This window comes from Macaca nemestrina, chromosome 14 (assembly GCF_043159975.1).
Source record: "Macaca nemestrina isolate mMacNem1 chromosome 14, mMacNem.hap1, whole genome shotgun sequence".
Classification (NCBI taxonomy): domain Eukaryota; kingdom Metazoa; phylum Chordata; class Mammalia; order Primates; family Cercopithecidae; genus Macaca; species Macaca nemestrina.
Window position 1 is genome coordinate 26,203,425 of NC_092138.1, and position 144,179 is coordinate 26,347,603.

Consider the following 144,179-nt stretch of genomic DNA (forward strand, 5'->3'; position numbering starts at 1 on the left):
GGTGAAACCCCGTCTCTACTAAAAATACAAAAAAATAGCTGGGCATGGTGGCAGGTGCCTGTAATCCCAGCTTATTTGGGAGGCTGAGGCATGAGAATCACTTGAACCCGGGAGGCAGAGGTTGCAGTGAGCTGAGGGCATGCCATTGAACTCCAGCCTGGGCAACAAGAGTGAAATTCTGTCTCAAAAAAAAAAAAAAAAAAAAAAATTAGCCAGGTGTGGTGGTGCACACCTGTTGCCCCAGCTACTTGGGAGGCTGAGGTAGGAGGATCAAGCCATAGTCCCAACTACTAGGGAGACTAGGGTGGGAGGATCACTTGAGCCTGGGAGGTTGAAGCTGCAGTGAGCTGTGATTGTGCCACTGCACTCTAGCCTGGGTGACAGAGCAAGATCCTGTCTCAAAAACAAAACAAAACAAAACAATACAAAACGCTATCTGTTCAGACCCTCATAGAATGAAACACAGTTTGAAGGAATTAATTTCTAATAGCCTGGGGGAAAACAGAAAGGGGAAGAATGGGGATGGTGAAGTGAGGTTCTGTCTTAGTTTGGAGCTGGAGAGTGCAAAGCAAGCAGAGACCTGGAGGTGTGGAACACAGAGGTGCACAGACTCTTTCCATATCACGGTGTTTGGTCCCCTCCTCTCTCCTAAATCCTCCGCTGACTCTTTTGTTGCCTGCTCGGGGCAGTCGCTCATCAAACACTGTGCTAGGCCCCGAGGATTTGAAGTTGAATAAGACTGTATCTTCAATCTCTAAATCTTCAGGTGCCCAGTCTACCGGCTGCAGGGAAGTAGGCAGGATGGGAAGGGCTGCAGTTAAAACCCACTAAATAACTGCAATGCAGTGTGGTCAGGGTTGTGGCAGGTGTGTGTATGGAGCCATCAGAGCTGAGGGGAGGCCATGACGACTGGCCTTGGAATGTTTCACAGAGAAGGTGAATGTGTGTGTGTGTGTGTATATATATATACACACACATATATACACGTTAGGGACATTGACCCCCCCCCCACACCCAGCCAGCTTCCATGGATGGATGCGGGGGGCCAGTGCCCTTAGCCCTCATGTTGTCTAAGCATCCACAGACATTCAATATAGGGAGATGCAATGACATGTGGGGTGAGGGCCACCAGGGTACAGAAAGGAGAGACCTGGCATTTGTTTGGAGTGTGGCTGCTGTTTTTCACCATTAAAAAGAAAGTTCCAGGTTCTTTTAGGTCGTGCTTATTGTATTTATCTCATGGCCTTCACCTATGACCTGGACCCCAAGAGCTCTCCGTTTCTTATCTCCACCTAAAGTCATTGCAAGTGTAACCTAATAGAACATTCCAATTTGCCCTTGCTACTTAGGAGGCTGAGGTGGGAGTATCACTTGAACTGAGGAGTTTGAGCCCACCTTGGGCAACATAGTGAGACCCTATCTCCCCTTGTCCCCCCAAATTTACAATTTAGCCAATCAAGGAGGGTAAAGAAGAGATGACAGGAGGCATCAATAACATAATGCGCTGAGCATTTATGAGAAGTGCAGTGAAGCCCCTTACAGCATTGCCATATTTAATTCTTATAATAACTGCATGGGCTAGGTACTACTATTATTCCCTTTTGAAATGAAAAATGGAGGCACCTCAGAGAGGCTGAGCATTTGGTTGTACTAGTGAGCTAAGGCACGTGATCCGACTAAAGAGTCTCAAGTCTTAGCCAGTGTATTATCCTGTGTGAATGCACAGTTACAACCAGGAAAAAATGCAAAACGTGGGCATCCCACTCACTCTGGGGCTTTCTTTCCTTATTTGGAAGGAGTAGCACAATGGTGAGGATGTCACGTACATGTAAGTGGGTGTGTTAGTCTGTTCTCGCATTGACAAAAGAGGTTTAATTGACCTCGGTTCTGCAGGCTTACAGAAAGTATGACGCTGGCATCTGCTCAGCTTCTGAGGAGGCCTCAGGAAACTTATAATCATGCAGGGGAGGGAGGGTGGGGGCAAAGCGGGAGCAAGAGAGTGAGCAGGGAGGTGCCACACTTTTAAACAACCAGAACTCTCGAGAACTCACTCACTATCCCATGGACAGTACCAAGAGGATGATACTAAACCATACATGAGCAATCTGCCTCCATGATCCAGTCACCTCCTGTTGGTGAGGTCAGACCCCACCTCCAACACTGGGGATTACAATTCAGCATGAAATTTGGGTGGGGACACAGATCCACACAAGGTCCATGAGTGACATGGAGATGCACTGCCCAGATTTGCTTGCAAAGAAGGACTTGCTGCCCAGCTCTGGGTGCTGTCAGCAGCTGGCCCTTTTGGAGACTACCTCAGCTGCAGGGTCGCCTTGACCAAGGTCATGTCACTTCCCAGGATGGATGACATCCAATGACTGATTCAGGAGGGTATCTAATGGTCTAGTCATTTAGGCTCAATAATTCCAATGGGCCATGTGTCAGATCCCCCAGTGGGATCAATGAAGATTGTTGGGTGTACACTGCAGCCCAGCTTCTCCCTTTGCCCATGCTGCTTCCTGTCCATTCCCCACAGGTGAAAACATCCTGTCACTGTCTCAGAGCCTGTTTCCCTGAGAACTCAATCTGTGACATCAGTCCCATTGATCAGAGAAGTCTGTGTCTTACTTTGTTGGTTTCCTTCATAGCTTCCGTTCACATCAGTTTCCTTTGATTTTTTTTTTTTTTCGAGATGGAGTCTCGCTCTGTCACCCAGGCTGGAGTACAATGGTGAGGTCTCGGCTCACTTCAACCTCCACCTCCCAGGTTCAAGCAATTCTCCTGCCTCAGCCTCCCAAGTAGCTGGGACTACAGGTGTGTGCCACCCCGCTCGGCTAATTTTTGTATTTTTAGTAGAGGTGGGGTTTCACCACACTGGCCAGGCTGGTCTTGGACTCCTGACCTCAGGTGATCTGCCTGCCTCGGCCTCCCAAAATGCTGGGATTACAGGCTTGAGCCACCGCGCCCAGCCTGTCCTTTGATTTTTTATGTTCCAGATAAATATCTAATTTATACAATTCTCAAAGATAGGCCACACAGAGCTTCAATCCCCCTACCCTTTTTTCTAGTTAATAGACTATTTTTTAGAGCAGTTTTAGGTTCACAACAAAATTGAGCAACATGTATAAAGAGATCCCCTATACCCCTGCTCCCCACTAGCCCGCCTCACTATCAATCAACATCCATTTCCCTTGGTTTGGGCAATAAATATAGATTGTGGAAAAAATAGGCCCTTTTTAAAACCAAAAATTTTATTAGACTAATGTACATAAATTTTTAATTGCTTTTTTCGGTTTGTTTGTTTGAGACGGAGTCTTGCTCTGTCGCCCAGGCTGGAGTGCAGTGGAGCGATCTCGGCTCACTGCAAGCTTCGCCTCCCGGGTTCAAGCCATTCTCCTGCCTCAGCCTCCTGAGTAGCTGGGTTACAGGCGTGTGCCACAACGTCCAGCTAATTTTTTGTATTTTTTAGTAGAGACGGGGTTTCACCGTGTTAGCCAGGATGGTCTCAATGGCCTTGTAATCTGCCTACCTCAGCCTCCCAAAGTGCTGGGATTACAGGTGTGAGCCACCGCACCTGGTCTAATTGCTATTTTTAACATTTGAGTGGTATGCAGACTTGATTCCAAAAAGTTCTTATTGTGTGGTCTTGGGCAGACCCTTTAAATTTTCAAGTCCTACTGTCCCATCTTTAAAACGGAAATAATAATTATTGGGAGGATTTAATTAGACAACATATCCCATAACATATCCTAACTCCAAACAAAGTGCCTAGCACTTGATAAGGATTCAAAACATTGATATTTGTAATATAAAGTTGGCCTAGCACAGGCCTCCTATGCTGCAACATATCACCCAAAGTCGGTGTGACTTACAACTGAAGTTTATTCTTTCACACTTCTGGAAGCAGAAGACGGAGCTCAGTTTCACTGGGCCAAAATCAAGGTGTCAGCAGGACCTTGCTCCCTTCAGAGGTTCTAGGGGAGAATCCTTGCCTCTGTGCTGGTATTCTTCGACTTGGGGAGGCATCACTTCAATCTCTGCCTCCACAGTTGCCAGCCCTCCTCTGTGTGTGCTAACCACCCCCCTTCCCCATATAAGAGTACATGTGACTGCAGTTAGGACCTGTCTTGATCATCCAGAATAATCTCCACAACTCAAGAAGACCCTTAATTGAATCACATATGCGAAGGCCCTGTTTCTGTTTATATAAGGGAATATGCACAAGTTCCAGGATTTAGAATCTGTTATCTTTGGGGAGGGAACATTTTTCAGCCTAGCACATGGGGTGACACAGTTTCTGTCTTTATTAAGCACAGTCCTCAACATTTCAACTTTGGACCATGAAAACAGTCTTTTGTCCCTTCCAGCTTGTCATTCAAAACCATCTTCCTTATTTTAAAAACCTTTCCTCCCTCTCTCTCCCAGAAGGGACAGTGGCTCCCAAAGGCAGCTGAGTGAAGTTTCCGTAAGATCTCAGCCCTAGCCGGTGTTGCTGTTTTGGAGGCATCTTTCCAAGGCTTTAATTAATTAGAGGATGCACTCTAGCCCTGTTTCCCAAACTTACATATTCTAGATACCTCTGATTCAGTCGATTGGGCGATGTCTGGCAATCCAATGTTTTCTCAGTGCCCCAGGGGATTCTTGTCATTAGCCAAGATTTGGAAACGGTAATTCCTTATACGAAGTCCTGAACTAATACCCTTGAAATAGGGGATTTCCCATTCACTGCCGGGTGTGTTACAGTTACACGACTGAGTTTGTCGAGGGAGAAGGAATGAACAACCCTGAAAACTAAACTATCCTACCTGTACAGTATTCACTGAAAGAGTTTCCTGGAGGGAAAACTTCCAATTCCCAATTAAATCGAGGATGACCACGGCCCGGATTTGGCAGTCCTGCCGCTGTCACCAGCTCGGGACCTCGTGGGTCTGAGTGATCCAGCCCGGGCCGCGCCCTCACTCAGAGCCAAGGCTGTGAGAGCAGCTCCAGCGAGGGGGCGGGGTGGCGGCAGCAGGGCTGCTTCAGGGCCGGTGCCGGTGTCCTCAGAGCGGCGTTTTGGCACTGGGGTGGGCCGGGGCGTGGCTTTCGGCGCCACCTCTGCAAGCGGCCACCCCTCCAGAGTGGCGCGGGCAGGGGGCGTGGGAAGACCTAAGTATATTTATTCCGGCCTGCGAGCGGGATGCTGGGGCTGCTCCAAGGGACCAGAAGAGCTGCCCTGTGTCCCAGAGCAGGCTGGTTCTTCTGACAGCTCTGAGAACCTGGTGCTCGCGTCTGGCCAGGTGGGGGCTGTGACTGGACTCTCAGAACACTTGTGGGAATGTGGAAATCTCTTTACCGGTGATAGGGCTCAGAGTCTGACTCAGCCGAGGATCGATGGGGTGCAGTCACGCTCAGCCGGGGACTTTGGGGGCGCAGTGTCAGGCTCAACCAGGGAGTGACAGGCGCAGTACCAGCTTCATCTGGGGGTGCTGGAGGCACTGTCTCCTGTTCCGCCAGGCGGGTATGCCCGCCCAGGAAGGGAAGGAGCCTGCCGCCTCAGCGGGGTGCGCTGGCTGGGGCCCTCTCCCGCCGGCAGTGCGTTCGGGCGCTGTTCCAGCGCGCGGCAGCGAGTGGCGCTGAGCCTCTGCTTTAGCAGCTCGCGGGGAGCGGGGCCGGCGGGAGGGGCCCGGAGGGGTCACCGCCTCCTCTGACGGCAGGCTCCTCCTCTCCCTCCGCCTCCCTCGCTCTCCACTGCCCGCCCGCCCGACCAATCCACAGTTCCCGGCCCAGCCGAGCCGGGCTGCTTGTCTGGCCGGCGGAGGCTGAGCGCGACCCTAGGGAGCCGCAGCGCCCGGCGACCAGGGACAAGAGCGACTCCTGGGACCCCACTCCGTCCCGCGCCGCCGCCTCCTCCCCTGTTGTCGCGTGGACTCTCAGGCCCGCGCCGCCCGGGCCACGATTCTCCTCCTCTTCCTCCCGGAGGGGAAGGAGCAGAGAAAGCCGAGCGGCGGCTCCGGGAGAGAGCGAGCCGAGGCCCCAGCCTCCGAGGCTCGGGGCAGGCGGAGGAGGAGGCGGAGGCGGAGGGAAGTGCGCGTCACTCTCGGGAGGAGAGTATTTCACCTCCAGGCAGAGGCTGCGGCTGCCAGTTGCGTACGAGCGGCAGCTGTGGGCTCCGGCAATCGAGTGGCTTCCTGGCCATGGAGAGGAGATCTGGACCCGAGGACGCCAGGGGCTCCTCTCCGTCTCCTTGGACCGCTGTGTAGGCACCTGAGTTAACGGACGCTAAGCGGGGTAGGGGAAGGTAAGAAGCGACTCGCTCACCCGCTCCCTGCTCCGCCTCGTTTGCTGCCCTAGGGGGCCACTGCGGGAGCGCGGACCCGGGTCTCGCCCACCTTTTCTGCTCCCGGCGGCCTGGCCGGCTTCGGCGTTGGGCATTTCTACCCAAAAGGGAAACGTCCTCCCGCCCTTCCCCCGTGCGCCTCGTTTCCCGGTTTCATCTCTGGATTAGGATTGACCCGACTCCCCAGGAGTCAGTCCTCTCTTTAAGAAAGGGTCCTCGGGAACGGTGTCTCGATTTCTTTCCCTCCCCTCTCTCTTTTCATTACATTTACGGGGAAGGGAACAATGGACCTTTCAAAGTCGGTGCGAACAGCATTAAACTTTCTGGAGAGGGATGGGGTGAGGGGATAAACCCCACAGGAAGCCGACTACAGTGAAAGGTTGGTGGAATGTGCTTTGCAGTCCGGGTTCAGTGCGCGCGCGCTTGTGCGTTTGGGGTGATCTTTGTCTCCTTACAATTCCCCTGGGTTGGTGGGTCCTCCGCCCACCGCCCCCTGCCTCTCTTTCTGTTAGCTGAGGTAAGGTGAGGCTTTAAAATCGTTTACAGCTTCCTTTAAATCTGGGGAATAGCCTTAGCCCTGGACCCTATTCTCAGCTTTTCTCTGCAGAGTTGGGAGATTCTGGTAAAGGAGGGGGGCCCACTCTGAGGACCTAGAGTGCTGCCGTTAATAGCACTAGTGGCTACACCCTTAGCGATAAAACCAAGGTCCTGAATTCCCTGGATGCTCTCTGCTGAGGGTTGATGAGTGTCACTAGACCTCGCCCTGGAGCGGAAACAGCTCACTTACATTCTCCGCAGAAGGTTAGGAAAACAGACTTTGATATATATCTCCTTTTATCAGCAGTTGGGGTTAAGGATAGACTGCCTAATAATTTTTAAAACTTCCATTGTGCACATGAGCTACTCACTGCCTTGAGTTCCCTCCCCTTGATTCAGTGTGACAGAGTGATGCGCTGCTGCACAGTTGCGTGTGTTCAGATGTGCTGCTCTTCCCGGTAAAAAGTGGGAAGAATTTAGAGAGAGGGGAAAGCGTAGAGGCTTCACCTGAACTCAGCGAGGCCTGACTCCCCAGAGCAGCCAGGCAAATCTGTTGGAAATGGCTCAGTGTTAAAAAACACATTTAAAATGGTTAGCCTTATCTTTTTTTGGTTGGCTAGAATGGAGCTACTGTTTATTTGACCCTTGAAGGACGCTTGTTCTTTTCAGAATTGGTCTGGGTATCATACTGTGGTTGTGTGTCTTTGATTACCTGTACAAAAGGTTCTTTTTAGTTTGCATTTCTGGGCAAAACAGAAGAATGTGCAGTAGGCACGTCCTCTGCTTAGTAAACATTGGGTAGCACTTGAGAGTGCTTTCTTCTTCACACTGAAATGACTCCCCCCAGCTTCTGTGTACCTGCATTAGAGGATCGGTTTGGGTGGAACTGGAAATATATCTTCTGGCTTTCTGTTCAGTCCTCCTGACTCTGTTTTGTCTGATGTATGTGTGCTTAAAGGCTCAGAAAACTAAGATTAGAAGTGAATTCTGAGTCATCACCTGTTCTTTTAAACCTGTGAATGAGATAGTGAGCCGAGGACTGGCCTGTGTGTGGACAGGGAAATAGAATCTGTAAATTCTTACATGGTGCTTATCTGGGTATTCTGTGTCACAGTTAATTATTTGAGTAGTCACCTTCCTTGATCTAGTCTGTAACCAGTGACTTTCTAGAAGTGTCAGATTCGTAACAGGAAACCAGAATGGGGCAACACTTCAGCCATGGTCTAATAGGCTTAATCAATGCTGTCCTCAAACTGCTATCAAGAAAAGACAAACTGGAGGGTAATGTAGTCTTGTGGGCCATTATCTTGAAGTTGACAGGGTACTACTTACAGCTACATGCTTTGGGCGAGTTTCTGAAATTGAGAAAGACAAACCACATTTTAGAAAGAGGAAACTTAGGCCGGGCACGGTGGCTCACGCCTGTAATCCCAGCACTTTGGGAGGCCGAGGCAGGTGGATCACCTGAGGTCAGGAGTTCTAGACCAGCCTGACCAACATGGTGAAACCCTGTCTCTACTAAAAATACAAAAAAATTAGCCAGGCGGGGTGGCGCACGCCTGTAATCCCAGATACTTGGGAGGCTGAGGAAGGAGAATCGCTTGAACCCGGAGGTGGAGGTTGCAGTGAGTCGAGATGGTGCCACTGCACTCCAACCTGGGGCGACAGGACTGAGACTCCATCTAAAAAAAAAAAAAAAGAAAAAGGAAAGAAAGCAAAGAAGAAACTTAATAATCACTACCAAATTCATGGTCTTAGACTCACATGGAGTGCTGTATGTAAATGTGTGTATTGTAATGTGTGCTCTAAAATACGTATGAGCATTGCATCATTCACCTACCCACCATTCGTTCAGCTAGCACTTATTAATCACCCATTGTGGTCCAGACCCTCTGGAAGCAATAGCAACACCTGCTTTGTGGAGCATTCATGTTGGCAAAGAGAAGGAGTTAAAGTGGTTGCAACCAGGGAGGCCACAGGGATTGAAGATACCTATGTCGTTTGAAACTAGAGAGATGACAGTCTCTGCTATTGAAGAAATGAGCCTAGTCAGGGACATAAGGAAATGAACAATCAGAAGATCCAATAAGTGCACGTCTGGGAGAATTATGCATAGCATGCTCTAAGAAGCCAGAGAAGGAACAGATTGGGGGTGGGGGAGCAATTTTGTGAGAAATACAATTTATTAAATCAGACAGAATAGTAGGGACTGAAAACTAGTGTCAGAAGTGTTATCTTAAAATAGTGAAGATTGGAGGACTTGAAGTCAGACTTGGATTTAAAACAAGGCTCTGACAGTTGCTAAACATTTGCTGTTGGGCAAATCCCCTGATCCTTCCACGTTGTTTCTTCACCTGAAAAAGGAGTTTTAAAATGCTTTATGGGAATGTTTTAGGGATTACATTTGAGTAAGTTTGCTATGTATTAATATATGATAAAGTACTATACAAGCTAATGCTGTCTGGTATCAAAAGGTACTTTCAAAAGTTTTTTAACGCTCTGCATAGATATAAATCTTAGCTTAATCAATCAGGTCTCAGCTACAGATTTTCATTATATTGGCCCTTTCCAGAATGATCTGAATCCCATCTTGAAAGCAAGTCTTTACACTTTTAAGCTAGCTACTGTCATATGGTATTGCTCTCTTGTCCAGACTTCTTCCCATCCCAGCCACAGGAAATCTTTTCATTTCGTTTGGATTGTGAGCATTAGTTAGAAGAATGGGCTGTCTAGTACAGTACATCAATTGAAAGGGTCTTGTCTGGTTTTGTACGGTGACATCCATTCTCCTCTCTGCCTCCCAAGCCACGCTAGCCCTTCTGCTTTCCTCTCTCTCAACATGATGAATATGGAAAAGGAAAAAAAAAAAAAAAAAAAGAAAAGCTATGCATCTGCCTTTTTGAGAGTATGAAAATCCCCGTTACTAGTTTTCTCCATTTGTAAAGAGGTATAATTTTCAGCTAGATTGTTAAAGTCTATTCTCTCAATGGCAGCAGCTGCTGTCTAGGCGAAACTTGAATCTGTAAGCAATACTCGCTTTAGTTCTCCACTTGAAATGAACTTAAGCCCATCTGACATTTTAATAAATTGCCTTTGATAGAAATCCAAACTCAGATATTTAAAACTATCAAGTGAACTGTGCCCTTTTGCCAGGGGAGGGGTGCGGAGGGGGATAATGAATGTAAATCAGTTTTCTGGACACTGCTACATATGTTGAATCTTAGCATGTAGCTTGAAGGGACCTTAAAGATAATATTAAAACAAGGAAGTTGGGACCCAGAGAGGCTAAATAATTAGGTAAGGTCATATAGTAAATTAACAGCCAAGCAGGGACAGCAACTCCTTTGTCCCTGTTTCCAGTCAGTACTTTTTTTTTTTTTCTTTCTCAGATATATTATTTTATTCCTGTTTGGCTTTGTTAGCAATTTAATTAGTTTAATGGTCAGATATTTTGCATTTGGGCTTTGAAACTCATTGCACTCAGGTTTAAGGCAGACACTATGTGTGTTTTTTCATTTCCTACTACTTACACACGATGGTGGGGTGATGTTACTTGTAACAAATTTCTGTGAAATAAGGAACTAAGTGTAAAAATAACATTAGTTTTACTTGTATTTTCTATAAACAGGATGAAGATTTAAAGTACTGTAGATGTGCACATAAGAAGCAAGTTTCTGGAAACCCTGTTCAGATTTGAGTTGTGAATCAGAATAAAAGCATACTAGAATATGTTTGCATGTTCTTTTTTTTCTTCTTCAAAACTTATGGCTGTAGGTCCTGTTTGCTTGTTCTTTTGTTTTCCTGGTACTTGCTTTGGGAAGACTTTAATGTTGGTTGTCAGGAACTATGTTCAGCAACTATTTTATTGCATTCCTAGGATGTGCAAGGCACTGTACTGGTTGCTGTGAGCAATACAAAGATAAATGAAGCATAGGGTTTTTATTAAAATGTCTTTAAAAATAAGTGAAACAGACTCATAAACTATGTATGTCTTAAAACACAGAATTGCTGTCTCCCAACAAATCAGTCCTTTGATCTATCAGGCAAATCCGCTTTGAAACTGTTATTATTAGGCCAACCTAGTAACCAGATTTGTAACAAGGCATTTATTTTCATTACATGGTGATGAGTGATAAACCATTTTACCTTTGTCATATCAAGGGTCCATTGTAGTTTGAACAAGAAGTTCCACAATATTTGATAAGAATTTTATGTTATGGAAAGTTTGCTCGGTAGAGAATGTGGCACTCTTAACCCTAATATTTTTTAATAAGGCTTTACCACTGGTTAGAAGTGTCATTAGGATGTTGTTCCCTGAAAAAGTTGAAATTTAAGACAATCCATATTGACCCCATGAGAAAAGAATTGACCTCTGACTGAGTTTCATGTAAGTGTCTTAAAACGTATGAATATCTGCCACAAATTTAATGTCGTGGTCAGGTCAGATTAAGTCCCCCTCCAGTGTGAAATTGTTATCGATTTAGGGGCTCTTACTTAATTATTGGTGTGCTCTTTGGAGACTGCAAGCCTTCTGTTGTCCTAATGGTCTGCGTAGTGGTGATTCACTTCCCTGAAGAATGAGTCATTTTTTCGCATACAATAAAGTTTGGAAAGTTAATTATTAACATTTTAGGAATGGGAAAGATTTAGTTTAACACAGGAACATATGCCTGATTCCCGTTTCGGGAGGAATTAGAAAAATGAGTTCTTGAGTTTTTCTCTTTTTTTAAGTTATGGTTTGAAAAAACATATAACATTAAAAAATTATATTTTTTTGAGACAGGGGTCTCACTCAGGGGTCACCCAGGATGGAGTGCATTGGTGTGATCACAGCTCACTGCAGCCTCTATCTCCCGGGCTCAAGCTATCTTTCCACGTCTCAGCCTTCTGAGTAGCTGGGACTACAGGCATGCACCACCATGCCCAGCTAATCTTTATATATATATATATTTTTTTGTAGAGACAGGATTTCACCATGTTGCCCAGGGTGGTCTTGAACTCCTGGCCTCAGTCTCCCAAAGGGATTACAGGTGTGAGCGACTGCACCCGTACTAACATTGCTTTTTAATGCCACCAGTGCTACCACTATAAAATCAACTTTATATGGGGATTTGAAAAATATGATACTTGAGCTGGGCTTGGCCGACTCTGAGGTTGGCTTTAACCTTCAAGTGTTTCTTCTTGCCTCCTGTTAGTGCTTGCGGCACTTGGGCTTGTCATATAGCCCCTGTTTGCCTGTTGTGCTGCTGCTAACCAGTTTTTTGTTTGTTTGTTTGTTTGTTTGGCGATGGGGCTGGTGTGGGGTCTTAGGTTACCTAGGCTGGAGTGCAGTGGCTCTATAGTAGTCCTAGCACACTATAGCCTTGAACTCCTGGGCTCAAGCCATCCAACTGCCTCAGCCTCTAAGTAGATGGGACTACAGGTGCACATCATTGTGCCCCTCTTCCTAGCCACAGTGTATCCCTATTCGGCTAAGTGAAGTCCAGCCGCCACTCTAGTGCTGAGTAATTACTTGTTCATTAGAAATTCTGCCTTTTGACTCTGTAGCACCCTTGAGTCTTGAGGAACGTAGAGGAAACTGTTGAGAATGGGTAATATGGTCCTTTTGTGTGGCCTAGGTTTCACATGCCCTAGGACGAGAGGGACTATGACTGTTTTGTATTCTGGCCTGGAACTCACCTGCAGGTGACACCCTTTCAAAGAATATGAAAGACTTCTGTAGTCTGTCACCCTCCCCCACCCCCATACTTTTTAGTCACTATGGGGCAATGTGTTGTCATTTTAATGGCGGAGTTCAGTGGTAGACTTTAGCTTACACATGCAGAATAAGAAAGAGATTAGTAATTGTCTGATGGTGCACATTTGGGTGAGTAAATTTGCCGGGGTTTTAGAAAATTAAACTCTATTCCATTCATAGGGATTTGATAAACTCAAGCAATCACCTCCTCAGCCCACTTTCTTTGCCTCAACGTTCAGTTTAATTACCTGTTTACTTGTGTTGTCTCCCTACTCTTTCTCCCCCCAAATGCTGGGCTGTGAGCTTCTTGAAAGTATGAACCATGTTTATTATTATTATTTTTTTGTACTATTGGCTCTCCAGTGTCTGGCAGAGTCGTTTTCTCATAAGAGATGCTCAAAACTGAACTTGTTCCCTGTTTGAAAAGGCTTTATTCCAAGTGGTTAAAGTTATATTAAAAATAGGCTATGTGTTACAGTTGAAAGAAATAGTACACTTGGGTTCTGGTCCTGGCCCTGCCATTGACAGAAACTTTGCTATGACGCTGGATTGAACAGCCCTGGATTATTTCAGTCTGGGCATCTCATTATTCATCTGAAATATTTCTAGTGTGAAAGGCACATCAAAACATACTTCTGTTTCCTATTGTCATTGCATTTTGGTATCTGTATGTCACTAGATCATGAACTTCGGCGGGTCTTTGCTTGTTTTTCAAACACATCCCTCTTGTCTTTTCATTTTTCCCACCTTTCAGCATTTTACAAACATAACTTTCTTGGCTTTTTCTTCTTGAGGGGTGTTTTAATGCATTGTCTATGGCCCTCTGCAGATCATGCAGCCCACAGGCAGTTCTGCCCTTTGCTATAACCTTAATTAAACCAGCCTCCCTCAGGACAGACTTCGGCTTTGGTTCTTTCTTTGGAAGGCCAGCTGCAAGGCTGGTGACGCGCCTGCACTCGCTATTGTGTGCCTCTGCACTGCCATCCGTCACTGCCAGCAGGTTGGAAGCCTCTCTTGAATCTTCTCAGCCAGTTGAGAACAAGGGCGAAGGGGGGATGGTCTAGGATCACTGGGAAGGAAGGGAGAAAAGAGAACAGCTTTTCAATAAAAAGAATTAAGGAGAGAAAGAAATCTGAGAAATAATAATCGGAAAAAAGGAAACCGAGGGGAATAGAGAATGACTGGTAGGTACAATGACTTTTTACCCTTGTTTTCTAATTTTCCGGATTGAAAAACAATCTATCTTTCTGCAGTTTATCTCCTAGGTCTTTACTTCCACCTAGAGGCCTATGTACTTTGCTCTCTTTTTAGTTTTATTTTTGGTTGCTCAAAGAGTGTTAGCTATTCTTAATTGTTACCCTTCCTCCCCGCTTGATGTGTAGTAGGTCTGCAGTTTTTCCCTTGCATGCTTTTCTTTTTTTGGCCACGATAATGCATTTTAACCTTTTGGCCATATTAGCCATATTGGCTTTAGGGTGTAGCATTACTTCTCAGAGACTTGTTTGACATCGTTGGATCGAGATAGGATTAATTAGTGTATCTGGGATCAGAAAAATTGGACAGCTGCCTCCTTTACCTTGCATAAATGACAGAAACATAAGAATGAAATTTGAATATTTCTTTCAAGTCATTTATTTCACTTTAAAATTAAGAAGTTTTAGTTGGTTCACTTTTGGCATTAAACATTATACAGAGAGGCTCTTTGTTTTGAGGGGTTCATATTTTAACAGGAGAGTCCAGTGTGGTTTGCCAAGGATATGTCCACTTTAGTGAAACTGTAGCTAAGTTGCTAATCTGAATTCCTTAAATACAGACCATAGGCATTTATTATTTTGTTATTATTAGGGTAAGCAGACTCAGTATTTATAGTTAATTTTTGTTTTTCCAGAGATGTATTTCCTAACTATAGTTTTTTTTAATAGTAGTTTTCTAGCAAAAACACTATAGCTTAATACAAAAGTAAATTTTTTTTTTTTTTTTTTTTTTTTTTTAGACGGAGTTTCACTCTTGTTGCCCAGGCTGGAGTGTAATGGCGTGATCTTGGCTCACCGCAACCTCCGCCTCCTGGGTTCAAGCAATTATCCTGCCTCAACCTCCCGAGTAGCTAGGATTACAGGCATGCGCCACCACACCCAGCTAATTTTTTTTGTGTTTTTAGTAGAGATGGCGGTTTCTCCATGTTGGTCAGGCTAGTCTCGAACTCCCGACCTCAGGTGATCCACCCGCCTTGGCGTCCCAAAGTGCTGGGATTACAGGCATGAGCCACTGAGTCCGGCCTATAAAATTAAATTTTTAAGCAGGGAAAATAAATCTTTCAACTTTAAATAATACTTATTCTAATTCAAAAGCCTAGTATCATTTTTTTTTTTCAGTAAATTTAGTCTTTTTAGGACTATAGGTTTGAAATATTCTGAAGAAAATAAAAATACTTCACCCCAATATATGGCTCCCTGGTAAAATGAGTATTTTAAATTAAAAGGCTTTAGAGATCAAAAAGTTCCTGGAGAGACTTTTCCCCTATCTACAGAGATAGGACTGACACCCCCCATCCCCCAACAAAGAGAACAATTATCCCTGCTTCTTTCCCTGTTATTTCATTATCCATTGCAGAAAGGACCAAAAATCTCTCCATACCTGAACAGACCCTATTCAAGATAAAGACTACCTCCACAGATCATTTAAATTCCAAAAAGAACTATTGAGAAGTTAATTTCTGTTTCCCCATCCAATCATTCTCTCTGGTTATCATTTATTCCCTCAATAGAATTCCTCCTCTTCTCCTTCCCGTAACCTGTTTTACCAGGATCCAAGCTCTCATTCTCCCTGTAACCTCAGGATGTCGTATAAACTTCTGTGCCTCTTTGGGAAGTTGGGTTTTCCTTCTGAAGGCTCCCATGCTCACACATTAAATATACCTTTTCTCCTGTGAATCAAACTGTCTTATGTCAGTGATTTTAGTGAACTTTTAGGGAGCCAGAAGCCTATGACCCCCACAGTTTCTTATGCTTTCGCTGTATTGTATTTTAATAGGTTTTTGGGGCAGGCAAGAGTTTTGTTGTTGTTGTTGTTGTTGTTGTTTTTTCTTTGAGGAAGGTCATAATCTGAGCGGTGCATAGTGTGAATCTAGCAGTCTGGTGTATACAGATGTTTATTGTAACAACAGCTTAACTTGGGAATATCGCTCATATGTGTCTAAACTGATCCAATAGATAAAGCAGGTAGGGATATATATAAACAATTAGGGGTTCTCAGTCCCTTGTCCTTTCCCTTCATAGGGAGAGGTTTATAATTAAGAGTTGGTGCATTTCCCTTCTACATCTGAACATTGACCTGGCTACAATCTGCTTAATAAAAGTAAATAAGGATCTGTGTAAGTAAACTAACTGTGCAGAGGATCTTATTTCTTGGAAACATGCCAAACAGTTGCAGGTGATTGTGACTCATACTGATTTTTGAGAGTTGAAGGAAAAAGACAAAAGGGCTGTGACAAGGGCAAAGTAATAATGGAGAATGCGCCTTGTGGGACAGTGTGAAGGCATGTCCTGTGGAAGATGTTCTATTTTAGGAAATCAAAATATTTTACCTCCAAATATATTTTTTTGATATATTTTGAGATGGCTGTTGGAGGATCAGCAAACAGAAGTCGCCCTGCAAAGCGGTCTTTAGTGGGGAAAATTTGCATCTGTAGAAAATATGCATTAATGCAGCCAGGCTTTCTCTTGTCCGGATCTAGGAAGGATTAAGTCTGACATCTTACAGATCTGAAAGAGACATTTGCCGTCTCTGCTTTCTGAGGGGTGCTACCTGTGAGGTTCATCTACATAACAAGACCACTTTTGCCAGCCAAGCCTCCTCGCATAACCTGTCTTGCAGCTAAAACCTGATTTACTACTGTAACCTGGTTTTGGCCGTGCTCTGAGCCTGCATTCTTTCTCCAATTTCTAGAAGGTATATACACACTTCTGTACCCCACCAGGGGGTTGGGTTTTCATTCTGAAGGCTCTCCTGTATAACACGTTAAATAAAGTTGTGTGTCTTTTCCCCTATTGATCTGGCTTTTGTGAGTTGACTTTTCAGTGAACCTTCAAGATGGCCAAGGTCCCTGGCCCCACGCCTGTTTAGAGGTCTAAGGGTTTTCAATTCTTTGAGAGTATGCTGATACACAATCGAGCAGATCTCTGAGTGAAAATTGACTTAATTGTTTCAACCATCTGTCCGTTTTCTCCTAAATAGCTGTATGTATAAACCTAGCATTTATGTTGAATTCTTTGCAGTGGTTGTTTTTTTTTTAAAAAAATGTATATTATCTTGTGTGCTCTGGGAATAGAATATGTAATATATTATATTCTGCTAAACTACATATAAAAAGCAAACTCTGTGTTTCAACCTTTGTATTTGAAAACCTTTATAATAGCTATTTAAGTACACAATCTTCTTGAGAACATTGGTCACACTTAAATATTTATTTGAAACTTGGGGAATGAGAGGACCTAAAAAGTCTACTTTGCTAAGGTTATTTTCTTATTGAACACTTTTTAATGTACAAGGTATTTATTGAGCTCACTGTTTGTCAATGGACATAATCTGAATCTAAAACAAAACTAAATGAAACAGCCTAATCCTGCTTCCCCTCAAACCAAACCAAACCAAACCAGAAGATCTAAATGGTGATCCCTTATAGTTATTCTTTGTTGTGTTCTTCTCCTGAAAGTAGGAGATTGTGCAATTATTAATTGAAAATTCAAGGCAGTTAGAATCTGGTTAAATATTTTATTAGGTCAGAAGTACAAATAATTATAGTAGCATCTGTTTTCATGATAATTCATGCTCATTCCTCTTTTTACTTTTTGCTGCATGTTTTTACTTTTTGGATATACTAGTGAATATGTTAGAAAGAGCTTCCAAGATCTTAGTAAAAGAAAAACTGTTCTTAGCCAAATTTTGGCCAGTTGTACTGAAACTCTCGGAAAGCAAAAATTGTGACTTGACCCTTAGGTTGAATATTGTTTAAAAAATTACGTCCTTGATCAAAAAAGAACCGACTTGATTAGATCGCGCCAACTTCTTGGCTATTCCCACAAGCCTGAATCTTCCATTCAAAAATTAGTTCTCTTAAAAAGCCTTGGCGTGATTTGAAAGAGCTTAAATGAATCAAAAGTATTGTATTTTCATTAGTTGTTCAATATGAGGGGTTGATGGGACCAATATGCATTTCTTGGACTGTGTGGCTGTGGGACCTTCTCTGCACTGGGTTGGAAGGGCTAGATTATTTGGGGGACTGATGAACTAGCCTAGGGGGCAAGTGTCCTCAACCACCATGTAAGTGATAAGTACCTTTGTCTTGCATTATTAACATCTCAGCAGCTGAAAGAACATTAAAAGCCCTTTTAAAGAGCTCCTACTAGTTTTGAACTGCTGCCGCTTTCTCTGTATTGAGAAGCCTTTCTCTTTGATCACAGCATTTAATGGCTGTCAACATAATATAAAGTGAAGTGGAATGTTTCTTTTTTTCTGTGTGCCTACTGCATTTCATAATGTGTAGTTAAATCTATTACAAAATATTGTGAAAGGTTGAATTTATCTAGGTAGTTTGCTGCTCTTTATCTTTAGAATTGCTTCCTGCAGTTGTTAATAATACCTTTTAGTCCCCTATTAGTTTTCATACTAGAATTGCATTTTATAAAAATTAACACATAGACTTTTTTTGCTTTAAGTAGTATTGTTCTCAATTTTCTCCTGAATCAGAGAAACTGATATAGAAATTAGTCAAATTTCCCAGAGCCTCAAGGATGTCAAACAAGGATTAAATAGGAAATTTCTTTGCGTGTGTGTGTGTGTGTGTGTGTGTGTGTGTGTGAGAGAGAGAGAGAGAGAGAGAGGAGAGAGAGAGGAATCTGTAGTTCAAGAGATTCTTTGGGAGTATGCTTACACAAAACCAAATTGATTTCTGAATGAAAGTGGACTTAATGTTTCCAACCATTTGTTTGTCTCCTCCCCAATAAGTATATATGTGTGTGTATATGTATGTATATATACGTGTGTGTGTGTGTGTGTGTGTGTGTGTGTGTGTATGTAGCATTTTCGCCTAATTCCTTGGCAGGAATTTGTGATCTAAATTCAACAATCATCTGTTGAGTATCTACTATATGTAAACTTTTGCAAGAATACCAATCACTCCTGGTCTCAAGAGGCTTATGGTCTGCTGCAGATGGACAAGTACATACATTAACTGAAACATAAGGCAAAAAGTAAGATGATCCTGTAAGAGGTTTGTTTTTTTTTTTTTTTTGAGATAGTCTTGGTGTGTTGCCCAGGTTGGAGTACAGTGCTATAGTCAAAGTTTGTTGTAGCTTTCGCCTCCCAGGCTCAAGTAGTGATCCTCATGCCCCAGTCTCGTGAGTAGCTAGGACTAAAGGCACATGCCACCGTGCCCAGTTAATTTTTTTGTTTTTTAGTAGAGATGATAGTCTCACTATGTGCCCAGGATAGCCTTGAACTCCTGCGCTCAAGCGATCCTCCTGCCTCAGCCTCTCAAAGTATGGGGATTACAAGTGTGAGTCGTGCCCTGCTAATTTATGGAAACTTGAGAAGGGTTCATGGATGAAATAGTGCAGTGTTTGAAAGCATTAAATGAGAATAGCTCAATTGTATTAAAATTATGCCTCTCCTTTTTTGTTTTTGTTTTTGTTTTTGTTTTAAGAGAGTCTTGCTCTGTCGCCCAGGCTGGGCTGCAGTGGTTCATTCATGGCTCGCTGAAGCCTTGAACTACTGGGCTCACGCAATCCTCCTGCCTCAGCCTCTTGAGTAGCTAGGGCTACAGGCATTGAACCACCACACCCAGCTAGTTTAATTTTTTATTTTAATTTTTAATTTTTTTTACGTAGAGACAGGGTGCCTCACTGGGTTCCCAGGATGGTCTTGAATTCCTGGCCTCAAGCAGTCCTCCCACATTGACCACCCAAAGCACTGAGATTACAGGTGTGAGCCACTTTGCTTGGCCAAAATCATGCCTCTTTTTATAGGTTAAAAAAAAAAGTGTGATTTCCTTTAATGTTACTGAAATCTCAAAATAATTGCTTTCTGTGTTTAGTTACTGTAATTTATTACCAAATAGAGTGTATACTCTTACCAAATATACAAGTCTCTCCCACTTTGAACTGCTTTTGAGGTAATATACCAGTTTTTTTTTTCCAAGAGAAGAATTTAATTTAAAATAACAGTGAGTTTTAAGGTATCTTTTTGTGGGGGCAACTGAGAATTAGACAACAGCACTAGGTACTTTTTGGAATGCTTATGTTTTTCCAGGATTTGTATTTTTTTCTTTTGCAGCATTTGTATATTTTAAGTTGATGTATTTTCATAGTCTTAGTAATTTCTTTATTATCTAATTTAATATTTGCCTAAATGGCCTGTGCAGTTTTTGGGCTACTCCTTTTGTAATCCAGTAAATAAATACTCGCAAAATGACTCTCTCAAGGAATATCTAAATACCAAAAATTATGCTTTAAAAGCTTTGTGGAGTACATTTCCAATTTTAATATGAATGACTTAGATTATCCCCATTTTGGATTATCTGTCTTATTTTAGGTGTTGTCACAGTCTGTAGTTGGTCTAAAAATGTGTCATAAAATACTCATGTGCTCCTTCTTCAGAGCATGTGTTTTCTACTAGAAATACGACCATTTAAAAAAATAACATGTGATACAAACTGAGTATTAAAGTGAAATACTGGCCTGCAGTGAAATTATTAAAATGGCACCTAAGTTTGCCTTGAAAGCCAGAGAAAACTCCTCATTGTCTTTCTCCTGGTAGACCCCTTTTTTGTTCTCAGGACCCCAATCAAGTACTAACAGTTTTACAGATTGAACAGCCATTGTTGAGATAGCCTGGGAAACTTGTTCAATTTCACTTGCCTTCCAAACAAGTGATTTATTTCTTAAAAAAAATTTTTTTTATTATTATACTTTAAGTCCTAGGGTACATGTGCCATGTTGGTGTGCTGCACCCATCAACTCGTCATTTACATTAGGTATTTCTCCTAATGCTATCCCTGCCGCCTCCCGCTACCCCACGACAGGCCCCGGTGTGTGATGTTCCCCGCCCTGTGTCCAAGTGTTCTCATTGTTCAATTCCCACCTATGAGTAAGAACATGTGGTCCAAACAAGTGACTTAAAATTGAATTTAGGAAGTGCATTTCTTAGGGATGCTGTAAATCTTTTTTCTGTATACCCCATAGTTCCTACCATAATCCTCTAATGATAGCAAGAGCTCACAATTAGCATACTGAATGAATGAAATGCCAGTTTTTTTCCATGAATAATTTAGATCTATAATTATCAATCAATATATCTTAAAGTAATTAATACATAATATTATGCCTGAAGTAAATCCACAAATATAAAGTGAAATCCTAAAGCAATGTATTTGTAACTTATATTTTTAAAAATCTGAATAAATTGAGGGAGCTATCTGTTTAACATACGATTTTTTTGGTTATTTTTTTCTAATATATGGCACAACACTATATTACCTCTTAGGAAAAGAATCTTGCATTTGCTGCTTATACATTTACATGTTTTTCAATAAAATAGAGGTAGTGGATTCAGAACATGTATATATACACACACATACATGTGGTGCAGGAGCTTTATAGGAAAAACACAACCATGCTTATTTTTGATTTATTGGCCACTTTAGTTTGTGACAGATGCCGTCTGAATTTTCATGTTGGGATCCATTTTTTGACCATGAAGTCACAAATTATTCCCAGTAGGCTGGTGACTTCATTTAGCCTTTCATGACTTTTGTTTTATTGTGGGTACATCTGGAGACCCATTATCTCTCACCAAAGACCCCAGCCCCCACCAGCCTGTTAAGTAATAACAACCTTTCTCACCCTGAAACAATAAGGTATCAGATGAGCGCAGCCTCAGAAACAAAAGATTCCTACTCCCTTTCAGAGCAGATTAGGGCTGTGATTCCCCTCCCACCCTGGCGAGCTGACACTCAAGAATACCTACTACAGCCCTTTCTTTGTTCAGAGAGGATCATAACGGGGTCTTTATTGTACTCTTTCATTTGTTCCAGCAGGATGTCTCCATTATTTTGGTCTGCTGCTTGGCACATGCAGCAGTTCTTCAATAGCACCTTGAATGATGGTGTTTTTCTTTTGTCATGAAGCTTGAGCTTCATCTAAATAATTACTTTTGTTCAGAAATCAAACCCCACAAACCAAGTGTTCTTGACAGACGCACAGACTCTAAGAATGTTCTTTGCCCCGTGTAAAATCAGCATCAGTTTCTGATGAGATTCTCTTTTTGCCCCCATTAATTTCCAGGTCGTTTGGGTCCTGGGAATTGCTTGCTGGTGGCTTCTCTAATGACCATTTTGTGTTTAGTGGGTTTGCTGATAGTTTAGAGCAATTTGGAAGTACCTTTATGACTAGAATATTACTCACTGTTTGGCAGAAGATGAAGGGGATTAATTGTAAGGGTATTGAATGAAGTCAGGTGACTCCGAGATGCTCTAGTTGTTAAGGAAGGGATGTAAGAGGTTAAACACCATATTTCTGAAGCCATAGGGCACACCATATGTTTATCCACAGTCATTGCAATACAAATCCTTTCCTTCCTTCCTTCCTTCCTTCCTTCCTTCCTTCCTTCCTTCCTTCCTTCCTTCCTTCCTTCCTTCCATCCTTCCATCCTTCCTTCCCTCCCTTCCCTTCCTTCCCTTCCTTCCCTTCCTTCCCTTCCTTCCCTTCCCTTCCTTCCCTTCCTTCCTTCCTTCCTCTTGGCAAAATAGCAGAGTAAGGTCTCATTCAAAACTTATTCTTTCATTCAAAAACTTATAATTACTCTTTATAGAGAACGTAAAAAATTAAAAAGGATTTCCTTGTTTTTATGTGTAAGTTTCTGTTAAAAATGAAGCATGTATAGTTTAAACTTCTGTATGACGAATTCCTGAGAAGATTAATATGCCTTTCAGACTCTGCACCCTGAGTTCAAGTGACACCCTTGCAAAGCTCATTCTTTGCCTTTCGATTGTTTGGAAAGACACAGTGGTGTAAATTAATAGCCTGAACTTGAGAGTAAAAATACCTAGGTTTAAGTCCTGGTTCTCCTCTATATTAAGTGTGTGATCTTTGAGGAAGTTAATTAACCTTTCTGGGCCTCAGTTTCTCTCATGTGTGAAACGGGGGTAATGGCATCTACCTTATAGATTTGTTGTATTAAATATGTTAAATGAATTAATACACATAAGGCATTAATTGTGTTAGGTATTTTTATCATCTTAACCATAATATTTAAATGTCTGTTTTTTCAAACAAAATTCGAGGATTTAAAGAGATAAGATAGACTTTAGACTTTCTCACTAAATAAATTCACAGTCTATATAGTTAAGTGATAACACAGATAGTAATACTTAACTTACTTAGTCACCAGATAAGTCTAGGGGGAAATTAAAATACCCAAACACGAGTGCCTATCTATTGGAACTTTTTAGGGCCACTTTGGGTCCTCATGACACACGGACTTTTAGCTTCAATGTGAAGAGCTTAGAATAATGATACTCAAAGTGTGACCTGCTTCAGGGTCACCAAGATATATTTTTTAAAAATGTAAAATCCAGGGCCCTCTTTGCACCAGCTGAGCCAGAATTACAGGGCAAAGAGGCCTGGGATCTAGATTTTTAGCAAGCTTCTCTGATGATTCTTATCCACACTGAAAATTGAGAACAGTTGGCATTGAACAGCGGCTCTTACCTAGATGAGAATCACTTGGAGAGCCTTTAAAAGCTGCAGATTCTTAGATCCCAGGGACAGCAATCCTGATTTAATTGTTTAGGGGTGGCGCACTGAACATTCACCTTAGCAGGTGATTATAGCATGCAGCCAGGGTTGAGGAGGAGTGACATTAGAACCCAAGTAACGCAGGTGATTGTCAACATGGTTTATGAGATCAGCGATGTAAGCTGACTTGATCTTTTCAAGAAATCATTATGATAGTTACCAGAGGCTGGGAACAATGGAGAGTTACTTAATGAATATAGAGTTTCTGTTTGGGATGATGAAAAAGTTCTGGAAATGGATAGTGGTGATGGTCACACAACTTTGTGAATGTACTTAATGCCATTGAATTATACACTTAAAATAGTTGAAATGTAAGTTTATGGTATATTTAACACAATTAAAAGAGTACTTTAAAAAAAAAAACCATTTACGATTCATACATTCTAGCTGGATAGTGGGGCTCACACCTATAATCCCAGCACTTTGCGAGGCTGAGGTGGAAGAATCACTTGAGCTCAGGAGTTTGAGACCAGCCTAGGCAATATAGCAGGATCCCATCTCTACAAATAATTTAAAAATTAGCCAGTCATCGTGGCATGCACCTGTAGTCCTGGCTACCCGGGAGACTCAGGCAGGAGGATTGCTTAAGCCCAGGAGTGCGAGACTGTAGTGATCTATGATCATGCCACTGCACTTCAGTCTGGGCAACATAGTGAGACCCAGTCTCTAAAAAATAGAAATTAAAGGCAGGTCATGGTCCTGTAATCCCAGCACTTTGGGAGGCTGAGGTGGGCAGATCACCTGAGGTCAGGAGTTCGAGACCAGCCTGATCAACATGGAGAAACCCCATCTCCACTAAACAAAAAACAAAAAACAAAAAACAAAAAACAAAATTAGCTGGGCATCGTGGTGTATGCCTGTAATCCCAGCTACTTGGGAGGCTGAGGCAGGAGAATCGCTTGAACCTGGGAGGCAGAGGTTGCAGTGAGCTGAGATCGTGCCATTGCACTCCAGCCTGGGCAACAAGAGCAAAATCCGTCTCATAAATAAATAAATAAATGAAATTTAAAAAGAATTTACACATACTGAAGTTTAATTTGTTTTCTTTTCACAGTAACATTATATCATGTATGCCACTGATTCCAGGGGACACTCCCCTGCTTTCCTCCAACCTCAGAATGGAAACAGTCGTCACTCATCTGGCTATGTTCCAGGGAAGGTTGTCCCATTGCGTCCCCCTCCTCCTCCAAAGAGTCAAGCTTCAGCCAAATTTACCTCCGTCAGACGAGAAGACCAGGCAACCTTCGCATTCTCACCTGAAGAACAGCAAGCCCAGAGAGAAAGTCAAAAGCAAAAGAGACACAAAAATACTTTCATTTGTTTTGCTATTACTAGTTTCTCATTTTTTATTGCACTTGCAATCATTTTAGGAATATCCTCAAAATATGCTCCAGATGGTAAGTGTGTGTGTATATGCACATAGAACATATTCTAGAAGACAAAAGAGAAGGAAATAGTAGAATACTTAAAAAAAAAAAATTAAGTTGACCCTAGCTTACTAATATGCACGTAGGTAATATGAGGTGTCACTTCTTATGAATGAGAACAATTGTTCAGTAATCTGTTGGAAATGATTAAATGGTTGCTCTTCCTGTCCATTGTGCCACTTTGTTCCAGTGCTCAAGGAGGTCTTGGAGCATCTGTTTTGGAAATGCTTTGAGAACCTTTGCTAAATTCTTATGGTAGGTATGATTTTTGTACTGTTGCAAGTTTTTTTTTTTTTAAGGCAGAGTCTTGCTCTGTTGTCCTGGCTGGAGTGCAGTGGTGTGATCTTGGCTCACTGCAACCTCCGCCCCCCGGGTTCAAATGATTCTCATGCCTCAGCCTCCTGAGTAGCTGGGACTATAACCAAGTGCCACCACATCTGGCTAATTTTTGTATTTTTAGTAGAGACAGGGTTTCACCATGTTGGTCAGGCTGGTCTCGAACTCCTGACCTCAGGTGATCTGCCCACCTTGGCCTCTCAAAGTGCTGGGATTACAGGTGTGAGCCACCGCACCCGGCCGCAAGTTTTTTTTTGGTCATAAATATAGTGAACTATATTAGATTTTTTTTTTTTTAAGTAAGTGACCAAAAATAATAAGATTTGTGTTTGTGGCTTGAAATGGGCTTGGGAAGCAGTTCCAAAGGAAAAACTTCAAATTTTTTGAGTAACAATATGTATCCCGGAAGGGAAGTATCCTTTAGGATGTGTAAGTTCTGACACCTTTATCTAAAAATCAATCATTACTTCATAGTTAAATATTATGCAGGGAGATTTTAATTTTTTAAATGGTATTTTCTTTTCAAGTTAATGATATATCAATATTTTGAAAAGTTTTGAAGAAGTTGGTTGCCAGTCAGCCTTAATAGAATACCAACAAAGAATTACTCATAAAAGAATACCATCCATCTGTCTAAAATCAAAGGGCTCAGGGCTATGAAGAGAGAAGCAGACTCTTAATAGCCTGGACTGGGTACCATATTTGTCTGCATTTTTAAACAAAGTCTACAACAGATTTTTGTCAAGTTAAATTCTTCCTTAAGTGGCTATAACTGTTCAGAGGGATTTTACTACTTAAAGACTTACAAATATTTTATTATTTAGTTTTCCTGGGTGCTTTTAAGGGATTTTAAACATTTTAAGGTTCTGGGAGAGGTAGTGCTAGTACTTCTAAGAAAATAAACCTCAAATGAGAGAGACATGCACATTAATATCCTTATGGACCAAACTAGTAGACCACATTATGAACTTATAACATTGATTTCCATCACATGCAATATGACTTCCTCTCTCCTTTTCCCAGCAGAATAACCAAGTTCTCTATGCTGATTCATAATAACCAAGTTCACTGTGCTGATTCATACTTCCCAACTATTCTGCAGTAAAGGGATGCTAGACTAGTGGGAAATCAGAGCTGAAGTCTATGGCTTTGATTGGTGTTTTCATAGTCCATCTAAAACAGGGCATTGCTAATATGGTTCCTTGAATCAACATTCTTTAGTTTCACATTTTGGCAGTATAAGTGCAGATCATCAGTGGAAAGATCTGGTATGCTAAAATATTTCAGGGTCAGCTTGACTGTGGTTATTGCTGTTACATAACTTTGATAATACGCTTACTGCTCTACAAGTGGGTAGCTGGGAAGGTGGGGCTGGCTGAGCTATTTTTCAGTGCTTTGTACAGACCACACATTTTCTCATTAAGTGCATTTTACTGGAAGGAAATAGACTGGAATTTTTGGTGATGGTTCTAATGAAGCATGCTCTCCTGGGGAATAATTAAAAACAATTAAGAGAAATTATATAACCATTGAAATAGGCTCCAGATCTCAAAAGACTGGATTTCCTTCTTTGTAGCTGGGTCCAGTGCTTGTTATAACACTATGGAGAATTTCAGCTAGATGTTTTATGGGAAAAGGGAGGTAGAAGAAAAGTTTAAGGAATCCTCATTATTAAGCCAAAACAAATTTAAGAGTTTTTTTGTTTCTTTGATGGGAAGAAAAGCTTAAAGATTGTTTTTAGCATAATAGTAATACTCATTGACTTATCAGAAGCATTAAATATCAACAGTTATGATACTGCTGTGAGAAAAACTAATTCCATGAAATAATTGCCAAGGATATAACTGGAGAGACTAATTTTAGCTGTGGTTAATAAGAGAAACCTAAGAGCTCAGAAACAGGAAGATGTTTGCCTTAGTGTTATGTAAGTTCAAAATGAGGAATCATATTTTTCTGTATAGAATAATATCTGCAGCACCCTACCTCTCTACTTTTTCTCATGTTATTCCTAAACATGTACCTTCCACCTTAACGAAAGGAATTTCTTCATATGGTTTTCAAGCATATCTTGCTTATTCCTACCTTTGCTCAGTTTAAATACAGGCACCTTGGAATTCTGAGCAACCAAATGGACTACTTGGATCTCAAGGGATACTTGTCTTACTAGCGTTCTCATGATCCTTTTATTTAAATACTGCCTATCCTTTGGTGTCCAGGTCTCGTGTCATGAAGCTGCCTCAGTTACTCCAGCCCCATGCCTCCTTTGCCTGAGGTCTTTTGAACCTCGACTGACTACCATATTGTTCAGCATTTCATTATTTCATACTTGGTGTTTTTCCCCTCCAAAGCTTGAATATAAACTCTGAGGAAATGTGAGCTGATTCTATGCCTTATAAATTTTAAAATATCTGGTACAGAGTAGATAAATTGATGCTCCACAAATACTTGGCCATTAGTTGACCAAAATTGAAGGCGTGATTTTTTTTCTCCCCTCTTCAAAATTATGGCAGACCTTAAAGGTTTCATGCATTAAATAGCTATGACTATTTTAATTAAATACATTTATATTTTTGTTATTATAATACCTATTCAAGAGGCAAGTTCTAATTCCAGTAAAGGAACACTACAAGTAAATAATCTCATTTTCTAAAAGGGGAAACTTGCATATCACTGAGCTTGCTAAGTAACCTTTGGTTTCTCTAACCTGTAATTTCCTCATCTCTGAAAATGAGAAGTTATGTCTTTAGCCACTTGCCTCTTTCATTTTGGTGGGAGGGTGCACATGGCTGAAGATAGCGATGTTTCTCAGTCTTGGAGAGAGGTGCTATTAGCACCTACTCCATTGTTCACCATGTACAGGAAAGAAATTGTGAAGACCTGATCAATGTATTTAGCAATTTTCGTTTTTGATTTACCAGGATGTTGTGAACATATTTTCTTTTCTAAAACAGCTTTCTAGTGTGAATCCTAGGAGAATGTATAATTTTGCCTCTTACTATTGGTTTATTTCCAGAGTAGATGATTCAGGGGAACTTTTTTTTTTTTTTTTTTTTTTTTGGTGAAGTTTGTCCTGAACTAGATGCTAGCAATTTAGTTTTGTGGTAATACTTTAAAATGGAAATGTGATGAGAAATTAAAGGGTAAGATGGTTCTCTGCTGGTGGGAAGGCGTGGGATTTCCATTCTAATGGCAGGAAATCAACATATGTTAGCACATTTCTTGCAGATCTGCAGTAAATAGTGGTCGAGCTTAGAGTTGGTTATATTATTCTTGCATTTTAATGGGTTGGATGGAATATCAATGTGTTTATAGAAAATTGCCCAGATCAAAATCCTCGTCTCAGGAACTGGGATCCAGGACAAGATTCTGCAAAGCAAGTTGTTATCAAGGAGGGAGATATGCTCCGTCTGACCTCAGACGCCACCGTGCATTCTATAGTCATTGAGGATGGAGGTAGGTAATGGTTCCTGCCTATGGGAACTGCAAGGTTGCTCTTTAATGTGGGGGATATTTGATGTTCCTTATGTAGAAAACTATTTTTAGGCTGAATAGCCTTTAGTTTGTGGTTGTCACTCCAACCAGGGATATTTGGAAAGTTCCTGAGATAAAACCAGAGAATTTATCCAGAGATAACCATAGAATTGAAGAGCTTAGACCTTAGGTATCACTCAAATCAAGACCCCTGATTTATAGCCAAGGAAACAGTTCCAGAGAGGTGATCGCTCAGAGCTAAATTTTTGTCACAATTCTGAGAGTGATGAGAGAGTTAACATGAGTAAACATATACAAAAATAAGATTCAGATTTGTAGGCTCTTAGGTAATTTTAAGAGAAATGATTTAACCTGTAAAGTGAATGGGTTGAAATTTACAGTCATAGGCATTGAGAGTATATTAAGATATGAACTCTTCGTTTTTTCCTTTAGTTTTCTAAGCAGATCCTTAGTGAATTCTTTTTTCTGACTTACTTGCGGAAGTGTACTTTACCTTAAGGTGAAATCTATTTCCTTGCATCTCAGAAAGATGATTTTAGAAGTTGGTTTACAGGTTGGTATTCCCTGCAGGACTGCTTGTATTTGGGGACAATAAAGATGGATCCAGAAATATTACTCTGAGGACTCATTACATCCTGATCCAGGATGGTGGGGCGCTTCATATTGGAGCGGAAAAATGCCTCTATAAATCCAAAGCGACAATTACCTTGTATGGCAAGTCAGATGAAGGTGAAAGTATGCCAATATTTGGCAAAAAGTTTATTGGTGTGGAAGCTGGCGGGACACTGGAGTTACACGGGGCACGGAAGACATCGTGGACGTTGCTGGCAAGGACCCTGAATTCCTCAGGCTTGCCCTTTGGGTCCTACACCTTTGAAAAGGACTTTTCCCGGGGCCTCAATGTGAGGGTCATTGACCAAGACACGGCCAAAATTTTGGAAAGTGAGAGGTTTGATACCCACGAATACCACAATGAGAGCAGGCGGCTTCAGGAGTTTCTGAGATTCCAGGATCCAGGTCGGATTGTTGCCATAGCTGTCGGGGATTCAGCCGCTAAAAGCCTCTTACAAGGAACCATCCAGATGATCCAGGAACGGTTGGGAAGTGAACTGATCCGAGGACTGGGCTACAGGTAGGCATACCTTCTTCCCCGGGTCTGTGTGAGAGGAGAGTGAGGGTGGGGAAAGAAGCCACAGCCACAGCATGACTCAGGCATCAGAAGGGCCACTGTACCATCTGCATGTCTGGTAGCTTTGAGACATGGGGCTGGAGGATAGGACACCGCATACAAAAGCTGTTTTTCTTGGCTTTGGTTTACGAAGCCCTTTGTGAACTGGAGTGCCAGGCTTGTGAAAAGTTGAGAGCAGAAGCGTGGTACTGAAAAACAGTCAGGCAGTTTAAGGATAATTTGCCTCTGAAGATACTTCCTCCTTTCATTACCTTCTGAAGATCATATGAAACTCAGGCTAATTGAGGCAACTTATGAGTTTAAAGGTTAGGGCAGAATTTCATGCTAAGTTCTAAACCTGTCTTAAAAGCCTGAGGGGGTAGAATATGCTGTTTTTCTTTTTCTTTCTTTTTTCTGACTCCTTTGCAGGCTGATTGGAATCTGCATGTTTGACTGGCACAGGTCTGTGGACCCCTGGCATATATGAGGAAAGAAAAAGTTAAAGGGCTAGGAAATTCATCCAGATAGTGGAATTCATTTCTGCTATTTATGGTTCTCGTACCCTATTCCTTTTATTTTTATTTTGAGAGACAGGGTCTTGCTCTGTTGCCTGAGCTGGAGCGTAGCGGTGCAGTCGCAGCTCACTGCAGCCGCAACCTCCCGGGCTCCAGTGATACTTCCATCTCAGCCTCCCAAGTAGCTGAGACTACAAACAGTTGCTGCCACACCTGTCTCATTTTTAAACTTTTTGTAGGTGGGGGGTGTCACTTTGTTGCCCAGGCTGGTCTCAAATTCCTTTGCTCAAGTGACCCTCCCGCCTCAGCCTCCCAAAACATTGACTTTAGAGGCGTGAACCACCGCGCCCAGCCTTCTTGTGTCATATTCTAATTAACCATGATTTCCTAATGCAGTTCTGAGTCTAGGGGAAGTAGCCGGCCTAACATTTCATTTAAAAAATAGAAGCTTTTAATTCTGCTGAATGCTCTTAGTAAAGTCAGGGAATATCTGTGGTGGAAAAAGTAAGAGGACCTCAAAACCCACATGCCATAATAATCTAGTTACTGTTTTTTTCCTTTGATGGTAGATTGTTGGAATGGGGTATTACCTATAGCAATTCTAGAGCAGGCTAGAAAGACAAAAATTAGTGAAGAAAAACAGTGTGTAACATTTTAGAAATACCTTTTATTCATGTAGGGGATATTTAGGAGATGCTAAGTGCTGGATACCCATGGATGCTTAGATGAAAGGACACTGTCTCAGAGCCCTTGGTTAATCTAGTGGATAAACAGAGACCTAAATAGATGATGATCCTACAGTGAGATATGCTGCAGTTACAGGGTGTAATGGGAGTGTCAGTATTAATAGAAGCAGACTCTGAATTGGCCTAGTGAATCAGTACAGGCTCCCCAAAGGCAAGAGACCTGAAGGAAGTTCAGGAGTGTGCTGTGTAGACAGTGGAGAAGGAAGCTTTTTCAGACCTAGGGAATTCCATGTGCAAAACCTCAAAGGGTTTCTTGTTTTTTTTTTTTTTTCTTTTTGTTTTTGAAATATGACACACAAACAAAAAAGTAAGAATGTAGAGCTTAATGAGTTGCCGCAATGTGATGCCTGTGTAGCCACTACCCAGGTCAAGAAATAGGACATTGCCAGCAGCCCAGAAGTTCCCTTCCTCCCCTCTGCTATGCATTCATCACTCTCTTCCCCACCAAAGGAAGCCATGCTTCTGAATTTTGAGATACTAAAGTTTAGGTTTGCCTGTTTTTCAACTTTATATAAATGGAAGCTGACAATATATTATATTTTGTGTCCGGCTTCTTTGCACAGTGTTACATCATTGAATGCTATTCATATTGTTGCATGTAGTGCTGCCTCATTTTCTTTTCTTTCTTTTTTTTTTTTTTTTTGAATTAAATAGAGATGGGGTCTCACTCTATTAACCAGGCTGATCTAAAACTCCTGGCCTCAAGTGATCCTCCCATCTCAGCCTCCCAAATTTCTGCGATTACAGGCATAAGCCGTGTGCCCGGCCGAGGCTCATTTTCTTTGCTGTTTATTTTCTGTTGTTTGAATATACCACAGTTTATTTATTGGTGGCCATCTGAGTGGCTTTCCAGTTTGGACCTGTTATAAAATTGCTTCCCTAAATGTTCCTTGATCCATCCCTTAATGTACATGTGCATATATTTCTATAATATATAAACCTAGGAGTGGAAGCATGATCTTTTCAAAGTTACAGACCTACTTTGTTTCATTATCCAGTAAAACCAGGATTACAACTTCTATTTCTTCATGCTATTGTTGTTTCTAGGTTTGCATGATCGTTAGCTGTGACCATTTTGACTTTCTGAGGTTCCTCTCCCTACTGGTTTCTAAATTCCTTTTAAAATATTGCTCTTGATTTCATAGAGGAATTAGAGTTGTGATCTTTTGCCAGCGTTCCATTGCATTGACGTTATCTCCAATGTACATAAACACATAGGCCTTTGAAGATAACGTTCTGGTGCGTTGAAATTTTCCCTCAAGTGGAGGAGGGAAGTAGGAGTGTTTTGGAGATAATGTCAATAGGAGAGAAAGAACATTGTTTGATAGATGCTGAGGCAGTCCTGGCAAAGAAAGGAAGCCTGTGATATTCTTCCTCTCTTTTCTTCTCTCAAATAGGAGATAATATATTGAGACATTCTTTATTTGATTCTTTCTGCTATATCAAGCGGATAAATAAAGCTACAAAGCATTGTTGTCCAAAGAGTAGCTAATCCATACAGGGGCGGCTGTGGAATTTGTAAGGGTGTAGGCATGCTTTGGTTAACTTTTATCTGTGAATATCCAGCCATCTGTCAGACACAGATTACATTTGTTATTTTTTTTCTAGAGTAGGAAGTTGACATTTTTCTTTTCATGTTTTAAACCAGGAGTCTTAAAGCAGATTTTCTGGTTTTTGAAAATTGTCCCTCTGTGTTGATTGCTTTTGGTCACAAGTTTGAGCATGTCTCTCAGATATTTAGTATCAGAAATAATGGTGTTTTTAGGCCAGGTGCGGTGGCTCATGCTTGTAATCCAAGCACTTTAGGAGGCTGAGAAGGTCAGATCACCTGAGGTCAGGAGTGCGAGACCAGCCCGGCCAATGTGGTGAAACCCTGTCTCTACTAAAAATTAAAAATACAAAAATTAGCTTTGTGTGGTGGTGGGCACCTGTAATCCCAGCTACTTGGGAGGCTGAGGCAGGAGAATTGCTTGAACCCCAGAGGTGGAGGTTGCAGTGAGCTGAGATCTCACCATTGCACTGTAGCCTGGGCAACAAGAGCGAGACTCTGTCTCAAAAAAAAAAAAAAAAAGAAAAAAAAAGAAATAATGGTGTTTTCAAACACGTTGCTTTCAACAAATAGACATATAGTATATAAAATTTAACATCTGTTGGATAGTGATTCTACAGCTTTGATTTAATTTAGGAATGTTAAGAAATCTCTGCTGGCTGCTATGGCTCACGCCTTTAATATCAGCACTTCGGGAGGCCGAGGCAGGCTGATCACCTGAGGTGGGGAGTTTGAGACCAGCCTGACCAACATGGAGAAACCCCGTCTCTACTAAAAGTACAAAATTAGCCGGGCACGGTGGCGCATGCCTGTAATCCCAGCTACTGGGGAGGCTGAGGTGGGAGAATCGCTTGAACCCGGAAGGCAGGAGGTTGCGGTGAGCCAAGACTGCGCCATTGTTCTCCAGCCTGGGCAACAAGAGCGAAACTCCATCTCAAAAAAAAAAGTCTAACTCAGTTCTCAACCTTGCCTGCATAACTGGAGACTTTAAAAAATCTTGACACGAAGGATGCTCCTTAGATCAATTATGTCAGGAAGAAGGATAAGACTCCCAGGCTATTGAAGGTTGATGATTACTACTCTAACCTCTGGTGTCTAATTTAGGGGTTTTCAAAGTATGGTGCCCTGACCAGCAGTATTAACATAATTTGGTAACCTGTTAGAAATACAAATTCTCTGGTTCCACCTCAGAAACTGAGAGAGTGGGACCAGCAATCTAATTCAGCACGCCCTTCCTTTCTCCTGTTGATCCTGATGCATACTGAAGTTTGAGAACCACTGCCCAAACTCAGTGGTTTTCAAGCCTTAACTGCACGATCAAGTCACCTGGGAACTTTAAAAACAGTGAGACCCTGTCTCCAAAAAATAAAAATAAATTATTACAAACATACAAATGCTGGACCCAACCTTTTGCAATTAACATGATTCCCTTTATCTGGGATGGGGTCTGTGCATTGATATATTTTCAAACTCCCTAGGTAATTCTATTATGCAATTAGATTTTTGAGAACGTTGTATTAATAGAATGGATAGTTTAAAAGAGAGCAGGTGATAATCGTTTTAAAAGAAGGTAAATGGATTTTGGCCAGAATGTTATGTGTGATATGGATGGGTATTGAGGAAGTAAGTCAATGATTAATTGAAATTGTAGTCATCGGTCTTTCACCTATTACAGAGCTGGACAAACAAGTATTTAAAAACTAGGTGCATTTCCTTCTAGGAAAACTAGGTGCAGTCAAGGTTTGGAATTACAACCTCATATAGAAAAACCATTAGGGATTGACAAAAACAAAATATGAGAATTACACGGCACTCTGTAATAACATCTTTGTCAGGGATTTTGTGAATACCATGACAAGTAATCAAATGCACATGCTCTTTTTCCTTCTAGGCAAGCTTGGGCTTTAGTTGGTGTCATTGATGGTGGAAGCACTTCTTGCAATGAATCTGTGAGAAACTATGAAAATCATAGCAGTGGCGGGAAGGCTCTTGCCCAAAGAGAATTTTATACCGTGGATGGCCAGAAGTTCTCTGTGACAGCTTATAGTGAATGGATCGAAGGTAGGCAAGTAGAGTTTATATTCTTGTAAGACACTGATAAGTATTATGACAGATTTTTTTTTAGAATAGTATTATGTTCAAATGACAATCAACCTGGTTAGATTTCTCAACTAGTTGAAACTTACAGTTTTCCTACTGCGCTTAAATCTTTCAGAACAAAATCCAGTAATCTTTTAGAACAGAGGTCTCCAACCTTTTGGCTTCCCTGGACCACATTGGAAGAAAAAGAATTGTCTTGGGCCACACATAAAATACAGTAACACTAATGATGGCTGATGGACTAAAAACAAAATATCATAATGTTTTAAGAAAGTTTATGAATTTGTGTTGGGCTTCATTCAAAGCTGTCCTGGGCCACATGTGGCTCGCGGGCTGTGAGTTGGACAAGCTTGTTTTAGAACAAAGCTGAGTTGGGTGTGCTGTAACTAGAATAGACCATTCTCTAGTCTAGAAACAATCTTCTGGGCTTGGAGTGAAGAGATTATCTATTAGGGATGAGGACAGAAAGCTGGAATCAAGCCCCAGCTTTCTGTCTCCAAGATGACTGCTGTTTCTTTGCCTCTGCCAAAAAGCATAGGTGGTGGGTAAGAAGTGTTTCTTAGCAGGAATTTTGTCCTGTAAGTGGAGTTTAGTGGTACCGCCTCCAGTATCACTAAAAAAAAAAGCAGTCATCTTTTTTTTCCTCTTTTTTTTTGAGACAGGGTCTAACTCTGTCACCCAAGCTGGAGTTCAGTGGCGTGATCTTGGCTCACTGCAACCTCTGCCTCCCAGGTTCAAGCAATTCTCTGCCTCAGCCTCCCAAATAGCTGGTATTCTAGACAGAGGATAATTACTGACAGACTTCTAGTCAACGTTTCCTTTGTAGGAAATGTTATTTACGTTTCCACATTAGTGATAACTAGTCATTTCTGAAAGATGGTATGTTCTAGCTATCTATTGTAAGATACTGTTCATGTCTCATGTTCTCAGTGACTCTTACTTTCTGGAAGAGGTGGACAATTTTCTTCAGGAATCAGAGAATGAACTTTTTTTTATGTTTCCCATTCAGTAGTGCTAATAGGAGATAATCTGAAACAGGATTTTCTTTTAAAGCCAAGAAAAAATGTGTTAGTGAGTAATACAAATCTTCCCCATCTAACCTTCTGGCTTTAAAAAGAAACTAACAGAAAGTAACAAATTTTAGTGATCTTTCAAGTCAAAATTTATTTGTCTAGTAGTCATCTGTTTTTTTTTTTTTTTTGGAGACGGAGTCTCACTCTGTCGTCCAGTCTAAAGTGCAGTGGCGTGATCTTGGCTCACTGCAAGCTCCGCCTCCCAGGTTCAAGCAGTTCTCTGCCTCAGCCTCCTAAATAGTTGGTATTACAGGTGCCCACCACCACGCCTGGCTAATTTTTGTATTTTTAGTAGAGACAGGGTTTCACCATCTTGGCCAGGCTGGTCTTGAACTCCTGACCTAGTGATCCATCCGCCTCGGCTTTCCAAAGTACTGGGATTACAGGTGTGAGCAACCACACCCGGTTAGTCATCTGTTTTTAAAGCATTCCTGAATTTTTTTTTTTTTTTTTTTTTTGAGATGGAGTCTTGTTCTATCACCCAGGCTGGAGTGCAGTGGTGGGATCTCTACTCACTGCAGACTCTACCTCCCGGTTTCAAGCAATTCTCCTGCCTCAGGCTCCCAAGTAGCTGGGATTACACGTGCGTGCCACCACATCTGGCTCATTTTTTTGTATTTCTACTAGAGACAGAATTTCACCATGTTGGCCCGGCTGGCAACTCCTGACCTCAAGCGATCTGTCGATCTCAGCCTCCCAAAGTGCTGGGATTACAGGCGTGGGTGCATTACTGAAATTTTATATGAAAAAATATTTCTTAATTGCTCTTAGGGGAATTTATTTTGTTGGCAAAAATGTGAAATTTGGGGTAGGAATTGTTTTTGCCTCCATGAGGTTTTTAAAAATTTGTTCTTAACCTGCTTGTTTTGATTCTTGGAAAGTATAATATGGAGACTTTGGAAGAAATTGGGCTCTGGAATTAGATTAGCTTTAAATTTGGGGCTCTACCATATTTAGCTGTTATTCAAACTCCCTGATCTTTGGTTTCTTCATCTCTAATAAATGTAATAGCTCCTGTCTCTCACAGTTGTGTTGATGAAAGGTTATTATGCATGTGGGATCTCAACAACTATTAGCTATCATTATTGTTTTTAGAATTACTATTATTAATATTATTATTTGTATGAAATCCTACAGGCTTTAGTATCTGGATGCGAGAAACATATTCAGAAAACATTTTAGATTTGTTAGGTACTTTATTTCTGTGCTTTATAGCTATAGAAAAGCAGGGTAGATCAAGAGTACCAAAACAGAATCCAAGACTTGCCCAGGTTAAGTTTTATCTGGGTAGTTGGCAGAGCCGGGTGGCTCATGCTTATAATCTTAGAGCTTTGGGAGCTTGAAGTGGGAGGATCGCTGAAGGTTAGGACTGGGCAACATAGTGGGACCATGTCTCTGTAATTTTTTTTTTTTAAAGACTGTAAGAATATACAAATTATTTGTTGTTCCTTGCTTGAATTTCCCCACTTTTGATTCTCCAATGGGAATGTGTTCTTTCACTCATATCATCAGCCCTTAGAGTTAGCATCTTTTTTTTTTCTTTTCTTTTCTTTTTTTTTTTGAGACGGAGTCTTGCTCTGTCACCCACGCTGGGGTTCAAGCTATTCTCCTGCCTCAGCCTCCTGAGTAGCTGGGACTACAGGCATGTGCCACCACACCTGGCTAATTTTGTATTTTTAGTAGAGATGGGGTTTCACCATGTTGGCCAGGCTGGTCTTGAATTCCTGACCTCAGGTGATCTGCCTGCCTCAGCTTCCCAGAGTGGGATTACAGGCTTTTCTTTCTTTCCTTTCCTTTCTTTTCTTTTTCCCCCTTCCCTTCCCTTCCCTTCCCTTCCCTTCCCTTCCCTTCCCTTCCCTTCCCTCCCCTCCCCTCCCCTCCCCTCCCCTCCCCTCCCCTCCCACTCTTGTCTCCTAGGCTGGAGTGCAGTAGTCCAATCACCATTCACTGTAGCCTTGACCTCCTGGCCTTAAGCAGCCTTCTCACCTCAGCCTGGGAGTACACGCATGCACCACCACACCTGACTCATTTTTAAATTTTTTTTTGTAGAGATGAAGTCTCACTGTGTTGTCCAGGCTGGTCTCCTGGACTCAGTGATCCTCCTGCCCTAGCCTCCTAAAGTGTTGGGATTACAGGAATAAGCCACCATGCCCATCCTAGAGTCAGCATCTTAAAGTAGCCACAGAGTAGTATGCTGTTAATTAGAAAGACGACAGAGAAGTACAGATATTTATTAAACAGCTATCTTTTGAAATGTCATGTTTTCCTTTTTTATCAATGTTATGAAGTAGTTCCCATCCATTTCATAGACATTTCCCATCCATTTCATAGACATTTCCATTAAATCAGCTTTTGATTTATGACAGATTATATCATGAATGTTAAGAAGCAGAAAACGTTTCTATACTGGATAGCATGTAAAAGAAGCCAAGTTGTGAAACTGGATCAGATTTTCAATTCTTGTCTGTTTAATTGGGAACTAACTTTGACTTTCAAAGAAGATATTAGGAAAGATCAGTAATTAGTAGTCATTAGATTACATAATTTACATCATCCCAGGAAAGGAGCTGAGCTGGACAGGGGCACCATCATGTGACCTCAGGTCACATTGCAGATCGTACTGGTCATACTCATCCATTCAGTAGACATCTGTGGATACGTACCACAAACAAGACAGAGTCGTGCATACGTAAATAACGTACTCTGCAACCTTCACTGACGCAGCTTCCAAGGAGGTGGGCGGTTCTCCCAATAGGAAGGTATGAACAATTCCAGGCAGTACACCGAGAGAATACTGGAGACAGAGAGGTTGCTTCCAACAAGGATGTTTGGGAAGTCCTTAAAGAATCGCCTGAACTTCATAAAAAGGACAGTATGTTGGTTGGTCAAGAAGAATGGAAAGACATTTTAGGGGAAGAATAAAGCATGAGCAAAGGCACAGACATGAAGGGTTTTCTGAGACAGATTTTTATGTTATTTTTTTGAGAGAGTATCTTGCTCTGTTGCCTAGGCTGGAGTGCAATGGCACAGTCATGTCTCACTGCAGCCTCAAACTCCTGTGCTCAAGTGATCCTCCCACCTCAGACTCCCAAGTAGCTGAGACTACAAGCGTGTGCCACCACGCCCTGCTACTTCTAAAAATATTTTGTAGAGATGGGGCTTCGCTCTGTTGCTCGGGCTAGTCTTGAATTCCTGGGCTCAAGTGATCCTCTGCCCTCGGCCTCCCAAAGTGTTGAGATTATAGGCATGAGCCACTGTGCCCATCCACAAATTGTTATTTTATGTATTTACTTATTTTTGAGACAGGGTCTTGCTGTGTCTCGTAGGCTGGAATGCCCACGAATGGCCCGATCATAGCTCACTGCAGCCTTAACCTTCCTGGCTCAAGCAGTCCTCCCACCTCAGCTGCCGAAGTAGCTGGGGATATAGGCACACATCACCATGCCCGGCCAATGTGTTTTGCAGGGACAGGGGTCTCACATGTTGCCCAGGCTGGTCTCGAACTGCTGAGCTCAAGTGATCCTCCTGCCTTGGCCTCCTGAAGTGCTGGCCCACAAAATCTTATCCTTAAGATTGTTAGTGTGCTAATGTCAGTGCGCTAATGTCCTATCCATTTTTCTGTGCTTGGATCAACTTGAAGCACTGGGTATTTATCCTCTACTTGAAAACTTCTGCTGGAATATGGGTACTTGTCACATATTGGGATGATTTGGGGTCAGTATAACAGTTGTTGCACTGAGTTGAAATATAGCAAGAGATTTGGGGATCTAGAGCCTTCTTCAAAATTATAAAGTAATAGTTTACTAAGGTGACATCTTGTGTTCCTTCATGACTAGAGGTACATGGGGTACTCTGCCCTTGAGGGCAGAGATCTCTCCATTTTCATATTTTTATTATTTATATCTGTAGAGTGACTGACACATGGTAGCATGCATAAAAATTTGCTGAATCATGGTTATGTTAACTTTTGATTTGTGAATCAGTGTGAAGGTTGATTTTAGAGAGAAAAAAAATACTGTTAATGTATCACTTTCTTTTTCTTTTTGGTTTAGGTGTTTCTCTTTCAGGTTTCCGGGTAGAGGTTGTAGATGGAGTGAAGCTAAATTTGCTAGATGACGTTAGTAGTTGGAAACCTGGAGACCAGATTGTGGTCGCAAGCACAGACTATTCCATGTACCAAGCAGAGGAGTTCACTCTTCTTCCCTGTTCCGAATGCAGCCATTTTCAGGTCAAAGTCAAAGGTATTAAATTGCTCAGAGTACTTCTTGGGAAACACACTATTTTCTTGAGATTTGATTCCTGGAATCCTTTTTCCTCTCAATCACTACTGTCACCACCACCACCACCATCACCATCATCAGTATTGAAGGTCATAGCAGTGGAATGCATTGAACACTAGATTCCAGGGAAAATTAGATAAAAATAGCTATTGAGCAATATTCTTGCTACTAATGATACATATTGCTTCAGTTTCTTTGTATAAAAAAAAAGAGATGTCAACTACAGAAATTGATTTTCCAAGGTCTTTTCCATTATTTTAAGTTCTGGGGTACATACGCAGAATGTGTAGGTTCATTACATAGGTAAATGTGTACCATGGTGGTTTGCTGCACCTACCAACCCATCACCTAAGTATTCAGCCCAGCATGTATCAGCTATTTTTCCTGGTGCTCTCCCTCCCGCTGCCTCCCCTCCATTTTCTTCTGTATTAATTTTCTACTGTCAGATAATTGTAAACCCAACGATGAATTAGATCCATTTATAAATAGAAGTCTTTCTTAATTAAAAGAAATCCTGTGGTTTTCAAGTGCCTATTTGATTAGCCAAAAAAAAAAAAAAAAAAAAAAAAAAAAAAAAAACTCACTAATACTTACAATGGAATCAAATAGGTATTTTCGTAAGACTACATTTCCTGGCTGGGAGCAGTGGCTCCCGCCTATAATCCCAGCACTTTGGGAGGCCGAGGCGGGTGGTTCACTTGTGGTTATGCATTTGAGACTAGCCTGGACAATATGGTGAAACCCTGTCTCTATTAAAAATACAAAAAACATTAGCTGGGCATGGTGGCACAAGGCTTGTAATCCCACCTGCTAGGGAGGCTGAGGCAGGAGAACTGCTTGAACCCAGGAGGTTCACGCAGTGCAGTGACGTGATCTCAGTTCACTGCAACCTGGGCGACGGAGCAACCTGCGTCAAAAAAAACTACATGAAGAAATTCTTACTGTAAGTTGCATATTGAAAGAATGCCTGACACTTACCGGGCACTCATTTTGAGCCTGGTACTAGGCACAGCCCCTTTGTACATGGCTTCATTTATAGGATTCATGGTGCATTTCACTCATTCTATTGCTTTTCTTTTGAACTGAAGTATACATTTATGGTATAAAACAAAAGAGTTTACAGTAACTGTTCAGTAAGTGCTTCTTTAGTTTTTCAGTAATTTAGAGTAATAGGTAGAGCTTCAACAATTAAGGAAAAATTTTCTGCTTTGGAAAAAAATAGTGATTGGCTCACTTGGCCCTTTTTCCCTGTGCTTCATTCGACATTGTACTTTTCCTTCTTGATAATACAGGGCATAAACAAAACAAGAACACCACCAACAACAAAAAGCCCCCAAAACTATGATACCATCTGGCATTAATTTTTTTTGGAAATTCCAACTCTTGTTAACAAGTCTGCATGATGAGTCTTCATGAGCTGTCCTCCCATGATTTATGTGTATTTTTCCTTCCTGAGTTTATATAATAAGATCATCAGTGAAAAGCTCATTATTAAAGTGCTTCTACACTTCCAGTAAATGTGAGAATTTAAAAGAATGCATACTAATATTAAAATAAGAAATGAGAAAGAAAAGATGGTAATTTATCTATTGTTAATGTCCAGTTGCAGATTAGCTTCCAAGTAAAAGCATAAGCAATTTGACACCCTGATATTAATATCTACACACCATGTGTTTTATGGACTCACCATGCATTTGGTGGTTCTTACACCCTAGGGGAGAAGTCCAAGAGCGTATGGACAGAAACTGGAGAGAAAGATTAGGGATCATTAGGCAGATTCCAGATTATTAGTGCTGTTGAAGGGAGGATTGAGCTGCTTCAGGAAGGAACCAGCTTTCTGTCAGTATGTGGGTTTGAGAATTGGCGGAACAGTTAGTAGTGAGGGTTCAGGCAGTGGGTGGGGGCTGGACTAAATTCCCCGTGTGCTGAATCTTTAAATTCCCCGTGTGCTGGGATTCTGATTCTGAGGTGTCAGAGAATGGGAGCAGATGAGAAGTTCTCAGGATCATCTTGGGGTTATGGAATGAAGAGAATGTCTTTTCGAGGTGAGTTTCATGTTTTCTTTGTTCTAACATTCTTTTTTTTCCTTGCCCATATCAACCAGAAACCCCTCAGTTCCTGCACATGGGTGAGATCATAGACGGTGTAGACATGAGAGCTGAGGTTGGAATTCTTACCCGGAATATTGTGATCCAAGGAGAAGTGGAGGAATCGTGCTATGCAGAAAATCAGTGCCAATTTTTTGATTATGATACCTTTGGGGGACACGTTATGGTAGGCAAAAGGATTTGATTATTTCTTTGAAATCCTGGTTGCTAAATACATGTTTGAAGAAACTGTCCAGTTTTGGAATGAGAAATAAATGGATATTAAAAGCAAATCATGTTTTGTTTCTCAATGACAATGAGGAGGTTTTAGATGATTAAAATAGAATGTAATGACTTCATTTAGTTGGCCTGGACCTCTAGTTAAACCATTTAAGAATTGTTCCATAAGGAGTCAGATCAATATATTGGGAAGAACCAATTACAGAGACAAAAAAAAAAAAAAAAAAAAAGGCTCTTTGGTATCCATGCATGTGATTTCTGAAAGAATCAATTAGTTTTTTAAAAAACATAGTTTTACCAAAGGGTTAGCAATACTAGCAAGCACATGCAAAATATGTTTCTGTAAAAATATTTTTTGTATACAAATGTTTGTTCTGAAAAAATGTTGAGCACTTACTGTATGCTAGGCAGTATTCTATTAATATATACTAATCTGTTGGACTTCTGGGCTGCATTTTGGCTACATGTGTTTTTAAATCACTTTTTGTGCATTCAGTAGGCTGTGGTTGTAAGTAGTAGCATTTCTGTTACGAGAATTTTTTTTTGTTTGTTTTTTTGAGATAGAGTCTCATTCTGTTACCCAGCATAGAGTGCAGTGGCATGATCACAACTGACTGTGGCCTCAATATCCTGGGATCAAGTGATCCTCCCACCTCAGCCCCGCCAAATAGCTGGGACTACAGGTGTACACCACTGCGCCTGGCTACTTTTTGGAATTTTTTTTTTTTTTTTTTGAGACAAGGTTTTGCCATGTTGCCCAGTCTGGTATGGTATTGAACTCCTGGGCTCAAGCAATTTGCCCACCTTGGCCCCCCAAAGTGCTAGGTGTGAGCCACCGTACCCCGCCTGTTACAAGGATTTCTGAAATGTTGATCAGTACTATTCGCTTGTTTTTAGTAATATGATTGAAAATCTAGTGTTTAAAAATATTGAGAGTGCTCAAACTTTGGATCACAGAAGAACTTTTAAAAATAACTTAAGTCAACCATCTTATGCGCTAACTAAAACACTGGGGAGAATCTAGAAATAAATAACTATTTATCAGACTCCAATGGAGGTTATAGAAGTGAAAGAACAAGATGAGACTGGGAATGCCCAAAATATTTGAACAAATCAAAACACTTAGCAGAGATCATTATTGCATCTTTCCTGATTACATTTGCCTTTATTCCTAATTGGAGGCTATTTTTATGGCTCTTTAAAGCATTTGCTTATGTAAACAAGCATTTGCTAAATTATTAACTGGCAATCTGGGAAAACAGGATGCAAAAGAAAATCAAATGTTTTAATAAGTATTCTCCTTTGGATGTTTTCTGCTAAAACAACATTTTTTGCTAGTTCCCCATTCTGAAAAGTATGAGTTTGATTTTAGTACCTTGACTTACAGATAATGAAAAATTTTACTTCAGTCCATCTTTCTTATGTGGAATTGAAACGCATGGGTCAGCAGCAGATGGGGCGATATCCTGTTCATTTTCACCTGTGTGGAGACGTGGATTATAAAGGAGGATACAGACACGCAACATTTGTGGACGGCCTGTCTATTCACCACAGCTTCTCAAGGTGCATCACTGTGCATGGAACAAATGGCTTGCTAGTAAGTAGCCTCACATTAGGTCAACCTGTATTATTGAAATAGCTAACTCTCTTTAATTCTTATGTCTTCTCAATTTTATATAAGTAAACTGTTTAGCCCCATGCCTTGCTCTATTCTGCCTTTTCTGAGCATTCCACGATTTTTCCGTCTGAAGGAAGTATACCTTTCCAACCACCCAGAGTATCCTCTTTTACATTTAATTCAATTTTATATTTTGTATTTTATTATTTATTTATTTATTTATTTGCAATTTATTTTTATTTTTTTTCCCCTGTAGGACCCAAGTAGATTATCCCCTTCAGAGATAAATTAAGCCTGACATTTCACTTTGCCCATTCTGCTAAGGTTCAAACCTCTTTTTCCATTTGTAGTGAACATGCTACACTGGATAGCGCTTGTCACTTAAATCACAATCAGTCTTGTTACCAATGACATTAATATACTTTTATTTCTGCAGATAAAAGACACCATTGGATTTGACACACTAGGTCACTGTTTCTTTTTGGAAGATGGTATTGAACAGAGGAATACTTTGTTCCACAATCTGGGACTCCTCACCAAGCCGGGCACTCTCCTGCCCACTGATAGGAACAACTCCATGTGTACCACCATGCGAGATAAAGTGTTTGGAAATTACATCCCTGTGCCTGCTACTGACTGTATGTGAGTAACTGGCAGAGAGAAAAACCCATGCGTCAAGGCCTTTGACTTTCGGGGAAGAGGTTTTGGGGGAAGTTTTGAGTGGGCAGGAGTTTTTGTGAAGAATGTTTAAATCACCTTGGAAAATTCCTTGCAGGGCTGTTTCGACTTTCTGGATTGCTCATCCCAACAATAATCTGATTAATAATGCAGCTGCAGGCTCACAGGTAAATAATGTTAAAGTGACCTCAGATGTTTTAATGTTTTTCTTGTTTATAAATAGTCTGGCTTATTTGGATTTAATGTCATGTGTGCTAGTGTAACCCAAGCATGACATTGTTTTCTGGTACTACTTGTTTAGCTGAGAGCGGGATATGGCTGAGATGGTTATTCTATTTCTCGTAAATTATTTGTGCCCATTAATATAATATCTTTTTTGTAATTTTTTTTTTTTTTGACATGCAGTCTCGGTCTGTTGCCCAGGCTGGAGTGCAGTGGCGTGATCTCGGCTCACTGCAAGCTCTGCCTCCCGGGTTCATGTCATTCTCCTGCCTCAGCCTTCCGAGTAGCTAGGACCACGGGTGCCCACTACTACACCTGGCTAATTTTCTGTATTTTTGGTAGAGACAGGGTTTCACCTTGTTAGCCAGGATGGTCTCGATCTCCTGACCTTGTGATCCACCTGCCTCAGCCTCCCAAAGTGCTGGGATTACAGGCGTTAAGCCACTGCGCCTGGCCTGTGCCTGTTATTATCTATGAGTTTAATAAGAGAGATGCCAAAGTGGGAAAAGAAGTGGACTAATCACTAGCGTTATGTTATTTCCAGAGTGTATTTTTGGTGTATTAGGTACAACCTTTCTGGCTTCTCATATTTAAGTCATATGTGGCCAAGTAACTGATAATTTCAATTTCAGGGTGTTGATAAAAATAGGCTTAGGTCAGGCGCAGTGGCTCACACCTGTAATCCCAGCACTTTGGGAGGCCGAGGTGGTTGGATTGCTTGATCTCAGGAGTTCGAGACCAGCCTGGGCAACATGGCGATACACCCCCGATACAAAGCCAGGTAAAGTGGTGCGTACCTATTGTCCCAGCCACTTGGGAGGCTGGGGTGGGAGGATACTTGAGCCCAAGAGGTGGAGGCTGCTGTGAATCAAGATTGCACCACTGTACTCCAGCCCAGGTAACAGTGAGACCCCGTGTCAACAAAAACGCACACGCAAAAAAAAAAAAAAAAAAACACAACAAAGCCCACAAAAAACCTTAGCTTTTCTTTATGAGAATGGATTATTTTGGAGAATACCATGACAATTGTCACTCTGGTTGGGGGCACACCCTTTTGTTGAATGTAAGGCTTTATATACACATGGGAATTTCATTTCCTTGGGAAAGCAGCAAAACTCATTATGATGAATTAAGACACACATGAGAATAAATTTTAAGAGACTAAATGATATTTTTGGGTAGTAGAAATGTCCCCTGGATAAGTTTGGAGAAATTTGTATTTATTATTGAGAGTTTTAGTGTTATTGTTGTTGTTGTTGTTGTTTTTTTTTTTTGAGACGGAGTCTCGCTCTGTGGCCCAGGCTGGAGTGCAGTGGCCAGATCTCAGCTCACTGCAAGCTCCGCCTCCCGGGTTTACACCATTCTCCTGCCTCAGCCTCCTGAGTAGCTGGGACTACAGGTGCCCGCCACCTCGCCCGGCTAGTTTTTTGTATTTTTTAGTAGAGACGGGGTTTCACCGTGTTAGCCAGGATGGTCTCGATCGCCTGACCTCGTGATCCTCCCGTCTCGGCCTCCCAAAGTGCTGGGATTACAGGCTTGAGCCACCACACCCGGCCTAGAGTTTTAGTGTTATTAAAACTGCTAATTTTTAAAACCTAAATGAATCTTTTTTTCCCCCTGAGACAGGGTCTCGCTGTCTCTCAGGTTGAAGTGTAGTGGTGAGACCTTGGCTTACTGCACCCTCTGCCTCCTGGGCTCAAGCCATCCTCCTACCTCAGCCTCTGAGTAGCTGATACTACAGGCGCATGCCATCACACCTGCTGATTTTATATATATATATATATATATATATCTCATATATATAAACCATATATATATGGTGGGGGGGAGAGAGAGAGAGAGTAAGAGAGTGAGAGGAGGTTTCACTCTGTTGCCCAGACTGGTCTCGGACTCCTGGGCTCAAACCATCCACCTGCCTTAGCCTCCCAAAGCGTTAGGATTACAGTCATGAGCCACCATACTCAGGCTAAATGAATCTTTTCTTTCTTTTTTTTTGAGACGAAGTCTCGCTCTGTCCCCCAGGCTGGAGTGCAGTGGCAAGATCTCGGCTCACTGCAATCTCCTCCTCCTGGGTTCAAGCGATTCTCCTGCCTCAGCCTCCCTAGTAGCTGGGATTACAGGTGCCTGCCACCATGCCTGGCTAATTCTTGTATTTTTAGTAGAGACAGGTTTTCACCACGTCGGTTAGGCTGGTCTCGAACTCCTGACCTCAGGTGATCCGCCCGCCTTGGCCTCCCAAAGTGCTGGGATTACAGGCGTGAGCCACCGCGCCCAGCCGCTAAATGAATCTTTTAAGATAGTATGCTATCGAGATTGTAACTGTATTGAAAACTGCAATAAAAAAATATGAAATTTGCAGTGATGCCTAAATATTCATATTTATACTGCATGGCTACTTAAGTTTTTAAACTGAAATAAATACCTAGCATTGTTTGCCAAGATGAAGCAAAAGATTAGCTGAAGGGAGTATTTATTTGAGATAACAAAAAAGGCATCAGTGGATGATGGTTTGAATATCATGTCTGTTATTTTATTTAAAAACATAAAACATAATCTGAAAGTCTCTGTCAATTGAAGATTCTTATTTGACAGGGCAGAAACCCAGATATTTGATCATTTTAGGTTTTCATTCATTCATTTTTCATCAAATATTTGTTGAGCCTGTATGAGGTTTGTGCTAGAGTTTCTAACTGGAAAGTGAGTTTTTGAGTAAAGATGACCAAGAAGTTGATGCACAGCCATCTTCTGATCTATGTGACATTACACGTCAACAGCCAGAACAAAGATTTCTTTTAGCTCTTTTTAGAAGTCAGGGCTTGAAGATTAAAGCAAATTGCTGAGAGTTCATGAAAAATAGAAGGTGAGGCTGCCAGATACCCTTACTGTGGCTCCTGTGAGAAAAGAAGAAAGCATTGCATGTATGTTCTTCCTTTTTATTCTGTGAGCTGTTTATTTTCTCTCTAGAAAAACTGTTCCAGTAAAAGCTAATTTGGGCAGGGTTTTTCCTCCCAAAGTAAATCAAACCATTTTTTCATTGTACCTTTCCACTGCCTTTTACAAAGCTCCTTTTACCTGTGTTGACACCACTGTGTTTTAACAGGAAACAGTGCTACCCCCTTATCCCCGTCCCACTCCCATCTCCATCTCCATCTCCATTGCATCCTAGGATGGTCCCCTCTGCCCTCAGTTTACAGGTTATAGTATGGAGTTTTCTTCTGACTCTCCAGGTCTTATCCTGTCGACTTGTCTGTTTCGTGCCCAGAAGAGTTGAGGTAGCAAACATTTTTCAGAGTAGTTTGTTTTATTAAGACCCATTGGTAAACTTTTATCATGGAAAATGTTACACATGGCATTCATTTTGGTGTGTGGGTATATATATATGTTTTCCATAATTCCTCTCTCATCTCTCCTCCCAATGGACTCCATTTGTTACAGCTAGTAAGTACTTATTAGGTATATTATATTTTAATTATCTCTATATTTCTTATTAGACTATGAATTATTTGAGAATAGTCTTACTATATACCTGGCACATAGTTGGCACTAAATAAATGTGTGCTAAATTTGAATTAATGCTGTCCATTTACACTGTATGGTTAAGTTTTAACAAATTATTTAATCAAAATTCCATCAAGTGAAGTCGTCCTTCACGTTGGGCTGATTTTTAATTGAGTTGTAAAATAAAGAACTGTCATGGGAATTAACATTTTTTCCATTTTTATGTCGCATTTTGAGTGTCAAAAAATTTGAAACTGTTCTGTTCCTATTAAGGTCAGTAATAGTGAAATTGAACAGACAGGGCCCAGCCTGAGACAGCATCCTGATTCATACGTGTGGTGTTTTTTTTTTTCTTTGGCAAAAATTTCCCTCAGGACAGGAAGGGCATTAGACTTGTTTGAAAGAAGTCAGTGATCTCTGCGTGCTGGTGGACAGTTGTTTAATAGGCATGACTCATCTATTGAACAGGTTTAGAGGTAAACAGATAAAAACCATATTGCTTAATGGCTGTGCTGTCCTGGTCACATGGAAAGCTGATTTGGTTTTAATTCTGCATAACTTTTAATGTAGATAATGATGGAAAAGTTTTGAAAGTGAATTTTTATACCAACCAATTATTTCTCTTTTGTCCAATCCTGCAAGCAAAATTAAATTTGCTTTTTTAAAAAAATACGTGATATAACCACTTTGAGATGTGTGTATAACTTTTTATTGTCAATTCTGAACCTGCAATAATGAAAGATTTGGGTGAAAAAGATTAAACTTGCTGATGAAGCAGTTAGTTTATGAGAGTGTTTCATAGATATCTGTATAAATCAGGCTTTTAATGAGCTTGTCCTTTCATTTGTAGGATGCTGGGATATGGTATTTATTCCACAAGGAACCTACTGGGGAATCCACTGGATTGCAGCTCTTGGCAAAACCAGAACTCACTCCATTGGGTATATTTTATAACAACAGGGTCCATTCAAATTTTAAGGTAGGCTTCTAAGTTTTAACAATTAGTACATGTGCTAGACAGTGTAAAAGATGAACTATTGTGATTATATTTTAATCCACTTTGTGCTGCTGTAGTAGAATATCACAGAGTAGTTAACTTATAATGAACAGAAATATATTCGGCTCACAGTTCTGAAGGCTGGGAAGTCCAAGATCAAGGGGACAGCATCTGGTAAGGGTCTTCTTGCTGTGTCATCCATGGTAGAAGGGCAAGGAGAAGTCGAGAGAGCAATAGAACAAATTTGCTGCCTCAACCTTTTTTATAATCAGCATTAATCTATTCAAGAGGGTGAATCCCTTATGACCTAAACACCTTAGGCTCTACCTCCCAATACTTTTGCACTTTCTAACACATGCTTTTTGGGGGATATATTCAAACCATAGTAGATTATAGCTGAGAAATGTCAGTTTTTGGTAGAACTTGTCATCAGAAAAAGTAATTTGTAATTAAAAACAGACACCTAACCCCTCCCTGTTCAGGATATATATAGAGCATTCCATTTATACATACCTATTGCGCATACGGGTATGTGCAACACATACATGCACGTGTAACCTGAATAATTACATAATGGATTTGATTCATGTGTCCTCATCCTCTCTCTTGTTTCTTCCCTTGCTTCATCTCTTCCTCCCTCTCAGCTTCTTTCCAATCTTTAATGTTATTACCTGTTTCTAGGGAAGTACACATTAAATAATATGCTTCTGGGGGTTGATAAACATAATTCATCTCTTCTTTTGATTCACAGTGGCTGGTAGAGTGTCCTATTAGGCATTATACTAATTATATAAATAGTGAAATACTGCTTAAGAATAGTTGACCTAATTTAAAATGATACAGATCAAGTAACCTAAAGGCCATTAGGAGTTTCAATTTTTTCACGAAATCTGGCTCTAACCCTTCACCCCTGGTGATAAATACATGTGATTTATTTTGTGCTCACAAGGAACTTCAATGTTTTTGTTACACATGTAATGCCCAGATCCTTTACCCTGATGTGACCCACACCACAGTTCAAGGAATACTTTGCATTTATGATACTCAGAGGATCCTTTAAAAACCCAAGTGTGTTACAGTTTGAAGAGCTTGGAATCACTTGATGAAGACTTGAGGAAAAAACTATACAAAACTGACTTTCATGAGCTGAATAGTTGGTTAATGTTTATTGAAAGTAGCATTTCATAGTAGAAATCCTCAAATTTTCTTAATTGTAAATGGTATAAAAAGCACCTCATTCTAATTGATTTTTTTTTTTTTTTTTTTGAGACCGAGTCTTGCTCTGTCGCCCAGGCTAGAGTGCAGTGGTGCGATCTCAGCTCACTGCAACCTCTGCCTCCTGGGTTCAAGCAATTCTCTGCCTCAGCCTCCTGAGTAGCTGGGATTACAGGTGTCCACCACCATGGCTGGCTAATTTTTGTATTTTTAGTAGAGATGGGGTTTCACCATTCTGACTAGGCTGGTATTGAACTACTGACGTTGTGAACTGACTGCCTCGGCCTCCCGAAGTGTTGGGATTAGAGGTGTGAGCCACTACGCCTGGCCCCATTCTAATTGATTTTTAACATGCAGTAATTTACTCGATTAATAAGAATATTACATTTAAATGACAGGAGTGGATGATTAGGTGTTCATTTGTTAAATTTGGAAATGACTGTCCAGGATAATACTTTATAGCCAAAGGAGATTGAATTCTTGGAGTACTCAAAAAGAAACATGTCATTTTGGAATAACTATACACATACAGGCACACACCCACATGTATGCACACACACACACTGGTCCTTATGGCTTCAACTGCTGATGCCTCCTGGGTCTGTACTAGTCCAGGTTGGTCAGGCTTATCCTACTGCCTACTGAGTACCCTTTGAATGTCTTATGGACATAAATAAAACATGTTGCAAACTAAAATTCTTGTTTTTAGGCCCAGACCTATTCCCGTATGTCTGTTTTAGTGAATGAAACTACTACTCAACTGTGGCCTGAACTAAAAATATATGAGCTTTTATTGCTTTCGTTCCCTCACCCACAGAATTTTATCAATTACAAAATGTTATCAGTTCTACCTAGTAAATAATTCTCACTTTATCTGTTTTCCACTGCTAGTATGGCCACAAGTCTAGATCATCTTTATTTCTCTTCTGGATTACTGGAATCATCTTCTACCTTATATGCCTCCTCTTTTTTTTTTTTTTTTTAATCCTCTTTCAATCCATTATCCATGTTACAGCTACAGTGTTTTTTCCTTAACTCACAGTTGGTTACGATGCATTTATTAAATTCCTATTGTCCTGACTTCTGTAGCACATCAATTCCATGTGATCTGATGTTTGCTCCTCTTTAGTCTTCTCCATTATATTTCCTTCCTTCATACATTCTTGTTTGTCCATCAAAGTTTTTTTTTTTTTTTTTTTCCTGGCTATTCCATGCTCTCTCGTCATCTCCAGACTTTTGTACAAACTATTCCCTTGAGTTATTTTCTTTGGCTCTTCAGCTCCTTCCTCCCACCTCCTCCCCTGCACCGCCAATCCATTCTTTTGCTTGATTAATTTCTCTCCATCCTTCAGGTTTCAACTTTAAGAGGTCACTTCTTTTAGGGGACATTCCCTGAATCCTCTCACCTCCACCCACAAAAAAGGCCTCCTCCAGATGCCCTTCTCTTCTGCCCAAGCCTCATCTGCTTCCTTTATCATATGCTTATCGTTTTGGATTATAATTATTTATTTAATTGTATGTCTTTCTGCTAGTTTTTGTGTTAGCAACAACAAGGATCACATTTTTCTTGTTAACTAATGTATAACACTGGGTGCCTACCAGTAAGTATTTGTTGAATGACTAAATGAGTGAAATGAGTTAAATGAGTAGAAAATATCCAGGAAAGTAGCTGTTTTTTACAGTACCTTTGCTGTTGATTCCCTGCCCCACTTTTTTTGGTAGAAGTGATAAGCTAAAATCTATTTTCATGAATCATTGTATATGTTGTTGTAAGTTGGGATTCATATTCATTCCAGTCCGTTATTTATATTTTTCAGGCTGGCTTATTTATTGACAAAGGTGTCAAAACAACAAACTCTAGTGCTGCTGACCCAAGGGAATACCTCTGTTTGGACAACAGTGCAAGGTAAAGCTGGCTCTATTAAGTCACACCCAAGCTATACCTTGTCAAAGCAAAACTTTCCAACTGGAGCTTATTGTGCTGTTACTCTGGTAACACATTTAAAATGAAGTTTTAAAAGTTCATAAAAGGGTTTTTTGAAAACTACTTATTCTGTTGTTCCAGGTCCTGTGACTGGGCTTTTATCTTATTGAAATATCAAAGAGGCTGATGTTTTTCTCCTTTTTCATGGCTATAAATAGATGCTAGAGAGAGTTGCAGAAAGAGAAAGGAAAAAGAGGAGATATGTTGAGAAAGTTTCCAAATTTGGTGTGGAGTATGATTCATTGAAAAATAAGTTAAACTAAGATGTTTAGTCTAATCCTTGAAAAACCAAACCATATAGAATTTGTTCTTCGTGGTCAAAATGAACACTGCATTTAATATTTCAAAAGGAATGATCCTGAATTTGATAAGCAACCTGGTTCTGGTTCAGTCCTTTGTAGCCTCAGATTACATCATAGCCAGGCTCTAGTTTACTTCCTTTTGTAATCACAAAATGCATTAGATATGGATCTGCATTTCAGTAGAGTTCTCTTACATGCTATATGTGAGCCAAAATAAAGAAAATGTCCCAGATGAAAATAAAATTTTCTGGAAAAGATGGCGACTTAAAGTCATATTCAGTAGAAACTGTACATATTATTATTTTCCATACTTCAAGTTGATTGACCAGTTTATGGAGTTAATAGGGCGCTAGATTTAATAGGCTTTGTTGACAGACACTTAGGAAAAGAATACCAGGGCTGATTGTTCTTCAGAGAATCAAGGAGGAAGCACACCATAGGTTGGTGAGCCTGACTTCAGGGTGAGGCAGATTCTTGCGACACTTTAATAAGACATGAGATCAGAAGAAAACTGGGGAAAGTCTAGTGGGTATATTACTCATCAGGATTCCTCAAACATCAACTTGATCCTGAAATATTTTGATGCAATGATCAGATAGTATTTGAGAAACCCAGAAACTGTGGGCATTTAAAAAAATAAACACAAAGTACTGGATACCTAAAAGCTGATCAACAAATGAAGTGAAAAAATAGAGGAGATAAACTTAAGAAGAACAAAGAAAAAAGAGTATATAGAGGACAACAAATTATGAACTAAGAGGAGACTAGTAGCTGGCAAATAAAGAATTCTATCTAGAAAGTTACTGCTGCTTTTTCAGTTTTAAAGAGTTTATTATAATTGGTAGAACTAATGTAGTTTATTATAATTGGTAGAAAGTAATGTCTTCTTTGCTTAGAGTTGCCAGAAAAATCCATAAACACAATTGATTCTCTTCCCTGCCTTAAAAAATTACTTATCTATGTATATATATTTATGTATAAGTATAGTAATGTGTATGTGTATATATGTACATGTATTTATATATATGAATAAAGGAGTAAATATATTTGAGTTCATTGATATTTTAATTAGACTTGACAATAAAACAATTTACTCATAATGGCTTAAGTAGTTCCTTACTAGGTGTGTGTATGTGATATTATGAAAATGGTTATCTTTCTTCTCTCCATTATTTATTTCCCTTACTAGTTTATAATTACATATATATTGATAAGGAATTGGACTCCATTTGGAAATTGCTATTGAAAAGAACTGATTATAGCAGAAAAGTAACAAGAGCTTGTGCATATACTGAACTAGTGTTTTGAATATGCTCATATATATATATTAATGCAATTTAGACATGGCAAAAATGATAAAAACTAGCATAAATGAGTAATAAACCAGCTCATGTATTAAACACCAGGCTTAGAGGATCCAGAAGATATTTAATCTGTTCCTCAAAGAGGAAGTTGACTCAGCAGTTAATCAGGGCCAGGCATGGTGGCTTACACTTGTAATCCCAGCACTTTGGGAGGCCAAGGCGGGTGGATTACCTGAAATCAGGAGTTGAAGACCAGCCTGGCCAACACGGTGAAACTAAAAATACAACAAATTAGCCGGGCATGAGGGCAGATTCCTGTAATGCGAGCTTCTCAGGAGGCTGAGGCAGGAGAATCACTTGAACCTGGGAGGTGGAGGTTGCAGTGAGCTGAGACTGTGCCACTGCGCTCTAGCCTGGGCAACAAGGTGAGACTCTGTCTCCAAAAAAACAAACAAACAAACAAAAAAAACACCTGTGAATCATATAAGCCTTTCCTTGTGTCTTCAAGATGTGAAAATATAGGAATCCAGAGATGGAATATTTTAACTCAAGAAAGCTCTTGGTTTGAAATTAAGGAAATTTCATCTAAAAGAGTGAAAGGGCATTAGAACCAACTAGTACATTTAAAGCAGAGGACAATTAAGAGACGGTTGAGCAGTGTGCTGAAAACTCAACGATGATTAAAAAAAATCAGGAAAATTAACTATTTTCTATATGCCAAATGGGAAAGAAGATGGAAATAAAGGGTATCAAAGCAAATGGTCAGTTACTGATTATTTTTTTCCCCTCCCTGTACAAGCACCTGGGTGCTGTGGGGGTGTCGTGATTGATTTGTATTGATAGGAAGTTCAGAAAAGTTGAGATGGTTACAGCAGAGAATCAGATGCTGCCTTATAGTACTCTTTTTTTTTTTTTTTTTTTTTGGCTTTTCTTTTAGAACAATGTGTCTCCTTTCCAGAACTCTTCCATCTGCTTGGTATTATGTAATGACTACAAAGCTGTTTGGCAGAAACTACAATGCCAGAGAATAGATGTTGGCTTAGAGTCAAACTTTTTACCTCTTAAGTCAGAGCTAGTTAGGGTAAGGGGACTTGAGCCATATAATCTAAAGACGGATATGATACTCTTTACCTTTGCTGCTACTGCCCCAGTTTATACCACAAGTGCATCTATCTGAAACACATGAAGATCCTTCTGACTGGTCTCCTTAGAGTCCATTCTCTATAATCCATTCTTCAAATAAAAGTCAGTGATCTGTTAAAAGAACAAAAAAGAAATTTGATCGCATCCCTTCCTTGATTCCATGCTTCCATTTACTTCCCATTGCATTTCCAATGGAGACCCAGATCTTTACCTAACCCTTGCCCTCCTCTTTATTCTGTGTCCCTTGCTTCTTTCTCTCCAGCAGACTTCCTTGCTATTCCTGAACATGCTAAGCTCTCTCATGCCTAAGGACATTTGCACTTGCTATTCTCTCTCCATAACTGCTTCTGCCATCATATCCATTTAGTGAGCACCTACTGTGTGCCAACAGCTGTGGTGTTAGCATTAAGCAAATGGTATTTCCTCACTGGTTGAAAATCTCTACCTGCTGAATTGGTTTTTGAAAAGCTGTGATTTTTTTTTCTTCCATTTGTTTTGTAAGATTAAGATAAAAATGATTTTTTTTTTTTAAATAGGTGGCCTTATGGGGCCATTTGAGTATTTGATTATCATGTATTTGGGTATTTGAGCATGATGGGGCTGTTTGAATATTTGAGTTGTTGTAGTGGACAGTTTTTGACACCAAGTGTTTTGACCTTTTCACTAAGGTCCTTTTAACTGTTTTAGAGAGAAGAAAAAGAAAAGGTGAAGTTCAGTCTTTATAATAAATATGTTAATTAAATGCAGTCTGGCCGAGTGCGGTGGCTCACACCTGTAATCTCAGCACTTTGGGAAGCTGAAGTGGGTGGATCACCTGAGGTCAGGAGTTCAAGACCAGCCTGGCCAACATGGGGAAATCTCATCTCTACTAAAAATACAAAACTTAGCTGGGCATGGTAGCATCTGCCTGTAGTCCCAGTTACTTGGAAGGCTGAGGCAGGAGAAATGTTTGAACCTGGGAAGCAGAGGTTGCAGTGAACCAAGATTGTGCCACTGCACTCCAGCCTGGGTGACAGAGTGAGACTCTGTCTCAAAAAAAATAAAATGTAAAATATAAAAAAATACAGTCTATTTTAAATTTAGGCATTTTAATGATCTTAAACTCAGTTTTGTCTATATGTAAACACTTAACCAGCATACAACTCAAATTATACTCTAGTTCACATATATGTATGTTGAAATATATTATTAATTTATTAAATAAGTTTATATTAGTAACATGTACCTTAAGGATTTGTAAAGACATGCCAGACTTCTTGATCTGGGTGTTTTTGGAAATGATTTTTATGCAATAATATTCTGCAGTGTCCATTTTAATTGATTTTTCAAAAACGAACTAAGAAGATATAAAAGCAGTTGGTTCTCTGGAAACTTGTGTGTAAATAAATGTAATTTCTTCTTTGAATCTTTAAAATGTAAGTTAGTTGTATCTTAAGAATTTTTCATTTGTTTTGGTCAAATTTAAATTCTGCTTCTTGACAGCTAATTCCTATGGCTTTTGTATTACATTTTTTAAAATTCTTTTTTTATCCCCTAGATTTCGACCTCATCAGGATGCAAACCCTGAAAAACCACGTGTTGCTGCTCTAATCGACAGGCTCATTGCTTTTAAAAATAATGATAATGGAGCTTGGGTCAGAGGAGGAGATATTATCGTTCAAAATTCAGCGTGGGTATTCTTAACCAAGTTATTATATGATGACACTGATGTATTTTCAGATTTTTTTTTAAAGCCGGTAGCATGAAAGCACAGTGATGATTCTTGGAATCATATTATTATTATTATTATGAATAGACAGGACAAGCTCTAAGGAAGTACGCTAGAGTTAAAAGACTACAAATGTTTGAAGTAGTCTCATTCTGGTGCCTTTTTTTTTTTTTTTTTTTGAGACAGAGTCTCGCTCTGTCGCCCAGGCTGGAGTGCAGTGGCCGGATCTCAGCTCAATGCAAGCTCCGCCTCCCGGGTTTACGCCATTCTCCTGCCTCAGCCTCCCGAGTAGCTGGGACTACAGGCACCCGCCACCTCACCCGGCTAGTTTTTTAAATATGTTTAGTAGAGACGGGGTTTCACCGTGTTAGCCAGGATGGTCTCGATCTCCTGACCTCGTGATCCGCCCGTCTCGGCCTCCCAAAGTGCTGGGATTACAGGCTTGAGCCACCGCGCCCGTCCTTTGGTGTTTTTATTGGAACAGAACTTGTCCAGTGACATGAGAGTTTTTGATGAAATTGAACAGAAACCGGGAATTTAACTTGATATAACAAGTATGGTCTTTGTCAGAGAGCTAAATAAAACTACCTGGATCTTTTCCCTTCATCTTGAAAACTCCTTAGTTTTTCTGATGCTCTTCTATTGCCATTCAAAATAAAAGCTTTATAATTCCACCTAAGTAATTATGTCTTAACTACCTGGATCTTTTCCCTTCCTCTTGAAAACTCCTTAGTTTTTCTGATGCTCTTCTATTGCCATTCAAAATAAAAGCTTTATAATTCCACCTCAGTTGACTTATGCCTTAACATGACTTGAGGCAGTAAGTATCTCACTTTTTTTCCCATTTGTATAATTTTAGGAGTGGTCTCATGCATGTTAAGCTAAGATTTAGTGTTCAACAGTCTAGAAAAATGTGTGTGTGTATTTTTTTTTCTGGCACTGAAATTAGCTTCTTGGCATTTCACGTCATTTCTGCCTTTTTTCATTCAAAAACCTGATATTGTGTTGAAGCTGTAGAAATGGCTTCAGAATCATATACCACAGTCTAATTGTTTTAAAAACATAGTTATGGAAATAATAATTATAGCTAATACTTTGATACACTGCTTACTGTTTGCCAGGCACTGTTCCAAACATTAGAAATTATTATTTTTTGAGACAGGTTCTTGCTCTGTCACCCAGGCTAGAGTGCAGTGGTGCAGTCATAGCTCCCTGCAGCCTCAACTTTCTATGCTCCAGCAATCCTCTCACCTTAGCCTCCCGAGTAGCTGGGACCACAGGCATGTGCCACAACTCCCTGCTAATTTTTAAATTTTTTGTGGAGACAGGGTGTCCCTGTGTTGCCCATGCTTGTCTTGACTTCCTGAGATGAAGCGATTTTCCTGCCTCAGCTTCCCAAAGTGTTGGGATTACAGGCATGAGCCACTGCACCTCACCAACACTAGAAATTATTTAGTATGTTTAATACTCTCAAGAATCCTATGAGGAAGGTTATATTTTCATTTCAACTTATAAATGGGAAAAGTGAGAGATAGAGGTTGAGTAGCTTGCCGAAAGTCACACAGCTATAATTGGCAAAGCCAGGATTTGAACTGGGTGCCGTCACTGCATATTCTGTGCTCCTAGTTATTGTGAAATCAGATTTTTGTGTGGTAGTGTAGAGAGTAAATATTGGGACCTCCTGGATTTCATGATAATTAAATATTGAGAGAATTACCTCTTTTTACATAATATGGTGAATTAAAATATTCTTCACTTTCTTTTCTTTTACAGATTTGCAGATAATGGAATAGGACTGACCTTTGCCAGGTTTGTAATTGCTTAAAAATACTTATTTTAAAGCTTTAAGTTAAATAACCCTTGATTTTTTTTTTTCTGATAATACACAGGAATGTTTTATCATTTTTTAACATAAAAAAATTAGCACCCTCTTCCTGATACCACTAGAGGGCCAAAAATACATTTTTTCTTGATTAATTGAATTCATACCTAAGTACTAGGTTAATATAGCTGGAATTTCACAGAAGGATAATTTTTGCTTGGAAGAAAACACTTTTGATTTAGACTAAAGTTCTTAAAAAGTAGGGGAAAAAAGGAAGGGAGTAAAAGTAGGGAGAAAATTAAAAAACTAATATTTTCTTTCTTATAAGCTGCTCTAATTTAGCAACAGTCTTTAAGAACTAAACTTTTTGTTCTATATGTTTTTCTACAGATAATAGTCATTCTAGTTGTCATGCTAAACACACTTGTCATTTAATTATTATAGTCAGGACAAGTTTGTTCTCCTCATTTTCAGTGTTGTTGCCTGAGACTAGAGCAATCAATTATTGCTGCTAAATTAAAGTTTGTTTATATGTAGTTTGTAAATCATGTATTAATTCATATGAGGGCTGGGCATGGTGGATCAGAGGTCAGGAGATCAAGACCATCCTGGCTAACATGGGGAAACCCCGTCTCTACTAAAAATACAAAAAAATTAGCCGGGTGTGGTGGCAGGCACCTGTAGTCCCAGCTACTCGGGAGGCTGAGGCAGGAGAATGAGGCGTGAATCCGGGAGGCAGAGCTTGCAGTGAGCTGGGATGGTGCCACTGCACTCCATGCTGGGTGACAGAGCAAGACTCCATCTCAAAAAAAAAAAAAAAAAAAAAAAAAATTAACCAGGCATAGTGGCATGCCTGTAATCTTAGCTACTCTGGAGGCTGAGATGGGAGTATCTTGTGAGCACAAGAGTTCAAGGTTGCTGTTCCAGCCTGACCAACAGAATGAGACCCTGTCTCTTAAAAAAAAAAAATTATATATATATATATATATATGTGTATATATATATATAGTAAGAGGGGGATATGTATGTATATATATTAAACTATAAGTAGGTACAGGTATTTTTATAGTTTAAAAGCAATTTCAAGGCTGAGTGTGAGGGCTCATGTCTATAATCCCAGTATTTTGGGAGGCTAAGGCAGGAGGATCACTTGAGGCCAAGAGTTCAAGACCAGCATGGGCCACATAGCAAGACCCCATCTCTACAAAAATTTTAAAAAATTAGCTAGGTGTAGTGGCAGGCATGTGTGGTCCCAGCTACTTGGAAGGCTGAGGTGAGAGGATTGTTTGAGCCCAGCAGGTCAAGCTGCAGTGAACCATGTTTTTGCCATTGTACTCCAGCTTGGGCGACAGAGCAAGAACCTGTCTCAAAAAAAAAAAAAAAAAAAGCAGTTTCCGAAGACTTGTGAATATGTATGAGAAAAAGCTATTGACTTCTTTTAAAACTTTTAGCTTTTCAGTTATAGCATGCCTACATTTGGGAATACATTTAAACTTTCTAGAGAAATGTAGCTAATGATTGTTCCCATGTTAACAGTGATGGAAGCTTTCCAAGTGATGAAGGTTCCAGCCAAGAGGTATCTGAATCTCTCTTTGTTGGGGAGAGCAGGAATTACGGCTTTCAGGGTGGTCAGAACAAGTATGTAGGCACTGGAGGAATAGACCAGAAGCCTCGGACATTACCCAGGAACAGGTAAGCATTGCTTTAGCTGTAAAGTGTCAAATGTAAGCAATAAAGGAAAACCTAATCCTCAGGGGAGTTTCTGTAATAATCCTGGATGGCTTGGTTCCTACTGTGAAACTCTTCCTATTTTATTATTTATTACTACTACTACTACTGCTACTACTACTACTATTATAATTATTATGTGTATTATCCTCCTGAAATTTTGGAGCATTAGTTATTAAACATTTCATAGATTTAATTATCAATTTTATAACAAAGAAACCTGTCTTGTTTCTCATTCCTTATATAAGACCTTATATAAACTGTTTTCTTCTTCCTTCTTGAGCCATAGAAAGTTGCCAAACCCTAAACTATGACGTTAGGTCAGTTTTTCCTCAATGTGTGTTGTTGGTTTTCAGAAATAGCTACTGGAAAAAGGAAATTACCTACTGAAAAGAGTCCTAGGAAATGAGAGTTGATCGATGCCAAAGTTACCTCAAACCCCCTCCACGGCTGTCTAATTAATGGCGGTTTAGATGTTGAAGGGAACAGCTAGGCTCTTGGCATGTTTTCTGTCGTCATCATCATCACAGAGTCATTAAAATTGTACTTAGCACGTCTTCAAAGCTTTAAGGAAACTATTAACTAATAATTCATATCTCAGTTCTGAGGCACAGTTTGGACTTCTCATTTTACTTGTGAGAAAACCAGGTAGAAAAATATTCAACAGTGTTTTTAGGCCTCACATCTGAGCCCATGTCATAATTCTTCAACAATCAACTCCCCTAGAGGAGTACTATTGCTGGATGTTGGGCTGGAACAGGGCAGAGGAATGGGGCAAACAGACTGCTAGCTTTGGGGAGTAGTGGTGCAGAGTGAGGACTCGGAGGAGAGCTGTACTCTTTTCTGGAGAAAGGTCACTAGGCTTGGCTGCTCACCTCTTGTGCTTGTCGTTGTGGAATATTGAGCACTGCTATGTGCTACACTCTGTGTGGAGCTCCTGTTAGCCCTTAGAAGCCACTGGGAAAAGAACCTCTTGGATGTTTTCATTGCTAACGTGTATTAAATGCTTATGATATGTCAGGCCCTGTTGTAAATATATTTACTTAATCCTCACAAAGCTCAATGAGATAGGCACTGCCAGCATCCTGTTTTACAAATGAGTATCTTACTAAAGGTAGAGGAGGTGGAATTCAAACCCAGTTAGGTTGTCTTCAGTGCTGTGCTCTTCACAATTAGGCTCTCGTTGCTGCTTCTAACGTGTAGATTTTTTAAAAAGCTGTATTGGTTGGCATATGGGCTGCAATGTGATGGTGGCCAAATCAGTTCCACTCTGTGTTTTATATCGACCTCCAGTTTTGTTTCAAAATGCTTTTTGCTGTTTGGTAAGGAGGATTTTCCAAAATCAAAATTTCTCATTGATTAATGGAATCTGCTTTAATCTTATTATATCTTTACAACCTGTGTTAGTCCATTTTCACACTGCTGATAAAGACATACCTGAGACTGGGCAATTTAAAATCAAAAGAAAGAGGTTTATTGGACTTACAGATCCACACGCCTGGGGAGGCCTCACAATCATAGCAGAAGTCAACGAGAGCAAGTCACATCTTATGTGAATGGCAGCAGGCAAAAAGAGAGAGCTTGTGCAGGGAGACTCCTGTTTTTAAAACCATAAGATCTCGTGAGACCCATTCGCTGTCATGAGAACAGCACGGAGAAGACCCGCCCCCATGATTCAATCATCTCTTAATGGGTCCCTCCCACAACACGTGGGAATTATGGGAGCTACAAGATGAGATTTGGGTGGGGACACAGAGCCAAACCATATCACAACCTTTTCTACAGGGGAGAACCATGTTGAGACGTACGCTTAGAAATATTAAATACATCATGATGTGAAGGTTTTTAACTAGGCTATTTGGTTTTCTTGCTAGCATATATGCTTTTGCTGTAAAACATTGCCTAGTTGTAGAATAATTAGTTGCTGTAGAGATCCTCTGCCATGCAGTTAAAGAATTAATAGGAGAGGAACTTAAGGAATTCAGAATATTACCAGTTCCTATACATTAAGTATGGTTATTGATTTATGATTAGTAGGCTAAGGAGTTTGTGTTTGAACAGAAAGGGGAAAATGAATAAAACAAAATTCTCAGTCTAGCTAAACCTGTTGTCATGGTAAGCCTTGAGGGCTCATGCTTTCACACTTTTAAGTGTATCATTTTACCTTTGTACTGTCATTTAGTGGCTTAAGAGTCAGTTCCCTGCCTAAGCAAAGGCTTGTCTTTTGTTCTCATGGCTGGAGATTTGGAAACAAAGACCAAAGTACCTGAGGTTCCAAATAAAAGATCTTAACTGAGTTGATTCTAGGAAAGCAAAGTCACCTCTTCAGAGAGGCCTCCATTCTGTCTAAAATAGCATCTTTCTCCCCACCCAATCCATCATAATGTCGTGTTTTATGGTCTCTATAGCACTTATTTTCTGAAATGATCCTTTGTTTTTCTGTTTGTCTTTCCCACTACAGCGTATGTTTCATTTGATCAGGGATCTTGTTTTGGTTCCCATTGTATCCTAGAATTTTGCATAGTGCATACAGGATATTTAGCTGTATTCATAAAACAAGTAAATGAAGTGCTGCTAAGGGGACAGCCCATGTGCATTAAACAAAATCTCGTATTTCCACAGGACATTCCCAATTAGAGGCTTTCAGATTTATGATGGGCCCATTCACCTCACCAGGAGCACTTTCAAAAAGTATGTGCCAACTCCAGATAGGTACAGCAGTGCAATTGGCTTCCTCATGAAGAATTCCTGGCAGATAACCCCCAGGAATAATATCTCCCTCGTGAAGTTTGGTCCACATGTAAGTATGTTCTGTCGTTCCTATGTAGTGACTATGGTGAGAAAAGGAGGGATAGACAAGAATGCAAAGGATTTGCACTGAGTCTGTATAAGTGGGAGGAAAAACACACACAGAGGCAGCTCCTAATTCCATGCACACCCTCCCATTGAGTTCAAGGTGAGAACAGAAGTCCCGTGTGACTTGGGGTATGTTTGACATTCAAGTCGTACCTTGATAGGGAAAATGACTTCAAGAGATGATACAGAAATTGTAGAGTTTCATAGGAACAAGAGCATATACAATTTTGGAAAATTCAGTGAAATATGCTGGTTGGGTAGTCCATTTCCACTAAGAGATTTGGGTCCTTCCTGCTATTCTACTTGTCTGAGGGCTATTCTTCTGGGGAACTAGAGGATAAGAGGTTGGGAATAAAGCAGAATACTGTGACAGTGTGATACCAATTAGGTTATTTCTTTTTTCTTTTCTGTTTTTTTTCCTTTGAGGCAGGGTCTCACCCTGTCACTCAGGCTGCCGTGCAGTGATGTGAATGGTGGCACAATCATGGCTCACTGCAGCCTCAACCTCCTGGGCTCAAGCCATCCCCCACCTCAGCTCCCTAAGTAACTGGGTCTACAAGCATATGCCACCACATCTGGCTACTTAATTTTTTTTTTTTTTTTTTTTAAATAGAGAAAGGACCTCATTAACCTGGGCTGGTCTTTAACTCCTGGCCTCAAATGATCCTCTCAACTTGGCCTCCCAAAGTGTTGGGAATATAGGTGTGCGCCACTGCACCTGGCTGAAATTGGGTTACTTCTGATATAAACTGTTGGAAGGTTTTTATGAAGATGGCTGATAGACTGTAAAAATTACCATTTACAGTAGAGTAGCCCACAGGAATCGTTTTCTTACCAATTTCACCAGTATCACCTGTACTTGTAACACACGGGACGATCTGATTACATGCCCCCAGGCTTTCACCATCTTGCCAGTTCCATGATGGCAGTGGCATGAGAAAGAGAAGTCTCAGGACATCTAGCTCCCTGCTCCCACAGGCAGCCACACCTGGGAAATAAATCATCATTCTCTCATTCACATCCACCCACAAACTTTATAGTTGCCCAGTTTAAAATAGAGCTTGATAGGTTTATCAAAGTCTATGTCCGGTTTTCTGCAACAGCTTGGGCGTGGATCAGAGGCACAGGTACAAATTGGAGTGTCAGCTTGGTTGGCTGGTTCTTTCTTAGGCCATGTGACTCCAGGGGAGGGGTAGGACTAGGCTGGTAGAGGGCATGCACATAAATCAGCAGGATGAGTCTTGGATCACCTGTCTGGTGTGGAGACTTGCTGTTTCCTTACTGCCCACGTGGACCTCCCCGTAGTTCTCCATGTAGCGCCATCACTGCCATAGGCATACTGAAAAGCGGTTTGTTAGACACTGTATTTGTTGTCCTAAAGTTATAACAGCAGAAGACAATCCATAGTGTTTAAGTCCAGCAGTTCATCCAGTCTGGAGTTTTCTATGGTGGGGGTGCTCTGAAGCTTATAAACGGAGCAGTTTGCAAAATTTGCTTTACTTAAAAGGGTGGAAAATATGCTCGAAACTTTTATCAGATTTAACCATGTAGGAAAAGAGAAAAAGTATGGAACCAAGAACTTGCAGCTACTTATCCTAGATGTCACAGTTTTCCATTGAGTTGCTTATCATTTAGATGTTCTGTTGATTTAAAAACACCCCGGGGCAAAAAGTGCATAAAAGCATTTAAGAGATATATCTGCGTGACTTGAATAGCATTAGTATTATATAATTTACTGTTAATGAGAAGCAGCTAAAGGCTGTAAAACATGTCACCGGCAGCCCATTTTGCAGCTGTGCATTATGTGTTTGATAAAGGCTTTAAGTAAACTCCACTGGATGTGAAAATTATTGAGCTGAGTTTGGTCTGTATTGAGGAGTAAGATAGTAGTATGGGCTTTTTAGCAGATTCAAGTGAGTTTATCAGTAACTCAGCCATACTAAGCCAACACTTAAACTGTGTTTCTGTTTTGACCTGTACTTCTCTGTTTATTTTTTTGGTGGGGGGGAGTCATATGAACAAGTAACTAAAGCATTTGGAGATAAAATGATTAACTAGCTCTGAAGATAACTTGTCATAGATTTTTATTTCATTGAGGTATAATTTACATATAGGGGAATGCACAGATCTTACATGTACGGTTTATAATTTTTAACAAATGTATATGACTACATAGTCTCCCTTGAGTTTTGTCTGGGGAACAGGTACTAGTTTTTAAGTGGGGAAAAGAGGAATACAAATAAAGATGACGTTTAACATTTGCCCATTAAATACCATAAGGTTTTGGGAAATTCCCCCCAACCCCAGTATGTCATTAATTGAGTAGAAAGCTCAGGTTGACTTGAGTGCCATAGCTGACAACTATGAACTGTAACTCAGAACTGCTCTAACCTTAAAGCAATCACAATGGATCTGCAGTCGGGTCACGGCAGGGGATGCTGCGATGGCGGGAGCCCTCACTTTGTGATGTCTTTCTTTTTCACTGTGGTCAGGTCTCTCTGAATGTCTTTTTCGGAAAGCCTGGTCCCTGGTTTGAAGATTGTGAGCTGGATGGTGATAAGAACTCCATATTCCACGACATTGATGGCTCTGTGACAGGATACAAGGATGCTTATGTGGGAAGAATGGACAACTACCTGATCCGCCATCCAAGCTGTGTAAATGTTACTAAGTGGAATGCAGCGATCTGCAGCGGGACCTATGCACAGGTAGGCTTAGCAAACGTATAATGCCCAAGTTCCTACCAGCTCCTGCCAGCACTGCTTCTGTGAGAAGTACTCTTCAGCTTTTCAGCGTGATTGACATTTTCCAAAGTGTGATCTATCTTCCTGTCCTGTCCTGTCCTTTCTTTTCTTTCTTTTGATTCATTAGGAGTCATGGACTCCTGGAATTTTTCTTAAAACTCCCCAACTCCAGATCTGTTTAAGAGGTGAAAAAGTGAGTCCCAGAGAGAACAGCTGATTTACCCTGGGTTAAAGTGGTTGGAACATAGTTGGGGCAAGAACCTATGTTTCTTGACACTTAGGTTTTCTTGCCACACTACAGCTGTGCCCTCTAAGAGCTATTTTTATCCTTTGCTTTTGGGGTCATTAATCTCTACTTAAAGAATCTGACTTTTGAGCAAAATATCAGTAGGTCACATGAAAAGTGAGATGTTCCGGGGACAGAGCTGGAGATTAGGAGTGAGTGGATAAGAAAGGAATCTAAGGAAAATTTCCTAATTATATTATGATATAATGTCTATGAAAATATGGAGATGATATCCATTGAGAAGCATCTCTTTGAAGACATTAAGCATTAATGTGTATTGATGCCTAGTATAAGAAGATGAACTAATTTGCAAGGTAATAATATATAGTTAAGAGCACAGACTCTAGAGCTAGACTGCCTGGGTTTGAATTCTGGGTTTGAATTTGTTATTTTCTAAAGTATGCATTGGGCAAGTTGATTAACTACTCTATGTCAGTGCACAATGGGGATAATAGTAATTACTCTCATAGGAGGCTGTTGTGAAGATAGAGTACATGCGTATATGTAAAGCATTTAGCATAAGGCCTGCCACATAGTTCAGTGCTTTGCTGCTCTTAGTATTATTTAAGGAGAAGAGCAGTAAGTTGCAAAGGTGATTTTAATAGTCAAATTTTAGTGGGTGGAAGAGATTGCAGAATGGAGGTACCAGTTGCCCAGGATTTTGAAAGGAGAAGATCCTCCCCTCGTGCTCTGCCCCATGCAGACAATTAAAGGGTAGGAAGTTTTTTTTGTTTTTTTTTTTTTTTGAGACGGAGTCTTACTCTATCACCCAGGCTGGAGGGCAGTGGCACAATCTCAGCTCACTTCTAGCGCCGCCTCCCGGGTTCACACCATTCTCCTGCCTCAGCCTCCCAGGCAGCTGGGACTACAGGCACCCATCACCGTACCCGGCTCATTTTTTTGTATTTTTAATATAGACAGGGTTTCACCGTGTTAGCCAGGATGGTCTTGATCTCCTGACCTCATGATCCACCCGCCTCGGCCTCCCAAAGTGCTGGGATTACAGGCATGAGCCTCTACACCCAGCCAGGATTAAATAATAGACTGTAATCCCAGCACTTTGGGAGGTTGAGGCAAGTGGATCACCTGAGGTCTGGAGATCACCTGAGGTCACCAGCCTGGCCAACATGGTGAAACTCCATCTCTACTAAATAGAAAAAATTAGCCAGGCATGGTGGTGGGCACCTGTAATCCCAGCTACTTTAGGGGCTAAGGCAGGAGAATCGCTTGAACCTGGGGTCGGAGGTTGCAGTGAGCTGAGATCGCACCATTGCACTCCAGCCTGGGCAACAAGAGCGAAACTCTGTCTCAATGATGATGATGATGATAATAATAATAAATAATAAAAAGCTTTTAGTCTTTTTGAAGCTACAGTTTTGGCTAAAGTTCTTGCCAGCCATGCGTTTTCATGCTTGTGTGCATGTGTGCATACATCTGTCTGTCTGTCTTAAAGTGGCAGGTACGCACTAATGAAAATGTTATATTTTTTAAGTGATCATAAATGTTTCTATAAAATATGTGGTTATGGTAGCTCTTTTATAAATTACCATTGCGACTATCAATATGACATATTTTTCATTTATTCAACATTCACTCAGTAAAGCATTCAGTCCTTTGAATATCTAATGTATTTGAGAATATTAACCTGATCTATATTACAAATCAGAGTAGTAATTCTGTTTTTATTTATAGATGAAGAAAGAAAGAAGTCATCTAATACTCCTCAGGGGGCACTGGGAATGGTAGGACCATAGACCAGAAATTTACTCCTGAGAATTTGAAATTTGGGCCAGAAGCCCAGATCTGCTGCCATTTGTTGTTACTTAGAAATGATGTAGTATGCCAAAAATGGGAGCAATTGGATCTCGAGATAGAATGATCATTATTTAACAATTTGTAACTATTTTTTAGCGGAATATGTGCTTTTTTTTTTTTTTTTTTTTTTTTTGAGATGGAGTTTTGCTTTTGTCGCCCAGGCTGGAGTGCAATAGTGCTGTTTTGGCTCACTGCAACCTCCACCTCCCAGGTTCAAGCAATTCTTCTGCCTCAGCCTCCCAAGTAGCTGGGATTATTATGGGCATGCGCCACCATGCTTGGCTAATTTTTGTATATTTAGTAGAGACGGGGTTTCACCATATTGGTCAGGCTGGTATCAAACTCCTGACTGCCAGTGATCCGCCTGCCTTGGTCTCCCAAAGTGCTGGGATTACAGGCGTGAGCCACTGTGCCTGGCCAAATATGTGCCTTTTGATAACCTGAGGGATAAAGGTGCTCAGGGAGAAAGATGGTGATATAGGGAGAGTTAAGGTTACTAAGGCAGGGGCCAGATATGCAGTGTATGTATAGCCTCATATATATATACACACACACACATATATATAAATGTACATATAAATATACATATACATAAATATATATAATTAAATATATGTTAAACATAAATATATGTTAAAATTAATATATATTATATATTGAATATGTATTTAAATGAAGACAGTCAATAGTCTTAAAAATGTTTCCTATTTTAAATCTTTAAGTGGTGTCAGAAGAGTATTAAATAATTGACGTAGTTAAAAAGGACATAAAATTGAGGAGTCAATATCGATAAGATTATAGAAATAACAGGGAAAAATACAGCAGTATTGTAGATTACATGTCAATACTCTGCAGCTGCTTTAATATTCTGGAGAATTTGGTTACAGATACTGATTTGTTTTAGGAGATTTGTTCTAAGAATTTTCCTTTGTAGGATACATTTGGGGATGGCTTTGTTTTGGCATGGCAAGTAGCTCTAATGCCACTGGAGTACATTCAGGACTTTCAAATTTGTCTCAGTTTAGTATGTTTTTTCAGTTGTTGCACAGTACTTTATAACTTTTTTTTTTGAATGGGTGAAAAATGGCTTTGTGGCCTGATGTAGGTCATGGAAAATTGAAAGCCAAAACTCTAAGATATATAAATTTTTCATCTCTTGGTTTAGAGGAAAATCTCTTAGATTTGAGTAGAGGATATCAGTTTTCACATTAGTTTACTAATTTTTTTTGTATGTGTGTTCTTTAGACTGAGAGATTTCTTTGACAAGCTATATAAGCCACAGAAGTTTTATATTCTGATGAATAAGCTGGCCTGTAGTAGTGGAAGCGATGATGAAGATCTTGGCTAGCAGAGCACATGGTCTGTTTTTACCATTTCTGGTTTAAGTCGGCAGCACTATACGTGGCTTAGGATGTAGTTGGCCGCTGCTCACTTAGTCTGGCACAGATCACAGAATCTCCCTTTTCAAAGTCGAGACACTTGACTTTGTGCTGAAAATGTCTGTTTAGCTATTTAAATTTTCATTCTCTTCCCTTCTTGATTATTTTTTCAAGGTCTATGTACAGACATGGAGCACTCAGAATCTTTCTATGACCATTACACGAGATGAGTATCCGTCCCACCCTATGGTGCTCCGAGGTATTAATCAGAAGGCTGCCTTTCCACAGTACCAGCCTGTGGTCATGCTGGAGAAGGGATATACCATCCACTGGAATGGGCCAGCACCGCGGACTACATTTCTATACCTCGTCAACTTCAACAAGTATGTTTCTGTTACTGTTATTTCAAATAGTTAAGCAAGTGGTAATTAAGTGGAGAAAAAAAATAACTTACATCTCCTTTGCAGCAAACAAAGAAAGCCAATTTTATGTACTTTGCTTCCCTTGTGGGGAGGCTGTATATTTTGTGTTTATGGAATTAAGAGATTATACAAATTGAATCCTGTCATTTCAAAAGCATTTTTTTTCCTCTGTGGTCAAGTTATTATGCACATTAAGCCATTCAACAATAGGTTTTAATACAGTCTGCGGAATGCTTTAATTCCCTGTAGTTGGGATGGGAAGTAGTTTTCTATGTAGTTCCAGCAGAACATTTGCTTACCTGAAAAATTAAAAGATTTTTGAGGCTGAGTTTAGACTTGTCAGAAGAAAGTGGTGGGACGGATTAGTAATGCCTGTAGGGGCAGGAAGTGAAAGAGTTGGGACATGAAGGCCAGGTATTTGCTAGCCCTGCCTGAAGGCACTATTTTATCCCTTCCTGATTTCTCAGTTGTCTGTTCTAATATCACATGCAATCCAAGGTGCTATTTTTATAATTGATTTATTCAAGTGTTTATTGTCTGTGAGTTGACATAAAGATGAATGAGAGACGTACTTGCCTTCTAGGAGTTCACAGTAGACAGGTAGAAAAAACTCAAACACCAAAGCTATTTTTTAGTGGACAAATGATAGAGCAACTATTAAATAATTCTGCCTAAAGGAGTTGAGCCAGGCTGAGGTGAGGAATGATTCTGATGAAGCAATCCATCTTGTTCTATTAATAAAAGCACAGTGTTGGGAAAGGGCCAGTTCTCCTGGGGGAAATGATGGATTCAGTGTGATGGGGACATAGGGTGTATCAGAGGAAGTGACAGAAGGTGAAACTAGGAATGTGGGATGGGACTATTTAGAAAGGGAGGGGTAAACCACATGTATCTTATCAATCTAGATACATGTGGATATTAACCCATGCGACTCCATGAAACTGCTGAGATATGTACCTGAAAAATTGAAATGGCTTGTTCACCTGAGTTGTCATCAAGCCTTGACTTGTCAGAACACTCTTAAAACATCCAGTTGAAATGAACGGAGTAGGACTAGAGCATATAGGAATTCAGCTTTAAGCAAGTCACCTCCAAGGATGATGAACATTGTGGCAGATGCCCTTGTTCTGAGATTGTTAGGGTTCTGGCATGTGCTCTGAGCTGAACCATTACCATTACTGTTACTGTTTTCCTGTAATCCTTGCTGCTGCCCTCTGTGCCCCACCCACACAGTCAACCAAGCCCAAAGGCCAGTACTGATTCCTGCCTCTTCTTTTTCCCTCATCACTCCATCTTATCAGTAACGGCACCCTGTTGGTTCCAGCTCCTAAAGTCATCTACATCTGTCCACTTCTTTCTACCCACAGTGTTTGTGGCTAAGTCAAGCCATCATCTCTTGCCTGGCTCCATGGAGCAGTCCCCACCTCAGTCTCCCCACCTTCAATCCTTAGTCCATATTGTGGCCAGAGTGAGATTTCTGAAAGCCCAATCTGATATCATCAGTGAGTTGCAGAGAAGTCAATGAAAGAAACAAACCATTGTCAGAGAGGATGGAGAAATGTCAAAGGGTGATCAGTACTCTATAAGTTATATTGGGCAGAATTATGAATTGGAGGTGAAGTATGACAATAAAATGATATGCAGTGTTCTTTAAAGTACTGTGCGTACCTTTCCATCAAATACTGAGCAAGTAAAAACATTTTAAAGTAAAAACAAAAAAAAAAAGCTGAGCCTAGAAGTTTCAAAAATCCACATGGGCATGAAATTCAGTCATACTTGTTTAATTAGCTGAAACTTTATAAAAATTACATGATGGTCAGAGGCAAAAGGAAGAGATGGACAATTTTTTCCCCCCTCAATTTGAGATAATTATAGGGAAGTCATAGATTTTGTCATAATGCCATTTCTGAAAAATAACGCTTTTAGAAGTTATGAAAGCAGTACTTATTCATTCAACAAAATAAGGAAAATGGAGAAAAACATAAAGAAAATGGAAATAATCTATAGTCCTCCTAACCAAAGGGGGGTAAACATATATAAACATATATAGTATACATATATAGTATATTGTAAACATATATAGTATATTCCCCTCTTTCTAACCTCAAGTTGCTTTGTGCCTATGAATGTGCCATAATTTTTTTAACTTACTCCATGAACATTTAGGTCATTTCTCCTGCCCACCCCCTACTCCCCCTCCCCCCGCATTTTGCTGCTATAGACAATAATTCATAGAACATGTATTCTTTTATATCTTTTGTCTGCATTTTCTTTTTTTTTTTGAGACGGAGTCTCGCTCTGTCGCCCAGGCTGGAGTGCAGTGGCCGGATCTCAGCTCACTGCTAGCTCCGCCTCCCGGGTTTACGCCATTCTCCTGCCTCAGCCTCCCGAGTAGCTGGGACTACAGGCGCCCGCCACCTCGCCCGGCTAGTTTTGTGTATTTTTTTAGTAGAGACGGGGTTTCACCGTGTTAGCCAGGATGGTCTCAATCTCCTGACCTCGTGATCCGCCCGTCTCGGCCTTCCAAAGTGCTGGGATTACAGGCTTGAGCCACCGCGCCCGGCCTTGTCTGCATTTTCTAATTATTCTTTAGTGGGATTATTTTTTTCACTTTAAAACCTAGGTAAGCAACATTTTTTTTTTTTTTTCTTGGGACAACATCTTGCTCCATTGCCCAGGCTAGAATGCGGTGGTGCAATCTTGGCTTACTGCAGCCTCTGCCTCCTAGGTTAAATTAATTCTCCTACCTAAGCCTCCCAGGTAGCTGGGACTACAGGTGTATGCCACCACACCCAGCTAATTTTTGTACTTTTTGTACAGATGGGGTTTTGCCATGTTGCCCAGGCTGGTCTCAAATTCATGCACTCAAGTAATCTACCTACCTCAGCCTCCCAAAGTGCTAGGATTATAGGCATGAGCCACTCTGCCTGGCTATATGAAGAATTTTAAGGCCTTGTTACATATTGTTTAAACATTTTTTAGAATGACAAAAAAGTTCGGGAAATAGTGATGATGATTGAACAACATTGAGAATGTACTTACTGCCACTGAACCATATGGCTAAAAATTATTAAAATGGTAAATTTTATGGTATGTATATTTACTATAATAAAAGGGTCAAAAAGAAAATGATAAAAAGTGGAAATGCTTTTAACGATTTTTAAAAAGGATTAATTTTATATTTAAGGATACTAAGAAAATCCTATGGCAATTTAGTGATATGCATCAAAAGCTTTAAAAAGGCATATACCTTTATATCCAGCAATTTTCCCACTAGGAACTCATCTGAATACATTTATAAAAGGTAAAATTATATTTATAAACAAAAAAATTCTTTAGAATGCTTTTGCCAGTGTACAGTTCCACTCTTCATATATTAGTGTTTCTATCTTGTACACCTATACCCAACCATCTCACTTAATTTCCTTATCTTTTTAGAGTGTCTAAGTATATTTTATCCAACTTTTTAAAATGTTCTTTGAAATCCTGTTAAAACTAAGAATTTTTAGGGCTGGGCATGGTGGCTCATGCCTATAATCCTAGCATTTGGGAGGCTGAGGTGGCGGATCACTTGAGGTCAGGAGTTCGAGACCAGCCTGACCAGCATGGTGAATCCCCGTCTCTACTAGAAGTACAAAAATTAGCCGTGCATGGTGGTGTGCCCCTGTAATCCCAGCTACTCGAGAGGTTGAGGCAGGAGAATTGCTTGAACCTGGGAGGTGGAGGTCGCAGTGAGCTGAGATCGCGCCACTGCACTCCAGCTCAAGCAAAAGAGCGAGACTCCATCTCAAAAACAACAACAACAACAACAACAAACAAAATAAAAAAAAAAAATTTAAAGGCTCGTATTTTTGCTATATATCTATTGATATGAGAAATTTGAGCAACAAATGAAGGTGGGTGATTTGTTACTATGTCATGGTTCAGAACTTCCACTGTCAGTGGCCCAGCATGCCAAAGAAATTTAAGGAGGAGAAAACCATGGGCAGGAAGTGGAAGAAGTGGGGCATGAAGGGCAGTTATTTGCATATGCTATACTGCTTAACAGATAATGGCTCAAGTGTAAACTAATTTTTTTATATTTCTCCTTTAAAGGAATGACTGGATTCGAGTTGGCCTTTGCTATCCGTCAAACACAAGTTTTCAAGTTACCTTTGGCTATTTGCAGCGGCAGAATGGCTCATTATCCAAAATCGAAGAATATGAGCCTGTGCATTCATTGGAAGAACTGCAAAGAAAGCAATCTGAGAGGAAATTCTATTTTGACTCCAGCACGGGGTAATTCAGTGAAACCAGGCAATGAGAATTATTCCTATTTTTCTTTAATGGTGAAATTGCTAGTTCTTCAGCATCGCGGCTGTTTAGTAAAGCAGCTGATGTGGGTAATTCTCTGCACATCTCTATTAGAGGTTTAGAGGGGAACTAGAATGACTCGTAATTATAGTTGGCAGTAGGGATCGAGTGAAGATGTTTGCTGTGTACGTATTAAGGCAATTTAGAGAGAGAAATTATGCCTTGTCAATGAAGAACCAGTAGGCCCAGTTGGAAATTACAATAATTTTTTCCCATAATAGTTCTTCATATGATTATTTACATGTGATCTAGTTCATATTTCAGTGAAAGCTCATTTTTCTCTTCCTGACTTAAGGCTATCTTTCAAGTTGACCTTGAGTTTTTGAAAATCACTGTATAACTGTGGAATATTTGCTTTCAACTTTCTCTAGGCTGCATCTTTCCACTTTTTAATTCCAATCCTGTTCTCCTGGGGTCCTGTTGGTTTTGACTGCTTTTACCCAGTTACAGGCTCTCAGCCTGTGGGCTATGGTAGGCTCCATCTCCTGTACTCTTCCAGCAGGTAGCATGTACCTTCAGCCTCTTCCCTCATGCAGACATTCCTCCTGTATGCCATTGTCTATGCACTATAAAGATACCAATGGAAAGAAGACACATCTCTTCTGCAAACTCACAGTCCATTGAGGAATGTGGGCATGTAAAGCAAGACATTAGAGAGGGAAACGTTGAATGCTCCTGGTCCTATATTCAATGTGCCTTTTGGGCTGCCTCAAGTTCAGCCTAGAACAACCAGTGACATCCTGAGAGGGTGACCCTGGAGCTAATTCTTGAGAAACACTTAGGAGGAGATGGAAAAAGAAATGGGTGAGATGTCTTACACTGAAGAGACAGTGTGCACAAATGCATGGGGGCATGGCAGAACATGGCATTGCATGTTTGGGGAAAGGCAAGAAGTTCAGAGTGGGGAGAAGGGTGGGGAGAAGGGTGACGAGATTGACTTGGGGAATGAAGTTGGGGCTCAGTTGTTAAGTGCCTGGTTAGCCTTTAAATAAGATGCAACTCATTTGCCCTCCCAGTCCCCCACCAGCCAGTGTTACCAGCTTAAAAGTTTTATTGTCATAATTGTCTCCAATTTTTAATTTTTTTTCTTTTTCTTTTTTTTTTTTTTTAAAGAGACGGGGTGTCCCTATGTTGCCCAGGCTAGAGTGCAGTTCACAGGCACAGTTGTGGCACATTATAGCCTTGATCTCCTGGGCTCAAGTGATCCTCCCACCTCAGCCTCCCAAGTAGCTGCTGCCACCACACCCAGCATTGATTTTCGAGTTGTGATTAGACTTAACTACCTGGACTTTCATTCTGTAGATGATAGAACTTCCAGATTCCCACTTGATTTTCCAGAAGAATAAAAAAAAATCCACATTTGTAAGGATAGTCTGGTGACAAGTTAATGATTAAAAGTGTAAAAAGATGGGAAATACTTTCTGATCTGGGTATTTCAAGAATCCTGAGGTCCTAATTCTTTTTATTAGGTTGGTGCAAAAGTAATTGCGGGTTGTGCCATTTTTTTTTTTTTTTTTTTTTTTTCATGCTCTCAGTCCGAGAGATATTCGATGTGCCATTTGGGCTGATTTATATCTCATATTCTCAACTTTGTACTGTTTATTGACCTCATATTAAAATGTGAATTCTTCGTCTCTAGTAATCAATCACACTTGATCATGTTTTTTTAGAATCTTGACTTCCTTTGGTTTGGAAGGACTGGGCTTGCTGACAGAGATTGAACTCTCACCTGGAACTTAGACTTTTTCATTCATCTTGGCAGTGGGAAGATAATTCAGAATGGGTGGGATGGTCTGTTCATTTTGCCTGATTTGGTCCCTTAATATAGACTGAAGGAACCCAGGTCCATCTGCTCTTCGTAAATATCACAGGAATTGATTTGCGACTTTATCTTGCCTTAGCCAAACAAGTCACAGTTCCTGTTTTTATTATTTCAGTTTTGTGCCTTAACCAAAATGATTTATGAACGAGAACAACCAAAAGAATGAACCACACTAATTTACCAAATCCTAAACTCAACACATTATGTATAAAGTGTTCCAAGGAATTTTTGAGCCAAACCAAATTTCATCCCCCCAAATTACCTATCGAACTAATTCAAACCAGAAATCAGCTTTGATATGTTCCAGAACAATGGAAGCAGGGTATGAAAGTATTTCCTAAAGTGTTACTGCATTTGACTTAGGACCCTTGAAGGATAGAAAGAAAACATAAATAACTTTATTCATTTTGTAATTTATGTTTTAAGGAAAAGTTACTATGGTGGAGGAATATCCCTTTTGGCCATGAACTGATTTGAGGAATTTTACACGTTTTTGAGAGTAAGTCTAACTACATGGATTGGTTTCTATTTCGTGCAGGTTACTGTTTTTGTATCTCAAAGCCAAAAGCCACAGGCATGGCCACAGTTACTGTTCATCTCAGGGATGTGAAAGAGTCAAGATCCAGGCAGCCACAGACTCAAAGGACATCAGTAACTGCATGGCCAAAGCGTACCCACAGTACTACAGGAAGCCATCAGTGGTCAAGCGGATGCCGGCCATGCTCACTGGACTCTGTCAAGGCTGTGGCACTCGGCAGGTAAACAAGGATGAAAAGTGGTCTGTGGCCAGGGAGAAAAAGTCGGAGGGTTTCTTTGCAATAGGAGCACTTTTCTTTGAAACATCTATGTTGCCCATTTATGGACACTGCATGGTATCACCTGAGTTTTGGCCCATGCTAAAATGTGAAGCGCATAAGAAGCAAACTAGTTCAAATTTATAATGGAGATACGTTCCCCTGTGGTACGTCAGTTTATCCTGAACAACTGCAGATTTTCCACAGTTTTAAATTAGAGGTTACTATGTTGGTCCTCATTTTTTTTCTTTCTCAGATGTTTGATTCTGTTTTGGTATTACTGTTGGATTTACATGCCAGTGATATAAAAAAGATACTTTGTTTTGTTGGCACAGTGTGAAATTTCTTTTCAAAAATACAGCTAATATGAAAATTGTTTCCTTTTTATAAGGTGGAAATCCACTCATATGTTTGAAGCATATGCTATTATATCTATCTGTAATTGAAGTATAGACTATCACATCACTCTGTCATTTTTATTTTTAAAAAAAGAAAGTACAGACTGACTTTGGTTAGAAATGAAAATGCTTCTTCTAACATTCTTGATTAGATGACCTCTAATCAAGAATGACTTGATGACTGGATCTCAAGAAAGCAGTGCAATGAAAGTGAACCCAAAATACGAACTAAAATTGGGCATACAGAAGGGGTTTCAAAGGAAATCAGATCAGTTCCAAGTGAAAAAACAAAGGATGGAGCTGCCCTGATTTATATTTCACACAAACAAATATGGGCTAAGGGAAATTGTTCTCAAAGTGTGACCCCCCAGACCAGCAGCATCAGGATCCCTTGGAAATTTGTGGAAAATGGGAATTCTTGGGCCTAACCCTCATCCTACTGAATCAGCAGCTGGGGGACTGGGGCCCGGCAATCTGTTTTAACCAGCCCTGCAGCTGATTCTGATACATGTTCACATTTGAGTTCCACCGAGATTTTTTTTAAAAAGCAATAATTACCACAAATATGCATACTGACTCTTAGTATGGAGAAAACTAAATCTTTCTTTTCATTTATTACTATCCTAAGTGATTTAAGAAAACAAAATTACTTCCACAAATAAGTTCCATATTTCTCTCTTTTTTTTTTCATTATTTATATCCATTAGTGGCAGTAAGAGCAGAAAAAAAGAGGTGGATTTATGCTTCCCACTAGGATGTATGAGTTTGTTTGTTTGTTTTGCTTTTTGTTGATGTTGTTGAGATGGAGTCTCTCTCAGTTGCCCAGGCTAGAGTGCAGTGGCACAATCTCGACTCTCTGCAACTTTGCCTCCCGGGTTCAAGGGATTCTCCTCCCTCAGCCTCCTGAGTAGCTGGGACTACAGGTGCATGAGACCACACCTGGCTAATTTTTGTAATTTTACTAGAGACGAGGTTTTGCCATGTTGCCCAGGCTGGTCTCGAACTCCTGACATCAGGTGATCTGTCTGCCTTAGTTTACCAAAGTGCTGGGATTACAGATGTGAGCCACCGCACCTGGCAATTTTTTTTTTTGAATGGCAACTTTACTGTCACAATCTTAGTCTCATATTTCTGAGCCACCTCTATTCTCTCATACAAGTAAAACCAAAAATAAACCAACCAGACGAAACACCACCAACAAAAACAACCCTGTATATGAAGGTTATATGATTCCTTGCCAGGCCAGTTTAATAATAAAATGTTAAAGTGACATTTTGAGATAATGTTTGTGGGGAAGTATATTTTCTAGCCTAATTTTCAAGCTGGATTTGTTAAGACCCCTCAATATTGAAGAGACTTTATATAATTTATAATAAACATTACAACTTATAAAAATAATTTAAGTATCATTGGAAATATTCTAGGCCTATGTTGTCAAATGATTCCATGCACTAATACTTAGCATTCTTTATCTTTTGTGCATGAAGCATTGATCAGAATTCATTTTTTAAAAATGTTTTGATTATTGACTTTGCACAGTTGCAAAGTAGTTGAAGTATCTGGGAATATCACTTCTACTTGAAAATTTGTGGGTTTTTTTTTTTTTTTTTTTTTTTAAATATAGAGGCGGGGTCTCACTATGTTGCCTAGGCTGGTCTCGAAGTCCTGGGCTCAAGCGATCCTCCCACTTTGGCCTCCCAAATTGTTGGGATTACAGGTGTGAACCACCACACCCGGCCTAATTTTTGTTCTGACTGTCAAAACCAAACACATGTATATTAGGAGTAAATAGGAAAATTCACAAGGGTTTTTGACCCCAAACTTGGAGACTTCAAAGAACTATCCAGCTTCCAAATGCTACTTGAGATCATTTTGACTGTTTGTTTTTTGTTTTTTGTTTTTTTGAGATGGAGTCGCACTCTGTCACCCAGGCTAGAGTGCAGTGGTACGATCTCAGCTCGCTGCAACCTTCATCTCCCAGGCTCAAGCGATTCTCCTGCCTCAGCTTTCCAAGTAGCTGGGACTACAGATGTGTGCCACCTGCCTGGCTGATTTTTGTATTTTTAATAGAGACAGGAGTTTGCCATGTTGACCAGGGCTGGTCTTGAACTCCTGACCTCAGGTGATCCGCCCACCTCAGCCCCACAAAGCACTGGGATTACAGGCGTGAACTGCCGTGCCTGGCTGATTGTTTATTCTTGCAGGGAAGTTGTTAACATTGGCTTATATGGACAGTGTACCTCTAAGTGTTAAACTGTGTGAGAGTTAAGTGTTTCTAAATGAGAAGAGAGCCTTTAGGGTGGAGATAGGCTTTGGAGACTGGGAATGATTTGGAGGAGTACAGGGAAAAGGGAAGGGCATTCTTGGGAAGGGAACAGCATCAGCAAAGGCAGAGTGGCAAGAAAGAGGGTGGAGTGTTTGTGGGAAAGCGAGGCCCTGCCTGAGTGTAACAGAACAGAGAGAAATAGGGGCCTATCTGTAAGGCCCGGCTCTGTTTATGGAACGCTTTGCAGGTCACAAAGAGGAGTTGAGACCTGTGCATGTACAAAGTTAGTAAATGTTTCTTAACAGGGTAGTCCTTGTTATCTACACTTTCCTCAGTCCTAGAGTGACTGAGGGACCATGGTCTGAAAAAAACTTTAAAAAATATTTGTGCCTGTTTTTCCATAAAATGTTTACAAAGATTTAAATATAAAGCACATTTATGTAATCACTTATGGAACTGAAGTGAACAAGAATAATATTTATTTGAAACTGGTGTTGCTCCAGAAAATGAAGAACAAATATATACTTACTGTGTTAACAATATCAAGATGGAATTCTAGGTCATGAAATACGTACAAAAAGTTCAGAATAAGAAATACAACCACTGGCTTTAATTATAATTAAGTTCATATTGAGGGAACCTTTTGGAGGAAGGTAAGAGTTGCCATAAATATGGAACATCTTCTCTGTCTAGGTGGTGTTTACTAGTGATCCTCATAAAAGTTACCTCCCTGTGCAATTCCAGTCACCTGATAAAGCAGAAACGCAACGTGGAGACCCGTCTGTTATTTCTGTAAGTACCGTCTGGTGTTGTCTTAGTCTGTTCGAGGTGGTATAACAAAATGCCATGAACTAGGTAACTTATAAACAACAGAAGTTTATTTCTCACAGTTCTGGAGGCTGGAAAGTCCAAAAGCAAGGCATCAGCAAATTGAGCGTCTGGTGGCCTGGTTCATAGATGGCGCCTTCTTATCGCGTCCTCACAGGGTAGAACGGTCCAGGGGTCTCTCTCAGGCTTCCTTTATAACAGCACTGATCCCATTCATGGGGGTTACACGGTCTTTTTGTTTTGTTTTTGTTTTTGTTGAGACAGAGTCTTGCTTTGTCGCCCAGCCTGGAGTGCAGTGGCCGGATCTCAGCTCACTGCAAGCTCCGCCTCCCGGGTTCACACCATTCTCCTGCCTCAGCCTCCCGAGTAGCTGGGACTACAGGCGCCCGCCACCTCGCCCGGCTAGGTTTTTGTATTTTTTTAGTAGAGACGGGGTTTCACTGTGTTAGCCAGGATGGTCTCGATCTCCTGACCTTGTGATCCGCCCGTCTCGGCCTCCCAAAGTGCTGGGATTACAGGCTTGAGCCACCGCGCCCGGCCTACACTGTCATGTCCTGATCACTTCCCAAAGATTCTGCCTGCTAATACTGTTACCTTGGAGATTAGGATTTCAACATAGAAATATTTGGCAGGACACAGACATTCAGACCAAGGCAGATGTGTACACTGTCACAGCTTCTTGCTTTTTTTTATCTTCTGTCTTGGTGACAGGAATTACTTCTGGCTATAGTCACTGGTTTGTAATCACATTCTCTATTATTGGTAGCAAGCAATACAATAGAGGTATAAATACCTCCTAAACATTTGTGTTTTTAAATAAATTTAAGAAATGTTTTTTCCTGAGTAGATTGTGTTTACCCATTAACCTTATTCTTTGAAACTTACAATAAGCTTCAAGGTTGTTTAAGATATGGGAAATGAAAGTTTTAACATCTCTTCAGCCTTTTATTTTAAGGTTGTCTCTTCTCTATTTTTTCAGTTGAGGAAAATGAAGATGCAAAATGTTAGTTGTCTTTTCTAAGTGACTTGATGGAAGTTTAGACATGAGTTTCAGTGTCAACACTAGCATTTGTGCATAGCGCAAGGTTAGCCACTGAGAACCAGGTCTCAGCATGTGGCCTGTCCAAAATCAGGTTGACCTAGGTGCCACCATACAAAGAACTCTTTGGGTGGCAGGTATCCAGCCTTTCAACTAATACTCAGCCAAGGCCTGTGCCATCTCATGTGGTCTCTTTAGGGGCTTGGTTTTTTTAGTGGTGGGCAGCATAATCACAAATCCATATATATGTGGAGAAAATTAAATTTTACTTTTTTTCTTAATTTTTTGTATTGTGGTAAAGTACACATAAACTTTACTATCTTAACCATTCTCAAGTGGTCAGTTCAGTGGTATGAAGTCCATTCATATAGTTGTACAACCATCACTGCCATCCAGCTCCAGAACTTCAGTTCTGCTTCACAACTCTGAATTAAGACTATCCCTATGTAAATGTAGCTCAATGATTCTTTTTTATTTTTTTATTGCTATTGTTGCTGCTGTTGTTTTGTTTGTTTCTGAGACAGGGCCTCCCTGTGTCACCCAGGCCAGAGTGCAGTGGAGCAATCTCGGCTCATTGCAACCTCCACCTCCCGGGCTAAATTGATCCTCCCGCGTAGCCGGGACTAAAGGAACATGCTACAGCACTTGGTTAATTTTAAAATATTTTTTATAGCGACGAAGTCCCACTGTGTTGCTCAGGCTAGTCTTGAACTCCTGGGCTAAAGTGATCTTCCAGCCTTGGCCTTCCAAACTGCTGGGATTATAGGTGTGAGCCACCACACCAGGTTAAAGATTCTTCAAGTCTGTGTGTATGCCCGTTCCCCTCCTTTAGCAGTCCTGCATTTTGTAATACACTCATGATGTAATTTTATTGGCATGAAATTTGCTAGCTCAGCATCTGAATGCAGTCAGCTGCATAAGGAACCTGATCCCAGCCTGTTAGCATGGTATCTACTGGGAGTTGCATAAGGGAAGCAGGTGGGTGCTGAATCTCACTGTTCTAGTAGTTTACTAGGTAACAGAGAGAGAGAGAGAGAGAGAGAGAGAGAGAGAGAGAAAGAGAGAGAGAGATGGGGAGAGCGTTTTGCCAAAAAAAAAAAAAAAAAAAAAATTGCAGGCAGGCTATGTCCTAGAGTCTGAAAACATTGTTTGACTCTGTTGTTACACACTGGGTGCCTGGGACTGTAGAAAAGCCATATTTATCAACAATACTTTTTACATTCATTATCTGAAAACCCTTCCTTAAGATCTGGGATTGCATTAGGGTTTTTTGTTTGGTTGTTCTTTTTTTGTTTTTTTGTTTTTTTTTTTTTTAGACAGAGTCTTGCTCTGTCATCTAAGCTCAGTGGCACTTGGCTCACTGCAACCTCTGCCTCCCGGGTTCAAGAGATTCTCCAGCCTCAGCCTCCCGAGTAGCTGGGATTACAGGCACCAGCCACCACACCCAGCTAATTTTTTAATTTTTAGTAGAGATGGGGTTTCACCATGTTGGCCAGGCTGGTCTTGAACTCCTAGACCACCGTCCTCGTCCTCCCAGAGTGTTGGGATTACAGGCATGAGCCACCGCACCCAGCTGTTTTTTGTTTTTGTTTTTTTTTTTTAAGACAAGGTCTTGCTACGTTGCCTGGGTTGACCTTGAACTCCTAGACTAAGGTGACCCTCCTACCTCAGCCTCCCAAGTAGCTAATATCACAGGCATGGGCCATGGTACCTTGCTTTGCTTTAGTTTTCATTGAAAGTTTTGTGTTTTTTTTAAGCAACAGGTTTTGGGGATACTTTTCATGGGGACAGTCTGAATATGTTGAGGACTGTTACGTATTTTTTTCTTAAATGTACCTCAATTTTAAGTATTGAGATTTAAAAAAATAAGGAAATCATGTCTAGTCTTTCCACATGTAAAATTTACTTCAAATGTTTTCAGAACTATTTTCACTGGATTGGTGCAATTTAAACTTAGCTAAAGGACTTTTTTTTTTTTTTTTTTTTCCTGAGACAGAGTCTCACTCTGTCACACAGGCTGGAATGCAGTGGCACCATCTCTGCTCACTGCATCCTCCACCTCCTGGGTTCAAGCGATTCTCCTGCCTCAGCCTCCCAAGTAGCTGGGATCACAGGCATGTACCATCATGCGCAGTATATCTCTTAGTAGAGATGGGGTTTCGCCTTGTTGGTCAGGATGTTCTTCAACTCCTGACCTCAGGCGGTCCGCCCACATCAGCCTCCCAAAGTGCTGGATTATAGGCGTGAGCCACCACACCTGGCCTTAAAATGCCATTTTGAATACCAGTGAGACCTAAAGTGATTAGAAGTAAAATTTAAATATTATAATTTCCCCAAACATGGACAGGTGTGGTGAGAACACTTCTCCTTTGTTAGCCTTTAGAATAGTTTATAATTTTACATCTTATAAACAGAAACAGTGCCTGTGGGTTTAATTAGTGCTTAGTTGTTTTGTTTTGCTCCTTCATTTTTGACTGAGAAATTAATGATATTTGGAAATGTCTGGGGTTCGTTTTTCTTGAAAAGGTCACACACCATTGATTTAAAGAGGATGACTTTGAAAATTTAGCTCACAATAATTGTGAAATAAATGTAGTAGTACTTTGTAGCTTAAATTCCAGTAAAATTATTGCTTTGTCATTTTGATCTCAGAGAAGAGCTGTATTTGTAGCAAACTACAAATATAAACTCATGTGGAATTCCTGGGGGTCAAGGCATGATACATATTTATATGTGTGTGTGTGTATTTTTTTCTGAACCAATATGACAATAAGCCATCTGAGCTGAAGTACAGAGGCAGCCACCTATCATTGACTTACAAAGCTTTGACCCCAGAGAGTGTGTGTAAGAAGGAATGCCTTGAACACTTCAGAGTGAAGTCACCCAGCTTAGCTGAGTGGGGGCCACCATGCCTTGCTCAAAGCAGCTTCTCCAGTCAGCACACATTAGTCAAGGCAGAATCTATAGGCAGTGTCTAGGAACACAGGCGCAATTTCAGATGATGAAGAAAAAGCAAGTGAAGCACACAATTTGAATCTTGGAAATATACTTCGAATCATGGGTTTAGAAGACACAGGGAAAGGGCCGGAAAAATGAGTCATCCTGCAGATGTTCTTGAAATGATGATGACAGCAGAAGATGTTTTTGCATTCTCAGGTCAATGGCACTGACTTTACCTTCCGAAGTGCAGGCGTCCTCCTCCTTGTTGTGGATCCGTGCAGCGTTCCATTCCGGTTGACGGAAAAAAAGGTTTTTCCTCTTGCTGATGTCAGTCGCATGGAAGAGTATTTAAAAACAGGCATCCCTCCAAGGTAGGTCCAGCTTGTGCTGTAACAGGGAAAAGCCACCTTAAAGATGTGGAATGCTCCACAACCGATAATGCCTGGTCAACTCTGATTTTTTACTCTGTGGACATTGACGGCACTGTGCAAGGTATTCATTCCTCTCCTACCTCAGATTGACGCCCATGTCGTCTAAGCTGCTTATCATTGACAAGCTGTTGCTTGCCGGTGGCAGAACTTGGGCGTTGCAACATTTTGCAAATGGTGGGAAGGCTCTTCGGAGGAAAAAACGCTCATTATTTGGAACATTACTCTCCCACTTTTTATTTTATTTATTTTTTGAGTCTCACAAAACAAATATCAGAGCGTTATACTTATTAGTATTAAATTGATGTACTTTGTCTGCAACTCCCTCAGAAGGCTTTTTACTATTTTGAAGTGATTTTCCAGGCAGTTGACCTTTGCAGCTCTCTGTCCCACTGATGGTCTTGGACAGCATTGCACTATGACCGTGATACAGGAAGTCATCACCTGGGTCACTTGGAAGTGGCTGGAAAAGAGTAAATTGATTTTTGAAGTGGTTGAGCGTGCAATCGCTCTTGTAGAGCACTAGTCTGATTGGTGTTCTTTGCTGTCTCTGAAGAAAGCTGCACAGGAGAGAAAGCTTTCTTTCTCTGGGTTGGTTAGACCCTGCCTGGAGGCAAGGAGATGAACTCGGGGTGTTTTCTGCCTTTGCCACAGATGTTGATTTATACACAGGCTTTCATTTAGTGGACCATTAAGGAAGGAACATAAGCTTTCCCCAAATTAAAGGCCTACCTAGCTTTAGAATCATTTTCCGATAGCTTATGCTTTATAGAACTGGATGCCAATAAATTCTATGAAGTCACTGGATTATTTGGATGTAACATTAAATGTAAATATGTAGTTCTGTCTTCTGGCTTAAGACACTTGTACAGCCTCAATTTCCTTGCGGGATTTAAAGATTTTTCCTAATGTTGAAAACACACTCACTTCCCCTAAAACAATCCGGGACATAAATCTCACCAGAAATATTTAGGACAACATGGTAGTCCTGCAAGGTACCCCATAGATTTAAGAGGTAAAACCAACTCATTAACAGAAAGGCTTTTAAGATACTGGTAATGCTGTTTCTTGATCCACCCTCTGGTTATACACATAGGATTCATTTGCAAAAATTCAATGTGTATGTTGTATTTTAACAGTGTTTAGAAAGTGTGGAGCCACTGGCAGTGACTTCTAGGGAGACTGAGCACGTGTCTATGTGTATAGGGTTGTGGGGTGACCTGTAAATTATCTTATGGGTAATTCTGACCTATTGAAGAAGGTCAGGTATGCAGGGTGGCCGTACTTAGACTGCTGCACTAATTCTAGATTGTGTCACCACTGCTTTAGAAAGACTACAGTAGGCTGGGTATGGTGGCTTACACCTGTAATCCCAGCACTTTGGGAGTCTGAGGCGGGAGGATCACCTGAGATCAGGAGTTCAAGACCAGCCTGGCCAACATGGTGAAACCTCATCTCTACAAAAAATACAAAAACTAGCTGGGCAGGGTGGTGGTGGGCATCTGTAATCCCAGCTACTTGGGAAGCTGAGGCAGGAGAATTGCTTGAACCCAGGAGCCAGAGTTTGCAGTGAGCCGAGATCGTACTGCTGCACTCCAGCCTGAGCAACAGAGCGAGACTCTGCCTCAAAAAAAGAAAGAAAGAAGACAGACAGACTACAATAAAGAACCCATACCAGCATGAAACTTAAGGCACTTAATCTTAAGAACTATTAAGACCCACATTAAGATATACTACGCAAATTTCAACTTCCTGTAGGCATCCTTGATGACTGAAAATAAATCAATCTAATGTTACCTTTTAATTAATAAGAGCTACTCAGAGCCCCCTAAACACTGATTTGTTCTTGAAATTTTTTTTTCAGTAATACTGACCAAGAAGTCAGGCACAGTGGCTCCTGCCTAGGAGGCTGTGACAGGACAATTGCTTGAGGCCAGAAATTCAAGACTAGCCTGGGCGATGTAATGAGACCCTGTCTCTACAAAAAATTCAAAAATTATCTGAGTATGTGGGCACATACCTGTAGTCTCAGCTACTGAGGAGGCTAGGACAGGAAGATCCCTTGAGCCCAAGAGTTTGAGGCTGCAGTAAACTATAATTGCATCATTGCATTCTAGCCAGGGTGACAGAGCAAGGACCCTATCTCTAAAAAAACAAAACACAGCTGCTCAGGCTGGAGTGCAGTGATGTGACCACAGCTCAATGCAGTCTTGACCTCTCAGGCTCAAGTGACCCTTCTACTTCAGCCTTCCAAGTAGCTGAGACTACAAGTGCACACCACCAGCCTGTCTGTTATTTTATTTTATTTTATTTTATTTTATTTTATTTTATTTTATTTTATTTTATTTTATTGTTTTTCTTATTTTTTGTGGAGATGAAGTTTTGCTGTGTTTCCCTAGCTGGTCTTGAACTCCTGGGCTCAAGTGATTCTCTCATCTCAGCCTCCCAAAATGCTGAAATTAAAGGCATGAACCACTGCACCTGGTTGGCCAAGAATATTTCTGATTAAAGTTTTTGAAATAGTGCGTTTGTATACACACACACACGCACACAAAATAAATACATTATTAAATATATTGCTAAAGGATATGCAACAGAAGTTGAATAAAAGGAGAGACTCTCTGTTTCTGAATGGAAAAATGAATAAATATTAGTTTCATGGACTGGTTTCATGGAAGATAATTTTTCCATGGACCGGTGGAGGGGGATGGTTTCAGGATGATTCAAGTGCATTACGTTTACTTAGTTAAAATATAAATTTGACACATTTTCATTAGTGTCCCAAAAGGTACTTTTCTACTGTACTTGACGGTTGATACTGTAGTTCATCTGGAAGAATAAATGAGAAAGTAGTAAAATATAAACAAATTACAGTAATACAAGGGGCTAGTTTTATCAAATATTAAAACAGACCATGAAGCCATAGGCCAGCATAGTTTTGGCTGAGAAGAGCAAGATCAGAGGAGAAGAACAGAGAATCCACAGATAGGTCCGAGTATGTGTGTTGGTTTACTGTAGGACAAAAATGGCCATTCAGACCATGGAAAACACAGTTAGTTGTTTATTTATTTTTAGAATTGTGTTTATCCATTTATTTAATAAATAGATGATAGAACTTAAATAAATAGAGTATTTGAAACAAAACAAAAGCATTCTCCCATGTTACAGTAGACTTACTCCCTGATAGACAATGGAGAAGGAAGGGTGAGGGGTGGATGATGAGAAATTACTGAATGGGCACAGTATACATTATTTGGTGATGGATACCCTAAGTGCCCTGACTTCACCACTATGCAGTCCTATGTATGTGATGAAATTGCACTTTTGTCCCACAAATTTATACAAATTATAAACAACAACAATAGACTATTCCCTAAAAGAACTGCACCCCAAACCATCCACTAGGTCAGCAGTCCCCAACCTTTTTGGCATCAGGTACCGGTTTTGTGGAAGATAATTTTTCCATGGACCAGAGGTGGAGGGGGATGGTTCCAGGATGATTGAAGCACATTACATTTACTGTGCACTTTATTTCTATTATTATTACATTGTAATGTATAATGAAATAATTATGCAACTCACCATAATGTAAAGTCAGTGGGAGCCCTGAGCTTGTTTTCCTACAACTAGATGGTCCTGTCTGGGGGTGATGATCAGTGACAGATCATCAGGCATTAGATTCTCAGGAACACACAACCTAGATCCCTCACATGTTCAGTTCCCAATAGGGCTCCGCTCCCATGAGAGTTGAATGCCACAGCTGACCTGACAGGAGGCGGAGCTCAGGCTGTAATGCAAGTGGTGGGGAGTGGCTGTAAATACAGATGAAGCTTTGCTCACCCACTCACCTCCTGCTGTGCAACTTGGTTCCTAATCTACTGGTACGCGTCCATGGCCCAGGGGTTGGGAAGCCCTGCACTAGGTGAACTTACATAAATGATTTGGTTTCTCCGTGTGTTACCCCTTGTAAGAGCAACATGCGAAGCCCATGGTGGTGGGGTGGAAGAGAAGGGAATTGGATGGAAAAGCATCTAGGCTTTTTTCTTTTTGGAGTTCTGCTTTTATCTAATATTTCTATTCAGCATTCAGTTGAGAAAGATACTCATGCTGAAGGATTGAAATTTTCTCTGACTTTCTAAATTTTACATACAGGTCAATTGTTCTGTTGAGCACAAGAGGAGAAATAAAGCAGTTGAACATTTCACACTTACTAGTACCTCTGGGATTAGCCAAACCAGCTCATCTTTATGACAAAGGTTTGTATTTGTATTATTCCATGAAGTTCTTACAGGGCCAGCAACATAGGCAATTTTATGGTGCAATTCAGCTACCAGACCATTTTCATGAGCTTGTTTGCTGGAGTGGGTATCATTAAGATGATTTCTAAATAAGGGCACAGTGTGACAGGAAGTGTGTTGGGATGTGGTTTGTTATCTGGGGCAAGAGGTGGGTGGTGAGAGTTCATTTGCTGATGTAAGGAAGTGTAGAGTTTTTTAATAGCTGCCTTTGTTTTGCTCACCTCCGAGTCACCTCCTGTATTCTCTTGCTGGAATGTAGCTATAAAAATTGAATTTTTTTTCTTTTTCTTTTTTTTTTTTTTTTTCAGGGAGTACCATATTTTTGGGATTCAGTGGAAACTTTAAACCATCATGGACTAAGCTATTTACCAGTCCTGCTGGACAGGGCCTTGGGGTGCTTGAACAATTCATACCTTTGCAGCTGGACGAATATGGTTGTCCCAGAGCCACCACTGTCCGCAGAAGAGACCTGGAACTGCTAAAGCAAGCTTCAAAAGCACATTAGAGATTAACTGTAACTTAAGTGCTAGGGGAAAAAATGTGAACTAACTTATTTAATTTATGGCATTCTAAAATGACACTGTTAACCCAATGGAACCATTTTCCAGTTTGATACAGAACGGGGAGAAAAGAAAGCGTTTGAAATCATTGCTTGGATACCAGCTTCATGCACCTTCTAGTTGTACAAAATGTTAAAGACGTTATTTGTATTTGTAAGGCTGGTGTATTCAGAGAGCAGATCTCTTATTCCTCACTTTCCACCCCAGTATTTTGTAATGACCATGAGCAATGTTTTCACTTTTTGTATAATGGGGTGGGGTGGAGTGGGGGCTTCTGAGAGTCAGCCTGAGGTCTTTAGAGGACCAGCTATTGTAGCACCTTGGATACTTGAAGTCTAACGCTCGGTTGTGTCGGGTGGCGTCGACTTGGTGGCTGGCATGTTCAGCAGTGCCTGGGGCCCTGTTTCTGGGCAGCCTTTGAGGATTTTCTATGATATTGAATGACAGTTTTAAGTGGCAACTCAGGCCCAGCTCATGCCCTTTTTTGTCTGGACATGTGCTATTTTTATTCACTTGTATATCAATTACTTTTAAGGGTTCAACTTTCAAACAGGAAGTATATTGGGACAAAAGGGCTCTTGGGGACTAGATATCCCTTTAATCTGTGACCATTGGGCAAAAAATTTTCCTGCAGCAAAAGTCTGAGGCTGTTGGGACCATTTTTGCAGCTTTAATCCTTAGCCTGTTTTGACTGTATATTTGTATTTAAAATGCAGAGCTGAACTGAATATTTCCTTTTTTGTTTGTTTGCTTTGTTTTAAGAAGTCGGTTGTTTTCCTGAACCGTAAACTTGTATCTTTTTAACTTGCACAAAGGAAGTCTGTTCTTGGTATCGCTCTTGCACTTGGGTTTTTTGTTGTTGTTTTGTGTGGATTTTTAAAAAGCTTTTCTGTTCACCCTCCTGCCAGGAAAATCCCAGAAAGCTTAATGATACCCCAACATGATTACACCCAGGGAGGGAAAAAAAGGAGCGCTTTCTAGGGTCAGAATCGTGGAGAGAATACTCAGAAATGAACCTCTTTAAAGCCTTACAGGAATGAGTCACTCTTACTTAATGAAATGTTAAAGCCAATTAAAAAGCATGCCGTGATGCCCAGCTTCCCTTTCCACAGGGTGCATGTGTCTCCTGCTGGTGAATCACATGTGGCAAGAGGCAACTAACTGGCTCCACAGCCTGGGATGCTGCCATACCAAGAGGAAAGAAGCAGCAAAATGCCTTTGTTGTTCTAAACCCCCATGCATAAAGTATAGAGGAGGGATGGCCAAGGGTGGGTGGTATAAAGTGTGTTCAGGCTGACACTGGCAAGGAATACAGATAATTTCACTTTCCTCTTCCAGGGGCAAAGGCTGATGGCCTCTACCTTTGTATCCAGGAGAAACTGCAGAGCAGCCCTGTGACTTTACAAAATATGCTACCTCAAAGTGCTACCGATAAACCTTTCTAACTGTAAGTGCCCTTACTAAGGGCACATGTCTTAATCAAAGTTAGTTTTTTTGTTTTCTGGGTTTTTTTTTTTTTTTTTTTGTATACTGATGAATGAGATCTTACCTATTAAATATATTATTGGATCATGGTTCCTGAAGGTCATTAAAGTTTGAGTGTATGTGTATGTGTGTGTGTTTTATGACTTAAATATCTTTATGTGTGGTGTTTAGAGTTTGGTTCTTTAAAGATTTGGAGAAGATATGTAAATTACCAAGGCACTTAGTTTTTCTGTTTTATATATTAATAATCAGGGCCTAAGTTAAATAAAAATATGTGCGCATGTATTTTATATATGTGTGTATGTGAATTTATTTATTTATTTATATATTTATTTGAGATGGAGTCTCACTCTGTCACCTAGGCTGGAGTGTAGTGATGCAGTCTCAGCTCACTGCAACCTCCACCTCCCAGGTTCAAGCGATTCTCCTGCTTCAGCCTCCCGAGCAGCTGGGATCACAGGCACCCACCACCATGCATTGCTAATTTTTGTATTTTTAGTAGAAGTGGCATTTCACTGTGTTGGCCAGGCTGGTCTTGAACTTCTGACCTCAAGTGATACTCCTGCTTCGGCCTCCCAGAGTGCTGGGATTACAGGCGTGAGCCACCGCACCTGGCCTGTACATGAGTTTATATCTCTATCTATAAATTTAAAATTCCAGATTCCAGCTCTAAAGAAGTTACTGACAGAAGTGAGGAAGACAGTTGGTGAACAGAATTCACCAAGTAAATATTGTAAAAGTAAGCTCAGAAGGGCAGGGACTATATTCTCCAATGCAGAGGTTCTCAACCTTGGCTGTGGACTGGAATTATCTGAGGAGCTTTAAAAAATATATAGAGGCCTGGGCTTCGCTCCCTTCCCCCCAGATTCAGATTTAATTGGTGTTGGGTGCAGCCTGGGCATTGAAATTTTTTTTAAAGCTCCCTGGATGATTCTAATATGTAGCCAGGTTTCGGAACCACTGTACTAATATAATAGGCCCACTGTTTAACTTCAGTCTGTAATTTTTTTGTGACTAAAACAAAATTGCATTTATCTATTATTTTTATTTGGGTTTCCTATATTACTTATAAAACTCCCAGCCCTAAATAAAGCATTTCTCTATTGTCTCTTTGTAATGGAAGCTTTTAATACAGTTTTTAGTCCTCAGTCCTCTCAAATCATTACATTGGTTCTATACACTGATATATACATTTCAGGCAATTGGGAGCTAGCAGTCTGTTCTATTTCTACCAAGAAAATATATTCAAAGGTGATTTATAAGTTCGTAAGCATTTTCCATCAGGTGAGGCCGTTGGTTGAGCTCCAAAAATGTGGTCGTCCACAAATCAGCCAGCTGATGAGAAATACAGAGGGCTCTCATGTATCCACAGACTGGGGTTTAAGTCTTTGCTGTGATTCCTGCCTCTCCACCTGAGTCAGCATGCCATATATTATCTTCAGAGGCTGGAAGAGAGTGCTGGCAAGAAGATAAAAGGCAGACACACCATCTCATGGACTATGACTCCAAAGCAGCCTCTAAGCTGATGTTTAGACTCGGGGATGGGAAGAGAGGATTTATGACTCCTCTGCTCTCTAACTTCATCAAGATACAACACATCCTCATGCCATTAAGCGGGTTACTTTGTCTTGAGGAGGGGAGGGTAATGAAGTGATGGATCGAGGCTTGAGTGCTTTAGATAACTACGGTAGGTTTTCGTTCCTTAAGAGATGAGGTCATGTTTGGATGTGTGTGGTTGAGACGCATTTCAGTAAGAAGGAATGATTTTAGTTAGGTCGAGTGGTTTTTTTCTGTTGTTCCTAGTAGGTAAGCACAATACACAGATTCCATGATGACAATGTTTGTTAATTTCTTCATGCAGAGTTGGAGCTTACTTCTGGAATTCTTGTTTGGTTTTCGGATACTTATTAAACAATGTTTAATAACCTAAGAAATTCCCCTGGAGGGAAAGACCTTTAATAGGGCAGCAGATTTGTATCATTACTGTTAGTCTTACTTGGTTATAACCCAGTCAGCTGGAAATGTGAGCAGATACTATTTAAGCTAATTTTCAACAAAAGGTCAGGGAGGGAAAAAAATAAAGAAACTCCATTCCTGGTTCCTTGCTCACAAATGGCAAAATGCTGTTCACGACTTGCTAGACCATTTGAGTCATCTGGAAGAGCAAAGGTTTTTTTTTTGTTTTTCCCTTATTTATCTTCAGTTTGAGAAAAAAGCTAATAAAAGGATGCTTCAGTAGGCCCTGGTGTTGTGGATAAGGGCACGCACACTTTTTATTTTTATGTGGTAAATTTAGAGAATGACTGACTGCACTGTGATTTCTAAATGAGGAACTGTGTCCCACAGGACATCCAAAATTATCAGCCATAGCAAGCTGTGAACATGTTATATCTGAAAATACAGCAAAGGGTGGACCGGAAAACATCTTTATAGATGTGTTTTTGTAATTTTCCTAAGAGGGACAAAATAATTAGTCTAAATATGAAAAATGGTAAATTTAAAGTTCATCCATAGGAAAGCTGGCTTAGTTGGCAAACCTCTGCCTACAATTCTGAGCTAGGAATAGTTTTTATGTTTTTAAATATAACAAAGAGAAAGAAGAGTAATATTTTATGAGGTGAAAATTCTATGACATTTAAATTTCAGTGCCCATAAATCAAATCTTATTGGAACATAGCCAAGCTCATTTGCGTATACTTATTAACTGTAGGCACTTCCTGCTGCAGGGTAGAAAGGAGTAGTTGCTACAGAGACTGTCAGTCCAAACCGATGTACTTTACTGAAAAAATTTGCCAACCCTTGACTCAGTGTAGTGGGTGTTCATTGTCCTGTTCTTGGAAACTTCCCACATTGTCAACATTTTTAAAATAGCAACTTAAGGAAAAAACCTGCATCAGAATCGCCTGAGGTGCTTGATGAAAATGCAGGATCCCAAGCCCCAGCTCAGACAGGAGAAGTGGCATTTCCAGGAGTTGTGAAGCTGGGAATATTATGTTATAACAAGCTCTCCAGATGTTTCTTGTGAACACTAAAGTTTGACCATCTCATAGCATGTAGTGAGCCTGTTCTTCCTTTCCCTCTTTCCCTTCAATAGAGAACACATCTGAACAAAATGGAATTTTTTTTCAAACCTTAATGATTTTATCTACACGGTTTTCCCTAGAACTTTTTCTGACTAGGGCTGATTTGATATTGGGCGAAGTATATGGCTATTAGTGGGACAAGGGTTTGGAGCCCATGATTAAGTCCTCCCACCACGATGCCCGAAATACCACTACAATGATTCCTTTGGCTACAGTTATTCCTACTCTGAAATCCCAGCTATTCTTTATTTTCTACAAGTTCGTTTTATTATTTTTAAGGACTTTAAAGGAAAGTATACATTTGGCCACAATTAGGCTGCAGAGACTAACAAAAACATAGGTTTCTTTGCTTTTTGATGAAACTGTATTCACCCTATTTACTAATTTTACATTTACTGAAGCTCTGATTGGTAATTTCAGATGTATTTTTTGTCATTTCATACAGGCAGTTTGCTTTGTAAGCAAAAACCTTTTAATGCACGAACTTCATGGAGGGCTGCAGGAAGTGGCTAAGTATCGTTCGTGGATAATGAGATTGACCCTTGCCAGAGAAGAGGGTGGGTGTGGGAGGTTCACCTTCTCCCATCAGCCCATATTGATTGTCAACATCCAGTTCCTGACGGAGGAGGGCCTGGGTCAGGTAGGTTTCTGATGTGGGAGAATGCAAGATTTGCAAGTCTTAGGAGGCAAGAAACATCCTCAGCTCCCACTATGGGTAGGAGGACGAGAGAGTTCTGATGGGAGAGAAAGATGACCAAACTTGCCTCCTTCAAGAGTGCATGCAGTCAGTTGTTTTTTAAGGAAAATAGTTCTTAGTGAGAGGAGGTGGAGTGGAGTCAGGGTAAAGTGTCTGATACAGTTATTTGCTGCAGGTATGGATGTTTTTGTGACCAATCTAGGTTTGATTCTGCTAAGGCTCTCTACTTAGTGGTGGTCCTGGGAGCAGCTTCCTCCTGAGCCTCAGGTTTCTCATCTATAAAGTGGAACCATTCATAACTTTTGTGAAATTACAGGGGGGATTAAATGAGAACAGCTGTGACTCTTGAACATGGCTGGCCATCAGAAACGCCCGATGGTTTGTGTTCTAAAAAATTAGATTTCCAGACCCCTGTGAATTCCAATTTAGTAGCTTTGTTGTTGTTTTTTTGAGGGTTAAGGATTAGGGAATCTGGATTTTTTAAAAACAGACTTCTTTTTTTTTTTTTTTTTTTTTTTGAGACGGAGTCTCGCTCTGTCGCCCAGGCTGGAGTGCAGTGGCCGGATCTCGGCTCACTGCAAGCTCCGCCTCCCGGGTTCACGCCATTCTCCTGCCTCAGCCTCCGGAGTAGCTGGGACTACAGGGGCCCGCCACCTTGCCCGGCTAGTTTTTTGTATTTTTTAGTAGAGATGGGGTTTCACCGTGTTAGCCAGGATGGTCTCGATCTCCTGACCTCGTGATCCACCCGTCTCGGCCTCCCAAAGTGCTGGGATTACAGGCGTGAGCCACCACGCCCGGCCTAAAAACAGACTTCTAACATAATGCCAGTTTGGGGAACCACTGAGAATACCCAATGCACAACCCTGCCCTAGTTTCAACGCACTCTGGTACTGTTAACTTATATCTAGAAAACGGGACCTCAGGCCAGGCAATACCCATTTAGTGACTTGGTTTGAACATCATGAGATTTGCATTCATGCCCTTAGTTGCCCTAGCACCATAACTCAACAAATCAGCTGTGTACAGACCGGAGTTATGAAATGTGGAAAACAAACAAACAAACAAACCTGGAAAACATGTGGCTTCAGCCTGTTCTGCTGCTAGTATGTATAGTTTTCAGCTCTTCATTCTTGTGAGAAGGAACTTTTAGTTCAGTTAATAATTTGTCTATTTTAACCCCTCTGTACCATAAACTAACAGGGACCAGAAACATCTCATTTCTAGCTATCAGGCTTTTTGTTTTTTTGAGACAGAGTCTCGCTCTGTCGGCTAGGCTGGAGTGCAGTGGCACGATCTCTGCTCACTGCAACTCCTGTCTCTCAGGCTCAAGTAATTCTCCTGCCTCAGCCTCCTGAGGAGCTAGGATCACAGGTATGTGCCACCACACCCAGCTAATTTTTGTATTCTTACTAGAGATGGGGTTTCACCATGTTGGCCAGGCTGATCTCAAACTCCTGACCTCAGGCAATCTGCCCACCTCGGCCTCTCAAAGTGCTGGCGTGAGCACTTTGAGATTACAGGCGTGAGCCACCACACCCGGCCCACTATCTCTCACTTTTTTAATCACACACAATTTCACTTTTCCTTCCTATCAAGTAGGAAAAAATGCTGACATGTAGTGAAATGGTTTAGAGCTAAGGTTCATATAACTAGCTAAGCTGAGTTCAAGGACTTGGAAAATGAGTGCCTTTGACAACAAACCTTCCTGTTTTTCTGTGCCCCATTTCTGCTTAGTCACACCTCTGCCCCCTCCCAACTGCCCAAGCTCCACTCCTGGGGCCCTCGTTATACTGGAAGACCACATTTCCAGAACTGTTTCATAACTCTTGCTCCATTGCTGCTCACATGTTTTCTTCTAACCCTCAGGATCCTTAACCCTTGCTAAAGTAATTCAAAATCAGGTCAGTCCCTATGTCTAAAACAAATTCTCTCTTGGTAGGCAATGTGATTTTAAATATCTGCCCACAGCACCTTATAGTTATAAAAGTAGTGTGTGCCTGGAATTTTTGTTGACATATCTGATTTGTTGGCTTTTAGAGGATTTTTGCCCTCCAGCAGCATATTGACCTCCATATGAGACTAATTTCATCTGTGTGTAGAGGAAATTATAGATCTGGAAAATTCACACCCTGGAGAACTAGTCACTGGGTAGTGAAGTCAGTACATCTACAGGATATGAGTATTGGTCTTGAGTAGAATCCCTTCTGATTACCTTCCGGAAAGTCATGGATTATACTGTGATTTTCCTCCAGCTTAAGCAATGTTCTCAGAACACAGATACTAGATGAGAAACAGTACCTGGCTCTGAAACATATAATCTACTCAGATTCCAGGCCCAGGGTCTTGGCCACAAGAAAGCACATTTATCCCAACATCTTCCTGGAAGCTGTGCTCCGTGAGCACTGCAAAATTCTTTCTTTTTGTAATGTCTTGCATTTCTGTGTCACCTATTTTAATAGCTAAAAGGAAGAGATTTGTTAATTATAGATCTCCTTTGTTGCAGCTCTATATTGAAAACATATGCCAGAAAAGTTAAGGAAAGATGCAAGTGGATAGATGATACATAAACAAGATTAGGAATCATGAGGATTAGGGGCTTCCTGTGCATTTTTATCTAGGAACTGACCCCAGGAAGAGGGTCAGTTATAAACACAAAATTATGTTTGTGAGGGGAAGGTGTGATTTTATTATATTCATAATCTACATTTTCTGGCTCTTGTTTCAGACTCCTTGAAATGAGTCAATTTGTTGTTTTCAGTTATAGTTTTTTACTGTAATATTATCTAAAATAATTGGATTTAAAGTAGATAACAAGTATAAGTGTTGGATATTTTGGAGAGTCAGCTTCTAAATTAAAAATTTATTATTTTTATTGTTGCTACCTAACACAAGAGGCTCTTTTTATTTGGTCCTAACTTTATTTTACCTGTTTACAGAAGACAAGTAACTAATATGAAGCATAAAGGTAGCCAATTATAGACTTAAAGAATGGTAACATTGGAAGTAAAGAATGAGGAGGAAGAACAGTGGCTCTACCTTGGTTTTCTTTCACTTTTCCTACTATCTCTGCTCTTCTACTAGCAGGTCAGAGCCAGTGGACTCTATCTAATCATTGAATTTCTGAGTGTGCTTAGTGAGAGAATATTTTTCTAAACAAATTCTGCCCTCATTGTTACTTTGTGTGTATGTGTGTGTGTGTGTGTGTGTGTGTGTGTGTGTGTGTGTTGCTCTCATGTCTGAGAGTTTATTTGTTGTATTAATGTAATTATTTTGTTGAGGGCTACAAAAATAGTGTTACACTGGTGCGTGTGGTAGGTAGACTCCTGCTTCAAGGGAAAAGTTAAATCTGTTAATTACCATAGGGAAGTTAGCTACTTAGATATACCCACCTGCTTAGTATGAGTTTCTAAGTTTAGAGGGAATGAGGGCTTAGCTTCTCTCTGTGGTCAGACTTCTATGAGTCAAGTTGCATTGAAATGGGCTGTTGAATAGTGGATGTGAAGGTTTCAGGTACCACTTGGAAAAAGAACAGGTTATAAAGGGGAGGCTACCCTGTATTAAAGAATATCATCTTCCCTGGACTCTGGCATTCTCTTTTGTTTACCAAAGCCAAGGACTATGTTTCTTAAAGTGAAGTTTATGGGCTGTATCCATCAGAACTATGGAAATTGCAGGTTCATGGACTCCATTCTATGTAGATTGCATTTGAATCTTGTACTGAAACCTAGAAATCTGCCCTTCAACCTAACTAGTGGAATGAGTCACAGAACCTGGGAATAGATGTGTGACAAAGATGGCATTACAAATCAGCATGTAAAGGATAAATTATTCATTAAATAATATGAGAAAAATTGATTTTTCATATGAAAAAAATGTGGTTAGATCCCTACCTCACACCATGAAACAAAATAAACTCCATCTCACACGAAAAGTATATTCATCCCAATAGCCCCAAAAGTTTTAACTGATTCCAGCATCAACTTTAAAATCTAAGTCCAAAGTCTCAACTAAATATAATTCAAATCAGATATAGGTGAGATTGAAGGTATGACTCATTGTGGGGCAAATTATCTCCAGCTGTGAACCTGTGAAATCAAACATGTTATGTGCTTCCAAACACAATGGTGGGACAGGAACAGGATAGACATTTCCATTCCATTTTTAATGCCATCTTTGTCACATGTCTATTTCCAGGTTCTGTGACTCATTCCACTAGTTAGGTTGCTTATTTAAGGGCAGAAGAGTGTAATGGGTCCTGAGCAATTCAAAACCTTAAAGCTTGAAAATAATCTTATTTGACTCTAGGCTCTTCCTACCAGTCTTAGCAGGGTTGAAGTTCCCCTTTCTGAACCCATTGGGGCAGGGCTTTGCCTTCATGGCTTTGAGGAGCCCCATCCCCATGGCAGTTCTCTTAATGGGGCTTTGAGCAGGCCCCATCTCCATGGTGGCTTCTTGCCTGGGTCTTGAACCTGCAGCTCTTCCCAGATGTAATCACGTGCCAGTGGGTCTAACTGTTGGTCTCATTGTGGCCATACCCCCCATGGCTCCACTGGGAATTGCCCTAGTGTGGGCCCCTTGCAGTGTCCCCACCTCATGGCTGCTTTCTACATGGGCTCCAGGCTCTCCAGGCCATCCTTTGAAATTTAGGTAGCAGGAGCCAGACCCTTATAGCTCTGCTGCATATAGTGCATATTGAATCAGGTCCATGAGAGCCACACCTGGGGCAGTGGAGGAGCATGGTGACAGAGTGCAGGAAGCAGAACCTTGAGGCAGTGCTGGGCAGAGGGTGCCAAGGTCCCAGGGGTGCCAATGACCCCTCCTTTGAAATTGTTCTCTCCCCCAGGTCCTTACATTTGGGGCTGTGAGGGGCAGCCCCAATCTGAAATGCCTTCAGGGTCATTCTTCTATTGTCTTGATGAGTAACACCTGGCCAATCCATACTAATTTCCTTATCAAAGGGTCATTTGGCCACACCCTTGGTGTTAGCTCCCAACACATTTCTCACTTTTTACAGTACACACAAACAGAATTTTCCAAATCTTTAAGTTCTGCTTTCTTATTGATTAAAAATCCATCTTTGATTCATTTCCCCTTTCTCATGTTTTACTATAAGCATTCAAGAGAATCTAAGCCAGACCTTCAACACTTTGTTTAGAAGTTTATTCAGCCAAATATGCCATTTCATTACTCATAAGTTTTACCTTCCACAAAACCAGTAGGCCAATAACAAAATTCAGACAAGTTATTTGCCACTTTATGACAAGGATCACCTTTCCTCCAGTTTCCAATAGCATATTCCTCATCTCCATCTGAGACCTTATCAGAATAGCCTTTACCATTCTGTTCATAACCATGTACGTATTCTCTAAGAAGATTCAGCCTTTCTCTACAGCTTTTTTCTTCTGGGCCCTCATCAGAATTACCCTTTATGCTCCATTCATGCCAATGTAGGCTTTTTCTAGCATAGATCTCACTTCCAGCCTCTATCTATTAGACAGGTCCAAGAGCTACTTCAACATTTTTAGGTATTTGCTGTAACACCCCACTTCTTGGTACCAATTTTGTTGTAGTACATTCAGGCTGCTATAAAAATTACTGTACACTAGGTAGCTAACAAGCAACAGAAATTTATTTCTCACAGTTCTGGAGACTGAGAAGTCTGAGATTAGGGTACTGGCAGACTTGATGTCTGGCGGGGCTCATTTCCTGATTCATAGATGGAGCCTTCTTGCTTTGTCCTTACCTTCCAAAGGCCCCAGCTCCTAACACCATCGCATTAGTGACTAGATTTCAACGTAGGAATTTTAGGGAAACACAAACTTTCATACCATAGTGCAATGGAATTTTTGTATGACAAAAGATGCCATAAGCAAAGTCAGGAGACTCACCAAAAACTTGAACAAGATATTTGTAACAAGTATAATCAGTAAAGGATTACTATCAAGAATATATATATATATATATTCTGTAAATCACTGAGGAAAATAAAAGCAAACAAGGAAAAAAATGAGCAAATGTTAATCATATCCAACTCATAGAATAGAAATCTGAATGTCAACTCTATTAGTATTTAGGGAAACTGAAATTAACAAATGAAATACCCTTCAAAGGGTCAGTGAATATGTAGAGAAAATGAAACTGTGGAATACATTGTTGGTTAGAAAGTAAGTTGGTAAAAATCCTTTGGAGGTCAAATTGGCAGTATCTAAAAGCTTTGTATATTTGCTACCCTAATTGTATATATACACTTGTGAATATAATTGTATATATACTTCTTGCTCATGTGTATAAGCAAACATGTTTAGACAAATTCATTGCTGTGTTTATATTGGTGAAAAAATGGAAAGAACATTAATGTTCATCATGTGAGACTGCATAAACACGTTACAGAATACATTGAACTACTCTACTTCAGTTAACTATGAATGAATTCTCTCTCTGTATCAGTGTGGATACATTCAGAAAACACATTGCTGGATAGGCAAGTTACAAATGAATTCATGTGAAATGGTAATATGATATTTATAGACATACACTTATTTTTGAGGTTGCATGATCCAATTTCCTACCTCTAAGAAGAGATTTTCTTTCTTTCCTTGCTAAACTTGAAGATTCATTATTTTACATTTAGATCTCAGAATGTTGGGGCTAAAAACTCTCCTAGAAATTATCTAATCTCCCCCTTTAAATGTTTTAAAAATGGACTTTAAATTTTAGGATAGCTTTAGATTAATAGAAAAATTATAAAGATAGTACAGGGAGTTTCCATATAACCTACACCTAGTTTCTCCTATTAACATCTTACATTCATTTTTTTGTTTTAGGCAGAGTCTTGCTCTATCATCCAGGCTGGAGTGCAGTGGTGTGCTACTCACTGCAACCTCCGCCTCCCGGGTTCGAGCAATTCTCCTGCCTCAGCCTCCCGAGTAGCTGGAATTACAGGCGCCCACCACCACACCTGGCTAATTTTTTTTTTTCTTTTGAGATGGAGTCTGACTCTGACGCCCAGACTGGAGTGCAGTAGTGCCATCTCGGCTCACTGCAAGCTCTGCCTCCCGGGTTCACACCATTCTCCTGCCTCAGCCTCCCGAGAAGCTGGGACTCCAGGCGTCTGCCACCACACCCGGCTAATTTTTTTTTTGTATTTTTAATAGAGACGGGGTTTTACCATCTTGGCTAGGATGGTCTCGATCTCCTGACCTTGTGATCCACCCACCTCGGCCTCCCAAAGTGCTGGGATTACAGGCATGAGCCACCATGCACAGCCTAACATCTTACATTAGTATAGCACATTTGTTACACTTCATTAACTAATGCTGATATAGTAATTAAAGTTTATACTTTATTCAGAGTTTCTGTTTTTAACAAATGTTCTTTATCTGTTCTAGGGTCCCATGAAGGATATTACATTGAATTTATTGGTCATGTCTTCCTAGGCTTCTCTACATTGTAGGCATTTCTCAGACTTTGGCTTTTTTTGATGACCTTGACAGTTTTGAAGGGTACTGATCAGCTATTTTGTAGAATGTTCCTCATTAGAGGCTGTCTGATATTTTTCTCATTTTTAGACTGAGTTTCAGTGAGGAAGACTATGAAGTACTATTCCTATCACATTATATCAAGTGCACATATTATTATCATGATTTATCCCTGTCGATGTTAACCTTGATCACCTGGTACAGGTAGGATTTGCCACATTTTCTTAGCTGCAGAGTTGCTTTTCTGCCCTCTCCCTCTTTTCCATGCTGTATTCTTTGGAAGGAAGTCACTATGTGCAATCCACATCAATATCTTTCTTAAAGGGAGAAATTGGAGCTCAGAAAAATAAAGTGATTTGCCCCAGATCATGGAGTTATGTGGTCCACAGTATGATTTGGGCCACAGTTAGAGGATTTTCTTAATGCATAATTTAATAATTTAAATTCAATCAATTTAATTGTAAAAATAACCAATGTAATTCAATTAATTTTATTTCACTTAAATCATACATTTAGTTATATGTAAAATTAAGGCAGTGGATTTTGCACATATAAAATCTACTTTCCCCTCCTTCTAACAACCGTTCCTCTTGAGACATATAGAATTATTCGATTCTATGTTAACTCACACAGATCTGGCTCAAAATAAAGCAAAATTTGCACTTGTTGGAACTGTAGAAGAAACTAGAATCAGTGAGCAGGATATAAAGGTTTGTGTGAACCAGAAAGCTACACTGAAAGCCTGCCCTTAACATTTGCCCTTCAGAGGAAATTCCTGGGTCCTGTATCTTTGAAACATGGTTCGGAGGAGGACCAGAGGTACCTGCTCTGGTGGGTGTCCTCTTGGGCTCCTGGATTCCTTGGCTCTTGGGGATAGGCACTGTAGATGAAGGGCCAGAGGGATGCTCTAAAGTGCTGGGTTACAACTCAAGAACCCCAGATATCCATATCTGAGGGTGGTTCTTTAACCAGCCCTGGGGTTAAAGTATCTATTTGACTGGGGCTAAAGCCCTGGGGTTCAGTGAGAAGATAAATGATTGCCAGGTGGAGTAATAAAGTACAAGAAGCAATGATGAACAAAGGAAGCAATAAAATGTGGAACACAATTTCAAAAAGTATTTTCCATAAAATAACAAGAACAGTTGTTTTTGTGTTTTGAGTTTCAAAAGAAGCTAGAAATAAAATAGTCCACAGTAACTTGGAAACCTTGAGGCAGAGGAAGTTTGGAGGAAGTTACTGTTTGCTAAGGTCCTTGTCTTTTTCCATAGAGAAAAGAAATACTGATTACCTTTCACTTCGTCAGCATAGTATAAATGTAAGAATGTATGCTAAAATAAACACAAAAAGCATAACTTCGACACTGGAAAGTGAAAAGAAAGAAGTCTATAAAATTGATCTGTTTAATAAAACAGTAAAAAGAAAAAATAAGAATGGCAAAAAGTAAAATGTAAAGGTGGCAAAAATCAGTGTACACACACACACACACACACACACACATTTTTTGAGACAGAGTCTGGCTCTGTCACCCAGGCTGGAGTGCAGTGGCTCTATCTAAGCTCATTGCAATATTTCCCTTCCAGGTTCAAGTGACTTTCCAGCCTCAGCCTCCCAAGTAGCTGGGATTACAGACACTCACCACCACACCAAGCTGATTTTTGTTTTTTAGTAGGGATGGGGTTTTGGCATGTTGGCCACGCTGGTCTCATGTGATCTACCCATCTTGGTCTCCCAAAGTTGTGGTATTACAGGAGTGAACCACTGCACCTGGCCAGTGTAAATATGTTAATAATTATATAAAATAGATATAGGTTAAACTCACTTTTCTAATATTGAATTCAACAATCTCCATTTGGACTAAAAAGTAAAATATAATTAAGTGTTGTTTATAAACATACCTTAAAATATATGGAATGATTAAAAATGAAAAGAGAAAAAATGGTATATTAATTTTTTAAAAGTTGATATAACAAAATTAATAATACTAATATTAGTAGAATATGAATAGAACATTCAGCAAAAAAAAAAAATATAAAGAAAAAAGACAATGCATAATAATAGGTGGTAGCATTACAAAATGAAGAGGAAGGCTGGGTGCTGTTGTTCACACCTGTAATTCTAGCACTTTGAGAAGCCAAGGCAGCAGGATTGCTTGAGCCCAGGAGTTCAAGACCAGCCTGGGCAACATGGCAAAACTCCTTTACAAAAAAACACAAAAAACGAGCTGGGCGTTGGCACATGCCTGTAGTCTCAGCTGCTCAGAAGGCTGAGGTAGGTGGGAGGATCATTTGAGCCTGGGAGGTCGAGGCTACAGTGAGCCGTGATCATACATCACTGTACTCTAGCCTGGATGACAGAGCAAGATTATGTCTCAAAAAAACAAAACAAAACAAACCCCAGCAACACAACAACAAAGAAATATCCCTCTGAGATCTCAGAAACTGATAGATCAAAGAGGCCAAACTAAGGAACCAATTACTCTGATGAATTGTGAAAGTAGTAAATGAGACTGTCTTGTTCTCCAGTTCAAGATACGGCGCCATCTTCAATTCACTTTCCAGTGTGTGTCATGCTTTTCCCCTGTATTTAAGCACATATTTTCAGTTCTTCAAACTCATCATGAGTTCTCTTCTCTATGGGCCTGTATACAAGCTCTTCTCCACCTGGATCTTTCTCCTCCCCAAGCCTTTTCTTGGCTAATGGCTCCCATTGCACCTCATCCTTCTCCTTAAGTGGCATGTGAAATTCTGTGTTTTAATTGCCTGTTACATTTTTTTTCTCCCCTACTAGGCAATAAACTTTGGAGGACTATGGCTATGCCCTTCTCTTCATTGCAGCACAGTGCCTGGCACGTGGTTTACTTCTTGAGGAAATAAATTAGTGAAGGAATGAGTTATGTAAAAATGAAATATAACAGGTGGAGGGATTAATTCTACCTAAGGAAAAGGCTTCATAGAAGAAATGACCTTTAAGAAGAAACTTGGAAAATGAGAAAGGACAAAGGTTGTTCCTGGTGGAGGGAACAGTGTGAACAAACACCTGGAAGCTAGAGAGGGCACATCATGGCAGGGAATTTGAGTAGTCAAAATGCTGGAGCATTAGCGGCAGAAATGAAGCAGAAAATAGAGATTGGGATCTTTACATAAATCCTGGAATGCCATGCTGAGGAGTGTGAACTTTAATCTGCAAGTGAGGTACGTGTATTACAGATTGAAACGTTAGGATGATCGTGGTAGTTATTAGAGCTATTCACTGAATATTGCTAGTTCCTCACAATTCTAAGCCTATATTAGGATTACATACTTCTCTGTATACCTTTGAGCTGAGTCATGGTCACATGACTTGGACCAATGCTAATGAGAAATGAGTGCAAGTGACATGTGCCAGGTCTGGGTAGAAACTTTAAGAGACACTGTTCGATTTGTCATTTTTCCTTTTTCTGCCTTAGCTTTTATGGGAGCCTGAGACTGGGTCCTTGAATGAGAAAAACATAGAGAAGACTCTCAGCTATTCTTTCAGGAACATGAATAAGAAGACACAAGCCTTCTTTGTTTTATGACACTGAGAATATTGGGTGTGGTGACTCATGCTTGTAATCCCGGCACTTTGGGAGGCCAAGGCAAGAGGACTGCTTGAACCCCGGAGTTCGAGACCAGCATGGGCAACAAATGTCTCTATCAAAATTTTTTAAAATGAGCCAAGTGTGGCAGGCTGAGGTGGGAGGATTGCTTGAGCCCAGGAGTTTGAGGTTACAGTGAGCTATGATCGTGCCACTGCACTCCAGCCTGGGTGACAGAACAAGATCCTGTCTCAAAAAAAAAAAAAAAAAGTCACTGAAATACAGTGGTTATTTGTTGTTGCAGCATAACCTTGCCTGTTCTGACTAATGTGCATGTTTTAAAATCTGTCACTAATTAGACTGGAGACCAGAAGAAAAATTAGGAGACCATTTTAATTGGTCAGGCATTGTTAGTAGGAAAAGTGAAGTATGGACAGTGAGTATGAGGACACAGACTGCATTGATTGTATTCACTTCTGTGTTTCTGGTGCATGCTACAATTCCTGGAATAAAAGAGAGTTAGAGGGAGAATCCTTGTGCTCACGCTTTCATAAGGACTTGTAGTGGATTGTTTAGTGTCCCCCAAAAGATAAAGATATGTCCAAGTTTTAACTTCTGGTACCTATAAATGTGATTTTATTTGGAAATAAGGTCTTTGTAGATATAATTATTTAAATATTGTGAAATGATAGTATCCTACACTTAGGATAGACCCTAAATCCAGTGGCTAGTGTCCTTCTAACAGAAAGGAGGAAATTTGACATAGAGCACAGTGGGAGACACAGGGGCCAGGGACATGTTAAGACAGAGTCAGAGAATAGAGTTACACAACTGTAAGCCAAAGGGCACCAACAATTGCCAGCAGCCATCAGAAACCAGGAGAGGGGTAAGAAATGGATTCTCCTTTAGAGCCTCCAGAAGAAACCAACCCCCTCAACATCTTGATTTTAAACTTCTGGCCCCTAAGAATGTGAGAGAATACATTTCTATTGTTTAAGTCACCAAGCCACCAAGTCGGTAGGTTTCTTTTTTTTTTAGAGTTGGAGCCTCCCTATGTTGCCCAGGCTGATCTCAAACTCCTGTGCTCAAAGGATCCTCTTACCTTGGCCTCCCAAAGTACTGAGATTACAATTGTGAGCGACCGGCCCTGGCATAGTTGTAATTTTTTATAGCAGCCTCAGAAAATGAATATAGGACTTTCACTCCACTTATAAGGTGAGATAGCATTACAGTAATGTTTCCAGTTACATCTCTCTCTTCATTTTATACTCCACCTTTTTCACAAAATAAGAATTATTTATCTGATTTGTGGAATTCACTCATAGCAGCTACTATTCTTCTGGGCTGTGTTTTAGGCTAGCCTATAGGATAGATATGTTCTTCTACTGATCTCCTCCATGAAGTAAGCAAGCCTGATTGCAAATTATGTAAGCAAACCTGATTGATGATCCCAAGCCTGTTTTCTAGGAACTCTCTAGGCTCAAGGGTTGCAAGACAGCACACAATTCCCCGTGTAGTTGACTGGACATATTTGCTGCAAAGCAAATATACCTGTAAAGACTCTCCTTTTAAATGGATAGCAAATTTGGGCTTTTGTGTGTGTGTATGTGTGTGTATTTGTGTGTGTGTGCCCGTGTGCATGTGCACTTGTGTATTTGTGTGTATGCTGGTAGGGAGCCTCATTTGGGTTGCACATACTCTAATTTCTATCTGAAGAATGGATCTATCTCTGAGTATCAAACTTAGAAGGAGGAGAGGGTTGTCACTGGCACTTTACAGAGCCATCTCCAAGAGAAGCTGTTCATTAAACATTTGTACAAATGAATAAAGATAAAAAGGACTTGATTCAATAGATCTTACAGAATTTGACTTAACAAGACTGGGTGGTACTTATTGTTGGAGTTGAAGAAGACAGAGTGTAAGATGATGCTGAGGTTTCACACTTGGTGTGTGAAGATAATTGTTTTCTTAACTGAGTATTTGTGTATAAGAACAGTAAGAATATAGAGGAGTTTATTTTAGTTTGGGATGTGGTTGACAGAGATCTTTGTAAGTCACCTAGATGAGGATTTCCAGGAGATGGTTTGAAATGCTGTTTGGAGCTCAGGCTGGAATTGGAAATATGGATTTGGAATGAGATAATACGGAAATGTCTATGCAATGGAGCACTTTACTTTTGAGGACTGAATAGACGCAAATATTTCAGAAAGAAAACCAAAGAAGTTTTCATACACTTTGGAAGAAAACCAAGAAAAAAATGGCGTTTCAGAAGTCAGAAAGTAGAAAATTTCAGGTAGGAGGAAGTTTTAAATTGTATCAAGTGTTGCTGAGACATTCAAGAATTAAAACCAGCTGGGCACGGTGGCTTACGCCTGTAATCCCAGCCCTTTGGGAGGCCGAGGCAGGCAGATCACGAGGTCAGGAGATCGAGACCATCCTGGCTAACACGGTGAAACCCCGTCTCTACTAAAAAATACAAAAAAAAACTAGCCAGGCGAGGTGGCGGGCGCCTGTAGTCCCAGCTACTCGGGAGGCTGAGGCAGGAGAATGGCATGAACCCGGGAGATGGAGCTTGCAGTGAGCCGAGATCCGGCCACTGTACTCCAGTCTGGGTGACAGAACGAGACTCTGTCTCACAAAAAAAAAAAAAAAAAAAAAAAAAAAAAAGGAATTAAAACCAAAAAGAGGTAGAATTCCATTATGTATATTTTTTCCTGAGATTTATTTATAGAAAAGGCAGTTTGAATAAAGTGGCAAAAAGCAAACTAAAAATTATCTTTTCTGTTTGCTACCAAGTTGCTAGAGAGAAAGTCAAAGGAGAAGCAAAGTTTTTTGAAAACAGGGAACCCTGAGTGTGAATGTAATGGGTGTTGGACAAAGCTGGTTACATGAGCTCTGTGAAATCATGGAGTGTGGGTTAGGCCCAGAAGGGGGGATTTGTGAGCTGGGGAGGAGGCATATGATAAAAGAAACAGGCATTTATTGAACATCTACTATGGACCAGAAGGTTTTACTTGTTGAAATTGTTGTACATGCAGAAGCCATTAACCAAGATAGAAAATCATGGTGAAAAAAACTGGTCTTTAAGGTATTGGTAAGAACATGGTGAAACGACTAATTAGAGGGCCTGGGCTGAGTGGCCATGGATGTGAAGTTGGCCAGGAAGAGTAGTCAGTTGTCTTGCTGACTCTGAGGGGTTGAGGGGCTGGAGGTCACAAGGAGGTTGAGCTTCCATGTATGAGTCATGAGTACAACACCACATATTACTTCAATCTCTTATGAAGGTCTACTTCATATTCAGTTAGTTGTGATGCTGAAGATACAGCCCATCAACCCCAAGATTCCATCAATTGCAAGTCTCACCATTATTTTATACATTACTAAGAAAGAGAAGAACAAAAAACAACTTTATATGAATTGATCACAGCAACCTCTGACTGCTTTGAAATGTCTCTCAGCTCTTCCAGGGGATTTGGCCATTTGTCCTGCCCCAGTTGCCTTCCTTGCCTTGTGATAAGCAGTCATTTTGTACACACTTCAGTAACAAACTATGACATCATCTTCTTGTGAACATCTTCTTTTTTAGCTCCTGTAAAGCACTTGTTATTCCTTTATAAGAAAATATGGAAGCATAGTCATTCTTCTTCTCCTACAGTGAGTATATTCTGCTCAGTTTTTATGTCTTTGTACATACAAAATACACTGTTTATTTCTCTTATGTCAAATTTATACCCCTTTGCTCTGTTTTCTGTGTCTTTCCACATTCTTGAAATCTTTTATCTAAATGTCAGATCATAGTTAAATTCAATGCTGTAGTACTGATATATTAGTCCATTTTTCTGTTGCTTATAACAGAATATCTGAAACTGAGTAGTTTATAAAGAAAAGGAATTTATTTCTTATGGTTATGGAGGCTGGGAAGGCCAAGATTGAGGGGCTGTATCTGGTGAGGGCCTTCTTGCTGGTGAGGACTCCGAAGAGTCATGTGGTCATGCAGGGCATCACTTGGTGAGGGGACTGAGTGTGGTAACATGCTGGCTCACGGTCCAATCACCTCTTAAAGGTCCCACCTCTCAATATGCCACATTAAGTTTCAACATGAGTTTTGGAGGGGACATTCAAACCATAGCAACCAGGTTGTACATCATTCAATAGAGATGACGACATTCGTATGAACAGGTGTGACCAATGCTGTACATACCTCAGCAATGGCAACTACATCATGATGGTGCCTCGATGACAGGAATTGTAAAATGCAACTCCCTGGAATGTAACACTGCATTCCAATTTCAGAGATGTTAAATGTGAAAAAAAATGTGTCTTAGTATTGCTGAAATATAAAAATTAAATTTTACAGAAATATGGTAATTGAAATTTACAGTTAAACTTCAACCTTAATTATGACTACTCTTTGCTACCTAGCTTATTTTTAGCATTCCTAACAGATACTGTGTGAAAACTGGTTTGAGTCTTGACTTTTCTCATAGTCTTTGTTATCCCCTGAAGGAGGTGTGAAATGCCCAAGAAGCCAGTGCTGTGGGAAGGGGAAAAATGAAGTCTTGTGGATTTTGCCCCCAATAACTCAAACTGGTGTATGTATCTCCATCAGACAATGGTAGGTATTTTTCCTTCGTAGGTAAAACTGGGTCTGCTTTAATATCTGTGAATTATTTTTCTTAATCCTAGGGAAGGGAAAAGATGCCATACCATTTTCTGAAACTCTAAAGATAAAAATCATTCCTAGAATTGTAGTGCCAGAGGACCTCAGAAAACATCTAGTTCTAGAGTGTCATGTTTACAGATTGAACGACTAGTTAATGCAAGTCACATGTGACAAGCCATGGTCGAGTGTGTTATTCTTTGATGTGGCAGGAGAAAACAAACACAGGATAAGCCCCCAAACTAGAGTTTTTAGTAAGTAAAAAATTGTGCTTAGTAGACATGGCTGTTAAAGCCAGTCAGGTGTTCTTTACTGGATATTACACATTCCCAAAAACAAATCCTCTCCCCATCTCTATATTCTGCCTTCCATCAGTCACACCTAGCTCTTGTCATTTAATTTTGCTTTGCCTTGTTTTTGTCCCTTGTTGGGTCAAGGTTAGTTTGTTCTGCAGAAATAACAAATGCCTGGATTTCCCACTCTTCAGAGCTCTGGGGTGAGTTAAATCCACAGATGTTTATGAGTGGTGACAATCCCTGTTGGCGGATGTTGTAGCAATACTTTGAGAACTGGCTATACTGAATGATGCCAGCTGAAGGGGAATGCTAGGAATTTGCTTTCATTTGGATCAGACGTTTGAGCCAATTGAAGAATGGCTCCCACTTTTTTTTTTTTTTTTTTTTAACTCTTATAAGCCTTTATGAGGCCCAATTTTGCTTGTGCAGTCTGAGAACATTTTTTGCTTTCGTCCGATCTGGCTGGGCATAGGGGAGTGGAAGACAGTTGTTCAAAAGGAAGCTCTTTGTACATACTGACTCTCAGATCTGTTTCATAAGAAAATTTCCCGTAGGAATTCTAGGAAGAGAAACAAATGGTTTAGGCAGAGAGCATTTGGTCTATTAAACATTCCGGTGGCTGGTTCTGTGGCCAGCAGGGCAGCCAAGCCTAAGGAATTTCAAGGGACACAGCCCTTTTTTGAATTGGAGCCCTATGTCTGGCCACAGTGGTAATTGTTTCACATCAGCAATTTAGTATATTGTGCTATAGGGTTGCAGGGGGGTGGGTAAGAGGGGCTTCAATGTCTTCTTTTGTTAGAAATAGGCTAATTTCTAGCACCTATTCCAAAAGGTTACAATTAGAAAGGATGGTGCAACAGAGCTTGTGAAAGTAAACATGGGGGCACCCATCTCCTTTTCATTATAAATTGCTTCCCTTTCCCTGATTCTGTAGTTGTCAGATGCTAAATACTTGTCATCTTGGGATTCTCTTTTGCTGCACAAGAACATAGCCTAACCTAACTGTGGGTTGTGGATATCAGAATGCTGTAGTCTAAACAGCTGGCATGGGAAACAGGCATGGAAGTGGAGGGTGGTAGGGATTTGAACAAAGCCCAAACTTGCCTTGGGTTAACTTGATTTACAGGAATCAACAGGACCTGGAAAAACTCCAAGCCACGAAGCCTTTGTTTGGAAAGTTTTGCAGGATAAAGGCTAGCCAGATCTAAATAAAGCTTTTCCATCAGGGTTTCAAAACAAAATATTGAAAAAAACAAAGGGTGCCTTTATCTTTCCTTGCTACTGGCCAGGTTTTAAGTTCAGCAGAGGACTAGAAAACTGGATGTGGGAAAAAGATGTAATCGATTTCTTTGAACAACTCAAGAATAGATCCCATCCTGGAACACATAAACACTGCAGGGTTGGATTATCTAAAGCAAATTAGTTGTTTTTCTGTGATGTTTTTATTGTGGTTTTAATATTTGTAGGACTCACACCATAAGTTGGGGCAATGTCAAGCTGACACACAAAGCATCAGTGACTTAGAAAAGCTATACTGGTGGTGTGTGTATGCATCCTGTATTCCTTGATGCCACCTCTGGCATGGCCACCAAAGGAAGTCTGAGTCTCAGTTCCCTCCTCTGTGGAATGGTGATGCAAAAATAATAATTTTACCAAAAGCCAAGCAAAAAAACTGTAAGTAAATGTCAACTGTAAAGGTTTAGGACTTTGAACAGTGTCTGTGCCTTAAACACCTTGGTCTCTCCCCCAAACACTGATTTCATCTACAGTAACCCCCCTCTATCCGTTGTTTTGTTTTCTGTGGTTTCGGTTACCAATGATCACCCTTGGTCTGACAATATTAAATGGAAAATTCCAGAAGTAAAAAATTTGTAAGTTTTAAATTGCATGCCATTATGAGTAGTGTGAAGAAATGTCATGCTATCCTTCTGGGATAGGACTTACCCTTTTGTGCAATGTATTCACGCTATATACACTACCTACTATGCTACCCACCTGCTAGTCACAATCACCATCTTGGTTATTAGATGGAAAAAACAGCATATACAGGGTTCAGTCCTCTCCGTGGTTTCAGGCATCCACTGGGGGCCTTGGGATATATAACCCACGTATAAGAGGTGACTACTGTATTCACGCATCCAACAATATTTACGGAACCAAAAAACACACAGTAGCTACTCAGTATTTGTTGAATACAAATGTTTTATGACAAAGCATCATTATTATTCTTTGTAGCAGAGGTTGGCAAACTACAACCCACATTCCTCTTTTTGTAAACAAAATTTTATTGGAATACAGCCACACCCAGGATTGACTATGGCTTTTGTGCTGTAACAGCAGAGATGAGTAGCTGTGAAAGAGAATTTATGGATTGGAAAGTCCAAAATATTTAGCATCTGGCCTTGGTGGAGAAAATCTGCAAACCCCTGTACTATAGCACTAACCTAAAAACATTTGACACCCTTCCCAAACTCCTCTACTTTACCGTAAATAATGTCTCCATGAATATTCTGGAATAATATTTGTCAAAGTATGCTCCAGGGCATGCTTGTTTTACAGGCTGCCCCTTCCTGGTTTAGAAAGTTTAGAAAATAGACATATCATGTATATTATGAAGTCTCAAAGTTAAAAGAAGAATGTGTGTAATTTTGATTCAGTGTTTCCAAATTCATGTGACCCTGTTAATCCTTTTTTTGTTTTTCACAAATTAATGTTTTGTAGAAGGAAGTTGCCACATAGGAAATATTGGTAAGCAGAATGTATTTTGTGGGCTAACTCAAGAAAATTGGAAATGACTGCCTAGTGTGTTGTGTTGAGAAGGAACATGAGGTACTGTCATAGTATGGTGGGATAGAATACAGCAAACAATTACATGGATCAACCATGGCATGTGTGCTGAGAGTTTGCAACCACTTGTTTAGACCTTACTGAAAGTACTTTAAAATGTGAGTCCACATGGTCTATCCATTGCTGCATATGAAGTGGGACTTCAAAGTTGCTTTTCTGGTGAAGCTTATAACCTAGTTATGAAGAAATTTCACATAGAATTACAGTGAGGGTAATTGTCTTAACTTCCAGGAGAACTTAGAAGATAACATTAAATTGATTATATATGTGAACATGATTATTATACATCATTCTGCTTCTGGTGTTCCTATTATGCATATGTTATACCGTTTGTAGTTGTTCCATAGTTCTTGGATATTCTGTCCTGTTTTTTCAGTGTTTTCTTTCTTTCCTCTTCAGATTTGGAAGTTTCTACTATCGTATTCTCAAGCTCAGAGATTCTTTCCTTAGCCATGTCTAGTCTACTCTTGAGACCATCAAAGACATTCTTCATTTCTGTTACAGTACTCTTGATCTCTAGCATTTATTTTTGATTCTTAGAGTAACCATCTTTCTGCTTATTTTACCCATATGTCTTTGCATGTTTTCTGCTTTTTAAATTAAAGTCCTTAACATAGTCATAGTTGTTTCACATCATGATCTGGGCTTGGCGCAGTGGCTCATGCCTGTAATCCTAGCATTCTGGGAGGCTGAGGCAGGAAGATTGCTTGAGGGCTGGAGTTCAAGACCGGTCTGGACAACATAGTGAGACCCTGTCTGTACAAAAATTAAAAAATTAGCTTGCCATGTGGCATACACTTGTAGCGCCAGCTATTTGGGAAACTCAGGTGGGAATATTGCTTCAGGCCAGGAAATTGAGGCTGCAGTGAGCTGTGATTGTGTCACTGCACTCCAGCCTGGGAGACAGAATGAGACCTTGTCGGGGAGAGGGGGGGAACCCCCGTCTAGTAATTCCAACATCTCTGCCATATCTGAGTCTCGTTCTGAGGTTTGCGCAGTGTCTTCAAATTGTGTCTTTTGCCTTTTAGTATACCTTCTAATCTTTTCTTAAAAGCTAGATATGACATACTGGGTGAAAGTAATTCCAGCAAATAGACCTTTAGCAATGTGGTGTAAGAAGTCTGTGCCCCTGGGCTGGGCTGTGAACCTCTTAAGTGCTTTTCAGTGCTCTCTTTCCCCTTAGGTGGGACAGGATGGCTAGAGGGGGCTAGAGCTGGGTTTTTCCCTTACTCCCGGTTGGTTAGGCTCTGAAATAACCCATTAAGGTAGGCAATGGTAAAATAGCTACTCTTGAGAGCAGACCTCGTTAAGATGCACAGAATGCTCTGGCATATTTTAAAATGGCTCCCTTTCCCCTACCCCTGCAGGAAGTTTCAGTGGATTTCTCTCCAGCCTTCATTGTGAGAACCTAGAGATCGTGGAGAACTCACAAAAGCATGAAGTTGCCCCTATGAATGGCCCCTCTGGAGTTTTTAACTCTCAGACCTGTCCACACCAAGGCTTCAGCAACTCTTCAGTTACAGCTTAGGTTTTCCTAACCTTTCCCGTGGAGGTTTCTGCTCATGGAGTTCTGCTCTGGTAAGTTATTATTCTCTGTAACCAGCTGTCTGTCTCTCCAGCTTTGAGGGCAGCAGTTTGATCTGACCTCACTTCTCTTGACAGATCTAAGAAAAGTTATTGATTTTCATTTTGTTCAGCTTTTTACTTGTTGTTAGGACAGAGTGATGACTTCCAAGCTTCTTACATGTCAGACCAGAAACGGGAAGTCTGCATCATTCTGTTTACCTTCCGGGGCCCTAAAAACATAACAAAGCAAATTTCTTGTCAGAATCTGTGTGTCAATGATATGGTTTGGATCTGTGTCCCTGTTCAAATCTCATGTGGAAATGTAATCCCCTGTGTCGGAGGTGGGGCCTGCTGGGAAGTGATTGGATCACGGGGGTGGTTTCTCATGGTTTTACACCATCTCCCTTGGTGCTGTCATCCCATAGTGAGTCCTCATGAGATATGGTTGTTTTCAAGTGTGTGGCAGGTACCCCTTCTCTCTCTTGTTTCTTTTCTAGCCATGTGAAGAGATGTTCTCCTTTTACCTTCTGCTATGATTGTAAGTTTCCTGAGGCCTTCCAAGAAGTTGAACAGATGCCACTGTGCTTTCTGTACAGCCTGTGGAACTGTGAGCCAATTACACCTCTTGTCTTTATAAATTACCCAGTCTCAGGTATTTATTTATAGTAGAGCAAGAACTGACTAATACAGTTCAGTAGCGTTACAAATTTATTCTTCAAAATGCCATATTTGCTCCATATAGCAGTATAAAAATAGAAAATAAAAGCATTCGGTATATCAATAATAAATAATATTTCCACGTATCAGAAACACAGCAAACCCATTGGGGGTTGGTTCTGGGACTTGCTGGGCTTTATGTCTGAAAGGGAGCAGGAGTTTCTTGAAACTAGGGGATTGAATGAAGCTCCCCTGGTTAAAAAACGAGTCTGGAAAGCTCCTTAGGGCTATCACTTCTGTGAAGTTTTGTGCCCAGGAAAGAAACACACAACCAAAATCTTAAGCAAGCCCCACACATTCGCAGATCATCAATACCTGCAATACCACACAGCGTATGGGGGAGAGAGGTAGTCGTGAGCCACCACTAGAAGTAGAAGTTGAGGGCTCTGAAAGGCCAGGTAGAAACAACCCCAAACCTGGAGACTGGCTGGAAAGGATGAAAGAGAAAAAAAAGTCACCTAAGATGAGCTGAAGTACACAGTCTAAAGCATGTGAAGAAGTCTAGTCTAAGAGAGACAGCCAACATTTGTGACAAATTCAGTTTATGTATAATTAAAATAACAGAATAAGGCTGGGTGCGGTGGCTCATGCCTGTAATCCCAACACTTTGGGAAGCTGAGGTGGATGGATCACTTGCGGCCAGGAGTTCGGGACCAGCCTGGCCAACATTGCAAAGCCCATCTCGAATAAAAAACCATAAAAATTAGCCAGGCGTGCTGGCGGGTGCCTGTAATCCCAGCTACTCTGGAGGCTGAGGCAGGAGAATTGCTTGAACCCAGGAAGCGGAGGTTGCAGTGAGCCAAGATTGCACCACTGCACTCCAGCCTGGGCGACAGAGTGAGACTCCATCTCAAAAAATAAATAAATAAATAAATAAAAAGAAAATAATAAAATAATAGATTAAGATTTAAAAGAGGCTTTAAACACACGAGTTTAGGATCATCAGTGTGGTAAATAAAAGGAAAAGGACCAGGTGTAGTCGCTCACTCCTGTAATCCCAGTATTTTGGGAGGCAGAGAGGATGGAGGGTTGCTTCAGCCCAGGAGTTCAAGACCAGCTTGGGCATTTGAGTGAGAGCCCCATCTCTACTGGAAAAAAATAAAAGGAAAAGAATTAACCAAACAAAAATAGAAAGGACATAAGAACGGTAACATATAAATTAGAACTGCCTGGATATCATGTACATAAAAAAATCTGGAAAGTGAAAAACAAAACACAATAGATTGGATCAACTCTAGGATGACATAGCTGAAGAAAAAAGGGCTCTGAACAATTGTATTAGAAATTCAGGCCAGACACAGTGGCTTATGCCTGTAATCCCAACACTTTGGGAGACTGAGTCAGGAGGATCACTTGAGCTGAGAAGTTCAGGACCAGTCTGGGCAACATAGTGAGACCCTCATCTCTATAAATATACATACATACATACATACATACATAAAGAGAAAAAAGGATAAGGAGAAACAATATTCAAAGAAAGAAAAACTGAAGTCTTTTCAGAGTTAAAGAAATTCACAAATCCTTATAATTAAAAATGCACAAAGAATAATGAAAAGGATAAATAGAAATAAATGCACATGTAGACACAAGATGGTAATATTGCAGAACAAGACTAAGGACAAAAGTTTTAAAAATCACAGGAGAAGGTTGGGCGCAGTGGCTCACACCTGTAATCCCAGCACTTTGGGAGGCTGAAGCAGCCAGATCACTTGAGGCCAGGAGTTCGATACCAGCCTGGCCAACATGGCAAAATCCTGTCTCTACTAAAAATACAAAAATTAGCTGGGTGTGGTGGTGCATGCCTGTAATCACAGCTTGCATTAGTCTGTTCTCACACCGCAAATAAAGAAATACCTGAGACTGGGTAAATTATACAGAAAAAAAGGTTTGATGGACTTACAGTTTCACATGCCTGGAGAGGCCTCACAATCATGGTGGAAGGCAAAGGAGGAGTAAAGTCACGTCTTACATGGCAGCAGGCAAGAGAGCGGGTGTGAGGGAACTCCCATTTATAAAACCATCAGATCTCAGGAGACTTATTCACTACCATGAGAACAGCACAGGGGAAACTGCCCTTATGATTCAATTATCTCCACCTGGCCCTGCCCTTGACACATGGGGATTATTACAATTCAAGGTGAGATTTGGTTGGGGACACATAGCCAAAACATATCATGCCTACTCGGGAGGCTGAGGCACCAAAATTGCTTGAACTCAGGAGGTGGAGGTTGCAATGAGCCTAGATTGCATCACTGCACTCCAGCCTGGGCGACAGAGTGAGACTCTGTCTGAAACAAAACAAAACAAAAGAACAACAACAAAAAAAAAACACAAAAGAGGCCGGGCACGGTGGCTCAAGCCTGTAATCCCAGCACTTTGGGAGGCCGAGACGGGCGGATTGCAAGGTCAGGAGATCGAGACCATCCTGGCTAACATGGTGAAACCCCGTCTCTACTAAAAAATACAAAAAAATAGCCGGGCGAGGTGGCGGGCGCCTGTAGTCCCAGCTACTCGGGAGGCTGAGGCAGGAGAATGGCGTAAACCCGGGAGGCGGAGCTTGCAGTGAGCTGAGATCCGGCCACTGCACTCCAGCCTGGGCGACAGAGCGAGACTCCGTCTCAAAAAAAAAAAAAAAAAAAAAACACACAAAAGAGAAAGACAGAATTCTTGCTAACAGATCTGATTAGATGAACAACAGACTTCTCATGGGCAACAGATACCACATTACAACAGAATAATATTTTTAAGGTGCTGACAGACAATAACTGCAAACTTTGAATTCTAGACCTGAATGAACCAGGATTTAAAAATAAAGACCATATAAAGACTTTCAAAAATGCATTAGGAAAATTGAACAACTTAGGATCTTCAATGAAAGAACCATTAACAGAGATCCAAGGATTGTGATAAAACAAAACAAAACAAAAACCCCAAGAGAAACTGATCTTCTTGAAATGCTGTTTTATTTAATTAACCATTGACACTATTTCCACACCCCCACACACAAACACAGCACAGACATCAAAATTCCAGGCAAGAATACCGAGGAAGAGGGTGGAGTAGGGAATGGGAGTTCTTATGAGATTGGGTAGGAAAAGGTAGATAGAAATATTTAAGTATTTCTAGACCAGTGTTTCTCCAACTTTGGCATGCATCACAATCACTTAGAACGCACAGGTTGTGTGCCCACCCATAGAGTTTCTGATTCATTAGGTCTGGGGTGGGACCTGAGAATCTGCATTTCTAATAATTCCCAGGTGATGCTAAGGCTGCTGCTCTGGGGTCTGTGCTTTGAGAACCACTCCTCCAGACTTTATTGGAAAAACTAAGCATGTAGGTAAAAAAAAAATTGAGTGATAATTAAAGGACTAGAAACTATGTATAGCTTTAAAACCCCAAAGGAAAAAAAAATGGACTATATATATGTGAACCTCAAATATCTGAGACAGGTCTCAATAAATTTAGAAAGTTTAGGCCGGGCGTGGTGGCTCAAGCCTGTAATCCCAGCACTTTGGGAGGCCGAGACGGGCGGATCACGAGGTCAGGAGATCGAGACCATCCTGGCTAACACGGTGAAACCCCGTCTCTACTAAAAAAAATACAAAAAACTAGACGGGCGAGGTGGCGGGCGCCTGTAGTCCCAGCTACTTGGGAGGCTGAGGCAGGAGAATGGCGTAAACCCGGGAGGTGGAGCTTGCAGTGAGCTGAGATCCGGCCACTGCACTCCAGCCTGGGCGACAGAGCAGACTCCATCTCAAAAAAAAAAAAAAGAAAAAAAAAAGAAAGTTTATTTTGCCAAGTTTAAGGACACATCTGTGACAACCTCAGGACATCCTGATGACATGTGCCCAAGGTGGTCGGGGCACAGCTTGGTTTTATACATTTTCAGGGAGACTTGAGACATCAATCAATATGTGTAAAGATATATATTGTTTTGGTCCAGAAAGGTGGGACAACTCCAAGTGGGGAGGGGGCTTCCAGGTCATAGGTAAATAATAAGTGACAAGTGGTTGCATTCTTTTGAGTTTCTGATTAGCCTTTCCAGAGGAAGCAATCAGATATGCATTTATCTCAGTGAGCAGAGGGATGACTTTGAGTTCTGTTTGACCTTTGTCTGTAAGGAATTTCCTTGTAGACAAATTGTGAAGGAGGTTATGTGATTTTTAAAATTTTAGTAGCTGTCTTTTTTAGGAGTAGAATGGGAGGAAGGTTTGCCCTAAGCAGTTTCCAGCTTGACTTTTCCCTTTGGCTTATCCCAAGATTTATTTTCCTTTCACATATGTATATATTTATAAATGTTATAAGTACAACAGAAGGCAAGAATGGAGCAAACATAAGAGTGAGGAGGAGGAGGAGGAGAAGAAGAATGGTAAGTGCAAATTAAAATGGTAGCACTAAATCCACACACTGGGAGGTGATTTTTGCAACACATAAAACTGAAAAGAAATTGTATGCAGAATATATCAAGAATTCCTACAAACCTTTTAAGAAAAGACAAGACCTTGAGAAAATTTGCAAACGATGTGATCAAACAATTCACAGAAGAGGAAACCAACGTGGCAACAAAGCATATCCAAAATCCAAAAGCAAAGCATAGTCTCACCAGTAACCAGGGAAATACAGATTAAAGGCACGGATTTATACCCAGCAGATTGGTGGAAACTTAAAAGTCCCATAATTCCCAGTATGAGGTGGCATGTGGAAAAACAAGACAGAAGTCTCACACAGGAGCGGTGAGAGGCTATGCTGGTGCAACTTCTTCAAAAACAATTTTGACAATTTCTAGTAAAGATATGATCTTTGTATCATATCAAAGATGCACATTCTTTTTACCCTGATGATCCAGCAGCTCCACTTAATGTGGAACACAGAGAGACTCTTGCATGTGAGTTCAGAGGCATGTGCTTAAATAAATGCTCTTGGGGGTTTCCTTGTGATAATTAAAAACTAGAAATAAACTAATCTTATTGCCAGAGAGTAGATTAGAATGTAGGATCTTTATATAATGGAATACTGTGAACAATTAACATGAATTGGTGGCTATATGGCTATAAATTCTGCCTATAGATTCTTTAATGTTCTATATCATAGAACATTATTTACCTCAAATACTTAGAATCAGCTTCAGTTAAGATTATAGTTGAAACTCTAAGCCACATGGTTCACTGATACTAACAAAAAACTTCAACGAGGTTATTAGCATAGTGTTTTTGAGAATCCCAAACACTGGGTTAGCCCTTATTCTTTGTTTAGATGAAAAAGATAATGCAGGAGGTTACAGAATATTTACATTCCAGTTGCCATGATTATAAAATTTATCTATGTTTCTTTTGTCTTTAGTTATCATGAAATGATCTCTTATCTAAGACTATTTACTTGAAAGGGCAAAGAACTTTCCTGTCATGTATAAAAGTTTGTTTAGTAGAGATTACAAGAATGTTGACTTGTAAACTTGAGACAATGTATGTTTGCTTTAGGAAACTACATTTGTTAAAATATTTGTAATAGAGAATTGTGTGTGTGTGTGTGTGTGTGTGTTTTAGTTAAAAAAAAAACTTTGTTGGTCATTTTGTTCTTATTTCAATTAATACAATCAGTATATAAAAACTGTTCATTTAAATTAGAAAGGTGTAATTTAAGATGAAAATTTAAGAAGAAACTCGCTGTAAAAAGATTTTTCAAGTAAAATAAATTATTCTTAAAAACGATAATAAAAAATCTCATTTTCCAGTTACATGTATTAACATGATAAAACTTAAAAAGTAGAGAGAAAAGCAAATTTTTGTACAGTAAGATGACATTTACTTAAACAATAAAATCATTCAAAAACAATTCTCTATTCTTTTATTGGAAATGGCAATGTCAAATAATTATAAATATTGCTTATGCATAAAATACCTGGGCGATAAATTATGAAAACATGGATGCTAGTGACTTCTGAGGAGAGACGGAGCAATATTGAGGCTTCAATGATATTTGCTATGTCTACTTCTGAAAACAAATGATCTGATGAGAATATGGCAAAAATATCACCTGTTGAATATGGAGATGGGTACTTGGATATCTGGATTTTGAAAGGATAAACCATCACATGCATTCTTATTTGTATTATAGAAAATGAATAAATACATTTATGAAAAAATGTATTATTTTCTCTTATATATATAATTCTTATTAACAGTTCTACACAGCAGATCCTTCCCCATGCTCCACCAAAAATCAAGTCTTGTATATTCATACGGAATCTATGCAACCACACATAACTCCAGGAGCAAGGGCCCCATAGAGGTGGTCTCCTGCTGTTCCAGCACTGAGCCGTCAGTATCTCTAAATTGCTCTAACAATGTTTCTGCACATTTTGAGTTAGCAACCTCCTGCTTGTCCACAATAACTATGCAAACGTTTGCCAGTTTCCTAATGCTCCCTCGGCAGCACCATCAGCTCTCAGTGGATGATGCCATCCAGGATTTCATCCAGGGAATAGTGGTCAGAAAGCATTTCTCCCTGAACTTCCCTGAACTTCTTTTCCCCTTCTTCTCCAGAAAAACAGAACCAATAAATGTGTGTATATGCAACGTGTGTGTGTGTGTGTGTGTGTGTGTGTGTATTTATATTTGAGACAGGGTCTCGCTCTGTTGCTTAGGCTGGGGTGCACTGGCATGATCATGGTTTCATTGTGGCCTTGACCTCCTGGACTCAAGCCATCTTCTCGCTTCAGCCTCCCAAATAGGACTCTAGGTGTGTGCCACCATACCGAGCTAAGTTTTTACTTTTTGTAGAGATGAGGTCTCACTATGTTGCTCGGGCTGGTTTCAAACCCTAGGCTCAAGTGAGCCTCCCACCTCAGCCTCCCAAAGTGTTGGGATTACAGGCGTGAGCCACCATGCCTAGCCCTACGTATATTATATGATGTTTATGTCTCTCTACCTATCTAGAGATTAATTTATTTTCAAAAATTGACTCACACCATTATGAGGCTGGCAAGTACAAAATGTGCAGGGCAGGTTGGGAGTCTGGAAATTCTGGTTAGGGGCTGATGTTGCAGTCTTGAGCCTGAAGGCAGTCTGGAGGCAGAATCCCTTCCTCTTCCAGAGACCTCCATCTTTTCTTTTAAGGCCTTCAACTGATTAGATGAGACCCACCCACATATGGAGGGTAATCTGCTTTATTCAGAAAAGTCTACTAATTTAAATGCATAGCACATCTAAAAAATACCTTCATAGCAATATCTAGACTATTGTTTGCCAAATAGCTAGGCACCACAGCCCAGTCAAGTTAACATGTAAATTTGGGCATCAACCTTCCTCTTCCTGACCCACTGATCTGAATCTGAAACCTTTATTTCCTCCATTCCTCTGAGTTTCTATAAGAACAGTTGCCTTCATTCCACATTAGTTCAAGGCACCTGTGTTCTGGATCATCTTTCCTTTTTACTTTCTCAAGAAATCACTTTATCAGTGATGCTTTCTGACTTCTGTATCTTCATTCTCTCTTAACATGTTTTTGTTTTGCTTTGATATACAATTGCACTAAACTATCTTCCATCTTTAAAAAAAATCTCCATGACTATCACCCTCCCATTTTCACAACACCTATCCCTCCTTTAACAATTTAAATTCATTTCTGAAAAGTCTGTTGCTAAATGAAAAGCCATTACATAAGGAAAATATTTTCATTAATTTTAATGGAAAAATGATGAATTTCATCAGAACCCATGATACCCAAATCATTTTCATAGCTAGTAAATATATATCAAATGATAAAAACAAGTTTTTACAAGTAATGGATAACACTTTGAAAGTCAATAATTTGTGCATTAAATGTGATACAATGAAAATTTCTTAAGCTAATTATTTCTCTTTGCATCATCTTCTTCAACAATTTTTCAGCTTTTTGGGGACTTGAGGTATCTTCACTCAAAGTGCAGTTAAAGTAATCTTATAGCATAGAAACACACCCGCAGCACAAAATAAAGTCCAGACAAGAGAGTGCTTAGAAATATGGAGTTGTTACGTGTGAAAAAAGACTGAAGAATCCTAGAAGATGCCATCTCCCTTGCCTCTTTTTCGCATATTCAAAACAGATTGTTTGGGTTTATACAAACATGAGTGCAATTCAAATTTGTTTTGCATGATACTCTCTGATGAGAAACTCTTCTGTCAAGTAAATTGGGGAATGTGACTTTGCCTGGAACCAGAATACCAAAATATCACTTCTTGTAGAGGACTTGTCTCATATGTTTTAGGTGAAAAAGTCATTGTAATAAAGCAGAAGGAATTGCCTCAAAAGCAGCATAATATTTCAAGAGCCACTGTGGTGAAAATCCCTTCCTTACCGGCTTTATATGAGGTGACGTAACTCTTCACTGACGAAGTTCTCAGGAGAGAAATCTACTTTTTCTTTCCCCACTGTCTCAATTCACTCCCAGGGTTATTTGGTTTCTGCCTCTTTTAGTTTACTAAGTTCTCTTGCCAAGAACCTTGCAAATCGACTGTCTTGTTTAGAAGTACAATGTTTTGACTTGGCTTCTTGGAAGTATTTCGCAGAGCTGATCATTTCCTCTCATTTGAGTGTCTTGCTTCCCTTGTTTTCAATTTTTTTTTTTTTTAAAAACATATTGAGGGACGAAATAGATACCATGTGTCAGAAAACCATTCTAGGTGCTGGAGATGTGTAGATGTGTAAAAGCTGGACCAGACCCTTGAGGGTTTTATAGGATGGGGCTTTGGTGTCAGGAGGAGACTGGTAATTGCTTTTCTGGAAAATCTGGTACCTGAACTGAGCCTTAAATCTTTTTTTTTTTTTTTTTTTTTTTTTTTTTTTTTTTTTTTAGACGAGGTCTCACTCTGTCACCTAGGCTGGAGTGCAGTGGCGCAATCATGGCTCACTGTAGCCTCAACCTCCTGGGCTCAAAACTCCTGCATTAGCCTCCTGTGTAGCTGGGACCACAGGTGCCTGCCACCACACCCAGAAAAGTTTTGTAGTTTTGTTTTTTTATAGAGACAGGGTTTTTGCTACGTTGCCCAGGTTGGTCTTGAATTCCTGGGCTCAAGCGATCCTCCCACTTTGGCCTCCCAAAGTGCTGGGATTACAGGTGTGAGCCACCATACCTGGCCATAAATCTTAAGTATTAATACGGTTTCACATTCTTCCTATTTCCTTTCTATCTCTTTGACTTTTCCTTTTTATTTCTCTTCTTTTTTGCTATTTATGGTTACTAGTTGTCTTAGTTTGTTTGCTGTTATAACAGAATTTACCTTGTATTGGATAATTTACAGACAACAGTGCTGGAGGCTAGGAAGTCCAAAATCAAGGTGTCAGCAGAGTCCGTGTCTGGTGAGCGCTTGCTGTCTGCTTCCAAGATAGTGCCTCTTGCTGTGTCTTCACATGGCCAAAGAGATGAACACTGTATCCTCACATGGTGGAGGAAGCAGAAGGGCAGAAGAGGTGAACTCACTCCCTCAAGCCCTTTTATAGAGACACTCATCCCATTCATGAGGGCAGAGCCCTGATGGCTTAATCACCTCCAGGTGGCCTCACTTCTTAATACCTTCACCTCGTGGTTTAAGTTCCAACATGTAAATTTTGGAGGGACACGAACATGGAAACCATAGCATCAGTCTTTCCTCCTTGACTCTTTAGTCTCTTCTCATTCCGCTGACTCTCTACATATGTCTGTGACCCTGACTACCACCTGTATTCTGCTAAGATCTGTCTGTCAAACTCCAAACTAGATACATTGCACCACTCTGAAACACTTTTGTCTGGCCTGGACATTTATTTTTATTTTTTGAGACAGGGTCTCACTCTGTCACCCAGGCTGGAGTGCAATGGTGCAATCTTGGCTCACTATAGCCTTGACCTCCCTGGGCTCAGATGATCCTCCAGTCTTAGCCTACCCAGTAGCTGGAACTGAAGGTGCACGTCACCATGCCTGGCTAATTTTCATATTTTTTGTGAAGACGAGGTTTTGCCATGTTTCCCAGGCTGGTCTCAAACTACTGTGCTCAAGCAATCCTCCTGCCTTGGCCTCCCAAAGTGCTGGGATTACAGGCGTGAGCCACCACACCTGGCCTGGTCTGGAAGTATCACAGGCAAATCAACCTAAGATACTCAAAACGAATAATTATTTAACTCCTTAAATCTATTCTTCCTCCTGTGCTTCCTGTCAGTGGATGGCACCATAGTCTTTAGATACCTAAGCCAAGAATTTAAGAGTCATCCTTGACTCTTCTTTTTCCCCTTATCTACCATGTCTATTTGATCACCAAGAGCTATTGAGTTTTCCGCTTCACATCCCTCTTATAGCCCTCTGCTTCTCTGCGTTCCCACTGCTGTCTCCTTAGTTCAAACCTCCTTGTTCTCTGCCCGTTTTGTTTACCTCCTGACTAGTCTTTCCATCGTCAGGCTTGCCCCACTTTAAGTCTTTCCATATCGCTCCTGCAGTGACCTCTCAAAGCACAAGTGTGGTCTCTTTATTCCCCTGATTAAAATCTTTTGATCACTCCTTATTGATATCAGGATGTTGTAAAAACAGGTTGACCTGGCTTGTAAGCCTTCACCGCTGGAACTTCCCTACCTTCTTCCTAATTTCCAACAAATACAACTACGTGTGGCTGCTGGTAGACCAGGCTCCCTCATGTGTTTGTGCTTATGTGTTTATTGTTCCTTCTGCCTGGGACTTTTTTTATCCACTTTCTTTATTTGAAAGTCACTTGCAAACTTCAAAAAAACTTCCCTGTCTCCTCCTTTCCCAGTTTAGCTCCCTCTGACCCACAGGTTCCCATAGTGGGTATGAATTCTTGTATCTAGCACTTAACACACCATGCATTTATCACCAGTTGGCCTGTCTGTAGTTTCTACTTAGTCTCTGGAGTCCTCGAAGCTAGGGACTGTGTTTTTGTTCTCTGTGGGCTTATCTCCTAGGGTAGTGCCTGACCCAAAGGCACAAGAAATGTATTCAACAAAGGTGTGTGGAATGAATAAATGAATCCAGGCTTCCCTAAGCACCCATGGCCATCAGCCCAACCCTGATTCCTTTTCCATCTGCATTGTAAAAATCAAGAAAAAGGGAAATAATAGAAAAAAGATAAAAATATTTCTCAATCAAATGATAAATGAATGTCTGGAGAACAAGCAAATATTGTATGAGGTTTTTAAAACAGTCCAGACTGACATCTAGAGCAAAATCATACAGTGTCTAGAGAACAAGCAAATCTTATATGAGGTTTTTAAAACAGTTCAGACTGACATCTAGAGCAAAATCATACAGAAAAATTCCTACTAGGCAAAATGGCTAAAACATTATGAAAGAGCTTTTGGATAAATTAAAAAATAGCAACTCTGTGACACAAATCCTGAATAGTGAGTTTGAAATTTATTAAAGGATACATGTTTTAAAATAGTCATAGGTGAAGCTTCTCAAAGACTGGAAAGATATCCTTAGGCAGATCTACTTAATGATAAAAATAATTATTGGCCAGGAGCTGTGACTCACGCCTGCACTCCCAGCACTTTGGGAGGCTGAGGTGGGAGGATCACTGAGTCCAGAAGTTCAAGACCAGCCTGGGTAACATAGTGAGACCCCCATCTCTACCAGGAAAAAAAAAAAAAAAAAAAAAGCCAGGTGTGGTGGTGCATGCCTGTGGTCCCAGCTATTTGGGAGGCTGAAGTGTGTGGATTGCTTGAGCCTGGGAAGTCAAGGCTGCAGAGAGCCCTGATAATGCCACTGTATTCCAGCCTGAGCTACAGAGCTGGACCCTGTCTCAAAAAAAAGTTATTATTATTATTTTAGCTAACATATATGAGAATATTCTATGTACCAGGCATTATCCTGAGCATTTTGCATGCTTTATCTCAACTAATCTTTACATAACACTATGAAGCACGCGTAACTATTTATGCCCAGGTTGCTGATGAGGAAACTAAAGTCTTTGTATCCAGTTCAGCTGTATCAAAACCCAGTGCTTTCTGCCTTCCAATCAGGAGGTTTTTCCTTGGGCTGTAGAGCTTGACTTTCCAGGCAATGCACAGGCAGGGATGTGTGCTCCAGGGGCCACTCCAGTTCTCAGACGAGCCACAGTTACAGTCAAGACACAGTTGGCAAGATCGTGTATAATAGTGGACCAGAGGCGATGGAAGGAGCTCAACATTCTCACTTAATCCCACTTCTCGCTTTCCTGTGTGGTTTGTGGGTGTGAGTGCTGAAAAATGAGCTTCCTCTGCAGGAGGAGGAAGTGGCGGGGCTTGGAGCCAGAATGACTCATCAGAACTCCCTAAGGAAGTCAGGACAACAGCAGGAGACTGAGCTTTCAACATCGGACATTCAGGTGGCTTCAACTGGACATGTATGTGTGTGAGAAAGAGGGAGGGAAAGAGAGGGGATGCAATTTTTCAAACGAATTATATAGGGAGCGAGCGTAGGAACCTGTCTTCATTTATTCTGAGGCTCTTCAGAATCTCAAGTTCACAGCTCGGCTTATGATAGACCTCTCCCACTCTATTATGTACGTGCTTGATGAATTAGGAAGATTTTATGAACTAAACATTACGGGATGTAACCACCATACATTTCTATCATATTATTGATCCTTTTCTAAAAATGAAAATATGGAGACGAAGAACAGTTATATAACTTGTTCACAGCCACTCTGAAAATGAGAACTGGAGCTTGGGCCCCAGAGTAGCAGCCCCAGTGGGGCACAGGCTGAAGGGCTTGGCTTTTGCTGTCTTGTATTGACTTACAAGAGCCCACCGATAAATAGTTAGGAGTTTTCAAGCTAGTTATTAAATCGCTAGTAGCTTGAAATCAGCATGGTATAAGTATTTATACTACAGAAATTTGTAAATGCTAGAAATCAGGACTCCCATCCCCCTGACCCCTGCCCGCCACCTCGAGACAGATGAGTGTGTCTAACCTGTCATTGTTTCTATGGCTATCCCATAACAAAGTTTTTATTAAATATGACATCACAATCCACTTAGGAGCAGTTTTATTTAGAGCTTCACGGCATCCACCTAAAGTAACAACATGTCATGTGTTCTTTTGTGGGGCTAGATTCCTGTAAATGATAGTTCCAGGGAATAAGGAAGGTAAAGCTAGTAAGACAAACCTAAAGAAATGTTGCTTTCCTTGTATTTTATTTCGGTCGCAATGCTTTGAAACTGTCTTGTTTATTTATATATTTAAGATCTGTGTCTCTCTCTACAAGAAGGCAGCAGGAGAGATTTCATTTTTGGTGCTTCCCAGTTAGTCGTGGGAAAGAGGATCACAAAAATCTGTCTCTCAACAACAAATACAATCAAAACCAACAGTAAGCTCACCAGCCGCGATCAAATGAGGAAAAGGTTCCAGTTTCGCTAACTATGGAAACCTGGTAGCTAAAGAAAGACTCAGAAGACTCTACCATGGCTGGGCTGAGCATGGCTTCTGACCCACACCCACCTTTCAGAGGCAGCACGGGAGAGATGGGAAGTCCATAGAGTCCTGAACATTCTTGTCAAAATTCTCAAGTTTGTGGAGGTGGAGACTGAGGGGCTGAGTAGGAAGCCTAGGGAAAGTTAAGAGAAACCCTTGAGTATCATCACAGGGTCTCAGTAGAGAAAAGAAAGGCTTTCCAATAAATTGGACAGTAACATGAAGGCTCCGAGAACGCCTGCCCCATGGGAAAGGTGTTGGGGGACTGGCCAATAGCCAGGTGATATGCTGTCACACAGGGTATTAAGAGAATCTCTGAAGAAATTGGCTGGGTGTGATGGCTCAGGCCTGTAATCCCAGACCTTTGGGAGGTCGACGTGGGAGGATCACTTGAGGGCAGTTCGAGACCAGCCTGGCCAACATGGCGAAAACCTGTGTGTGCTAAAAATACAAAAATTGGCCAGGTGTGGTGATGCGTGCCTGTAATCTCAGCTACTCAGTAGGTTGAGGCACAAGAACCACTTGGACCCAGGAGGTGGAGGTTGCAGTGAGCCGAGATTGTGCCGCTGCACTACAGCCTGGGTGACTGAGCAAGACTGTCTCAAAAACACAAACAAACAAACAAACAAACAAAAACTCCAAAGAAATAGAAGAGCTCATGTCTTCACATTGTGGATTGAGGATGTTCAGACCCCAGCAGAAGGTTCTCCTGTTCCCTTGTACCACAGGCCACAGGAAGATGGGCCTGAGATAACATTCACTCCTTCACCTGCTGCCCAGGGGAGAAAACAACACAGTCTTAGATGAACTGCAAAGGGTGCAGATGAGGCCTGACTTGCAGTCTACTAAAGAGAAGTTCTGGTTAGAGCTGTCAGCCTTAAACTTGTGTGAAAACAACAACAACAAAAAAACCAAGCCATGGTGCCAGCTAAATTGAGAATAAGGAAGGAAAGAAGCAGGAAGGAAGGAAAAAGAAAGAAAAAGAGAAAGAAAGGAAAAAAAGGAAGGAAAAAAATGAAGGAAGGAGGGGGAAAGGAAAAAAGGAAAGAAGGAAGGAAAAAAAGGAAAGAGGGAAGGAGGGAAGGAAAGAGAGGAGGGAAGAGGGAGAAAAGGAAGGAAGGCTAGAAGGGAGAAGACAGCATGGAGGGAAGTAAGGGGAAAGAGGAAGGGAAAAAGGGAAGAATGAAGAAGAGAAGAAAGGACAGAAGACAGATAAAGGAATGAAAGGGAGGAAAGAGAAGAGAAGGAAAAGAAGGAAGTAAGGGAGGGAAAAGAAGAAGGGACTAAGGAGGGAAGATGGAATGTAGTGGGCAAAACACAGTTGAATAGTCCACATTTCCATGGGTCCTTTGGGCCATAAAAGAATTATAAATAGGATTCCTTGTTAGGAATTTATAAAATAAGAATTTAAGGACATGATGGCAGGAAAAACCTCAAAAACAAAAAACACAAAAAGCAGAACAAAATGAGACAGATTTCAGAGTCAAGGGAATAACTTAAGAAACAAAACAATATTATAAAACATACATAAATTAGAAACAACAGATAGCACAGTACACACAGCTGAAAATCAAGTGATTTACATAGAGGAAATACTGACAATATCATAGTGAATGCAGCAGACAAAGGTAAGAGTTGAACACAGTTAGAAAGGTCTCACCAAGGCCGGGCGCGGTGGCTCAAGCCTGTAGTCCTAGCACTTTGGGAGGCCGAGACGGGTGGATCACGAGGTCAGGAGATCGAGACCGTCCTGGCTAACACGGTGAAACCCCGTCTCTACTAAAAAAAAAATACAAAAAACTAGACGGGCGAGGTGGCGGGCGCCTGTAGTCCCAGGTACTCAGGAGGCTGAGGCAGGAGAATGGCGTAAACCTGGGAGGCGGAGCTTGCAGTGAGCTGAGATCCGGCCACTGCACTCCAGCCTGGGCGACCCAGCGAGACTCTGTCTCAAAAAAAAAAAACCAAAAAAAAGAAGGTCTCACCACTACTGATCCTCTGGCTCACTCTTAGGTCTACAGCCTACCAATTCTTCTTTTTTTTTTTCTTTTTTTCAGAGCTAGGATCTTACTCTGTTGCCCAGGCTGGAGTGCAGTTTTATGATCATAGCTCACTGCAACAATGAACTGGGCACAAATGATCCTCCTGCCTCAGTCTACAAATAGCTGGGGCTACAGGTGTGCATTAGCATGCATGATTAATTTTCAAATTTTTCTTAGAGATAGGGTCTCACTATGTTGCCCAGGCTGCTCTCAAACTACCAGGGTGAAACAATCCTTCCACCTGGGACTCTCAAAGTGTTGGGATTACAGGCGTGAGCCTCTGTGCCCAGCCCTCTACCAATTCTATTTCATTGGGATCCCCATCTACTAACCCCACCACTTCTCATTATTCAGCATTTCATTATCAAGCTTTCTAGTCTCATTCTGTCTTTATCCAGCTTAGATTTACTTAAAAGCACATTCCTTTGAAAATCTGAATAATGCTTTTTATTTCGTTTTTGGTTTTTTTGCAAAGTCCCCCCGCTTGGTTGAAGGTGTTGACGTTATGTTCTGTCACTGTAATTAACCCCAGGGAAGTTAGGAGTTTAAGTTAACTGTCTTGCCTCCCTGTCTTCCTTCATAGTATTTACTTGGCAAAACAAACAAGCAAAAAAAAAAAAAAAAACTAAAGCCAAAACAAAAACCCTACCATTATGAAGTCAACTACTTGCCCACCTTGAGCACGTGAATGGGGTTGGAATCGCTAATACCAGTAAACTGACTATTCTCCTAATTTTCAGATCAGCACTTGACACTTCCTGGCTTTCCTTGAATGTTCTGTTTACTCTCTTACTCTTCAAAATAACATTTACACAATTTCCTCTCTCTCCTCCAACGTTTAGTGTCATTCTTTTCCTACACTTTCTCAGCTGATGGTTTCCCTTTACATGGCTGATAAAACAAAAGCAGGTGGCAACTTGCTCAACTTTCTACTCCACGTTGCCATTACTTGGTCCTCATCTTTCCCAATGTCTCAGCAGAACAGCCTCTCCGTCCTTCATGAAACACTTTCTTTTCTTGGTCTCTAGGACAACACACTTTCCTAGTTTTCCTCCCTTCTCCCTGGTGACTCCCTAGTCTCCTTTACTGGATTCTCCTAAATGTTAGTGTACCCAAAGGCTTAGCCCTTGGCCCATTTCTTTATCTACACTGATGCTGACCCCATTCTCACATATGCTGATTTATTTTGGGGTTAGAAACTTGGCACAAGTATTTTTTTTATTTTTATTTTTAGTAGAGAAGAGGGTCTCACTATGTTGCCCAGGATGGTCTCAAATTCCTGGCTTCATGCAATCCTCCCATCTTAGGCTCCCAAAGTGTTGGGATTATAGGCCTGAGCCACTGTGCCCAGCCACAAGTGTTTCTTAGAGATTTCAGATAATTTCGTTGCAAAGTGAGGACTGTGAACCATTTACCCACCCTAGGTGATTTCAGTCCTTCCGACGGTGTTCATTGCATCCACATGTTGAGCACTCCTAAATTTTTTTCTCCATTCAACTCTGGACTAGATGTAGATACCTCTGTCTGATGGATTTTTCAGTAGATATCTCAAATGTGAAATTCCTGGACATCTGTTCCCAGTCCAACCTATTCTTTCTCCAGCCGCCTTTCTCTCTGTAAATGGCGTCAATTTTAGCCCAGTTGCTCAGTAAAACAAAACTAACCAACCAAACACTAGGATTTGTCCTTGGTTCTATTTTTCTCCACCTCCAGCCCACTAGCAAGTCCCATCCCCTCTATTTATGATGTATATCACAAATTTGCTACTCTTCTGTATCCTTGCTGGTATCTCTCTAATCCAAGTCACCATCATCTCTTGCCTGGATTACTACATCTCCTAACTGAACTTCCTGCTTCTACCTTTTCACTTCACCTCCTTTTTCAATTTTTTCTACACAGGAGTCAAACTGGTCATCTGAAAACATAAATCACTTTATATCCCTCTCTCCCTCTCTTGCTTATGCCTACTGAAGGCTTTGCATTGCATTTTGAATAAAGTTGCAACCTCATGTCTTGGCGTAAAACCCCTTTGTGAACTGACTCCTGTGTACCTCTCCAACCGCATGTTCCCCTCTCCTGCTCTCCCACTAAGCTCTAGCCACATGGGCCTACTTTCTGTTACTCAAATACGCCAAGCTTATTTCTGTTCCTTCTATGTGGCCGTAAGCATTTTCTGTTCCTTCTATGTAAAATGTCCCTCCTCTTCCTGCTCCCCCATCCCTTTCTTTGATTGGCTCTTTTGAATCATTCAGGACTCAGCTCACATGGCACATCCAAAGGGAAGCCTTTCTTGATGAGAATAGCTTTTTCCTTACTTATTCAGTATATGCTCTTATATATAGTACACAGTACTTACCACACACAATCTGAAAGTTATACTGGTTTTTGGTTTGTCTTGTTTATTTCTGTTTTCTCTCTCCTGTTCTAGAATATGTTCCATAAAAACAAAGCTCCTACCTATTTTTCTACTCTCATCTCCAATGTTTAGATGCTTCAAATATATTTGTTGAATATACTCAGAAATGGAAAATCTACAGTAAAAATAATCAGTGTTGAGGATTAGATATATTTAAATAGAGAACTAGAACACAGTACTCGAAGGATGATAATTACAGAACAGATTATATTAAAAACTTTGACACAGTTAAAATAACAAGATAAGCTATAAAACTAAGAATGTGAAGGCAATTATAAAAGATTAATTTTCCTTTTTTTTTCCAGCTAATTCAGAAAGTTTATTTTGCCAAGGTTGAGGACGTGCCCATGACACAGCCTCAGGAAGGCCTGACAACGTGTGCCCAGGATGGTCGGGGCACAGCTTGATTCCATACGTTTTAGGGAGACATGTGACATCAATCAATATATGTAAGAAGTACATTAGCTCCATTCAGAAGGGTGGAGACAACTCAAAACAAGCCCTCCCCCGCCCAACCCCTGCCCAGACATCCTGGGGGCTTCCACGTCACAGGTGGGTGAGAGACAAATGGTTGCATTCTTTTGAGTTTCTGATAGGTTAAAAGACTAATTTTCTTATTGTCCAAAGGAGTTATTCTTTTTTTTAATTTAATTTTTTTGGTGACAAGGTCTCACTCTTTCACCCAGGATGGACTACAGTGGTGTGATCTCAGCTTATTGTAGCCTCAACCTCCTGGGCTCAAGTGATCCTCCCACCTCAGCCTCCTGAGTAGCTGGGACAACAGGTGTGCACCACCACACCCAGCTAATTTTTGTAGTTTGTGTGTGTGTGTGTGTGTGTGTGTGTGTGTGTGTGTGTGTGTGTAGAGACAGGGTTTCAACATGTTGCCCAGGCTGGTCTCAAACTCCTGTGCTCAAGCCATCTGCTTGCCTCAGCCTCCCAAAACGCTAGGATTACAGGAATAAGCCACTGCACTTGGCCAGGAATGTCTTTTAATTTTGCTTTCTAAACTCGTTCTGTTAAATTCAAGTACAATAAAAAATAAATAAGGTTTGGGGAAAAATACATTTGAAAAAATACAATTAAATCTTACATTTTAAAACATACCATATAGAATGTATCTCATTTTATATTTTTTACTCTACCTATCCCCCTTCCTGTTGATATATATATTAATATAAAAGATTATAAAGAGACAAGGGATGATTATCTCTGGGCTGTGGGAGTTCTGGGACTGTTTTTCATAATTAAAAAATATTTTATTGCTTAAACTTAAAAAGGAGCATGTGCCACTTTTATAAAATCAACAAAGTAAAGAAATAGTGAATGAAAGATGAAAAGTGAACAGTATTTGTGTAGAGAATACACTCTTCAAGAAGCTACTGTGAGGAAGAGAATCGAGAGAACTCAAAGAAATTCTCTCCAAAGCTTTGCCTCCTTGCTTCTTGTTGAAGAAGGGAGGTACTGGGATATAATTGAATGCTGATGAGATTGATTCAGAAGCAAGGATGTGTACATATGGTATATTCAGAAAAGAAAAATGATCTATAGTGCAATAATCCTTCCTGAGAAGGGGAGAGTGGGTGGTTTCACAGGGCCCATTGCAAACTAGTGTGTTAAGAGGTGGGAGAGAAGGGGAAAGGAGAATATGGATGTGGGCAGGTGCAGACGGGTATGTAGATTTAGAACCAGCAGTAGAAAGTTGAAAGGTTTAATAGCTAATTACTTATATTATCTTAGCGAAGTTGAAGACAAATCATTACTTGAGAATGGGTGGTGGGCTGGGTGTGGTGCTCAAGCCTGTAAACCCAGCACTTAGGTAGGCCAAGGCGAGAGGATCACTTGAGCTCATGAGTTTGAGACCAGCCCAGGCAACATAGAGGGGCCCTGTCTCTAAAAAAAATTAAAAAAAAAAAAATTAGCCAGGAGTGATGGTGTGTGCCTGTAGTCTCAGCTAATCAGGAGGCTAAGATGGGAGGATCACTTGAGCCTGGGAGGTCAAGGCTGCAGTAAGCCATGATAGCATCACTGCACTCTGGCCTTGGTAATAACACGAGACTTTGTCTGAGAGAGAGAGAGAGAGAGAATAGGTAGTGGGAATTTTGAGGAAATTGCAAAAAGTATGAAAGGGTAGAAAATGTACTATACTACTGTAGACATATAGTAAGATTAGTGGACATTGTTGAGGGCTTAGCTGAGATTGCTGATTGTAAATATAAAGTGACAGCAATCTATATGGTTCAATGATATTTCTCCAGCCTTGCTCAGCTGTTTGGGTGCAGGTGTGGAGAAAGTGGTTGGTTGAGCTCACTCATGGTAGGTGCTTTGCTCAGAGTGTGTGAAACAATGAGAAAAGAGTTCAAGGGGAGTTCAGGAATTTGCAGGATGAGAATTGTAATGGAATCTAATATGGATGAGGAGAGAAGTGAAGAAGCTCTGATGAATGAGAAATCTGTGAGTTGAAGAGGTGCAATCTGTGAGTTGAAGAGGATGACAAATTTGAAGAAATTTTGTCCCCAGGGCATGAACTGTATGTCTTCCATTCAAATACAGAGAAAGAAGACTAGCCAGAGTATTCATATCAAAGTTCTAGTCCCAGCTCCTCTGTGATAAATCGCTTTGTGGCTTGGCATAAGTCTTTCACTTGGGACTCAGTTTCCTTAACTGTAAATAAAAGGCTTGACTTGGATCAGTATATCTCAAATTTCAGGGCACATACAAATTAATTGAGTATCTTGTTAAAATGCAGATTTTGATGCAGTAGGTCTTGCGTGGAATCTGGGGTTTTGTATTTATAATAAGCTTCCATGTGATTCCTGTGCTGCTGGTCCATGGACCATACTTTGAGTAGCAAGGAACAGATAAATTCTATAGGCTTCAAAATTCTGATTATAAATCTTGGACCTTGAACTATATTTTCACCTCCTCCTTGTCTTCTTTTTTTTGAGCTTTGTCAATTCATCTTGAAACCAAATCTTTGGACACTTCTTTTGATTTCCCTTAACTGGGCAGGAAGTAAATAGAGAAAGATGCAAACTCTGCAGAATGACCAACACCCAGTAACGGAAACAGAGGGTTCTGATGACGTCTTACAGCTTGTGCCTGCCTGGGTGGGGGTAAATGATACTGCCTTTTCCCAGGCATGGTGTGTCAAACAGGAACGTACTATCAGGCAGGAAATGGCTCCAATACAAACAGGGACCCCAGAGATCAGGCTAGATGAGAGACTGATCACAGCAAATGGCGTATTACAGACAGCTACTCAGATCAGTTTCTTTCCTCTGTCATGTCAAAAGGTTTTGCTGTGTCAGGATTCCTTTGCTTAAAAACATATGTTCCCAGTCTAATATATTTAAAGCTGATCACCACAAATCTACTCAGGCAACTTTAGGTTTCATTTTGTCTTGAGGCTAAAGCCTACTGGAAGATCATCTGGTAATGACTTAGAGAAACCCACTTAAACTGTTCCCATATTGTATGTTTCCCGTATGTAATATTTACATTTCAAAAGGTCCCGACTATGAGGATGTGTTTTTATGGGCTGAACATGTTTTTCACAGGCAATAAATTCATGTTTCAATTATTAGAAAAATTGTAAGTGCTTTAGCAGGCTGAATTTGATATATTGGATCCAAAAGCAGAATTTGTTATAAGGAGAAATCGCTGAAAGAAAGGAACATAAGATGTTTGTAATAGTGATAACTATTTGAGGACAGTTTTTGTTTAATGTAGGAAATGCTGAGGATGAGTAATTTAGGGAAGAGCCATAATCAACGTTTCCTTTCAGGATCTGGTTCAGTGGAGGAGGAAATCATTCCGAGAAGTGCTTATCAGCTTGATATCACACACGAAACCGCCCATAGGTCAAGTTTAGAAAGGACTGTGAAAGGCACACCCGGGGTCTGAACTTCCAGCCTTTCATCTGATGGGCAACCTGCTTTCTTAGAGAGGGAGCTCTGCCACCCTGAGACTGAAGAAGGGGTTGATATCATTTAATAGCCCCTTCTTGCTTTCCAAAGGTCAGTTGGCCCCACGTTTGAGGATGGCAAAAAAAAAAAAAAAAAAAAAGAGCGAGCGAGCGAAAAAGAGCCATCTTATCTAAGGTCTGCCTGTTAGGTTTTCTTTAAATATCCTGACTCCATCCAAGAAATGTCTTGGAATGTATTTTACATGAATCTAAGCCATCTTTATCTCCAGGAAATGATTGGGTCTCACAGATGAAAAGTAAGGGTGTTTATTGATAGCAGCCATTTGCAGTGGAGCAAGCAATCTACTGAACTATGAAAAGAGCAGTCACAAAAGCCCATTTCCACAGGAAAAGAACACTGTGCACATAAACACGAATGAACTCAATAAATGCAAATGAACTCTCTGCTTGCTCTCCCTCACTTCTTACTGGACCTCCATACATACTATTGAATTCACAGGCCCTGAAATAGATGACAACATTGAGTAATTAAGCTGAAATATCACACTAGGTCACTTTAATTATAAAGCCAGAGCTCATTAATGGATGGAAACAGGGAAGCAGGAACTGGAATAACCTTGCTTAAAATGCATTGTTATCATTTTGCAAAGCCAAGAAATTCCAAGGATTTTCACAATAGACATTGTGGAGATTTTTTTTCTAAAGAGCTGGGTGGGGGTATGAATGGATTATAAGACTGCAAATTGCTTTGAATAAAGTTAAGGGTTTTTTTTTTAATAGAAGGAGTTTCTTTCTACTACATGTAGAAAATTAAATTCCAGATGTTATATCACTACAAAATCTCTACCAGATGTCCAAACTCATGGTGGCTGGGATGTTTATTGCAAGTAAGGCATTCAGCACCTGTTCTACAGAGATCTCCCCTTACCTTTTCATCTGTACTAGCACATTAATCATGCCAGAGCAATGAAATATTTAGGCCTCACTAGATAATTAAAGAGGCTAGGAAAAATTCTAAAACTGTTAATTACTCTAAATGCCATTTAAGTAAATGACTACAGTGCTCCTCTTGGGATAGTTCTGAAGATTTATCAACCATGCTGTTTCAAAATCTGGGATTCCGTTTTTGGAAGCTAATTCAAGGTGGAAACAGGACTTCAGACCAAATAATCCAGACTAAAGGACAGTTATCGACATTTAGCATATGTCCTTGTTTGAAAAACAAAAGCAGCCCCAATTGCTGCTATAAAGTATCTCATTTGCTCAAGAGTCACTTATGGCAGAACCTCCAGTTTTAGAAGCCTCTGTCTTTTCTGTTGCATAGCGTAAATGAACATTGCGTCTGTAAGCTCATCGCCAGTCAGTGCGCACATTGCCAGTCAGTGCCGTGGGCACTCCCAGGCTGTTGGAGGTGGACTCTTAGGCAAGTCACTTCTCTCTTTGGTGTCATACTTCAATCTGAATGTCAATTTGAATTCTACAGTTTAAGATCTATGTTAAAAATAAGTTAGTTATGATTACAATCATTGCTACTTTTGAGTGAATGCTGAAATTTCTACTAAATCAATCAGAATTTAGCCAGTTTCTGGCATATGTAATGATACTGTCTCTGTAGCTTGCTGTTTGATAGGGAGGTTGAGCAAGAGGAAGTAAGTAAGGCGGCTTTCTTTGAGGCTCATACTACCATGTCATCTGTCCTTCACACATTCTCTCTACTTATCTACAGTCCCTTTAGATGGCAAGACAAATTACCTTTCTATGATCTTCTTTTGCCTTCTGAGACTTGCCCTTATGATGGAATTAGCTTGAATTTCTTTAAAAAATTTTTAAAAGATCTTATTTTTTTTCAGAGCTGCTTTAGGTTCACAATAAAATCGAGCAGAAAGTTCACCTTCACACATGCACAGCCTCCCCTACTATCAACATTCTGCACCAGAGTGGTGCATTTGTTACAATCAATGAACCTACCTGTCATTACATTTTCCAGAAACTGGTTAAATTCTGATTGATTTAGTGGAAATTTCAGCATTCGCTCAAAAGTAGCAATGATTGTAATCATAACTAACTTATTTTTAACATAGATCTTAAACTGTAGAACTCAAACTGACATTCAGACTGAAGTAAAACACCAAAGAGAGAAGTGGCTTGCTTAAGGGCCCACCCCCACCAGCCTGGGAGTGCCCTGCCCCGCTGGTGGGCCGTGTGCTTACAGATACAACATTCAATTTACATATTGCCTTTTTATAATCTTCTTTTACCTTCTGAGATTTGCCCTGATGATGGAATTAGCCTGAATTTCTTTAAAAAAAAAAATCAAATTCAATCCTTTGACGTATCATCACCCAAAGTCCATAGTTTGCATTAGGATTCACTCTTGATGTTATACATTCCATGGATTTGGACAAAAGTGTAATGACGTGTATTCACCATCAGAGTACCATACAGAGTAGATTCACTGCCCTAAAAATCCTCTGTGCTCTGCCTATTCATGCTTCCAGCCCCTCTAACTCCTAGCAACTATCAGTCTTTTTACTATCTCCATAGTTTTGACTTTTCCCGAACATTATATAGTTGGAATTGAAAAGTATGTAGTCTTTTCAGACTGGATTTTTTCACTTAGATATGCATTTAGGTTTCCTCCATGTCTTTTAGGGCTGAATTTCTTTTTATTTAAACAACATGTGGGAATAGGGAGAGTGAAAGTACATGATTGCTCGTCCGGAGTTGAGGCTCCAGTTCCTTCTACAATAAGGTCCCAGACCTTTGATTTTGATAGCCTCCAAATCAACCTGGAAAGTGTTTATATGCTAATTATCTTAAACTCACATCTGCTTGCTATTCGCCTGCCCTCCTATTGTTTTCCATCCCAGTAAACACAGTCTGCTAGACTTAAGATGGATGTTGTTATGAGAGGTAGATCTTTATTCATTTCTAAAAATGAAAGGATAGAAAGAATATATTAACGTTTTTCTACTCAGACTAGTTTGTCTTCTAATTCCATCTTCCTGTTTCAGTAGAGGGCACTCCGACCTTACCTAGAGCCCAGTGTTTTTTCATTTGACCAGTTTTGGAAAGTAGCTTATTTATCCTATCAGTCCTTCAGTTTAATAGTCAGCAGTGAGCACACAGTCGACATAGAAACCAGACAGACTAGACCAAGGCTCAGTCCTATCCTCTATGATCCTGAAGCCCTTTGTTATTCCTCCCCTAAATCCCCTACTATTCTCTATTGCAATTCATGCATTTATGTGTAGTCTTTCTGACCAGTCTGTGAACTCTGGGCTTGGGACCCCTATATTTCATCCTTTGGCTGTAGCACAATGCCTGACACAGACTACACATTGTAGCAAACAGGTTTAGGATAATTAGCATACAAACACTTTCCAGGTTGACCAGTGGGCTATCCTAATCTAAGGTGTGTGAGCCTGGGGCTTTATTGTAGAAGGAAAACAACACTGGATTCTCAACTCTTGATGTGCTATGTGCTTTTACCCTCCCCACACCCACAGTTTACGTGTATAAAAAGAAATTCAGCCATTAAAAGACGTGGAGGGGCTCACGCCTATAATCCCAGCACTTTGGGAGGCCGAGGCGGGTGGATTACGAGTTCAGGAGATCGAGACCATCCTGGCTAACACAGTGAAACCTCGTCTCTACTAAAAATACAAAAAAATTAGCTGCGCGTGGTGGCAGGCACCTGTAGTCCCAGCTATTCGGGAGGCTGAGGCAGAAGAATGGCGTGAACCCGGGAGGCGGAGCTTGCAGTGAGCTGAGATCCCACCACTACACTCCAGCCTGGGCGACAGAGCGAGACTCCGTCTCAAAAAAAAAAAAAAGAAAAGAACAAAAGAAAAAGAAAAAGAAAAGACATGGAGGAATCCAAAATGCATATTACTAAGTGAAAGGCAATCTGAAAAGGCTATATACTGTATGATTCCAACCATAGCTATATAATATCTATTGAGATGAATGAAAAATAAAAGGTAGAATCTGAACTGACTAACAAAGGGAAAATTGTGTACGTGTTTGTTTCTTCAAATGCCATCATTTTGCCTTGAGGATTCCATAGTGTTCCTAGTTGAGGTCATACCCATGCACTATATTACTTTATGTCGAGAGGTAAAAATGGCATCTGCCTTAGGTCCAGAATGGGAGAGCCCACTGCATTATCACTTTTAGCATGGCGTGATGGTTGATACGCATAATGGCCTGGTCATGTCATGCCAAGTAACATACATGCTACTTCTCTGAGCAAAATTTGGGCTGGTAAAAGCCCGAGACAAATCCAGCTTGCTAAGTTGTGTATCGTTTTCCTTTCTCCTAAAATGCTCAGTTCTCCATCCTTGAATCTGGAGTACAGTGGTACAATTTCGGCTCAATGCAGCCTCTGCCTCCCGGGTTCAAGCGATTCTCCTGCCTCAGCTTCCCCAGTAGCTGGGACTACAGGCATGCGCCACCATGCCCAGATAATTTTTGTATTTTCAGTGGCGACGCGGTTTCCCCATGTTGGCCAGGTTGGTCTCAAACTCCTGACTTCCAGTGATCCTCCCACCTTGGCCACCCAATGTGCTGGGATTACAGGCGTGAGCCACTGTGACAGGCTTAATTTTGTCCTTAGTTCTAACACCTCGTTAAATAAATTTTAATTTGTGCTGTTCTTTCATATAGGTTTATCATTTTACAATTTTAATTAGTTCATTAAAAATTAGGTTATAGTTTTCATCTGTTTTGTGGGCATTAGCGTGCTTTCATTATCTGCAGGGATGTTTTCCCGTGACTCATTTTCTATTTACTTGTAAAATTGTTGTCCAAGATTCAAACATAATCTTTTTCTGCTGCTTGTTTTTATATGAAATAAGTTTTCCTCAACTTTCAGAAGGAAGGATTGAGTTAGGATAGCATTTCTAGCTTCATTGCTGTCGAATTCTGTCTTTTTCATGATTAATAGCTTTTGTTCAAAACCATGGCCTCATACTTTTGGAGATCTTTGGTTTTATTACTCATCTCAACTTAGCTGAACCTTCTCTCTCTCCTCTCTCTCTCTCTCGTTTTCACCCCTGTTGGTCAATTTGGGTTCTATTCCCAGAAGTTGTTTCTGGCATGGCGCTTTTTCCTGGGAGTGTACTAGGGCAAATATGTTTCCACAGTTCATAAATCCCAGATTAAATCAGCCTCTTAAAATCTCACTGCCATCCTATTGGTCTCATCTGCAAAAAGCCCTTCCAATTCAGCCGCCATCTTCAAATTGGCTGACCATGCTTTCCAGCCAATATTTTTTGGAGTTATCTTTTTTCAGCATCCATTAAATGTCCCCTTGCTTCCCATGGCTTCCCCCCTGTGTACATATTGACACTACCTGGGGATTGATGATTTGTTCCCACCCACATCTACTTGGGTTCATGAGGACAACTTATTACCTAACTAGGTTATAGATACTATTGTCTGTGGTTATTTGGTTTGGTTCTGATTGCTTTCTCATGAGGTGATTTAAGATTAAAAATTGCACACCTCCACCACCAACTCCCCATATTATATTTTGAAAATAAACTATTTTTTTTTCTTCCTAGGGTATTTCTACTGTAGATATTATCTTAAATTGTGGAACAGGAGAAGGCATCTTCAGTTAAAGAACTCTCGTGAAACGGATACCTCATTTTCAACCCCTTGAAGGCACACCGTGGTAAATTGGTTCTACTGGGCATTTGCATCAGGCTCTTTTGAGAGAAGTGGTCTTGGGAAGAATATATGGCTCTATGTTTAGTTCTTTATCCTGTAAAAGCAACAACAAAACCCAGAAACAACTCCTCTACTTCCTCCACTTGCTTTCCTTCCCTTGATTTGAATTCCTGGGAGTATATTTCACAGGCTTCTTATGTAAGGAATAGCTTAGCAAAATAAACTTCTTAAACTCTTTTCCCACTTCCCAAAGCAGCTATTGACAAAGATATGGATCTCAATCTAAACGTGCAGTGAAACTCATGGGATTGTCTGGAATCTTTGCATAATGAAATTTCTCCATGGGATCTTTGCTTTCTTCTCTACCTCATTAGGACTCCCCCCTTACTGAATTTAGATGGTAAGCCATCTAGTT

The 144,179-nt window shown here is 40.5% G+C and overlaps 1 protein-coding gene across 2 annotated transcripts; it reads left to right on the top strand.

Moving 5' to 3' along the window:
* Window positions 1–5,213: 5,213 nt before the first annotated feature.
* Window positions 5,214–91,678, top strand: CEMIP2 (cell migration inducing hyaluronidase 2). Of its 2 annotated transcripts, none has more exons than XM_011770917.3 (24): window positions 5,214–5,279; window positions 24,498–24,840; window positions 28,519–28,659; window positions 29,269–29,830; window positions 34,568–34,737; window positions 39,902–40,090; window positions 42,234–42,403; window positions 43,844–44,053; window positions 44,511–44,716; window positions 44,850–44,919; window positions 49,323–49,451; window positions 52,502–52,590; window positions 56,955–57,086; window positions 58,899–58,934; window positions 60,484–60,639; window positions 63,298–63,475; window positions 66,024–66,239; window positions 69,930–70,138; window positions 74,273–74,455; window positions 76,891–77,110; window positions 80,504–80,602; window positions 84,834–84,988; window positions 89,198–89,301; window positions 89,652–91,678. In XM_011770917.3, the coding sequence occupies exons 2-24, from the start codon at window positions 24,510–24,512 to the stop codon at window positions 89,846–89,848; spliced, it is 4,152 nt and encodes a 1,383-aa protein (XP_011769219.1). In that variant the 5' UTR covers window positions 5,214–5,279; window positions 24,498–24,509; the 3' UTR covers window positions 89,849–91,678. The 2 variants fall into 2 exon arrangements, with proteins under 2 accessions (XP_011769219.1, XP_011769216.1); XM_011770914.2 differs by lacking the exon at window positions 5,214–5,279 and adding an exon at window positions 5,783–6,280.
* The last annotated feature ends 52,501 nt before the right edge of the window (window positions 91,679–144,179 follow it).

Coding starts and splice junctions, on each gene's coding strand:
- CEMIP2 (XM_011770917.3), top strand. CDS start 24,510: ATGTATGCCACTGATTCCAGGGGACACTCCCCTGCTTTCCTCCAACCT. Junction 49,452..52,501: donor GGGTCCATTCAAATTTTAAG/GTAGGCTTCTAA, acceptor TATATTTTTCAG/GCTGGCTTATTTATTGACAA. Junction 74,456..76,890: donor TATTTTGACTCCAGCACGGG/GTAATTCAGTGA, acceptor TATTTCGTGCAG/GTTACTGTTTTTGTATCTCA.